A 144,179-nucleotide genomic window follows, 5' to 3' on the forward strand; every position below is an offset into this window, starting at 1 on the left:
CTGACTTATATCACTCAAGTTTTGAACTGGTCCCTTACTCTGTCTCACATCTTACCTTTTCCAATTATAATTTTTATAACAAAAGTAATGGACTGGATGAAATAGGCTCTAAATCATATGGTGCTAGTTGGGATATGAAAGATAGTTAAACCGTTAAAAGAATTATGTCCTAAAAATAATTCCCATCCTACATGTAAATTATAATCTAATTTTGATTTATTATCTCACAGTTAATTCTATAGAATATTAATGCAGTTAACATTTTTATTTTTATCTAGGGTAAGGGTATTTCTTGATAAATTGTAATTTCTCACAAAAAATGACAATTGTGAGCCAGCTCTGAAAAAAACCTCGTCTTATAATCGAGCAAATACGGTACTATCACAAGGTTAGATGTTAAGAGGACCTAAAAAAAAAAAATTAAGATTTTAGTAATGGTTTAATCTACAATATTTTCTAAATGGACGGGCGTCATAAATATATTCAGTATAAATTTTTATACATATTCACTCCAAATACAAATGCGAACACAATCCATATGTAGTATTCAGATCAGAATATACAAACACAGTTTATAAGTAAAAAAGTTTAAACACACAGAAGAAACTCAGACTCACGATGAAGAGACTAAGATTCAAATCACTCCTTGGTATTGTCTTAAATTCAGGATAACCTTACATCTATCCAATGCTCACTATTGTAGCCAATTCTATGTCTGCTGCGAAGCTGTTGTAGTTATCTACCACCCTCTGTGTTTATTTGCATTTGAGTTTGAAGTAGTAAGTAATGTGAGCTGGATATTACGGCCCCAATTTGTGAAAGGGAAGGTCTGCCAATGGGGCAATTGTTCCTATGGGCCACTGGGCTTGGGCTCCCAAGTAGGCTTGGGTTCTACTTTTACATGTATCCACTGGGGGACTAGAATTACAGAACCTTAATGCAGCATTTAGGTATTAACTGGATTCTTGTGTGGACCTCTTACGGGTTTTCTGTGCATTCTCTTTCTGTAGATGTGTTCTAGACAGTACAGAATTACACACATTGAGACTATTTGACAGATATGTTTTGGGCTGTGTGGTGACTGGGCTGCTTGACTGGGCTTTCCCCCAGGGCTGAATGCTAGCCTCCCATTGAGTACTTGTGCCAACACGCTTTCATCTCTAGCAATTAAAACATTTTTTTTGCAGCTGTATAAATTAGTAAATATATGCCCAAGTCCTAATCATGTACCATACATTGGCAAGATACACAAGAGAAGCAATGATACGTGTGACCCTTTGGATAAGTATTTCCCCATGTCAAGCAATAGACAATTTCCAACTATACATCTGCTCCAATAGCATATCTCCAGTCTCCCTGTGGAAGTCATAGTCCAACGGGCTGCAGAATCTCATCCTGTTGGTAAGTCCATCTGTGTGTAGATTGTACTTTTATGAGCAGTATGTCCATATACCTGTTTTTTTTGTTTGTTGTTTTTAGAAGAAGCATGACAAAAATTCCATTTGCTGAATGCCATTGAAAAGGTCCAGGAGAACACTATCAATATGTGTCCATGGGTCGTGTTCTTTGGCTGGTGCTTACAGATGATGATAGAGTGCTTCCAGAAAGAAACCGTGATCTTTAGCAGAATTTGCTGCATCTATAATAATAATAAGGTTATCCCAGATAAAATACAACACAGCTCAGTTCTTTGGGAAATAACTTTTACAAAGCTTTTCAGACACTATGGCACTGGGCAACCACATAAAACATCTCTATCTGGCACTGAGTGTTCAAACATTAGCTCAGACTTTCATGGACAAATTGACTGACATAGCAGTAATAACTGTGTAGTTACTGGTTTTCTGGGGTCAAATGCCCATATGATCAATAGCCATATTAGCCCTGCTCTTTTTAATTGGCTTAATGAATCCTGAAACCGGCTAAGGTTATGGTTTTAAAAATAGCAAAATCTAATTCATACAAATGTGATACTGTACAGAAAATTCCATGTAAGAAAACTATAATATTAAAAAAAATAATGCAGAAACCTTACAGCTTAGAACAATTTTCTAAATACCTGATATCCACAACAATTTTTTCATCAGATGTTGGACAGCCTTAGTGGATATCCACAAATCAATAACTGTTATAAATCCCAATGCTCTACAGATTTTGATATTACAAGTGACCTTTAAATCAAGCTTTTTTGCAAAATTATTAAACTATACCTTTCATTTACAGTTTCCATAAGTATCTGGCCAATTGTTTTTTTATCCATTTGAAAACTATCAGCAACCTCTGGATCCAAAATTGCAGATCTTTGATGTAGAAGCTCAAGACTTAAATTGATCTGAAATGTATCTGTGTTAATAAATCAATAAATAAATCTGTATTAAGCATTTTTCTTCTGCTTCAGAATATTCATCTAGGTACTTTTTTTGTTTCTAGTACAACACAAAAGAAAATGCATTTCTGGAATATAATGAATATAGCGTATAATTAAAGAATGTTCACAATAAGGAAACCTACTCAGTGGTTCTTCTGATAATGCTCATGTGTATCTTAATATTGCCACCACTCACAAACTTTTTTCCATAGTGCTTGAGAAGTGCATCAACGGGGAAAGGTAGCAACTGAGTACTATGATCTGGAGTGTTTATCTAACACTGCGGCAATTCATGCCTTTGATCATTTTTTATTCTCTCCATCGCATGTATCCTACAGTTAGAGTGAACAACTCTAGTTTTTGGGGTGTACATATGAAAATTAATGGAATGCAATCATTATTAGACAGTATATACAACATGGTCCACTGAGGAATTTTTTTTACAGGTTCTGGACTCAACGAAGGATACAACGAAGCGCCAGGATATGAAATCATAATCTGGTACATAGCATCAGGCACTGGCACACATCACGAGAGCAGTAAAGCAGAGGTCAATAGGAACACTTTATTTAGGGATGGTTAGAGGGAGATTCATGAGCTCCCCTACAAGCCCTGCTCCTCCAGTGTATTATGTGGTAATCATACTAGGTGGAAAAACAAAGGGTTACAGCAGGAGATGAGGGGTTCAGGGGTGGATCAGATCTAATATGTGATAATCGTACCACATGAAAAACAAGGGGTTACAGCAGGAGATGAGAGGTTCTGGGGTGGATCACATATACCGTATTTGCTTGATTATCAGATGACCCTGATTATAAGACGACCCCCCAAAAGCTGAATATTAATTTAGGAAAAAAAGAAAAAGCCTGAATATAAGACGACCCTATAGAAAAAAGTATTACCAGTAAATGTTAATTCATGTAAACTATGTAAACTATATTTTTTAAATAAAAGCTATGATTGAGAAAAATATTTTTTTTGTTTTTATTTCCTATTTTCCAACCTGCCCCCTAGTTATGCACATCTGCCCCCAGGCCTGCCACTCTGCCCCAGAAATGCCTTATGCCCTTATAACCGCACCTCCTTCCTTCTGCAGCAGAAGTTGCCTACACAAATGGCACAGTGACATTAAGGGGGTTAAAGGCATATCATAGAGCACTCTGCCTACAGAAATGCCTTATGCCCCCCACTTAACACCCCCTCAAACTAACCGGTGCTTCTGACTCCCGGTGTGTTGTCCGGGCAGCGGGTAGACGTCTACGCGATTTGCGTAGGCAACTTCTGCTGCAGCCGGAAGGAGGTGCGGTTAGCAGCAGGGGTTGTCTGCGTCCATCGTGCATACACCCTCCGACTGTCAGAGAGAAATCTGCTCTCTGACAGTCGGGGAAGGTCTGCGCGATGGAGTTGCCTGCAGCAGAAGTTGCCTACACAACACACCGGGGAGTCAGAAGCACTGGTAAGTTTGGGGGGGGGTTACCAGACAGGAGGATCCAGGTCCCCAGCAGCGCTGCGGGGGACCTGGATCTTAGTCTCATAGTCAGACCTCTATTTGAGGTCTGATTATTAGACGACCCCGATTATAAGACGAGGGGTATTTTTCAGAGCATTTGCTCTGAAAAAACCTTGTCTTATAATCGAGCAAATACGGTAATATGTGATAATAGTACCACGTGAAAAACAAGGGGTTGCAGCAGGAGATGAGGGATCCAGAGGTGGATCAGATGCACTGAGATATATTTTTTGAATAAATATATTAAGATGAATACAAGTATTAACTGCAGTCAGGTCTTGAGAGACAACGTGTATTAACCTTTTGAGTGCGAGAGGTCTGGCCAAGTATTTCCCCCTGGGAGACCGGGACATTTTCAATAAATTCCACATCCTTTTGTTTAATTGCTGTTCACTTTACCCATGGAAATGAACAACATATATATATATATATATATATATATATATATATATATAAAATGTTGTTTCTTCTGACAGATGTTCAACACTGTCAGTGCTTTAAAATGCATTCTTAAAAAAAAATAACCCACCTGTGGTAGAAGCTGCAACCTTCTCTCGGCATTAACCTAAAGATACTTGACACTGATTGGCTGCTCCAAGGAGCCAATCAGTGGCAGGAAAGCATTCTTATGGAAATCAATGGGATGGCCACTTTAAATAATGAAAGTCACATGACGTTACACATATTGTTTCGGCTGCACATACATTCACGTGATGGGCTTCTCTCCCTATTGGCAGAATATGCGCTCCTTGAGACGTCACAACAACATTGCACGGCCCGTCCCTACAGAAGAAGCACATGATTGGCTGTTACAGCCACGCCCCTTGGAGGCTATACTGGTGTTTGACCAATCAGCGTCATGCCGCTGTAGCCATTCACCCTGCAGTCCCGTATTGTTGGAATGAACATGGCGGCGTTACGTGTTGTAGCTTTAAGCGGTGGCCGGGCTGCTCGGCATGTGTTGAAGTGTCCTCTGGGTAGCATGCGAGCCCCGGTTAGAACGGCTGCACACTTCACCTTCCAGCCGGACCCGGAACCTACCGAGTATGGTAAGAAAACCGATGCAGCCTGGGTAAGAAGAGAGGCGCTGCACGGTGACATTGGGGGCCAGGCACCAGCGGTTGTTTGACATGATGTGTACGAAATGCAGCATTTAGCAGTGGGTGTGCCTGTGCTGTGTTTTAAACTGTGGGCTTTTAGAACATATGTGTGACATTCCGTGCCATGTACTACTGACAGGTGTACGGGATTTCAAAGGATCCGGTGTGTGACATTGTAGTAATAAACAGAACTTTAGTACTGCGAACACAACTGAGTGTACTGTGCACTGCTTTACACACAACATTGTGCAACATCACACATCTTTACACTGGATGCTGTACACACGTATTGATCAGTCTGAGTTGTACAAACACAAACACACACACACACACACACTGATTAGTCTGAGTTGTACACACACACTGATCAGTCTGAGTTGTACACAATCACACACACACACACACACACACACGTATTGATCAGTGTGCATGTTGGATATTGTGAGATATATGTGCTGATCAGGTAGCACATTAGACATTATGTGGCCACAGTTGCTTGTGTTTAATTGTTTTAATTAATGCCAGCCTTTGCTTTGGCCAGTTTGCCCTCCTTGAACATTGTGCACCAACAGGATACCATGTGCGATTTGTACAACTCTGTTTAGCAAGGATGGAGTTGAGACTTCTTAGAACGCTGTAGTAGTTACCAAATTACCAAAATATCTGTGTTTGTGTGTACTATATATATATATATATATATATATATATTTATTGATTATGTACAGTCAGACTGGTCTTGCAAAAGTCTTGGTTGTCGCCAAGGTCGCAGACATGTGCACTGCCTTGTTCGTGAGAGTTTGCTGGTGTTATGTTGTGAGTCTTTGAGAGAACGTCACAATAACATTCTGTGTTGGAGAAAGGTAACAGGTTTATTCACAAAGCCAGGTGTTTGCAGGCAGGTTTCTCCTCGCCAACCTCTGTGAACTTCTCCAGCATGTAGGGCTGAGCTGTGGTGTCGCCCCACCAATTTATGTATGGATTATCCCAGGCCAGCTCGTCCCTTCTAAAAGGAGATACAAGTCAATGTGGACCATCTCCAGAAAACTTCTAATGCACAGAGACAGAGTTGTCCCTGTACAGGGCATATGTTAATTGTACTTGCTTAACTTTGGCTAACATGGTCCTTTTTGCAGGAGAAAACTATTTACCCACAAAGTACACCGACAGCTGCTTTCAGTCACATATAATTTTAAATTAAGTCTCTAGTAAAATATCTCCTCAACCCTTCACAATAAGTCCAAGTGATACACTTAGTTTAGCAAACTATGTACTAAACTATCTTTGATAAGGTTGATGTCCCTCAAAAAGGTCATTGATTAACCCAACATCTGGTTCCTGAGTCATTATTTCAGTTGCCAAAAGCACTACAACCGGAGAAACAAAATACTTTTTTTGGTTTAGACAGAATGGTAGAAAGAAAGGTGGCTGGAATTGTTTGATATTTACTACCCTGAAGGTGAACGTGTGTAAGAAAGGCTTGGCTGCTGATCTAGTTGTATGTTATTACCACACAGTGCAAGTTAGGGAAAGTGACCTCGTTCTTAACATACACATATTTTCTCACATTTAGTAATAGTGATATAACTTAAAGGTGGTATTAGATTAATTATGATGACCTTGATCACGATAAACACCTTTAATGACCTGTAGAGCAAATAATTGAGCTCAGATGAAGGTAGGCATTCTATTTAAGTTCTTACAATGGGACATGTCTGAGGACAAATAGTAACTGAAATAAGCTACGACAGGGAATGGTATCCTAAATCTACTGGCACATTTACATTCTCTAAAACTTGCGAGAACAAAGGTCGCCTTGACGACGGAGAGCAATAAAAACTGCTTATACCAAGTATAGAAACTGCCTTGGAAGATTTACCTTCTTTCCATGGACTACCATATCAACTTTGTAATAACCGACAGGTGAAGAACTTTTTTTTTTTTTTTTTTTGCTTTCCTAGATATAGACGTATGAATGAATATCATGCCATCTAAAGAGGGACTGTTGAGGAACGTTACAGTTTCTTCTACCTGACTTCACTTTTATGTTATGATGGGCTAACCCAAGTAAGCTTCTGTGCCTTTGTGAGATTTATTTAAAGTTTCTTCACAAAGTAATGTGGGGCTAGCTCATGCATAGGGGAATTTACTAAGGATCACCCTTTATAATACACAGTAAATAAAGCTGAAACTCATGCGAACCCCAGCTCTAGTGACTAAACCCTTTAAAAACCATAACCCGGTATTCTCTGATTCAACATTGAGACGTACACAGGCAAGAAAAAGAGCGGCTATCAAATCTCCCCTCTACCTGCAGTATTTGAGTCATGTGGACAACATTAACTTGGACACCACTGCCATAAAACTACGAATTAAATATTTTACATATGCCCTCCAAATTCTGCCCTTTCCACCTGGACACCTGTGTTGTATATCAAGAAGTGGAACAAATATAATATTTGGGACATTGGATGTACGCATTCCTGTTGACAATATTTTGGATACAAATATACTAGGAGGCCCATTTTTGCAGTCCAAATCCCTATTCCCCTGTTAATGTAATGTACCAACCTCTAATTAGCCTCACAAAGGGGGAGAAAGATAGGCACCGTACCGAATATGATTACTTTGTAATCGTGCTTCCCCATCGTTTCATCACATGTGGACAGAGGGAAGGAGAGGATGATATGCAGGCCCATCAGCTTTATGTATCACTTTTTATGCCAGTGTTGTCGTGATGACATCACCGGGCTCCCATTTTATTTCACTTATATTTGATTATTTCCCCCTTTTTTGGGGAGGGGGAGGGGGAGAAACTAGTATTTTCCCTCCTCTTGATCTGTTTATGCCAATCTCAATGTGACCTGCAAACAGGACTCCATAGCCCCGTGTTGCAGATTTAAGGACAGGGGAACAATGACCTATTGCTGTTAATTTGGGTGTCCTGATAGATGTTATATTTTCGAAGAAAAGGCATAATGTTTGTTGTTTTTTTTAAAACAAATCACTGTTTTAAAATTTCCCCCTTATGTCAGTTAGGGGAAAGATTTAAAAAGAAACTCAAAACATGATTGGGGAAGAAACTGGCTCCTACATTTTTTTGGGGGCTGGCTCCTAAGTCCAAACCAAATTTGGCAACCCCTGTGTTGAGGTGTATAAATACGTTGATCTGTTGTTAAAGGTCCGTTTGTCCAAAGTGGTTTGTTAATACAACATACGCATTTTATTTTGTATGTCCGATACTCGTTTTACTGCTTGTATCATAGTTATTTAAAACAAATTGTGGATATTTTTTGGAGCCGTACAGGTGAAAATGCATCAAAGGACCTGTCATTTAGTAGGTGATTTTGGCGTGACACAGCACAGGTAAAACCGGTGTGACGGAAGGTTATCGAGACTGTGAAGCAGATATCTTTGGAATGTGTTCCTTCAAAGCACCAAGTATAGATTTGTTAACTAATTTAGGGCCGGTCAACAGGCGCTCAGGGTAACGGTGAAAAATCAAACTGATATGGTTTTTTTCACCTATAGCTAACCTGTAACAGATTGTGTGGTCTACGCCAAGTGAGCTTAGATGATACGATCTGTCTTTCAGTAGAACTCAAACACAGCTCTGATTTTTTTGGTGGCTGCTTCCTAACTTGCAGTAAAGCTGCCCTGGTGGGACTTTTCCTTTATGTATGTTCATTACTGTACAGACATTGAAAGTGCATTCATGCACCTATAGTCGGTTATCCCCTAGCGACTGGATTTAGCAGGGAATCCTCATGCATGTGACCTACAAGCATGATTGGTGCTCTTGCCTAGCATGCTAGATCACAGGAAAGGAGGGCCATAGCAGGGAGTCTTGGGAAAGGGAAAAAGAGGGCAACACCGATCTCCTTCTCCCTGGTCCATTGAGAGACCGGAGAATCTCCCCAACCAGCCTAGGCTCCCTACTGTCTGTACCCCCTACAGTGCCTGAAAATGGCAACTTTCCCGTGAAAACGGGTTGTTAGGAGGTATGCTCTGTATGTCTGCATAAAAACAAGTCATTTAATTGAGATGTCTTTGCTGAATCTGTGCTAGCCAGAAATCATGGCCCGGCTGCAGCTCTCAAGCCCTGGAGTTGAAAGCCACTGATTTCAGGCAATGGCAGTCAAGCATTACATGATAAAGAAGTACATTAAATGTGTATGTCTGATATAAATGTTGTTCTTATGGAAGTCAAACTATGAGACGCCCTTGGCTAGATGCAAAGTGATAAACTGTTGGTGATATGTAAATATTTTTTATAACTCATATGTTTTACATTACTTGGTTATACTTGCTTACCTTGAGGACTTATCAGGAGTGTTTAGTCCTTCTTAATATGTAGGACTCTTAAGCTGCCTACGGTGTCGTTAAACCATTCCAATAATTACTACAAAACATAGAAACATGAAACTAATAGATGATTTCATTAAATTACCATATTCACCTATTAGTTTAATAGTATGGCTTCTATATGTTCTAACGGGAGTGGACGTATGTAATATACCTTCAAATATTATAGGAACCATTATTGTCTCATCACATATGTACTATTCCTACATATTCAGTCATTTTTTGGTTTTGATATATCGTTAGATAGGTCTTAGATATTACTTTTTTCATATTTTGTTCATACTTTCTGGCAGAAATAATAACTATTTGAAGAAATAACTATTTTCCTTTTTTTTTTCCTGCACAGGAGCAACACAGAAGATGAATCTCTTTCAGTCCATACAGAATGCTTTAGATAATACACTGGCAAAAGATCCAACCGCAGGTATAGTGGCTTTTTATTTATTTTTTATCATTTCTACCCAAAACAGCGTTAATGTCCAGGTAAAGGATTTTTATTTTTCTATATAAAAATATTAAATAAGCCGGACTTTGCCCTTGGGTGCACAGATCACCTCTATGTATTTCGGTGTAGCTTCTGAATACAAAAAGAATATTGATTCTGTGGCCCAGGTAGCAAGCAGTAGAGAGGAAACTCCTCAACGTTGCTTTTTGAGTTTGTTAAATACTTAATGTTGCTGTTCCGCCAGCAGTAGGTTACATCCACTTATGTCCGATAAAGAGGCAGATTAATTCTGTCTGGATTCCTTTTGGATGCCTATAGAAAAAAAAGTCATATAGATTATTGAAATTTAACGTTTAATTTATTGGTTTTGGGCTGTATCTATAACACTGTTTCTTGTCCCTGTACTATTTCATGTATTAAAAGTCCCTAACAAGATATCCAGACAATAAGATCTACCGTTAACTAAAAGCCAAAACAATCATGCCGTGTTACTTGATAAAGTAACACGGCATGATTGTTTTGGCTTTTAGTTAACGGTAGATCTTATTGTCTGGATATCTTGTTAGGGACTTTTAATACATGAAATAGTTACAGCTTTTTAAACCTGAAAATATCAAGGCACAGTCCTTTAAAGTTTTTTGTTTTGTTAGGCAAACCTTTTAAAAATCAAGCAGCTGACTTATTTTTTTTTTTTATTTTTATTTTTTCTCTTTTGTATCTCTTTTATTTTTGTACCGGTAGCAGGCGGCTCTGAAATGAGTAGTATACGGAGTTGTGCTGTCTTTGTGTCATGGGTTTTAACATGATGATAGTTATGCTATGAGATACTCTGTATCTTTAGATGTTCATGCTGACATCTGTCACAATCCCACAGAGAATAGATGACTATTAGAGTCAGGAAGTTATATTTCATCTGTTTTCGTTCCTTTTTGTTTTTTCTTCTTACCATTGCATATTTTTTTGTGAATTATTTTTCCTCCTCTCTTTAAACCTCTAAGGATCTTTGTTGGAAGCTGTGTCACATATAATAGGGATATAGATATATATTATTATCCCTGATCCATGTATAAAGTGGATATAGAGGCAAAGGTGATAATTGTTAACCTTATTTGAATGCGCCTACCCAGAATCCCTTGTGGTTGTGAAAGCACCATGAGATTTCTGAGGAAAAAACAAGCCTTCTGGCTTGTCTGGTGTCTGTAGATGAGTGTTTAATAATACTTCTACTACCCCTTAAATTTAAGTGGAAGGGTTTCCATCACCTTTTGCCCACCATAACTTATGTAATGGTATATGTATGTATGTGTGTGTGTGTGTGTGTGTATATGTGTATGTGTGTGTGTATATATATATATATATAATTTTATTCTTCATAAACATTTTGCTGGGTCTGTCTCTTTCTCCTCACTGAATAAACCCATCTTTATAAGCAGAGGCTGGGATTGGGGATTGCTGTTCCTTAGCTAATTAGATGTTTTAGTATAATTAACAGACATGAGGAACACAGGAGCAGTTGTGTTGCGTTCACACAATCTCATATTATGAATGCTGTCTATATCTGCTTACCTTTTTTTTCCTAAGGCAAAAATACTTACAAAATGACTGTTCTTCGTGGCTTAATTACTCTGCAGTCCTAGGATCAGTATTTCATTCCAGTTCATACAGCCTTCTTATTTTACTAGTCTTTGTTATTTTGTAATTTTGGGACCGATTAGTGATATAGATAATAAAGGAATAATCGTACTTGCACAAAGGGTTGTGAAGGAACAGCCATATGATGTATTTTGTTTTTTGTTTTGCAGTAATATTTGGTGAGGATGTTGCTTTTGGAGGCGTCTTTCGATGTACTGTTGGGCTGAGAGATAAATATGGTAAGTTAACTTTATAGTTATAAAATATGTAGCTAAATGATTGTTCGTTATTGTAGGACAATTCATCTTTTGTTAAAATCATGTGCCTTATGGGAGTTTGTCTGTTGGGTTGGACCATACATTGGTACTTCTCACCTAGGCCACTTGGATGGGTGCCATCAGCGGGTACGTGAAAATGTGAAATCTTGATTGTATTAAGCTGGAGGTTTCCAGAACCAAATGGAGTAAGGACTGGGTTCCCCCTAGTCCAAAAAAAAGAGCTGCAGATGTAAGAAATGCTATTTGAAATGACGGTGGTCTTCGCTAAACGTTTTGTCTTCCCGAGTTGAAACCAACTGTTGGACAATAACCACCAATAGGCAGGAGAATACAGTAGTTGGCCACCGTTTTTTATTATTTATTTATTAGAAGACGTCCCTCCTCATCCTCTAATGTTACATGCATTGACAGAAACACACTTGGGCTTCTAGTAAATTATATTTATGATTGACAGCACTGATAACATTTTACCAGCTGAAAAGCTTGATAGTATTTTATGACATGCTGGATGAGCATCATTTGTTTTTTTATTTGTGACTCAATAATGACGATATTCCTTGTTTCACCTCCTATTCGTAAATATGAGAACGGGAACAATAAAGATCTATATGAAGAAGAACATTTTTCTTTCCGGTTGAAATAAGTACTGTTTTCCTGCTGCAGCCCTTCTTTTTCCCCACAAAGACAAGAGAAGCTTGTGTTTCCTATGCATGGTACTAGGATCTCATTGTGTGTTTAGCACAGGAGATATGAGCCTAATGCAAACAATAGATCTTCATGGGGTAAAGTACTATAAACCATAAATACGCTTGACTAGTTGTCTCAATGAGTGTAACGTACCAGGAGAAAAACCCAAAATACAGCAACAACCCCATTTTCCAGCCTGCTGTGGTTTAACTTTATGGCTGAATCTACAGGTGAATGTGTTGCTTAAGCTATAAGATGATTTGTGAGACCAAGAGAAGTATTGAATCCTGCAGATGCATGATTTCTCCTCACCTTAAAGCACCCTGTTGTAAGTAAATATAAATAATACAAAGAGATCATGTGTGCGCCATAAAGTCTTTTCAAGTGTGGAACATCCTGGGTACGTGCCTCAGGATGTCCGGATGCTGGATTTTTTTTGTGCATGTCCGCTGTCAAAGAAGCTGAAAAACAAAGAAACTCGTTTAGACTCATAAGATCAGCTTGAGTGTGTTTGGCACTTCGGTTGAAAAAAGGCTCCGATATGACATCAACTTAACACCTGATAAGGCCAGTTGACCTAGAACGTTTATTGAACTCAAATACTAGGTTTTTATTTTTCTATGACTGACAAACTCTACATCCAAGTACCTTGACTTGTGAGCAAGACAAGGTACTATGGTTAAACTATTTTCTAGTGATTTTAATTACTCCTGTAACCTCTCAGGATAGCGCTTCCTGTGTACATGGATGTTTGTGGCCATTTCTTTTGCAATTTGTATTTGTGAGATAATTAGACATGTCTGTTGAAACAGGTGCTATACTGTCATATAGCCACAAGGTGGCAGGCAAATATAACATTTTAACTTGTTTATTGTTGCTTTCACCCAATATGAGTGTACAAGGGCGTGTGTTTTTTGTTTTAATAGGTTCTTATATTTTGTGTACTATGGATTTGATCTTATTTTGGTGAAACTTTTGTCACATATACAATGGGCTTTCACATATTGCAACTGTAGGCTGATTTAAAGGAATAGGCTGCGCTTTTTTTAAGGAATATAGATTAAAGAATAGCCGAAGGGCATCATTTTATCAATTTGTGTAACTTTGTGACCTGGTGATATTATACAGCTGTATTTTTTTTTACTTTTATTCCTCTTCTAAGTTAAATTGTATTTTGTTTACACAACTTAATTTCTGAACACCTTGTGTGCTATTATTAATGTACACATTTTTGTGATATTTAAGACTGTAGAAGACCGTGATATTTCAGTTGGATGTATGCATTTCTGTGTATACCGTGCGGAAAAAAAATAAAATAATAATAATCTTAACGTTCTGTGCCTGAATTCTGCATGATCAACCCTCTCTATTAAATGATCTCCCAATATAACCGTTTCTTGATATTGGACAAGAAAAAAGTCTCTTGCGAACCAATGACGTACCTTGTACGTCTTTGTTAAGTAACACACCCACGTCGCCACAATTGTGGCCATCACAGGGCTGCTGCTGCTGGTGTCTGCCTAGAAGTCCAGGCAGACCTATAATGTTAAGAAAGGACCCCTGAGCCTCTGATCCTACAGGAGCGATCAGTGAGGCTTGAAAAAAAAATACGTTTTACTTTAATGTTTGGTCCAGATTGGAGATAACATGGTTAGTGTTAAAATGTCCCTATTAAAATATACTTCTCGGCAGTTTTGCAAAATCAGCACAAAATACCTAAATATTTTTTCAGTTGTACTGGCTATGTATAGCTTTTTTTTTTGTTTTTTTTTTTCCCCAGGTCAAACTGAGAAAAAAATTGAATCTTTTTTTATTTTTCCATGTAATATGCTAAAAGCCGTGAAAGCATAACTTTTCTCATTTTAACCCTTTGAGCTAAAGGAAGAGGCTCTTCACCACTCTGGCTTTGCAGTGATTCTTAGAGAAGGAGGAAGCCTGTCCTGTAGGAGTTTTTGTTCTCTATATGTACCACAAGCAGTATGTTTTTAAAAAAGCTTTGTCCAACAACATCTATTTTTAATGACGTAAGCTTCTGTCACATATAGCTTAAGTTGCAGACAAAACACTTTTTTCATTGATTTTTTTTTTTCCACGGTCAACTTGACTGAACATCATGGGATCTACAGTTCAAAAACACTGTCTACAGGGTCTTGCGAGCCTATGGACCAATTAAGAAGATCAGAAACGCTACCCAGACCACAAGGGATCATGTGACCCGAGACCTCTCTCTCTCTCTTCTTTATCTTGCTTGTGTGCACAACCAGATGATGCATGGCGCCCGACATGCCGCCATCTCTCTAGGTCATGAACATTTGGAATCGGTGTGTGGAAATTTACCGCTATCATGGATGTAAATATAATGATTTCATGGTTAATTAAAGCACGATCGCAATTACAAAACACAAAAAAGTAATTGTTTCTTAACTATTCTCACACTAAGGAAACTGGGCAGTTTTTAATTAAGAAGGATCATCAACATATTTTTTTCTCATATTGGAAAATTATTCATCTTATGAAAAGGATTTAAAAAAAAAAAAAAATCTGTTCCAATGTGACTTCATATAACAGATTATTAGTTCCAGATATTGCAGAACTAATTATAAGTTTGGAACAAGCGTTTTTATGCTGGGAAAACGAAGTTGATTTTATCACCATGACTATGACTGGATTTACGGAAATCAAGTAGTTACTTTGCACTGTGACAGAGATTAATCTCTAAATCCGGAGCGATGTTCACCTCGGGGTAGAAACACATTTATTCCCGTACTCTGCCTTTGAGCATAGTAGGCGGATTAGATCCTGTTCACTTTATCCCTCAAGTCTTAAAAAAATATTAGATTTTTTATTGTTATATTCTACTAAGGAAATGTTTTATAACATCTATAATTCAAAAGAGTATATAGTTGCCTTACTTTACTTTGTGTGGCCCATAAGGTGCCGCTGTCATACAGTGCCAACATGTAGATGTATATCTGTATATGCCGAGCCAGTGCCAGCCCACACATATGCATAGTGGAGTTCTGTGATGTCCCAGATGAAGAACGGACAGAAATAGTCGTATTACGTTATGCAGGCTTATACATTTGTCATGTCGTGTAACTTTTTTCCAGTGAATTACCAGTTTTAAAGATACCCAATACCCTAGGTGTCTATGTTTAGCTCATCACATTTGCTATGAAATGCAAATGAATAACTTGGTCCATGCAGGACACATTTTTTTGGGTTGGCTTTATCCCCAAGTCTTCATAAAATATTTTTTATATTCTAATAAGGAATGTATATTCTACATTAAAAGTTACTTTTTAATGAATAATCCCCAGGGGAAGCAACTAAAGCATATTGGGGAAGAAATATTTCGATATGTGATGGAGGGTTGCGAGCAAGATTTGCGAATACAGGATTTGAATGGGGTATTTGTGTGAGGTAATGTACGGATTTGCTGACAGCTTCTGGCCAGGGGACATGTAAAGCTAAGTTTAACAAACATACACTCGCTCTAACTTTATTCGCTAAGAAATCATGTGGCCGGTCGCATGCCCTCACATGCTAACACTCGCATAACAACTTGCAAATTCACTAATCTGCAAGGTGTTAAAGGCATGCAAGTGCCTGTGACTTAAAATGTTCAATGTAAGTTCAAAATATTTGTGTTAACCAAAGATTGATGACACCTCCTCCACTTCCCTAGTTTTTTGTAATTTGTTTAATGGTAGAAACCTGCAAGTTCTAACTTACATTTAAAGTTGTGGGCAACTTGCATGTTACTCAATTTGTCAGTTTTCTTTTTTTCTTTACTCTCATGCATTCGTATAGACTCCTATCACTTGCATGTGAGTGTATGTAAGCCCCCCCATTTTGTGTCAGTCCAAGTGCGAGTTGACTTTAGTGAGGGTTTTTTTTTTTGTTTGTTTTTGTTTTGTGTGCAAACCCACAGGCACTTTAGTGAATAGACCTGAATGTCACAATCTCTCACCTTACACAGAGTGTGCAACTTCAGGGCTCATATAATGTCCTCTGAGTGAGCCGGCCTTGGGCAGGCCCTATTTAGAGAATTAGGACTGCGTCTGGTGGCAATTTCCTTACTTGCCCCTGAGTCAGCCCACCTGGATATAAGGAAGTAAAGTACCGTAGCTAAAGATCAAGTCACAGTAAATTAGCTTTTTTTTTTTTTTATTTATGTATTTCTGCTTTATATTAGCCTAATTTAAGTTGATGTTTGATTGAGAATGTTACGCTGTGGTCTGTCAGGTCACCATTACATAATATTACATAAGTGCTCACTCCCTGAATACGTGTCTTGGGTAGGAAGAGTAGAAGGCTTAGAAACACTAACATATCATATGTTCCTAAAGTAATCGACTTCATGAAATGTCATACATCTACTTGAAGTTAAAACAAACCGGTTGTTCCTAGAAAGTCCAGACTGTTTATACATTCAGCAGTAGAATAAAGTCTTCTTTAAACTGGAGCTTGTTCTACGAAAGGATCATTTATTTGCTTTCTGTGAACTCCTGGAAAATGAGATTATAACCAGTAGCTGTAGGCCAGAGGTGACTTTGTCGGTTGTCTGGCATGGAAGTGCTACATTCACTGCATGCTCTCGTTTTCTTTTTATTATTATGTGAGCTCCGTCCACCTGGCCTGGCGTGGCCACCTGGCACACCAGGTAAGCTCCCAGTGGGACGCAGGTGGGCATTGACATTGCGCAATACAGTGCGGTTTAGGAACATAATTTAAAAACGCGCGGTGGATGTGGAAGACGTAGAAGGTGCTAGTCTTGCATCGAGTTGTTAGATTCTCACTAGAGTCCGCAGATCGAAAAACAGAAACCGTGGCTGTACAGATGAACTTCCCTTCAAAGGCCGTGAATCGTGAAATGTTCTCATACACTTTGTATATTGTGAATAAGAGACTGCATTTACCAATAACTAATCAACCCAGACCCATCTGGCACAGGGTTAATTTCAGCAGCTGAACAGAAAGCTAAATGTAGTCTGTCAAACTGAGACAAACTTAACAGTGATGGCTTCTGTTGAATTTCCAGTTGATATGACATTTCTCAGGAAATGGTTTTGGGCGATTTAAGATTAGCTGGGTTGGTAAAACATACTTAATAATTATATTAAATAATTAAATATATAATTATAGGAGAACTGTCACATTCACAGCTTTCACCATACAGCATTTCTTAAACCCTGGAACTTGTGGTTTTGGCATATCTTAAAGCTGCTGTCCCACTTACACAAAGCATTAATTTCACTCTAATATGTTAAGCAAACCAATCTTGGCAGATTTGTTACTTTATTCGGTTTAGTCACAGTAAGAAACACAAACTTTTTAAACGTTTTTTTTTCATTCTGTGTCAACAATCTATCAATGCCTGCTTTAGGGTTCAATGAATGGATTTTTACATGATTAGGGATTGATTCTCCGAATGCTTTGGATATTCCGGCATACTAGGAGTGAGAATTATAATGCTGCATGTAAATATGTTACGCAGAGTAGATGGAACAGCGCCTTGAATAACCCTATAACTGTATTTATAGAATAATGGTAGGGACAGCCAATTTAAATACCTAATGGATTTTTTGGATTATGCCACTCAATTAACTCCTACCCTTTAGTGTAAATTGGCTGTCTATCACAGACATACAAGGGAGTTGAGATCAGGACATGGAATGGACTAGCTATGCTGATGTTGCCCCATTTCTCACCCAAATAAGTCTAAAAAGTAAAATTTTGTGTTATTTTTTTTTAATCTTTGAACTTCCCTTCCTCAGTCTTGCTGTTTTTACAAAAGCTTTGCATTGAGACGGGCTGTTAGAATTGGCCACTGGTTTGGATGGGCAGCCATCAGGAGTGTTTTTTGTTTTTTTTCTTTATTCTAGCTAAATACTGGATTAGTTCTATTCCAGAATGTTCCAGAGTTCCATTCCAGAGTGTTCTATGTGAGATAGTGATTTGTCCATAGGCAGGGCCAGGAAAACACAATTGTCTCTTAAGGTATTTAAAGAAGTATCAAGTTTTCCTTCTACAACACAGCAGAACCGTTATATATATATATATATATATATATATATATATATATATATATATATATATATATATATATATATATATATATATATATATATATACACACACACACACACACAGGGGTTGTAATTTTAGCTTTTGTTGGGCACCATTTCACACATTCTTTTTCAGCTTATTTTAAATTGAATATAAATAAATGAACTAAGGTTATTTCATGTTTCTCCTTCTCAAGGTTTTTGTGTTTTACATTTAGAGATGTTGAAGCATAAAAGTACACTCGCCTACGAACGTTGAATACAACTTGTTATGGATGATGACAGAACATGTCCCTCTACTCTACTTAAAATTAAAAAATTGCCAGGATACACAAATTTAAAAAAGGGAGGGATGTACAGTAAACAAATAAGAAATATTTCCAGTAGGTAACATGTAAAACCTATTAAAATGTGTTAAGAAAAAAAAATTAATGTGGAAAACATTTGTAGTCGCAAAACTGTTGATTTCAACCTTGACGCTTGTATCATTCCAAATGTGAATGAATGAAGATAATCCAATAGCTAATAAGCAGGAAGTGCTTGGCTTTTGCACCATAGATAGCCGGTTCCAATGTTGAGGTTATCGAGCTGTGATAATGGTCTGTGCGACACCAGCATACGCTTACACAGCAATATACCTGAAGAAGAGACCTAGATAGTCTGGAAAGCTTGCAATCCATTACACGTCACTTATTTTTGCCATTATTTTGTTATGTCTGGCATCCGCTGTGGCTCAGCATGTTTTATACTTTACTTTTCTAGTCGGTAGTCGGTACGGTCTGTGCACAAATAATGTGTGACAGTTTTGTATTGATAAATAACTCCCATTATTTTTCCCAGTACACATTGATGTAGCCCTTCCTTTAGCAATGTGTCTATTCAGTCTCTCAAATACACTGTACTCTGCAGAGAATTCAGTTATTTACGGAGCAGACAAAGACTGCTTGTGTATTTATACAGTTACACTGGACTTGGGCCAGACTAAATTAGGATTCCTCGAAAGTCTGATCCATATCAGTTTGAGTGACCGTATGCTGGGAGAAGAGACGCTGCTTTGTAGATAGCAGTAATTGAAGCATCCCTTTGATCGTGAAAGCAAAATGCACCCCATTCTGGCTTTTAAAATATTTTTGCATAGCCAATTTCATTTTTTCTTTTATATATAGATTATTAGTTTGACAACCATTGACGTGGCTGCTGGGGGTTTTATGTTTTTGACTTGCTCTCCTGCAGCCCATACATTACTTTGCAGGTAGGGTGTTCAGCTGTGAACATCCATCATTGAGTGTTGCAGGAATTATAAATAGTTCGAACTCAAGAATAATCACCGACTACAAAATCCCTTTGCCACAGAGGTTTAAACTCTGTGTCCCTCAGCACCAGGTAGACCAACCCAGAAGAACCTTGCTACTAATTCTATCGACAGGAAGAATTCGGTGGGAGCCGTTACTGTACACTGAATGCTCGGGATTCTTTAACCAAAGTATGAGCTGCTGCAACCCGATTATCTGAGTTTTAAGTATATGGGGAGGGGGTCCCTAAAAACATTTCTCTTCAGGGAAGCCTACCACTGATATAAACATCAAAACTTCTCTCTCACCCATTTACAACCCTACCACGCAGTCCTCACCTCCTGTTTCTCACCCCTTATTCTCCTAGATTGTAAGTTCCTGTGGGAACAGGGCCCTTCATTTCTCTTGTATCTGTATGTCAATTGCTGTATTGTACTTGTCGTTATATGTAACATTTTCATCTTGTACATCGCTGCGGAATCTGTCAGTGCATTATAAATAAAATATAATAATAATAAGTTATGTGTTATGGAGGGTCAGCTCAGCTGGAGACCCTTGCCTTCCTCTGCATCTAAAAATCACTTAGTAGAAAAAATACCCACCACATTTGCTGTGCTCCTTGAGAAAATGGTCAGTGGTACAATGCCAGCAGTAAATATTCACGGTTTTCTCTTTGAAGAAGTCCTATACATCCTACTTTAAACTGCCTTGCGCTGTCACGGTAATGTTTCACCCATCGTCAACAGCAGTATTCTCAAAGCGTTTTTCTGCCACACTTCATAGATGAGCACTGACTCAGAATGTATGATTGTAGGGTTTTGATGAGTAGAATGATAACTTTCTGACCCATAGTTGAAAAATGTGTTCGCTTGTAATAAAGCTCAGAAATTGTGTCATCTCCCTTTAGGCTTTAGAATAAGAAAATGCTGAGGGTTTTTTTTCTTCTTCAAAGGCATTTTTATGCAAGAAGTTAGTGACGGGTATGTTTTGGAATATTTTAACATAAATTTTATACTTTAGGGATTTCTTAAAAATGTTATGTAGAATATATTTGCTCTTTTACTGTGTGAATCAGTTTGTATCTTCTCCTTAGAGCTTACACTTATTTATTGAAACTTCTAATACTGACATTTTTTTTCATCTTAGATTATCTTTTTTTTTTTCATTTTCTGGACAAGGATGTGGTGCTGACTTATCTGTTTAGGACAGCATTCTTTGTATCATCCCCATGACATGGGTGCTTGGCTTGGACTTTCAGATGATTACCATCCTTCACGTCAGGCGCAATGTATATCACTGTGCTAGACATGTTTTTTTTGTGAAATTGCTGTTTTCGTAATGCCTTAGCCTTCAAACTGATCATTATTTTTATTACTATTATTCAGTTTATATTAAATCACACCAGGCTTCTAATTTCATCTTAGACATGCTTAGACATTTTTTTAAATGTACATACAATAGATATTTATTGCTTTTAATGCTACTCATTGCTCTTTGGTCTTCAACAAAAATATTAAATATAGTTGCCATTGCTGGCTACCATAGTGTGCCCTTTTGTTAAATACTAATTACTTTATGATTTCCATTTAAAGTGGCTTCTGTGTTTCCATGGGAGTTAAATTTGTTTTCATTTGATTTGATTCAGTATATGTAACACATATTGTTGTGATTTATTGGTTAATCTCCGTTTTCTCCGTTGGGAGACAAAAGGGCACCAGCCATTTCGGTTGGTGGATTTTCAAGCAAACTCATAACAAGACAGGTTAATTGGAACCGACAGCCGCACAACGACTTCCTCTGTTGGTGACGCAGATGGTTTCGTGTAACCTGGCCCGGTGCACTCACCTATGGTCAACATTCAGCCGGGAATGTCTGTCTGCCCACGTCTGCTTCGTTATCTTTGACGTAGGCGCAGACACTATCCTTTAGCAAAATCAATGTCATTATTATGTAAATGAAGATGCATTAATGCTTGGCAGCCTGTGACGACGGCTTCTATTTGAGACCTCTGTTAACTTTGTAACGGTGGAAGACAATGCTCAATGGGTTCTCTGGGGTTTAGAAGAATTGTATCATTTTCCTACAATCACATATAAGAATAATTTGGTATAAAGTATAAAGTACTTGTTTAATATATGCACTTGTATACTGTTTGTGAAGTTAATACCTTTGGTACATTTTTAGATCATAGATGTTCTTAAAAGTCTGCAGTGATAACCTGTTTAACATTAACCCTACAGCAGCCACTCAAAGCTCCAGAAACCAGTTCAGATATTTTTGCAACTAGTTAAGGTTCTCTTGGTTGTTTCGAAATGCTGGGTAACAAGAGCTACTTTTAACTAAATATAATTACAGCAGATGAGTTGCCACAGTGTGGTTTGGGCATAAAATCATGTGTACGTCAGGGAGGATCATGTGTACCCTACAAACTCTTAAAATTAAAATCTTAATGCGCCCAAGGCAGGGTTCAAGAGTAGACCTCCATTTCTTGCACCGTAACAATTTACTCTCAAGAAGTATGCATTTTGGAGTCATTGTTAGCCCTGCTTGAGTGTAGCTTGCCTTGTGTTTTAACCCTTTCAGACATCCATATTTTTTTTAATTTTTTTTTACTTTTTAAGTAAAAATGAAGAATACATAAAGCAATCGTATGTTTTCACCAGTAGCATCCCCCATGAATTCAAATAATCAATCAAATGACATCACTGTCCATAGAAACATATGCTGTGGCTTGTTCACGTTGAATTCTTGGATGTGCATGGTGTTCCTGTTGTAAAAAGATAACATTGACATGGGATATACTGCATTGGGGAATTTGTAGGAGTTTTTGCTATACCTAGATGTGTTAAATGGGGTTTATGGGTGTGTACAGCAAAGCAAGTTATAACATTTTCAGAATGCTGCTATACAATTATCTAGGTTTAAAGTAAAAAAAATGCTGTAGAGTTGTTTGTTTTTTTTGTCAATGTCCTAACCTAAACGTGTGAGGAAAGGGATTTAGGGGTAATTATTTCTGAGGATTTAAAGGTAGGCAGACAATGCAGTAGAGCAGCAGGTAACGCTAGCAGAATGCTTGGTTGTATAGCGAGGGGTATTAGCAGTAGAAAGAGGGAAGTGCTCATGCCGTTGTACAGATCACTGGTGAGACCTCACTTGGAGTATTGTGTACAGTACTGGAGACCGGATCTCCAGAAGGATATAGAAATGTTGGAGAAAGTTCAGAGAAGGGCTACTAAAATGGTTTATGGATTACAGGATAAAACTTACCAGGACATGTTAAAGGCATATATAGCCTGGAAGAAAGACTTGACAAAGGGGGATACCCATTGTACAGCGCTACGGAATTTGATGGTGCTATATAAAACATTAAATAATAATAAGAAACATTTAAATACTTAAAGGGAGTCAACATGATAAATGAATAGAGTTTATTTAAAAGGAGAAATACTACCACAACAAGAGGACATACTTTTAAACCTTTGCCCCTCTAGTTTAAGACTAATATCAGGAAATATTACTTAACCTCTACCCCTTTTGCTGGAAGGCTATTCCATGCATCCACTACCCTCTCAGTTAGCACATTGAAGGTGTTTAAGCAAGCATGAGGTAGGTTCCTATGTGCTGTCGCTTTCTGTTTGTTTTTTCTCCTTGCTGGTGGAAATTTGGTGTCTGTCTTTTGTGGAGTGAAAGTGGAGTTGTTTGTACTCAAACATTCCTAACCACTTTAATCGTTTTCTAACATACAATAATCATTTCCTATAGTGTGCACGTTTCCTTCCCGTTTCCGGCATTACCAGCATTCTGAATAGGAAATTCAGTTTTTAGATTGTGACCGTGGGGTGTAGCTGCAATGTAAACAAGTGAATGGGTAGGTTCATAGGGCTATTAACTGTTGTCGTATTCTTTTACAAAACCTTATAAGCAAATGGAATTTATATATATATATATATATATATATATATATATATATATATATATATATATAGCATAATGAACGTAGTTAACCAAGTCAAAACCACCTTTTAGTTTGATGCCTTGTACCTACATAATCTGCTTTGGATGCACGTTAAAATACTTTTGATGGTTTCCGTTTTTAAGCCACATTAAAGATGCTGTTTCACATTCCTATTTCTGTAGAATGCCTAAACCCTTCCCAGAATTAATTATTTAGCTAAGAACAATCTTTTTTTGTTGTTGTTGTTGCCGGGAACGCATGTGTCGCAGCTGCAGGCACTGATAGGTTATTGCCATAGAAACTGAAAACAAATGTGATTTGTTTTATTTGCTTAATAAAGATTAATAAAACATTAGCTTAATATACTAGAGTGCCCGGTTACATGATAAAACCATGAGAATTTTATGTAATTTTAAGTTGACTGTCCTCTTTAAAATCATCTTTAAATAAGGCAGTATTCTTTTCCTAGTAGATATTTGGCAGTTTTTTAAAGTTTATTAAAAGTAATAACACAATAATTACTTTTTAGTTCCCTTTTCTGCAGCCGTTGCGTTACTACTAGTAATAAACATAGAACTAGTGGAATGTCTAAATGTAAAGTAAATAATTGTGAATTGTTAATATAATTAATATCAACGAAAGTGAATCTTAATGAAGGTGGATTGTCTTTATAGAACTGCATGGTGCGTTTGACCTTAGCTGTAGAGGAACCGACCTTGCTATGCTGTATGAGAATGAAAACTAGTAATAGTCAAAATTATAAAATCTTTCTGGAAACATATTTTTGGCTTTACATCGAATAAAATAATTAAGACCAAGTGTTTCTTTTGACTCTTTAAAGAAGTCTTGGGGTTGCCAGAAATAATAGGAAACCGGTATGGTAAGTTAAAATTTCCGTTATTGTGAAGCGAGAAACAACCCTTGGTATAGGAAAGAAGCACATAAAGTACACTGTTTGGAAACTTAAAAAAGGAATTCACTGTAAAAACAAGATATATAGTTCACTGAGTGATTGTGATCATATCACAGCATAGTGCAGTATTTAAAAATCACATCGACTGGAAAACTGGTTCTCTCCTGTGAAATACTGTTCTTAAAAGAGAGGAAAAATCAAATATAAATCTTGACTTTTTATTAGCAATTTTTTTGTGTTGTGATCAAAGGGTCCAACTCAATGCATTGAAAATGCTTCTGTGGATCTAGCTCAGGTTTCATAATTGTAGTTCGGCAATCACTATAGAGACTAGGCATGTTAGATACAGTCTGTCTGTATCTATCTATAGCTTAGGAACATGATGCAAAGCTGAGTTCTAGGCTTATTTGGTTAAACGTGACCTTTGTGCTCGAGGTAGATTGCTTTGAGGAGCAAAACTGTTTGCTTAGCCAGGGCTGGTAATTCATTGACCAACCCAACATTTGTCAAGGAATTGCCAGACACCCATGGCTATTGTGACACCGGGGGGGGGGGGGGGGGGGGGTTCATTTTGGGAGGCCAACCAAAGGTGGGGAAAAATCAACACAGTTGTCCTCCTTGTGACCCTTGTCTTCAGTGGGTGATCACGTAATGCAATAAAGATGAAAAATGTATAATCTCTTCATGCCAAACCCTACGGAGTAACTATATTTTCTTTGTAGTGTTGTGTATATCATTTGTTTTGTGATTTATAGTACAGATAATGTAGCATATGGAGGCATTTTTATGGTAATCTGTAAAAGATCCCAAACCCTTATGAAACTGATGTAATTTAGAAACAGGTTTAATATGAGATTGATTATATTGATAAACTTGGCTGTCCTGTCTAGGTTTCCACCCAAGAAATTCGCTATTTCCATATTATGTATTACATTTTACTATAGGTATGCCCAACTATGATCACACAACCACACACAAAAAGCAGTGTACTGGTGTGCCATCGAAAATAAATATTTGGATGCTGTAACCATCTACAAATTATATAATTTTAGGAGGGTTTTACCATCAATTTACTTCTCTATTCCGCTTCCATTTCCCATACATTTCAACCTATTTACTTAACTTTTTTTTTTTAACTGTACTCTAACTTTTGTTAACTCAATATCCAGGGTGTCATATGATACAATAGTCTTTTACAATATGTGTGTTTGTAGAGAGAGTAGATGATTCATTTGGAATGGCGTGACAGGTCTGGCAAAAATGTAATTCTCAAAATAGGGAAAGGATAAGAAAAAATAGTTTACAATGTGATCAAATATGTTTTTTTAGGCTTATAAACTATTTGGAATAAAAAAAGTGGATTAAGCATTTAAAAGTAAAAAAAAAAAAAAATTATAATTATTCATACTTTACCCCTAGATGTTTGCCCCTTTTTAATGTATTGTACCTACATATATTATATAGTAGGGCTGTATAATCATTTTCTCTAAATATTAGTAGAAAAAAAACTTTTTTTTAATTTTTTTTTTTACACACACACTTTTCCCAGTTTTGTGGCTGTAACTATAACGGCAAAAGAAAATTAGGCTAAGATATATTTACCCTATTATCCGGATTATAGGGCGCACCCTTAAAGTTTGTTTTAAAGAAAATTTTAAGGTTAAGGTCCCTACCTTCTCCACCGACGGATTCTGTTAGCTTTTCTCATTTTCCTCAGCTCTGCTTCTTCTCTTGCCCCTGTTTGTTCTTCAGTCCTCTTGTTCTTATGTGTTCTTTTTTGGTCTTTTTCTCCCCCAGCATCAGCTCTGTTAACCAGGCCTCCTGGAGCACTTCTTCAAAAGGGAACTTTTTTGCAGAAGTACTCCAAGAAGCCAGAACAATGCAAGCAGAGAAAGAGGTGCAGAAACACTACTTTTTCCTAGTAAACACAATGCATTTTTTAAATGATTTCATAATATATGTTTTGAATAGAAGGGAAAATAGATATCCAACCTTACCTTGCCCTATGTGAAAAAGTAACCCCCCCCAGTTACTAAAACAACCATTTAACCAAATGTAATTGATAATTGGGTTCAATTTCCTTAGCCATACCTAGACAATATTACTGCAAGGTTGAATGCAAATATCAATTAAATAGAAACTGCACAGTAGGCTAAAAGGTCTGAAAAAGCAGCACATGATGCCATGAGCCAAAGAAATTCAAGAACACACGAGAAAGCAATTAACATTTATCATTCTAGAAAGGGCTACAAACATTTTTCTAAGGCTTTGGGAACCACTGTGAGAGCCATTATCTACAAGAGGAGAAATTTGGAAAAGTGGTGAATCTTCCCAGGAGTGGCCGGCCTACCAAAATTCCTCCAACAGTGCATCGATGACTCATCTAAGAAGTCACAATAAACTCTGATTAACCTGTAGAGAACTGCAGCCCTCACTTGTCTGAGTTAAGGTAAGTCTCCATGGTTCCACAATAACAGGCAGTGCAAAAAAGACATCCATGTGGGAATTGCCAAATAACATCTTGATGATCCCCAAGACTCCGTGGACCAATGAGTAAAAAGTGGAACTTTTCGGAAGACATTGGTACGGTTACATCTGACATAAAAGCTACCACAGCATTCCACAATAAGGCCTGGGCAACTTGCCATAATGGAACCTTGAAAATTTTTTTTATTTTTTTTTTACTACCAGAAAATCCGGTAGAATGTCTGGCCATCAGTTTGTGAATTACAAGTGCAGTTGGGTTTTACAGCAGGACAATCTGAAGCACACAAGCAAGTCCACCTCTGAATTGCTTAAAAGAAACAAAACAAAGGATTTGGAGTGACCTAATCAAAGTCATGACGTGAATCTGGTTGAGATGCTGTGGTATGACCTTAAAATTGAAGTTCATGCTCGAAAAACCCTACAATGTGACTGAATTAAAGTAATTAAGCCAAGAAGAGTGTGCCAAAATTCCCCCACAGTGATGTAAAAGACTCATTCCCAGTTATGGCAAAGGTTTGATTGCAGTTGTTGCTGCCAAGGGTGGCATAGGTAGTTATTACGTTTAGGGAGCAACTACTCTTTCCAATAGATATAGCTTTTGATTAATTCTTTTACCTCCAGTACATTAAGTGGTCATTTAGCAGCTACATTTGTATTTTTATTTGTCTTTGTCTTATTAAAATTAGTTGGATGATTTTAAACATTTAAATGTGACAAATAAGCAAAAATAAAAGAAATGAAGAGGGCGATGAATACTTTTTCACAGCACTGTATGTCAAACTGAATCTGTCATACTGGTTACAGGCACATAATTCATTGTTTTTTGTTTTTTTCTTGGTATCTTCATGTTGCCTTTTAGACGTTTCATTTGTAATAGTTACTGACTGTCTTATATTCCTACATGTTAAAATATGCCCTTTTAACACTTATACATTTTAAATAAAAGTGATTGCAAGGAAGAAAAAACATGTATCACAAGTCGCATAAAAGCTTTAATGCGTCTCAGCTGTAAATGAATTGTTTGAAAGGTCATTAAATGTGCAAAATGGTTCCAAGCTGTAAGCAATTAAAGGTGCTTAGCTTATAGATGTTTTCCCTCGGGTCTATAAAGATTTCCAAGCTATTCATCTGAAATATCAATTATGAACACAAACGCTCTTTCATAGCAAGTCAACGATAGAGAAAAGATCTCAGTTTAGTAAGCTACATTATTAATAAGTAGATTAGAATTATTCCCCTATTAATCGCCATAGTATAAAACTAATATTATTTGAGTTGGTATTTTATTTCTTTATTCCAAGGGTCAGCACATTTATTTTGTCTCTAGGAGCCAGCCAAAAAATGTAGGAGAAGTCCCCCCCAATCATGTTTTTATTTTTGTATATTTATTGTATATGTTTTTGGTCATATCTCCCCTCTCCCTTCTATCTTCTAAGGTGATGCTCAACCATCAAGTGTTCCCTAAGTCTAAATACATATCTTTGTTATAAATAGAAAAAAGTTTTTGAAGTATTGATCAATATATAAAATAATGCCAAAAATATATTTTGGTTTTTTTTAAATACATTCTTTAATAAAGAATTTATAAATTAGCGAACAATCCATTTAAGAAACAGATGAATCAAGTTTCTAGTTGATACATATCAATTGATAAATAAATTAACTAACATACAGTAACAGACACTAATGTGCTAGCATGCTAAGACCATACACTAATGCACACATGGGCGTAGGAACCGGCCAGAGGAAGAGAGGCACTTGCCTCTCGCATCATGCTGTAACCCCCCCCCAATTGAAACGCTGTACTGCGCCCAGGCGGAGGAGAGAGAGGAGCGCCCATCTGTCTCCTCTGCTCCCTACCGTCACCCGCCTTAGCGCTTCACCAGGCCTCATTTACCAGTACCAGAGATACATCCCAGGCGCCCGGAAGTTATTGCTATTCTATTGTCGTGTCATGAAGGCTAGCATTAAAGTCAAGTGTCTCCTTACCTTGTGTTCTCTTCGGCATGGGGGTAGCACTTTGTATCCAAAAATATAGAAATGTTTCCCTTTTTTGAATTTCTGGTTAGGTTACATCACCAGGTTTGAAGCATATCTGCTTAGTCATTTAAAGAAACGTAGCAGGTATTTTTAGTGGTCTTAATGAATTCATTGCTATCTGAAGGCTTATGATTTTCCATTTCCTAACAGCATGCCATTCACAATACCCTCTCTGTGTCATGGTATGATCCACTTTTTACCGCAGCTAGGGCCTGTCTGACATTACATAATGGGGTATGTCAGTCTTCCCTAACCACACGATGTTTACCAGCACTTACAACGGCCGCAGTGTTTCTGATCTTGATGTTGTGTATGTTTTATTAAGAGTCTGGTTTCCTTTTGCCGGCAGTGATTCATATTTGAGCTGAATTCTAACCAGATTTTATAACGGTTAGCTTGATCAGGTACTGTGTCAATTATTCTATTTGTTTTGCAGGTAAAGACAGAGTTTTTAACACACCCTTGTGTGAACAGGGTATTGTTGGATTTGGCATTGGTGTCGCAGTTACTGGCGCAACCTCTATTGCAGAGATCCAGTTTGCAGACTACATATTTCCAGCATTCGATCAGGTTTGTACTGTCTGTTTATGGAATACTGAAATTACACTTTTTTTTTTTTTATATGATTCACGGAAGTCTAAGAAAGTAGCCCAACTGTCAATTTGTAGACTAAGACTTTTTATCCACGGACCCAATAGTAATATTTCAGATGGCAGGTCAACATGCATGTTTATTTTCAAATCAACGTTTTCTTAAGTGTTTGCTGTTCTAAATAATTTTGTCCCAGTTATAAATGATCCTTTGAGATTATTTTTTCTTAATAATACTACATTCTTACGTAATGGAAATCCACAACCCATCATCCCAAGGCCTTCCTAAACATCCAGTCTGGTCTTATAGGGTCTTTCTGATCCTGTTATGAGAGGGTTTTTTTTCCTTTGGTTGTCAGTTCCTGCAGTCAGGCCACAATCTACTAAACCTTCTCATACTGTCTGTGATAGAAAATACATTGGTTCAGCTTTAGTCACCCAGCTGGACACGCTGATAAATTATACTCTATGTATGAAAGGACTTCAGAGCATCGCCATAAATAATTAGCTCAGTGGCTGTGCAGGTCACTCAAAATATTACATGGTGGACAACAGTGGCAGCCTCGGGACTGCAGATTAAGGATGTCTATTGGAACAAATCTAGGTAAAACTAGGTGAAAACAGGAGATATGTGCTCAGTCTACTTGCCAATCGCTTTAAATCTAACCAATGAAGGAAGAAATTGGAGTTATAGTTTTTAAACCCTTATAACCCACCTTAATATAATAATTTAGTTGAAAACACATAAAAATATTCACGAACATTTAACAGGTGTGCCAGACTTTCCAGATTACAGAAAGCTGAATATTTTGTCAGAGACCTTGAACATCTTTATATAGAGTCCAAGAGAAATTAGACTGAAATTTTACTGAAGATTACAGAACATTTCGTTAAGCAAAGGACTCTGTAGTTTGCCTTCGATGCGCAGAAGTACATAGAGAGCAGAAAATTGGTTAATAAAAAGGGAGAATACAGATGTTTGAGGTATAAGTGAAAGGAGAAAAATCAAACATATAAAAGAAAAAAGGAGCTCAAGAGGTATAGTTATTTAAACCAGTGAAAAGAATTGTGTAATATAATGAAATAATGCCTATATATTTGTATAACTGTCTGCAATTATTGCTTGAAGATGTTGTGTATTATATAGTTGTACTTAAAAAAAAGAACAAACAACAAGAAAATATAATGCTCTCTGTGTAATAAAACAAAAGGAATAGCTATACATAGTTATAAAATGTATGGCTGGATAAGAACCATTTGGCTGTAGTCTGACTTTTTTCTATTGTAATAGCCTCAACCCACATTTGGTGTATAGAAACCCCTCCCTCCCTTATCTAAGTTATAAAGGGCACATTTATACTATTTGTATCACCAATATTTACCCTGTTCTGAATTGGGGCACTGCTTGTAGCTATTAAGCACGTTGTGTTCTCTTGCTCTACTCGTGTTTTATGGCTATAGCTAATAAAACAAATGCATTGGTTTAGTAAACAATAGTAGTTTCTGCATTTGTTTGAAAAGGTAAAACCAAAATCCTATGCCAGACACTTATACTTATTCATGTATCTTTCAAACCTTATTATTCCAAAATTACCTCTTATATGTTAACATACCAATATTATTACCTTGTGGGCATAATTGCTTTCCTCCCTTGAAAACCCTCTGCTTTTTTTTTTTTTTTTTTTTTTTTTTTTTACAGTAGCTCAACTTGAGCGGAAGTGTAGATATATGATTATAGACTTTGTGATTTGCAATACCTGTCATTTCCTTAATACAAAACAGCTGTTCCACCAGTATTAGAGCAACTTTCCTGTGTTCGGTTTGTTTGCTCTGGAATATGTACAAAATACTATGCATTTTATAAATTATTACCATACTCTCCAGTAATTGTTGGGTGAGTTATGCCAGCTTAATGGCTAACCAGTTCTAAATAACCCTGTAAGTATTTCCCTTTATACGTTTGGAAATATGTTGCTCATGCTTATAAGTTTGTTATCTACAGCTGGTTCTTAGTGAATATTCATGTAATTAATACCTCAATATTTAACTTAATTTCAGATAGTAAGCACTGTAGATTGTTAGCTTGGGAGCAGGGCTCTTACCTTAAGACTACATAAACTCTACGAACGCTGGTCCACTACCGTCAGAATTAGTTGTGGGTTTAAGCCTTCAAGACCTTAGATGTCCCTTCACACTTTATATCCGAAGAAGGATCTTCTAAGGTCTTGAGATTCTTCATTTTAATTTTCATCGTAGTCTACTGGTCCACTAACATTAAGACTTTTCTGTTTCAGTATGTCGTGCCCCATACAGTATTTCAAGTGCTGCGTAACTTGATGTTGTGTTAAAAATGATAATATACATGTACTATCTTTATTATAGCTAAAATGATATTCTTGTGCTATGAATTACTTTTGGAATGTACGCACAATGTTTTTTTGTGTTAAACTGACTGTTTCTGTGTTACAGATTGTAAATGAAGCTGCGAAGTACCGGTACCGATCGGGCGATCTGTTTAACTGTGGCAGTCTGACGATCAGAGCTCCGTGGGGCTGCGTGGGGCATGGCGCATTATACCATTCCCAAAGTCCTGAAGCATTCTTTGCTCACTGCCCTGGGATAAAGGTAAAAATAAACTGTTTTCAATTGGCAAGCTTATTGTAAGATTGAAACGTTTTAGTTTAAACATTAAATACCGCAGCCTTGCAAAAATATGTTGGCTTTAAAAATCAAAAAAAAATTACAAGCCAATGAAAACAGGTAATGCATAATATGAATATTTTTGAAAGGCTAAGTTGTAGAAATGTTTCTTCCCACAGACATAGGTCACTTATGGTTGAATGTCAGCTTTGCGTTTAAAAAAAATAGTGTCGGATTCTTATAATAGGTCTGAAAATAGCCATGTTTTTTAATGAAACCTGTGGCAGCCACTTGTAACCCCTTTTAATGCTTCATATAATAAGGATACGGGTGAGTTATTGTTATTCAGTGTTGAAAGAGAGGCTCTGAACCGTTACTTTCATTCACTAATATGAAGTAATCTGTAACCTGAAAGGATTGGCATAAAATCTAAATTATAAAACCTACTCATGCATAAAATGGCTGCTTAAGTATGCTGTTCCACCTACTGCAGAAACCTAATTGCTGCTGAATTCCCAACCTTCCTAAGTAATAGTTCTTCAATTATGTAACATTTCCCAAGGGAGCACTTATTTATCACGTGGCTTAAAAAGAGGCAGTGATATTATCGTTGCCATAGAAACTGAAATGTCTGTGTTGTGTTTGTGATTGAGGAAAGACTAAAATAACAGATCAGCTAAGGTGTATTTACTTAACAGCACTATTCATTTATAGAAAATCTTTATATGTATGACTTGTTTTGTATTCTTGCCTAATATACACAAAAAAAAAGGAAACAAAATATTGAAATTTTTATTCATGAGGTTATTCCAATTAGATTATTTTTTCAGTACTCATTGCTACTTTAACATTTGTATTCAAGCAGAACACAGAATCTGCCAACAGCAAACTGGTATAACTGACCAAAATAATAAGACTAGATGAAAACGGGGTAACCCTGCTCTGGCTCCATCAGCCAGCATGGGAGACTCGCTTCAATAACAATATAACACGAAGGAAAGTTATTCATGGGTCACAACAACCCAGTAGTGACAATAAACATAACAATCTCATCGAGATACACCGCTACCCTTACCGAACTGATTATACTTAGCATGATAATGTTTAAATGTATGTTAGTATTAATAGATTGATTTCCAAATTATAATAATCCTGTCATGGTCAGAGCTCCTGATGCAAAAAAAAACGTAAAGGACCGAAAGAATAATTTGAATCTAATGAACAAGAGAAGATGTATGAATTTCCAATATAAAATATAAAGGACTGCTTTCCGTAGTGTCTAATTTATCACACTACCGTGTTTAGAATTAAAGAGAGTACTCATCTAATGTGACTTTTTAAATAAATAAAATATGTAGATGATCAAACTGGATAATGGGAAATCAATATATCAAACCATAAGTACATAAACTATGCAAAAGTATAATACCAGATGTATTTATTAAATACATACTAAATTACATACATCAAAGCAAGCCAGTGTGTGTAATTTTTGTTTTTGTTTTTTGTAGGTGGTTGTTCCTAGAAGTCCAGTTCAGGCAAAAGGATTACTGCTCTCTTGTATAGAAGATAAAAACCCATGCATTTTCTTTGAACCCAAGATACTATATAGAGCAGCAGGTAATGCAGTTCACTGTGTCCGTGGTTATACATGTGGCTGGCTTTATGATTTGTTCAGAACATGATCTAAAGTTTGGCTTATCCTTCTCCAATGCATGGCCGCTCTTGTGTGCGAGCAAATGTTTTCCGTTAAAGCAACAACTGTATGCTTTGGCTAGCAAGTATTGTGTTGGCTTTTCTCTGTTTTGTTTGGCGAAGTCTACCAAGAGTTAGTCATTTTTTATTCTTTGAAGAAAGAGAAAAATTTAATTTTCTTTTATAAAACGTATGCAGGCTCTTGTGCGTTTTATATGTTATGTTTTTCCAATATTTGAAGACTTTTGTCCAATGGCACCCAGCATAGTTCACCACCGTTTACACATCTGCTTTCACGGCTGTAATTGAATCACATTTTCTCAACTACAAGCAGATTGCGATCTGATGGACTGATCTCTGTAAGCTAATAGGCAGAACTGGTAACCCATGTATGATTCTTGACACTCGTGCTAAGATTGGCAGGATCTTGGTGCTGACAGTGGTTTTTTTCCTACGTTGTAAAGTATACTGACAAGGCTCTGGTGTGTACATAGAGAAGAGCCAAAAGGCACTAATCCAAGCCTGTATAACCAGACAGTCGTATTATTGGTAAGATCCCACTGTAATTGCATACTAGCGCGTGATGCAATGTGACCGTGTTGATTGGTATGGCACTTACGTTGTCAATCAGATATGTACAAGCATTTAAAAGCATTCAAGCTTAAAAAAATATTTTAAAGAGGATGTTTGATTGAAAAAAATTGTCTGAGCATTAAATACAGTGCTGTATACAGTAAAGTTGTCATCTTAGCACAATGAACTTCCTTTATCTACAAACCTAGATGTTGCAATTCTAGGAGGTCATGATATTTTGAGCGATTTCCCCCCCCCCCCCCAGCTCAAACACCACACTGAAGTGATGCGTGATGCTAATAATGTCCTGGTTATCCAAATAACCCTTTCTTCCGTAGACTTTAATCAGTCAGTGTCGATGTCTAGATCACACACACACACATATATATATATTAGTTACACACACTGTCTGGGAAATATTTGAATGTGATACTAATGATTAAGAATCAGATTATTAATGAGTAGCTTGAATCAAGAGTATAGAATAAAGTATAAAAACCTGCTCTTATGATGTATTGTCTTAATTTGCAAGAAAGTGTTATACATTTTCCATTATTAATAGTTAGTTGCACACTTCAGTTACATACAACTGGTATTCTTAACCGCTCTGTTTCCGCGTCATTACTTTCTAGCAAATATACAAGACAAGTAGATTGTAACACGCGTTAATGTTGCTTTTTGTTTTTTTGTTTTTTTTAAATTTGCTTTCACATTAGCCATGTGCAAGGACATAGAAAGGAATTATTTCTGTAACACGTGCCACCCAGGAAGATAAAGGTCACTGTCATTAATACTGATCTTGGAGAAATTGCTCTAAGCGATTCATAGGTAGCACTGACATCTACACTGTTCAATCAATATGTTAAACCAGACCTTATGGCTACTTGTGATGTAAAAAGATTGCTATGATACAGAATTAGGATTAATGCCATGAATCCCACTATTAACAAAATACTATCTGTACATTTCTGTATCGTTTTCCCGATATTATAGCTTGACACTTGCTAATACATAATATGAAAGAATGCTTGATGTCCCTTTTGCAAATGCATGGAGATAATTCTGCAGAATACCCCAATATGCATTTGCCCCCTTACATTGCCCTCCCCTACATTATAAAGCACCAGCAGGTTCCGTAGCACTGTTACAATCAGTTGGCGAATTTAAAGTCACACACAGTAGCTGGTACAGAAGGAGAAGAAGGCCCTGCTCTTACGAGGTTTCTATCTAGTGAGAGGCTGGGAGTGAAACAATAGGAGAGGACTGCTTGGATGGGGATGAGTTGATCGGGTCTGGATGATCTGTTTAAGTTGTTGATCGATAAGGATGATGGCTGAGAGTGTAGTACGTTTCTGGAAAAATGGTTTTTAGAGAGCTTTTGAAAGTTGCGTACAAGGGAGAAAGTCTGAGGGAACGGGGAAGAGACTTCCACAGGAGGGGTGCAGCGCGGGTGAAATCCTGAATATGTGAGTGGGGAGAGGTAATAACCTGCTACTGGTAATAAGAGACACTTAATGGTTTCCTCCAATGAGATTCCCAGGAGAAATGATGGCCATGTTCCCTTGGGACTTAATGCAGCTCCAATCCTTTGATCTCCATTGTTTTTCCAGTACATGTAGCGAAACAGAAAATATTTTACAAAAACATGAAACTAGGATACATAGGGCAAACTCTCACAAAGAGGTATATTATTAGTTACAGTTCTTCTTATAGCACATTAACCAAAGTTTGCATTTTATTTCTTGTCAATACGGATGTAATGATAAACAGCGAGGATGGAAAAATGAGTCACCTTGACATTCTCCGTCTCAGGCGGTAACGGAGAAGCTTCTGAGAGCTTGTTTGACCTTTTCTGTTTAGTTTATTTGTATCGCATGTGCCATGCAGGAGCTGATATAGAAATGAATATAACTTGCATCAATGGTTACTATAGAGACAAACAAGGTAGGGCTGATATTGTGCCCCCTCTAATCTCTCATTTGAATCAAATCCTTCCAATACATAAACATTAAGGATTTAAGATTTGACAGAATTGTTTGGCATTTTAATTTTTTTATATTGAAACCTTATTGTACGCATTTAATGTTTGCCTTATATTATGCCAACAGATTCTGCAACACTGTACAACGAGTTTGTGTGTTTTTAATTATTGCACAAAATTATGCACAAAAAAACAGGGACAGAGAGTATGTAGGGCTCTGCTCTTAGAGAAACACGTATACATACAGACACACACGCCTACATAATTGGAGCCAGAAATGGCTACATCAACGTGTCCATATTCTCACCATATGTATATAAACATTACTAAATATGCAAACACATCTATTTAGAGAGCGCCAGCAGATTCTGTAACACTGTTACAATAGAGGAAAATGAAAAAGTTACCGCAATCTTAACTGACGATATACTAATTAGTATAAGATATACAAAGTAACAGCACACAAGAACAAGACAAGAGGCTCTTGCAAGTTTACAAGCTGCTTATATATGTATCCATTGCCCAGTCATCAGTAACTATTGGAATTTTGGGTATCTGAACATCCTTTTTGTAATCTTTTTGCAGTCATACTGGCGTTTTGTTTGCATAGAATAGGCAATTTTTATTACATGTATCTTCATGTCTGAAATGTTACGCTAGCTGGTTTTACAATGCAAGATATAATAAAATAATGGCCGTTTTTTTTCCTGGGTAACAGATGCATTCTTTAAATGCCTGACTGTTTTATTTTACAGTGGAACAGGTCCCTGTAGAGCCTTATTACCTTCCATTATCTCAGGCCGAGATCCTGCAGGAAGGAAGCGATGTTACTCTGCTTTCCTGGGGTACACAGGTCAGTTTTTTTTTTTAAATTATTATTCATTTACCTAATGGTATTTCTGTTTTGTCATCTAAATTAACAAACTCATTTCGTTCTTATAGTGAAATATAAGATCTTATGCTCAAATGAATCAAAGAGGTATAAAACGTGGTGCAAAGAAATCCTAAATGATAAATTTGGGAAACAAAATTACAAAGATTTACAAAGTATGTAAGGGATGTCACCAGATAGAGATCTAAAAGTTCTTTAATCACCTCCTTTAAAAGTAAGAAAGTTCTTGCGCTCTGAGTTGATGCATCTGTTTGCCCATGGAGCAGAAGATAAAACTTGATATTTTTGTCTCTTTGGCAGTCTGGAGGCCATGTGCCACTAATAATTTAATACCATACAGATGAGTGATCTGTTCACCTTTAGTATCTGCATCGGTCCTGAGCACAAGTCTAGACTAAAAACAAAAAGTTTTAGCCTTGAAATTGGTAAAAAAAAAAACAAAACTCAACCACTGCAACCATCACTTTGAACAATTAAATGGATGGTTTCATGTCCCTGAAACTCACGCTATAGAAGAATGGACCCCTTAATGACCATTGATGTGCAAGTCACGGGAAAGCAGATAAGGACCAAAGATCCCTTTCTTCTCTTAGCCAGCGTTGCTGACATTTCTCAAAATGCAGACATTCTGCAACACCAAAAAACTAACAAACACCATATTGGAATGCCATGTGCCCTTTAAATATGGTGCTGCCCTTCTTCCATCGCTCAGGAATTGAGATGCAAAAGTAGGTTGTTACCAAGGAAACTGGAAAAAGTTGAGCACATCTTCTTTTCCTGCGGTCTAGCATGCGAATGGCACTTGCAAGATGCTGCAAATATGTGGCATCTATATATAGCCCAATCACAGCTTGTATTAATTTGTCTGGACTCGAAATAACAAGTTTGGTATAAAGCAAAGAGTTTTTGTAAAGCCTAATTGTTTTATTGATAACGTCACATTCTGCTAGTTCTGCTAGTTAAAGACCTATTTAGTACCGTATTTGCTCGATTATAAGACGAGGTTTTTTTCAGAGCAAATGCTCTGAAAAATACCCCTCGTCTTCTAATCGTGGTCGTCTTATAATCAGACCTCAAATAGAGGTCTGACTATGAGACTAAGATCCAGATCCCCCCCCCACACACACACCAGTGCTTCCAATTTCCTGCTGTATACCGGGGCAGCGGGTGGACGTCCACGCAATCCGCGTAGACAACTTACGCTGCAGCCGGAAAGAGGTGTGGCTAGCAGCGGTTGTTGTCTGCGTCCATCGTGCAGACCTTCCCTGGCTGTCAGAGATAAGAGTTCCCCACAGTGCCGCACCGGTGCGGGGAACTCTGATCTCTGACAGCCGGGGAAGGTCTGCGCGATGGACGCAGACAACCCCCGCTGCTAGCCACACCTCCTTCCGGCTGCAGCGGGAGACAGAAGGAAGACTGCTGCCCCGGTATACAGCAGGAAATTGGAAGCCCCGGTAAGTGTGTGGGGGGTGGGGGGGGGTGTTAAATGGGGGGGAGACAGAAGGAAGACTGCTGCCCCCGGTATACAGCAGGAAATTGGAAGCCCCGGTAAGTGCGTGTGTGGGGGGGGGAGTGTTAAATGGGGGCATAGGGCATTTCTGGAGGCAGAGTGCTCTATGAAATGCCTTTTAATCTCCTGAACGCCACTCTGCCTCCTGAAATGCCTTATGCCACTCTGCCCCATAATATGCCTTTTAACCCCCTAAATGCCAGAGTGGCATATAGGGGTATAAGGCATTTCTGGAGGCAGAGTGGCACATAGGGGGTTAAAAGGCATATCATGGGGCACAGTGGCATATAGAGGGTTAAAAGGCATATCATGGGGCACAGTGCCATATTGGAGTTGCAAGCCTGGGGGCAGATGTGCGTAACTGGGGGGCAGGTTGGAAAATACAAGGAAATAAAAACAAAAAAATATTTTTCTCAATCATAGCTTTTATTAAAACATTTAATAGTTGACATGAATTAACATTTACTGGTAAAACTTTTTTTATTATAGGGTCGTCTTAAATTCAGGCTTTTTCTTTTTTTCCTAAATTAATATTCCGATTTTGGGGGGTCATCTTATAATCGAGCAAATACGGTAGTTTGAACCAAAAAACATCATCAATGCATGCGGTCCATAGCGGATATCAAAGAAGATTTACAGTCGCAATAATGCTAAAAGACAAAGTGGAAATTAACAGGAAAGCCTTTTTTGGCACAAGGGACAATGATGTGTGTTGGTATTTGGAATTGGGGACAGATCAATTCATACAGCATCAGAAAAAACCTGTTTGATGTATACCATAGGCACGTGTAATCAAATATATCAATTGTTAACATAGGTTTTTTACGAAACCTGATTTTACATTTTCTTGTTTTAATTCCAAAGTTACCCCAGAACAAAATCTACATAACAGACTGTCCAATAATGGGTCTTCCAGGTATTGTCAGACTGCACACCCTGATCCCCGATAGGTCCTTTTGGGACTTGTAGTCGGCAAGCTGAGGAGCGCTGCGTTATGTAGCCTGTTTAACATGCATCTCACTGAGCTTTACTAGTTACATATTCACCATGATTCATATAATAGGTGGAATTCAATATCTTAGTGCAATTTACTTTTTAATTATTTTTGATGCGCGGTACACGCTGACCATAGCCACCCTTTGGCATTGCACTTCAGTTCAGTGTTTTCACTAGATGATTCGCACATTGAGATAGCTTTCATTATATCACCAAATCAGAAAAGAGTACATCCGCCGTGCCTCTGTAATTCACACGTTGACAGACCAACTATACAATAAAAAAGTATTGCTGGCTGTAAAACACTCTTCATTTACTGTACGTCTGAAGAGAGGCCTCTTACGACAGCCCGCTTGAAGTTACTGCTGCTGTTCTCCATACAAGTATGTGAAGCAGATTGTAGCAGTTATTTTCTTATATTTCACATTATCAAAGAAATAGAATGCTGTGAGTAGATTGACATCTGTTTTGTGTCAATTCCAGGTGCCGTAGAATCCTGCTTCGCACGAATGCATGGAGTATCATTGGCTTTTTTTTTTTTTAACCAATGTCTTTTTTTTATTATTAATTAAAAAAAAAAAAAAAAAAAAATATATATATATATGTATGTATGTACCCTTAGTTTTGCTCTATGAAGAATGACGGTAGTCTCACTACTCAATAAAATAGAAGATGATGATTTCCTCCCTATTACTCCTGCACATCTCATCAACTGTCTCACTGCTGGTTAATAAATGTTATATTAATGTGTATCTTTACCATTGATAACCGTTTTTATTCTTAGTAGGGCAATGGTTTAATGTTCCATTATGCATACAGGGAAAATGCTAATCAACCACAATCTCGATTCTCACACCTATATGCAACATATTACTATTATTTGTCTTGTATTAATGGCAGATCAAACATAACATTGGTAATATTAGTATCAATCCCATGTTCTAAATTACTTCAAAAAGCCATTAAAGAGAAACTGCACCCCTGTAAACAATCTATGATGAATATTGTGTGGATTTTACCAAAATAAGTAAAAAAAAAATATATATATATAGGCGAAATTCACAAAGCAGGTTACAGCTTCCTACTAGGACTGATGTTGGGTCTGCGGTTCAATGTGCAAGAAATACACTTCCTATTCCTTAAGTGGAGGCAGTTGGATGGTCAGGGCTAAAAAAAACAAACACAATTAAATCCTGATTTATTAGTAGAGCATTAAATAAAGATAATAAGACACATGGTTTACAGCACGGGATTAAAGTATGGTTTCCATCACGTGTGGCAGTCACCTGTTAAACTTTATGTGACCTGTGATATTAATTTCACTGACTTCATTATACATTATGAAGGATTGTCTGCGATGAGCTTTCCCCAAAGGGGGTGTTGTGACCCTGCATAATGCATGGTAAGATCTGTGAAAGGATGTAAATCTCCGTGCATTAATTTTTCGTTGAGAAGCCCTGCACATTTCACAAAAGAAGTTCATTGGTGCTGTTCCTTTTATTATATACAGTCAAATTAGTAAATGAAAACTGCCAACTTCTGCTTATTGAATATACCACTTCATTTCCTGATGTGTAGGGAAGGCTTGTTTCTTGTATGTTTTAATTTCTTTCTTTTTTTTCTTTTTTCTTCTTACTGCTTGCTTCTAGGTTCATGTTATACGTGAAGTTGCAAATATGGCACAAGAAAAGCTTGGCTTGTCCTGTGAAGTGATCGATTTGAGAACTATTTTACCATGGGACATAGAAACAGTTTGCAAGGTACAGCGATATGTTTACTTTTTGGAATTTCTATTAAATCCCTACTATGCTATGCCAGCGATTTACAGGGGAAGAGTTTGGGGTATTTTAAAATGTGGAATCAATACATTCTCTTGCATTTAGTATCATTCTCATAGCAAAATGAAGTATTCTATCATTGAACAGGATGAACATGGAACCAAACCAGTTTAATACTTCCTTTGTGCGATATTGCCATATTTTACATCACAGCTAACTATGCAACAGGGACTTTGTATTTAGTCCACAGTAAGGAGAACTAAAGCCTTCTGGCTGATTAAGAATTTAGATTTTATACAGTTTTCTAGCTAAAACCAGAGCGAAAACTAGCACCTTCAGCTTTAGAAATTGCAAAATGATGATTTTGTTCTGGAGAAGTAGGGCCTCTTTAAAATAGTAGCAATACATAAAACATAATTAGTGATATTAGAAAGAAAAACTTTAAGTAAAATAGAAAAAAAAATCACATTTTTGCAATCTTTCTTAACTTTTCTAATATACTTTTTTTTTTTTACTTGTAGTGGAAGTGGTAAGGGGCAATTTTTTGCTGATGATGTCATGATGACATCACTGGGCTCCCAATCAACTTTTCCAACATTTTCCCCCAGTTTCCCATTTTTTTAATTACATTTTTTTTTTAAATGTAAATTTTTGGATGGGGAACAAACACTGTCACACACGATCAGTCAGCAGGAACCCGGCAATGCTGGTTTCTGCTGACAGATGAGAGTCTAGGCTCTCGCTACAAAAAAGTCAGAACGTATCTGTACTTCCTAATGGGTTTCTTGCCACAAATTTTAAGGACATTCAGGTAATGTGTCTGATTCCAAGATTTGTGTATAGAATAAAATAGTGTAAAAGAGTTGTTTAGGATCTTGAGTTGTATTTGGAGAGTCTATAAACAAGTGTGATTATTTTGTACTTCACCTGGTTTCATAAGGTATTTGGTCTTCACAGTTTAATCCTCATGCATTTATCATTGTCATTAAGATCAGTTAGAAATACATTTTTCTTGTCGAGATTCTGTGATATATATATATATATATATATATATATATATATATATATATATATATTGTCTATGTATAGTATAACTACTGTGAAACCATGGTCGGAACCTAGATATTGGTTCAACTTTGAAAAAAGTCTGACAAAAGTTTGCATCAGAAAGTTTTTTTTAAAACATAACCCCTCCACTGTGTGAGTTAATTGGCATTACTGAGTGGTTACTGCGATGCAGTGGTTTTCCTTCTATATTGTGCTTTGAGTAGAATGTCCTCTGTGATGTGCTACTACCTTTTGGCCCAAGGAGCAGGGATGAAGGATCCCATACACTCACACCAACCACCTCCTTCCAAACCTCTCGAGACCTCAGCACACACACACCCCACCTGCTGTGCCCATTCCTGTCATATGCAGTTAAGGCTGATGCTTTTCATCTACAGGACCACCTAACGTAATATTAAGGGGCCCTGCTGACCACTTGCCTTCCACAGCATGGTGGCATCTCAAGAATTTGAGCCAGTCCTCCTTCATGAAATCTGCCCACCCATGGAAGTGCTGGCCTGGTTTGGTCAATGTGCCATGTTAACACTGTTGGAGACATGTTACTTTTATGAAGAATGTAATATCACATGTGTGCAGACTCTGGTGGGACTCTGGACTAAAGCTTTCTCGAGCCCACCGTAAACTGCTGTATAGTGCATAATGTAATCGTTAAGTCCACTTTGTCTCAGTGATGTTTTTTTCCGTTTTGGTCTATGCAGATGCTTGGAATTTTTTTTTTGTAATACAAAAGCTTGAAATTCTGGCATTTCATTGTTTATATTGGGTGAGTTTGTTTTAATTTTCTCAGTATACGTTTTTTTCTTTCTCTGCCTGGTGAGCTGTATAGCTTATTTTTATTATACTTAGCCAATGGCCACAAAATAAGTTCTTGTATTTTGGTTGTTACTTTTTCTGTGAGCTAATGTTTTCCAACTGTTTTAGTCTTTTTGGACATACAAACTTCACTTTGGCTGCAGAACTTACACCTTTCATTGTTGAGCAAATTGTTGGTCGATGTTGATCTTGGCGCTCGTCTATTGTTCTGTATGTATTCCTTTTGTTCTCCACTTTAGATTATAGCTGTAGAATATTGTCTTGATTGAAGGAAACACTAACGACTAATCCAAATGATTTTACAAGGTGCCTGATGAAGTTATAGGGTCGTAAAGTCAATCCTCAACTATTAAATGCCCCACAAAATAAAGGTATAGCAACTAGTTCATGCAGAATTAAGTTTGTCAAAGTTTCAAGTACAGCTAAACCTTTGCATGTGTAGGAAAAATTATTGATTTTCTGTCATCTCTAATACCTCTGAACTCTTTCCATCCAACAAATAAAACTGTTAAACATTGCATTATTAAACTACTCTCTAGATCTGTTCCCTGGGAAGATCATAGAAGGTGGGATTTAAATCGGGAGAGTCTTACACACCCTTAATATTTTGCATATTAGGCTAGCATGTAATTGAATCCCTTCAGGCTTGGGAGTTTTCATAACCAAAGGACCAAAATATTTTTTTTTTTCATTTTTACCATGTTTGTTAGAGCATGATTCCCCTTTTCCTTTTTTGATGAACCTGCACAAATTATCCATCATTTTGTTCAGGAGGAGTAGAGTCTTCTTTTAAAATCATAAGAATGCAAAAAAACAGAATGTTGCAGAATCTTGTAATACCTTTTTTAAAATAAGAGATGAGCTTTCGGGAGTCCTCCCTTTATCAAGTCAAAAGCATTTCTGACCAAGCAAGTGAAAAACACAGTTTAAAACTGACCAGTACATGTTCTGATACAGGGTTAAAACAGGGGTTAAAACAACATGGTAGAGAATTTGCAGACAAAAAACTAAGAGGGTCGTAAATAGTAAATAGTGGCATATACTGCACAGATAAGGCTAGAGGGGGAGCAGGGGTGAGCGTGTAGGAGAGAGAGAAGAAGAGAAAGAAGAAAAAAAAAACACAGGTTATAGGAAGTTTTGATAGTGTGCTAAGAAGCTCAAATCCACATTAAGTCCTCTGTTTTTACAATCATAAAAATGTATCATTTTGGCTTCAAATGTCTTTCTTTCTTGGGTGTTTTTGAAATTACCTCTCAGTGTTTTGATTTTAAGGTCATGTATGGAGTGACCGGTTTGGGTGAAGTGGTGCCCAACTGGAGTGCAAAGGTTTTCTTCATCATGATGATTGATGGAGTATCTGTGCAGATTCATCCTTTTATTGAGTTGCTGGCAGGTTTCACCGATGTAACACCCTATAGTACATTTGGTGCATTGAATCATGTATACAACATTTTGTGAAGTGCATGAGTATGATCCTTTAATATTGTATGTCTTGTTGTTGTGGGTGGCTGTGTTGCTGGTACAGATGTGTTGGCAAAGTTTGCATCTGGCTTTGTTGCATGGTTTGCTTCCATTACCTGTGTGTGTAGTTTCAGTATGTAGTTTGCTACTCACCAGCTTTTGTTTGAGATTAGCTGGTTGTCTGAAGGCCAAGATGGGGGGTTCAGGGAAAATTTCTTTTAACACCACATCCTCTGCTAGCATTGGCTGCAGATCCTTGATGATTTTTCGGATTTCTTCTAGGGCAGGATTGTATGTGGCTACTAGAGGTATGCGTGAGGATGTTTGTCTGTGTATTGCAACAGGTGTTCACGTGGTGTTTGTAGAGCAGAGTTAATTTTCTTATTGATGATCCTAGGTTTGTATCCCTTTTGTTTGAGTGTCTCAGACAGTGTTTTTAGATGCATGTCTCTGTCATCAGTGTTGGAGCAGATGCGGTGGTACCTGGTGGCTTGGCTATGGATGATGCCTTGCTTTGTGTGGGATGGATGGAAGCTGGATTTGTGCAGGTAGTTGGATCGGTCTGTAGGTTTTCTGTATAGGGATGTATGTACTGTGTCCTTGTTTATTGTGACAGTTGTATCCAAGAAGTTTACACTTTCTGTGGAGAAGTCCATTTTGAGTTTGATAGATGGGTGAAATCTATTAAATGCGTTATGGAACTCTCTGAGGTTTTCTTTTCCGTCCGTCCAGACAATGAAAATATCATCAATGTAGCGATAATATTTGTAGGGTTTGTGAAGTTGTGTTTCCAAGAATCGTTGTTCCAGGTCAGCCATAAATAGATTGGCATATTGTGGTGCCATTCTCGTCCCCATGGCAGTGCCCATGGTTTGCAGATATATATTGTTGTTGAAACTGAAGTAGTTGTGTGTGAGGATGAATTCTATGAGTTTAGTAATGGTTTGAGGACTGTATTTCTGGTTATGAGTATGTTCTGAGAGGAACAGAGAGCAGGCCTCAATTCCATCTACGTGTGGGATGTTGGTGTATAGAGATTCCACATCCATGGTTACAAGTATAGAATTGGCAGGCAAGTTTGTAATTTGACTGAGTTTGTTAAGGAAGTCAGTGGTGTCTTGTATGAAGCTCCTAGTGTTTTTAACAAAGGGTTTTAAAATATTTTCCACTAAGCCTGAAATTGGTTCGGTTAGTGTGTCCATACCTGTTATTATAGGTCTGCCTGGGTTCCCTGGTTTGTGGATTTTCGGAAGCATGTAGAATGTCCCTATGTTGGGATTGGTGGGTATGAACGTTTCCAATCCTTTTTGCTGTTCCTCTGGGACAGATCTGATCAGCTTCCTCAGTTTGGCAGTGTATTCCTTGGTGGGGTCTTTGATCAGTTTCTTATAGTATGTGCTGTCTGATAATTGTCTGTTTCCCTCTTCTATATAATCTTGGGTGTTCATAATAACGACTGCTCCTCCCTTGTCCGCTGGTTTGATTGTGATGGTTTGATTATTCCTTAAATCCTTGATTGCATATCTTTCTATTGGTGAAAGATTAGCTCTGATTTTATTATGGTGCTGCTTTGTGACTAAGGATGCAGTTCTTAGCCGGAAACTTTCAATGTAACTGTCCAATTTGCTGTTGCGTCCTGGTGCTGGAGTGAATTGAGAGTTCTTTTTCTTGATATTGTAATCCGGCGTTGTGGTTGTTTTCTCTTTATTGTGAAAGAACTCTTTTAATCGTAGTCTCCTAAAAAATTCTTCCAGGTCTGAGTACAGTTCAATGTCATCTAATTTTGTACTTGGACAAAATGATAATCCTTTGGAGAGGACAGATATCTCAGGTGTGGACAGTTCGTAATCTGAAATATTTATAATTCCTGAGCTGTTTGTGTTGTAGTCCGGGTTAGTAATGAAACCATCGGCTGTTTCAGGTGCTCTGAGTGCTTTAGTGGTGATCCTGGTCTCTCTCTCTGTATGGCGTTTGCTGACACTTTGGGAAAGCCTGTTAAGTTTGTTGTTTTTCTTCATGAAAAGCTCTCTTTTGTTTGGCGTTGAAATATTGCATTTCTTTTTCCACTTTTACAGTCGTGTGTATGTTCATTCCCCGTAGTTTCTGAAGCAGGGATTGTTTTTCATTTTGAATGCTTGTTTTTTTCTTATATAGTAGGTGGATAAGGTGATTCCTAAGTTTCTCACTGGTGCGTTTGCAGAGGTTTTCAGCATATTGTGAGTTATGCGTTGTAGCGACTGGATTTTTGATGCTCAGTCCATTGGGGATGAGCCTTCTTTTCTTACAGTGAGATAAGAAGTATATGTCACTGTTGAGCTGTGTTTCCTTTGTGGTGATTTTGAAGAATTGCTTTGTTTAAAATCATAGCAATACATAAAACATAATTATTGGTGATAATAGATAAAAACACTAAAAAAAATCACAAGAAAATATCTGGCTCAATTTATGTTCAGCAACATCTCCTGATTACAGTCATACCCTACATCCTCATCCATGGTTTACATATTACCCCATATTACATATTTTTTGAATACTATTGGCTTAAGAAGTGTGGGGGTAGCAATTTTTTGCTAAGGGGCAATTTTATTTAAGAAAAAAACATATTTTCATATAGTTTTTGCACTGTTTCCAGTGCATACATTTGATTTTATTATTATTTCATTATTTATTTGTTAATTTTTTTCGGAAGATGGAGAAAAGATTTTTGCTCTCTTAATAATTGCAATCTGCCATCAGAGGGAGCAATGGCAGAGCCCAACAGAGTCTAGAAAGCCTGAGGCTCTCCTGTCCTCAAGTGTACTTACTGTGACACCCACCGGGACACCTACCGCACGGGAATTCCTTGAATGACTGCATACCGGTGCTAGCGGCATCAGTTGGCAGGAAGGCAGCAGAGGAGCATCCAGGTTGTTGATGGACAGCCTGATCTACTGTGTTCCTGCCGCAGCAACTAAGTCAGGATGTGCCTTTACATCCTAATAGGCTTCTTGAAACAGATTTTCCCTGCCATCCCAGGTGACACTAAGGATAGACTCCTCCTCCGTACCTGATAGGGCAGGACTCAACTTTAAAAGGGCCCTCCCCTCCTACTAACACCAGTGTTTTTTTCCTGCCCTACCAGGTAGGGGACTCGTCTACCTTTTATTATTTTTCTAGGCTCTAGGTTGAGCCGTTTCCCCGGGCTAAGCCCCCATTCCTGGGGGATACCTTGCACCTCAGCCTGATGGCTGGTGCTGCGTCGCCCAACGCTTGTCCCGGTCGCGGCGGTGTTCGCGGCTGCGGCGGCACCGTCGTCCCCGGTGGTGATCACGGCGGCACCGTCGTCCCCGGTGGTGATCGCGGCGGCACCGTCGTCCTGACGGTGATCGCGGCACCGTCGTCCCGGTGGTGATTGGGCCGCAGTGGCGCCGGCGTCCCGGCGGTGTTCGGCTGCACCGGCGTCCGGGCGGTGATCGTGGCCGCCGTCCTGGCGGTTAGCGCGGCAACTCCTCCGGCCGTGTTTACGGTGATACCGGCGGGTTGCGGGCACCTCCTATAGCCTGGGACGCCTGCCGGTCTGGCTGTTCAGCGTACAGATGCCGCTGTTGCGGCTTACTGGCTTCGGCCAATATGGCGTCTGATGTCTTCCGGTTTTGGGCTTCTGCACTTCTGGTTGTGCGTTCCAAGCCTCGTTTTGGTCGAAATTTAAAATTTTGGCGCCAAACTCTCTGCTGTTGCAGATTCCAGTCTAATTTCAGCTCCTTTCACTGTATATATATAGAAGGTAAGTGATTTGGATGCTGTGTGTGTTCCTGCTGTTTTCTTTTGGTCAAGTGCTGTTGCATCTTTCATCATGTCGGCCCCTGATAATTCTGAGCCGCCCTCTGTTGAGGACAAGCCTAAGAAAGCTGTTATGAAGTCTAAACATGCCCAATGCTCTGGGTGTCACAAGGCTTTGCAGGATTCAAGGAAGAAACTCTGCTCCGCTTGCCTGAGGTCTGTAGCGGATTCTGAGCCGTCTGGGGGTAGGGAATTTTTGGTCTGGCTTAAAGAGGAGATGCAGTCTACCTTCTCTGCCTTCCGTCAGACGGTTCCTGTTCCGGTTCCTGCCTATCATCACCTTCCTGCGGTACAAGACCCTGCTCTCCTGGGGCGTCAGCCTTTGTTCTCAGACTCTGAGTTTGATTATCCTGAGGTAGAGGAAGGTTCCTCAGAGGAAGGAGAGATCCGGGAGGAAAGTTTTTTTTTTTTTTATTCCCGGTGGAGGAAATGGAGACTTTAATTTCTGCTGTGAGGTCAGCTATGCATTTGGAGGAGGCCTCCACCCAGAAAAATGACTCTTTCTTTGGTGCCAGCTTCTCCAAGCAGTCTGCCTCGTTTCCTGTTCATCCTGCGCTTTCTGACATTATCAAGCAGGAATGGAACCACCCGGAAAGGAGGGTTAACCTGTCCAGACGGGTTAAACGCATGTTTCCCTTTGATGAGAACTTTGCTGATTTTTGTGCTACCCCGCTGGTGGATACGGCTGTTATGAAGGTCTCCAGGAAGACTACTCTGCTGCTTGAGGATGGCTCTCATTTTTCTGACCAGATGGAAAAGAAAGCCGAAGCTGCAGTTAAGAAATCTTTCGAGGCTTCAGCTGTGACCTTTAAACCTGGAATTGCTTCTGCCTCAGTTTCCAAAAAAAAAAGCTGTCAAAATTTGGCTCTCCCAGATCGAGGAGGATATTGCTGCCAAAACCTCCAGGGAGACTATCCTCAAGAATGTTGCTGCCGTGAGATTGGCCGTGGATTTTCTCTGTGATGCCTCAATTGAAAACATCCGAATGACGGCCAGAGCTTCGGCGCTTTCGGTGGCAGCTAGAAGAGCCTTGTGGCTTAAGGCCTGGGCGGCGGATAATGCCTCTAAGAACAAGCTTCTTAATATCCCTTTTAAGGGCAAGACTTTATTTGGGGAAGAGCTGGAGTCCCTTTTGGAGAAGACCACAGGGGACAAGCATTGGATGCCTCAACGAAAGCCTCCTTCGAAAAGACTGCAGTCCTTTCGGCCTTTTTTCCCGGGACAATCTAGAGGCCATAGTTCTAGATTCAACCCCTCGTCTAGAGAACAAAACTTTCGAGGCAGATTCCCTCGTGGAAGGGGGAGATTTGACAGGATCGCCTTCCCCAAAGCGTTTCAAGACCCCAAGAACGCTGCATGACGCCTCCTCCATTCCGGTGGGAGGAAGGCTCCGTTTTTTCACCGACAATTGGTTCTCACTCACCCGAGACCCCTGGGTGAGAGCCATTGTATCGCACGGCTATCAACTTCAATTCCGGACCAGACCTTCAGACCGTTTTTTGATCTCCCACCTTCCTCCAGACCAGGCAAGGCGGTCGGTCCTGTTATCCACCATTCAGCAGTTGTCAGACCTCAGAGTCCTGGTTCCTGTCCCCTGGCCAGAACTGGGCCAAGGGGTTTATTCTCCGTTTTTTTTGGTCCCCAAGAGACCGGGTGGTCTTCGCTTAATCATAGACTTGCGTTTTTTGAACAGTCACCTCCAGTTCATCAGGTTCAGGATGGAAACCATAAGATCCACCCTCGACACCTTATGCCTCAACGACTTCATGGCTTCATTAGACCTAAAGGATGCATATTTCCACGTTCCCATCCATCCGTCTCATCAACGTTTCCTGAGAGTGGCGATTCCTCGGGGTTCAACTGTCCAGCATTTCCAGTTTCAAGCCCTTCCATTCGGATTGTTGGCAGCACCAAGAGTTTTCACAAAACTTTTGGCAGTCGTGGCGGCCCATCTCCGTGTCCAGGGAATCTCAGTCATTCCTTATCTGGACGATTGGCTTATCCATGCCCGGTCGGCGCAGATTCTTCGAGTTCATCTTTCCACGGTGGTCAACACATTACAAGATCTCGGCTGGATTCTGAACTGGGACAAATCCTGCACCGTTCCCTCTCAACATCTAGTGTTCCTGGGTCTTCGTCTGGATTCCTGCTCCGGGAAAGCTTTCCTTCCGACTGCCAGAATAGAGGGGATTCGATTCCTAGTACGCAGGATTCGCTCTGCGCACCGCAGCTCCTTACGTTTATGTATGTCCCTGCTGGGCAAGATGGTCTCCGCAACTTATGCAGTGCCCTGGGCTCTGGCCCACATGAGAATACTTCAGGGATTTGTCCTCAACTATCTGGAAGACAACCCATTGGCTCTGGACAGGCGTGTCTGTCTTCCTCCGCAGGTCAGAGCTTCCCTCTCCTGGTGGCTCCAACAGAACGTCCTTGCCGCAGGGAGAAGATGGTCTCTTGTCTCCAAGGTACTTCTCACCACCGACGCCAGCGTCAAGGGATGGGGAGCTACATATCAAGACCTGTTTGTGCAGGGTCTCTGGTCTCCAGCTACGAAACTTCTTCCCTCGAACTGTCTGGAGTTACTTGCAGTAGAAAAAGCTCTGCATCACTGGGAGCATCTGCTCGCCGCAAGGACATTTTGCTTCGTTCCGACAATCAAGCAGTCAAGGGGGCACAAGAAGTCCTCGGCTTCTCCGTATATCGCTCAGGATTTCCTTTTGGGCAGAGTCCCATCACATGACTCTGTCCGCCGTTCACCTCAGAGGAACTTTGAATTCTCAAGCAGATTTCCTGAGCAGAACTCCTGTGCTAAGCGGCGAGTGGGCTCTGCATCCGATGGCCTTCAATCTAATCGTCCAACGGTGGGGCTTACCCGAGATCGACCTGATGGCATCCAGAGACAATGCTCAGATTCCGGTCTTCTTTTCCCTCAGGCCTCAGGATCATCCCTTGGCAATAGATGCCTTCTCACAGGAATGGAATTTCCGTCTCGCATACGTTTTCCCTCCGTTTGCCCTAATCTCCAGGGTCCTACAGAAGTCAAGAAGGACCACGCCTCCGTGATCCTGATAGCACCAGACTGGCCGAAGCGGGTCTGGTATTCCGACTTGATCGCTCTAGGTCTCTCTCCCCCTCTGAAGCTCCCAGCTTGGAAAGACCTTCTACATCAGGGTCCATTCCTACACCCAAACCCTGCCGTGTTCCACCTGACGGCCTGGAGATTGAACGCGGACTGCTGAGGCTCAAGGTTTTTCTTGTCATTTGGCTGAGACTCTTCTGCAGAGTAGAAAGAAGGTTACCTCTCTGCGATACATTAAGATCTGGAAGAGATTTCACAGTTGGTGTTGTTCCAAGGGGATTTTGCCAACTTCCTGTTCCTCTGCCTCTGTTCTGGATTTCCTCCAGGAAGGATTCGACTGTGGACTTCAGCCTTCTACGATCCGGGTGCAGATTTCTGCCATCAGTGCTCTCCTCGGGTTCGAGCTTATATCTCTGCCTGTGATCAGACGTTTTGCCAAGGCCATCGTCAGGATACGTCCTCGTTCGGTCACCAGGATGGTTCCGTGGGACCTGAATCTCGTCCTTCGAAGACTCACATTACCTCCTTTTGAGCCTCTTCAGTCGGTTTCTCTGTATCTATTATCGCTGAAGACAGCCTTCTTAGTAGCGATTACTTCCGCTCGTCGGATTTGTGAACTCCAGGCTTTGTCTATGAAGGAACCGTTTCTCCATTTTTTCCCGGATAAGGTGGTTCTCTCTCTGCCGCCCGAGTTCGCACCCAAGGTTCAGTCGGCTTTCCACAAGAACCAGGAGATTGTGTTGCCTACCTTTTTTCCTGCTCCTGGCTCGGGTGAAGAAGAAGTTCTTCACACTCTGGATCTGAAGAGATGCCTCACCATCTATTTGGAACGGACTCTACCCCTGCGTAAGTCCTCTCGTTTATTCGTGGCCTCTTCAGGGCCCAACAGGGGCATCAGTATCTCCAAGTCTTCCATCGCTAAGTGGATTGTTGCAACCATCAACTTGGCATATTCTGCAGCCGGCCAACCTGCTCCTGTGGGGATCCGTGCCCACTCTACTAGGGCAGTCTCCACTTCCTGGGCTGAAAGATGTTGTCTTTCACCCGACCAGATCTGCAAGGCGGCTACTTGGCGGACTCTCCACGCTTTTGTGCAGCATTACCGTCTCGACCAGATGGCTCAGGAGGACTCTCTTTTCGGTCGGAAGGTCCTTGAGGCTGTTTTGTCTCCTTAGTTTGCCCACCCTTCTTCTTTGGTAAATCTATCCTTAGTGTCACCTGGGATGGCAGGGAAACAGGAAGTTCTACTTACCGAGATCTTCTTTTCCCTGTCAATCCCTGGTGACACGTTTTTGTTCCCTCCCTTCTTTTCAATAAATTTTGTTGCATCGGATTGCTTTGCCTGTGTGGTCTTTGGTATTCACTGGTGTTAGTAGGAGGGGAGGGCCCTTTTAAAGTTTTGAGTCCTGCCCTATCAGGTACGGAGGAGGAGTCTATCCTTAGTGTCACCAGGGATTGACAGGGAAAAGAAGCTCTCGGTAAGTAGAACTTCCTGTTTAAGGAGGTTCAGGAATGTCCTAAGGGGCCCGAAGGTGTTACACAGTGTTTTGTTGACCCATGAATATGGTCCATTTGTTAAGCTTAACTGTAAAATGTCATTGTTTTAAGACGGCCTTGCTCACCAGCTAATAAATCCAAAATCCCCTTGGAAACTAAATTGCTGGGGTGAAAGGAATCTGAAATGATAGATGGATATTGCTTGACTCATAACATCTATTTGGCCTTATTTAATGTCCGTCACATGACGCACAATCTTTAATACTGGCTCAAGTAGTACAAAGTCCACATTATGTTGCAAATGACTAGTATAATGTGTTCCTATTTACATTTGGGCATGTTTTTCTTAATCTTGTTTGTTTTAGCTTGTTCTAAATCTCGGGAGAACTTGAATATGAAATATTGAGCTGTAGGCTGGACTGCATTATTTAAAATTATTGTATTGTCCATTGTTTCTTTGCAGGGGCCAGTGAAACAAGCCATGGGTGTTTCACAAATACCTCTCACTAAACCAGCATTATATCAGTTAGGAACACTACTTTAGTTTGTCTGCTGCTCACCGAGGTAGCACCGTCAGAATTATGCATGATGCGACTTGTGCTTTCAAAAGCATAGATTTGCTTTCATGAACTTTCTGAGGTGGCGATACACTGTAGAGTAAGCTTTTTAAAGTGACTGCTCGCGGCTCACCTCTCTTGTATGTATTTTTCCACATGCTAACTGGGATACTAACCATCCTCTCATTGACAAGACCCGTGTAGGCCATAACATATGTCAAGGGCTGTTGTTTCTCTCGTTCAGAAGAAACCTGCTTTGCATTTTGGTTCCAGACTACCTTTGTGAGTGGGACTAGGATTCACAGTGGGGCAAATCTATTTAAGGTGTGTGTATTCTTAAGAAAGTTAGTCTCACCCTATTGAATGGGCTTTCACATGAAAAGAGCCCTCCAGTCTTTTTCACACAAAAACACTTCAAAAAACAAGTTGAGACTGTAATCACCGCTAGATTTAATATAAACACGTATGTCCAAAAATATATTTTCTGTTTATATACATAGTATATGTTTCCATTTAATATATTTGTACTTGGAAGAAGCACCATTGAAAACTTGACATATGTAATCTTCTTACCATATAGTAAAATTACATTTGTGATTAAATGATTTAAATGATGTAGCCTCCACAAGGACACAGGCATTTGGTTCCCAGAAAGAGTCTGTGTCTCCTAAACAGGGACGCTTAGACAAATGCATTTGTCTGCCTGTCGTGAGAATTCTGAATATATACAGGATCATCAACCTGTCTTAAATATATTCATTTTGTTTTCATTTTCTCCTTCATCCTAGAATGTTACTTTGGAAATGTTTTGTATTCAGTGACTCATTTCTTCTCTTTCTGGCATTCAAAATATAAAGCCACAGTCAACTTAGCCTAGGGTTTGTTAAGCCTTGCCATACACTTACACACGGTTAACACCATATAGTAACATTCTACACGCTAACATTCTACACGCATGTACGCGCATGCTAACAGCATACACTAATACACACACTCTAACACTATATGCTGACATACACACTCATGCTAGTGCAATACTATAGCATTCATAACATCATACAAACTAACACCACACTCTTATACACATGCATACACTCACACACACTATACATACAGTGGCAAGAAAAAAGTAAGCATTATGCTTAGAAATGAATAGTTGTAAATGCACATCAAGAAACGGGATATTATTTTAAAGTATTGTAAAGTAATTTAAAAAAGGGGGGTAGGGTCAGGGAGGTTAATTGCTGCAAATTGCAGAAAGGAAACCATGGCTGAAAATGACAATAAATGTTTATTAATCCAGACTGACTATAGAATGTAGTGCTTGCCTCTTAGCTACAGGAAGACCCTTTTTTTGTTTTATTTAATTTTATCACAACCACTAAAGAAAATTTCCCTTTAAACTCAAATATAATTCATATTATGTATTACTAATCATATACTTCCAGTATTTAGGTCCCCATTCCTAATTATGATACTTTAACAGCCAAAAATACAGAGCAAGGTAATTTTGAATATATGGCATAAAATAGGCAATTTACAGGGTATGGTTTAAAAAAACAAAACAAAATAACCCCAGAGTTAATAGAGTACTGTAAGTTCTGGTCATGCCACTTGGGTACTACAATCCACTAGAGGCCCCTCTAAGACTTGCTCTTGTGTTTGTAAAGTGATTGGTCTTATGATTTATTGACAGTACAAAGTGGAGTGTATTTCAGAACTGTGTGTGTATGTATGTATGTATGTATGTATATATATATATATATATATATATATATATATATATATATATATATATATATATATATATATAATTAAATTATGCTCATAAAGTAAATGGTCTTACTTTAACTTATTAATTGCTGGCCAAAGTAGTTTTTTTGTGAGTCTGAGAAGTGTTGCATCTCGCCTGTGTTGTCTTAGAGCTAAGAATGCCAGCTTGAAGAAAGGAGGAGGCAGTTACTGGCAGCATAACGGCTTCATTTGGAAAGTATACATTCACTAACTCTTGGGGTATTCCATTTTTAGCAGTTTCCCATTCTCATTACCAAAATACATAAACCAAAGCACAGACCAGACCTTTTATGTGGCTGGGGACAGTCAGCTCAGACTTAAACAAACTTTTAAAATTACTGCTTTAAAGCTAAACTCTGTGTATTTTTTTATGTTTTTTTGGGGGTCAGACCCTAAAAGTACAGAACCTACAGACTGGCAGTTTAATTATGCAATTTAATAAACATAAGGGTATTTCTGGATTATTGAACGAAGACGTGCAAAACCGTGAATCCTCAAAGCCACCAATTGTTTGGCTCTATAAATGACATATTGCATATATTTTTATATAGTTACATTTGACATAAATCCATCATAGAAGGCAGTAACGTACATTTAGATTTTTCTTTATATGAAGGGTGCCACAGAGTGTGTAAATCCTACAATAAGTACATAGTTTTGGTGTATTCCGCTTCATGCTCTTATGTAGCATTCCTTCCTACCGGTTGTCATTTAACAGAATTATTTTTGCTAATGTGGTAACGTTGTGCATTGCAAATAAGTTGGGAAACTGCATTTATTGTTTAACAGTTTAGAATTTGTTATTTTTGGATGCATAACAATACTCTCCTTTGTGAGACAGCATTATGCTGTAGTTTGTGTCATTGATATTTTAGCTTATATATATATGTGTGTGTGTGTGTGTAGGTATGTAATATATCTATATATATAGATATCTATATCTATAGATATAGCCTAAGCCAGTCTTCAAATAAGTATAATTGAGACAGAGAGTCCTGTCCCCGGCACTACCCCACGCAGGCACATGAAGAAGATCACGCAGGCACATGCGGACTATGGGACCAGGAAATTGAATTGATAACTAGTGAGTATGGTTTTAGCATTCATTCCAGTTTTCCTCATCTCTGCTATACATTGTGTAATCTTGACTGGTTGAGATCTATCACAGCTGGCTGTAGTCCTGTAACCTGTCTGTGGTCAGGAAAAATGTATTTGTTCCTCAAATATTTGTTAAAATACAAAAGAAATAATTGTTCTTTTCATTTTTACTACTAACATCTGTTGTCCTAAAGAGTAACTGCCATGAACCGTAGCTGCTGTGACTTGGGTTTGGTATGTGTTTTGTCATTTCTTCTAGGCATAATTATGGAAGCTTTTTGTGTGTTGTTTTTATTGTAAATGTATAGTGTTTATAGCGTAAATCCACAGATGACAAGTCTGAGTATAAATTACAAGGAAGTGCAAGTATTTAAGGTGCTGTTATAGCAATGCTGCTGAATTTACTTTAAGTAAATGCAGAGTTTTAGAACTAAATCATAATTCCTAGTATTGCTAAAGAAAACTTTCTTAAATGCTTCTGTGTTTTCTGTAATTAAGCATTCAGATGAAAGAATCTTATTTCTGATTAGCCAATACTTATTTTCTTGACATACTAGGGAGTGCAATTCATTTTATTACTTAGGTGGAACAGAACAACCCCTTCACAGCAGAGAAACTAGGACTGAAGGACCGAAGATGTCATGGCCATTTTAAGGCTTAATCCCTGCCTGTGAATGGGATATCAGGCAATGGCAGCTTGGCTTCCCCACTGACAGCCGGGGCCAAAAAGTTTGGCCCCAGAGCTGTCCGATAGTATGTAACTGTGCTCAATTACGTTAAGCGGGGATTTCCTTCCTGTGATCTGTGGTGTTAAACCAAATATAAAAATATATTACAAAGGTTCGTCTACATTCAAAGGTATTTATTATAAGGTAATAACACAGCAAACACATTTATCCCAAATACACATGCATAGCCAAACCCCACAGGACAACGACCCCCTTTTATCTCTCGCTCTATATACATATATTTATAACTATTCTCTTCCACACACTTTGATCTCACCCGCTGTTAATCCTCCACATCTGATAATAGCTCACTGCTGGGAGCTGACCATAGAGGATAAAAGAACAGAAAGATTTCCTGTGTGGCATTATATTATGTACCCTTCATTTGACATCACATCCTGTTTCCAGTGTATTCATGCATCACTTCCTTTTAAGCACCTGAGTCTTGAACTGTGGGAGGGAAGGATTCTAAGAACACCCACCTAAACCTATGACATACAGGGCCACTATAGACTCAAATTGGGTTTTCTGCCACTGTAACCTACTGAATGATCGCATGGAACTGCCATAAGGCTGCTGAGAGGGATCTCTTAAAGATTCCCTGACTGCTGTATAGGGAAACCACACAGGGAAAACAAAGTATTAAAATATATATATATATAATCCCTCATATCGATCCCTCTTAGATGGTGTGACACCCATGGGTATTTTACATCAGACTTTTGAAGTTACAGTGCCATGCTAAGTTTCATTTTTTCTCAACTAATAATATCTGCCCTGTAATGGCTAAGATAGATAAACATCCTAAGCATATAGGTTCATGGTATTTTTTTTCTCCATTGGCTCTAGTTGTGTATTGGGTTTTGTTTCATTTTTTTGCCATATTTATATAGTTTCACAAGAAAACCCTACTTGTCCTGAAAAACACAATATATAATTTGTGGGTTCACTATATGAGAAAGAGGGACGCTAGGGTTGAACAGAGACATAGTAAAAACTCAAATTGCCATTGTCCTGTAGTGTAAAATGGCCACGGTCCTTATGGGCTTAAATTTATACACTGTTGAAGTGTTTTGTTTCATCTCAAGTATTCCTAATTTCAAAAGGAATTTTAGAACACAGATTCTGTTCCCCTTTTTCTTCAAGTAATATTTTATTATTTTGTCAAGAAATCCAATGACGACATAGTTTGTTTATACTTGCGCTAATATGATAAGAAAGGTATCTAGGTCACTAGAATATATTTAGCACTTAAGATCTTTATTTTAATCTCTGATTATGGCTTCATACCATTAATAGTCTAGGTCAGTTGGTAGAAGTCTGAGGATTGTGAGTAAAAGTTTGTGGCTGAAACCTGGTGCAATGTTTGACTTACTGGGGTGATTTATGTTGTATTTACCGGAAATACATAATTTTGCAGGAACTAGCTTCATTGTATTTTGTAATGCATCAGTAAGGCATGTGCCTATAAAACAGTATAAAGCATCAGACACAAGCCTAGATTCAGGAGCTTTGGTCCCAGGAGGAATTGTACAAGAAGAGCCCCTTCTCTGTATTTCTTGACATAACAGAGGCCCCTTGTATTATGGGGTGCCGTCTGCCCAAAGGGGACCCCCAATGCCAGCGTAGCCCCACAAAACCCATACCCACACCAGGCTGTGCATACCTCTGGGCTGGAGAGCCACACTCTGCCCCCATTCTGTGTGCAAGTATGTTAGTATGTTACTAAGGCTTAAGCTGCCCACAATGTTGACAAAGACTGGGTGGAATGAGCTCTAAATCCTTTAGGAATACATATTCTGTGAAGTTCTTGAAATAAGAGAGAGGTAGAGGTAGATGCAGAGTGGCCTCTCCTGGAACCCGCCAGGATCACAAATAAACGTGATGATTGCTGAAAGGCGATATCCAAGTTATGCCAGATGTCTTCCTCCAGAGACACAGGAGCAAGTAAAAGACGGGCAGGGCAATATACTGATTAAGGTGAAAACATGTGAACACTTTGGTTCTCTGGAGTAGGACTTAACTGGAGGTCTGATACTCATCACAGCCTTGAAGAAGCTTTGAAGAACCAGATTAGTACTCCATCTTTTGTTAAGTGCCAAAAGCGCCCTGAAACATGGACTTCCCCATAATGGCAGAAATAGCCTGAGGGGAACAATGAGAAACAAGGAGACCAGCCATAGAAGAATAACCCTTCCTGTGTGCAAAAAGCACTGCAAGGACATTTTTATTTGTATATGACACAGGTACCTTCATAACCCAGGGAGACCAATATTCACTATGGCTACAATCTGGGTTCTTCAGAAGGGAAGCACTCTGGTAGGCCCTATAAATACCTACCTCTGGTAGGCACTATAAATAAAAGAACCAGATGAGACAAAATAATACAAAAACTTTAGTGACTGAAGGACAGGAAACAAGACTGCAGACATCCAGATGCCCAGGGCCTCTCATATTTCAATTATCCAATTAAGGGTAGCAGAAGCATTATTAAACAGTCATCTACAGACACCAGACAAGCCCAGAAGGCTTGTTTTTCCCTCAGAAATCTCATGGTGCTGCAACAACCACAAAGGATTCTGGGTAGGCGCATGCAAATAAGGTCAACAATTTTAATCAAAACCAAATTATTAACTAGAAAACAATGATTGTCAATTAATAATGGAATATATACTAAAGTTTTGTGGTAACAGCTTGGTAACAGTAAATATTGTCTAAACACTACCGTGCATTCTTGAATGTTCTAAATAGAACCTGTAGATTCGTCAGCAGCTGATTCTATGCCTTTTCAGGTATTGTAAAGATTATGGATTTAAAAAAAAAAAGCATCCAGTTGAATGATTACTTTCAAATATTTCTGCGTAACTGGGCTCAGGTGCTACAGTGGCTTTTGATTCTTGACTTTAACTTTGTGGTACATGAGTTATCTGGGATTTCCAGCTGTGTTTCATGGAAAAATACTTGTGCTTAGATATTTCATGATGTTAGTCGATTTGACTGTTGACATGAGAGAGGCATAGATGGTCCAATTTTTCTACTTCTCGTCTTTTTTTCTTGAGTAAGTATTCCAAATGTTAGATTTCAGTGTCTATACAAAAAAGAGAATTTTAAAATGCTACATTAGCAAACATGACTTAAAAATAACTTTCCAGACAGATGTTTTTAACAGTTTGGTGACTCTAAAAGGCTATTTAAATAACCATTTTACCAAGGAGGTTTTACCAGGACATCAAAATGACTAACCAGGGAGTGAAAATACACTATTTTATTATCATATTTTATTTAGTTAGCACTGATAGATCTGAGAGTGCTGTACAAGTGACTTGTTGTGCATGCATAAACTGCACATAGACAATACTCATCAGAGACACATGTAGTACGCTTTAATCCTTAATGTATGTAATCATATATTCATTAAGTCTAAAGAAAATAAATCTAGGAATAATACAGGTGCTGTTCCAGCTACTCTGCTGCATGAGAAACATTATCCTTGTTACTGCTGACTGTTTTCATAAATAATTTGTTAATCATGTAAAACTTTGTCTCATTCAGCATTTTTGCTAGCAACATTTAATTGACATATGATCCAAAAACAGGCAATGGTAGGTTGTTGCCATAAAAACAGAAACTGTTTGTTTTCCCTTTATCTGTTTTATCTTTCTTTCGAACATTCAGAGGTGGCAATAAGATGAGAGATCTGCTAACATGTATTTGCTTAACATACTTGGGTGTAATTAATGGTGGGGGTTTATAAGTGGAGATAAGTAGATACAAGAAATGGGATACCTAAAACAAATTTACCAGAAAATTGTAAATATTTTAGGAATATTCAACTTATGACTTGGATTTGAACTTCCCTTTTTAAGTCGTTTTTCAAATTGTGGATGACTGCCCGCATCTGGATATCATATTTGGTAGTTCAACCTATACTTTTTTTTTTAAACGGAAGATACTGGGCATCATGTGGTCGTGAACAATATAATTAGAAGACTGAAGGGTTTAGACAGATATCTTCAAATAAATCATGTGTTTACATTTTGTATTTAGGTTTTTTAGCATTCCTGTTGTGTACTTCGCTTTGTTTTATTTGAGTAGGGACACTATCATTACCAAGCAATTCATCTTTCTGTTGGACACTATGTTTGAGTTGGTCAAGTCTTTTACTTTGTAACACACCATAAATCTATGTTTCTATAAATTATACCCCTGTCAACAAAAGACATATATTGTTGGTTCAAGAATTCTGATAATGCTGTAGCACTGTGATCCCGTTTTAATCGCCTTTTGTGTCATTTTGGGCTGGTGGACTTGCTAGTTCAGAACGTTTTGCTAGGAATACTTGGCATATGTCTACACTTCTTTTTCAATGGGCTATTCCCATTACGCTAATCACTGTTTAAAGTGCAAAAAAATATTTTATAGAGGACCTGTGGCTTCCTGTTTCCTTTGGAGACAGGAAAAAAATCAAAGGGAGCACTTTCCTTGCATGTACATTGAGATCTTACTAGACCTCCCCCTGCGTAGTCAAGCCAGCACGGAAACTGACTGCCGGTAAATATATCAAATGCAAGGAGATGTGCTCCACTGAATGTATCAGTAAAGCCCCATCTCCTAGCCAAACCTTTAGCCATATCTCTAAAACAATAAACATCTTTGGATATTTAAAATGTTGATTAGTATGCTTTACATAATACATTTGTCAGCCAAGGGCCTGCAGAATACACACCTCAGCACTTACATAGTATATGCAGTTAAAACAAAATAGTTTGATTAGCACTCTATAGTCAATATAACTCTCCCTATTACTTGCACTTTGTTCTTGAAGCTTATTTTAGCTTCTGGCAGAACCATTGAGGAAAGAGGGATTAAGGACTCCTTGACTCCTCATATCATTTATTGACCCTAATAAAGTGAAACTTTAGGCTAACTTTTTCTCTTATCAGGGGAAGGGCCAATCCCAAAAACCCTTCTGATACCGAATGGGTTTAGTTAAAGTGTTAAATTGTAAGAAGGTCATCAAATGGGAGGAACATTTATATTATACAATAGTTGCTGTAATGCTGGAGCGGGTTTCTTCTTTGCGGTTTTATCCAAACTTGCAACTGTACATTACCAGGTGTGTAATATAACTTCATAGCCTGTTCATTTCCACCAATAATGATTTAATCTGTTTTTAATTCCCTGGACAGCTGAATAATGCAAGCCATATTTATTGAGCAGTGTTCTGCCAAAAATAAATAAATACTGCCACGAGGTACTTCACGCCTTGTTCATTTTAATAGACTTGTTTAAATATATACAGCAGGTGGTATGGATGTTGCTACAGAATCCTACACAACACATGGTGTTTTCGTTGCATGCAGTTTAGTAATTTAGAATACAAAAGCAGAACATAGCTTCCACGTTCATACTTAGCCTCTCTATACATGCGTTTCACAGCAGTGGACAAACCCTCTATAGACTGTATATTTACATAGTACATAAGGTTGAAAAAAGACCTAAGTCCATCAAGTTCAACCCTTCTACCTAACCTTCCTACTTTTGATCCAAAAGAAGGTAAAAAAATAAACCCCTAATTAGGCTACTTCGAATTCTGCCATCAGGGGAAAAAATTCCTTCTTGACTCCAAAAGGCAATCGGATTTCTCCTTGGATCAAGAAGCTCTAAACTATTAATTCTATTTATATGTATGAAACAACAAAACTGCATGTGACATTACATCGAATTGTAGATCGGGGATATATATATATATATATATATATATATATATATATATATATATATATATATATACACACACACGCAAGAAAAAGTAAGTGAACCCTATGTATTTACCAGCATTTATGTATACATTTGTCTTAAAATAAGATATGATCTATTACGATAATGAACAAACACAATCTATTTTGACAAACAACGCACAAATGATTGTATTGTTCTTGTCCATACGAAACACATCATTCAGGCATTCACAGTGTGTGTTGGAAAACGTATGAACCCTTAGGCTAATCACTTCAGCAAAAGCTAATTGGAGTTGGGAGTCGGCAAACCTGTAGTCCAATCAATTTTGAGTTTACTATTCCCAAAAAGCATCTGCTGTTGTGAACCATGCCTTGGAAACAAACAAATCTTAGAAGACCTCCAATCAAGAATTGCTGATTTGCATAAACATGGAAAGGGTTCATCAGTCCACAGTTAGACGAATTGTTGATAAATGGAGTGTGATTTAGTACTGTGGCTATTCTCCCTAGAAGTAGACACCCACAAAATTCTCAATGGGGTAAAAAAGAAACCCTAGAGTAGCAGGGAAATGCTTGAAGGAATCATTGGAGCTGGTTAACATCTCTGTTCATGAGTCCACCGTACTCAAAACATTGAATAGCATTGGCTCAGAGAGCTTTGTGTAGTAAGTCTAATGAAACACTTTTGCGGCACCACCCCATTTTGTTTTGTTTTATAGAGGTTTAAGAATCCATATTAACTAGTGCTTTAATATGTATTATTTGTTGGTGAGGCTTCATGAAACACCGGGATGTCCCTATAAGTATTCCTACACACTTTTTAACCCATGAGACACCATGTCAGTTATGCATTAAGAGATTCTAGCGGTTAAACAGTGGTCTTATCCTTGCAACCAGAAATGCTCCTGCTGCTTGTTCCTCTCTGTTGGTTGCTATTGTGATAAGGCACCTTTTATCACAGTCCCTTTTTTTTTTTTTTTACATAACCCCCATGTTTAAAATGTCCCACTTTTGCTGCAATACATTGGTGAATTATCGATACGAAACATCTAGTTATTCACCTTATGTTTTTAAGTAGATTTTTGTGTGACTGAGATCATCACGAAAAAAGTTTCCAAGGACGTATTCGTATTATCTGTAGCACAATAGTCCCTGTCTTATCGCCTTTTTTCCCTTTGGTTAAAATGACATGCTTTTATAATCACTTAGTCACTTCACTATGACTAACACTTGTCAATATGAACTCACATCTGCGGCTTGAGCTGCATGCTTTTCTGTGTTATTATTATATACAAAATTCAAGTCAAGAGATTTGTAATAAACTATAAAACCAATAGTATGTGGACACCCCTTTAATTTTTGAGGTGTTTCAGCCACAGCAATTACTAACACGTGTATAAAATCAAGCACATAGGCAGTCATCTCCATAGACAAACATTGGCAGTAGCATGCTGAAGAGCTGATTGACTTTAAACTTGGCACTATCACCATATGCCGCCTTTGCCACAAGTCAGTCAGTGAAATCGCTGCCCCTGCTAGATCTGCCCTGGTCCACTGTATTATTATTGTGAAGTAGCAACAGCTCCACCACATGCGGTATACAATGCACACTCAGAGCGGGCTACTGAGTGCTGAAATGTGTATCACGTAAAAATTGCCTGTCCTCTGTAGCATTGCTCACTACAGAGTTCCAAACTGCCTCTGAAAGCAACATCAGCACAAGCAATGTGCGTCGGCAGCTTAATAAATGGGTTTCAGTGTCCAAGCAGCTGTGCACTAGCCAAAGATCACTATGCGCAATGCCAAGCGTCGGCTGGAGTGGTGTAAAGCCCACAGCAACTGAACTTTGGAGCAGTGAAAATAATGTTCTTTAGATTGAGGAATCATGCTGGAAGGCTGATGCCAGGAGAATTCTACTTACGTGACTGTATAGTGCCTCCTGTAAAGTTTGGTGGAGGAGCCCTCTTAGTTCTTGTGAAGGGTTAATGCTACGCAAGACACTTGTATTGGGTCATTTCCTGTTCCACAATGACTGTGCCCCTGTGCACAAAGCAAGGTCCATAAAGACATGTTTTTTTGGTTTAGTGTGGAAGAACTTGAGTGGCTATCAGGGAGCCCTGACCTCAACCTCACTGAACACCTCTTGGATGAATTGGAATGTTGTTTGTGAGCCAGGCCTTTTCGTTCAACATCAGTGCCTGACCTCACAAATGCTATTTTGGCTCCATGGCCACAAATTCCCACAGACACACACCAAAATCTTGTGAAAAGCCTTCCCAGAACAGTGGAGGCTGTTATAGCCACAAAGGGGTCCAAGTCCATATTAATATCCCAGGGTTTTGCAATGGGATGGCCGACAAGCTTATATAAGTGTGATGGTCAGGTGTCCACATATTTTTGGTTGTATAGTGTAGATGGAACAGATGGGGTTTTTTTTTCTCATTTAGGCAGTGATTTTAGTTTGCTATACCTAGTTGATTTATTGGCTAGACTTTAATTTATTGCAAAACAATGGCAGTGAATAACTAAGGGTTTCTAGCAAAACATGTTTAATTTGTTTATTTAGGGTCCGTAAGCTATGTGTTGCAGTACCATCCTTGATGCTATGCTCTTTTAAGAATGTTTTTTTCATTTTTTATAAGTCATTCTACAGTAACCGTCAGATTTCTTAAAATCTGTATGTGATTGTCTTTGAAAGAAGCTGCTTTTGTTATTGCTACCTGAACATTATTCTGCTAAATACAGGTTTCAGCATTGAGATTACTTGACCTACTTGCATTAGCATGTATACACTTGAAGCACAAGCATTTTAGAATGCAAATGCGATCATCCCAGGCAAATTCTGTGCATAGGATATTGAACACATGCTATCAGTAGTTTGCAGATCAGGAGTAGCTGTCTGACTAACGCAGAGTAGCCCTCAAGTCATCTGCTTACCCCATATCTTTAGGAGAATGGGTGTATATATTTTTATCTATTTAACACAATTAACCACAGAACGAACTGCAGAAATATTGAAAAGGCTGAAGAGACTTTTACCAAATGTTAAATCTTAGGCTTATGCCACCAAAACAAAACCTTTTTTCCTTTGCATTTTGGGATTGTTGTAGAAAAATTCTATACACTAGTTCTTGGTTAATGTTGGAGTCTCTCCTAGTATTTCATTTTCGATTTTAACAAACTTGTCTTTGTGTTTATTTTTTTTTATTCAGATATATGTGTTCCCAAAGAATGAAAAGACTTTATGAATGCCTTAAAACAGATCACTTTCTTTTTAAATACTGCACAGTTTAATGCTTTTATGAAGCGCTTAAAACGTTGTTTTATCAAATCTAAAGTAAAATGAATTCCCCAAATTCATATGCCGTGACATTTTAAATGATTTTATTTTCCTTTCAGTCTGTGACGAAGACTGGACGATTATTAATCAGTCATGAGGCTCCGGTGACAGGAGGCTTCGCATCTGAAATTAGTTCTACTGTACAAGTAAGTCTGTCTGTGAAATTGTGTCTTTGTGTTTATTAAATCCTGTTAAAGTGCCCAGGATAATTTCTGCTGACATGATCTGTTGATTATGCTTTAAATGTGCTGTTCCATCTGCTTATTTTTCCAATTGCTGTATAGATAAAGCCGTTTGTAGCAGGAAGAGAAAGGTGGTAGTAACACTTTACAGATCTCTGGTCAGCCTTTACCTAGAGTACTACGTAGAGCTCTGGAGACACCATCTCCAGAAGGATATTGACATTTTAAGGAGGCCTACTAAAGTGGTGAGCAGGAAAAAAAAACTGGAAAGATTTAGTGGTCTTAATATATGTTTCTCAGAGGAAAGAAGAGAGAGTATATGTGATAGAACATATGTAAAGGAGGGTATTTAACAAAGTATTGGGAGGCTTATTTAAAATGAGAGGAAAGTCAGAGGTTTACAGTAATGTATTTTACTAAGAGGGTGGTAGATAAGTGAAATGGCCTCCAAGAAGAAATAAGAGGCTAATACGGTAAGGGAATCAGAACATGCATGGGGTAGGCATAAAAAAAGCTATCCAGAATCAAAGACAAGACCAAGGACTTAAGATTTAAGTAAATCTATTACTGAAGCCTAAAAAGCTAGGCATAATATGGAGCTGTACTTGCTATCTAGTAGTTCATAATACAATTTCAAATTGTCAGTTAGTAGGTTAACATGGGCAGGCTGCTATATCAGCAAAATAAATATACAATACAGGAATACCCCACATTATCGAACACAATTGGTCCAGAGTATGTACGATATTTCCAAAAGATGCGCGTAAAGCAAAATAGCATAACACGTGGCACATAACACGTGGCACATTACACCTGCCTACTAGATCCCAATGAGCCTGTTTGTATGAAAATGGCAAAACTGAGATACAGGAAAGGTATGATAAATAGAAAAGACCGATTCATACCTTGCAATTACTGTGCCTTTTGTGGCTGTTGATCTGATTTTAAATGGAATGGAGCAACCATATTCACAGAGACAACAAGGCAGTTATTTATTATTATATTTTATATATATAGCACCAACAATTTAATACAATACATACCGTATTGGCTCGGATATAGACCACCCCCGTATATAGGCCGCACCCTAAAAGTTTGGTGCTTTTTTTAAAGAAGTTTTTTTCTTTAAAAAAGCACCAAAAAAACATGCTGCCACTCTGTCTCCCCACCCCGGAGATATGCTGCCACTGTCCTCCTCCCTGCCCGAGATATGGTGCCACTGTCCTCCCTCCTCGAGATATGCTGCCACTGTCCTCCCTCCCCGAGATATGCTACCACTGTCCTCCTCCCTGCCCGAGATATGCTACCACTGTCCTCCTCACTTACCGGAGCAGACTCCCGGGTGTCTTGCGGGGCCGGCGGGGGACATCTACGCAATACGCGTATACAACTTCCGGTGCCGGCAACCAGAAGAGTGTTGCTGTAGTCAAGACGGGAAATGATAAGTGAATGAACCAGAGTTTTTGTGTATTGGGTGAGGAATGGGCGAATGCTAGAGATGTTTTTTAGGTGTAGGACATCGGGCCTGGTTAGTAGGAGAGATAGTCGTGCTGTTAATGGTGATAGAGAATTCAGGTAGTGGAGTGGAGATGGATGGAGAGAAGATAGTGAGTTCATTTTCAGTAAGATTAAGTTGTGATATCCATGAAGAAATAGCAGACAAGCAATTGGTAATATGGGACATGAGAGATGGAGAGAGATCAGGAGAAGATAGGTAGATTTGGGTATCATCTCCATATAGATGATACTGGAGGCCAAATGAGTTGATTAGCTTGCCAAGAGATGAAGTATAAAGAGAGAACAGCAGAGGGCCAAGGGCTGAAACTTGGGGGACACCAACCGAAAGTGGAAGGGGTGATGATGTCTTGCCAGAAAAGCTGACCGAGAAGGAACGGTTAGACAGATATGAGGAGATCCAGGAGAGAGCTGTATCTTGAATGTCTAGAAGCAAATGAGTCAAGAGGAAGATGGTGATCAAATAGTATTAGAATGGAGAAGTGACCTTTTGCTTTGGCAGAGAGCAAGTCATTGGAGACTTTTGTTAGAGCTGTTTCAGTAGAGTGAAGAGGTTTGAAACCAGACTGTAGAGGGTCAAGGAGGGAATTAGAGGAGAGGAAGTTAGTAAGGCGATTGTGCACAATCCGTTCAAGCTACTTAGAGGTAAAAGAAAGCAGAGAGATAGGGCGGTAGTTGGTTAGGCAGATGGGATCTGAGGAAGGATTTTTAAGAATGGGTGTGATCAGCGCATGCTTGAAGGCTGTTGGTACAGTTCCAGATGATAGAGAAAGATTAAATAGGTGGGTAAGCGATGGACCAAGGGATAGACATAGATACTCTGTGAGGTGTGATGGGATGAGGTCAAGGGGACAGGTTGTAGGGGAAAAGGCAGTTAGTATTGGATGAGTGGTGGTGGGTGGTGTAGGAGGGGGTTGTAATGAAGAGAGGTCTTGTTTTATAGTTTCGCTCTTGTCTTTGAAGTGGGTAGCAAGATCTTGGGCAGTGAGAGAGGTTTGTGGTGTGGGTATGGAGGGACAGAGAAGGGAGTTGAAGGTAAAAAAAAAAGGTGTTGCGGGTTGGAAGAAAGGGAGGATATGGGAGTAGAGACGTAAAGCTGTTTGGCGAGATAGAGGGCAGAGTTATAGGTGCGAAGCTTGAATTTATAGTGAGTAAAGTCTTCGCTGGATTTGGATTTTCTGAAGTAGCGTTCAGCCGTGCAGCAACACTTCTGAAGAAACCGTGTGGTTTTGGTATGCCACGGTTGCCGTTTCAGTTGTCAGGGGTAACATATAGTAATTGGACCTATGCTGTTGAGAGATGAGGAAAGTGTATTGTTATAAAAAGAGGCTGCGTCTGGGCAGGAAAGGGTTAAAATGGAAGGTAAGAGAGGTTCTAGTGAGGCTGACAGTTGGGTAAGGGTATTATCTGGTAATACAGAAAACATATTGTAAACAAAGATCCAGATGAAGTAATAAAAACAAGATTTTATACAAAATGTCTCTTGGGTTTAACCCCTTAAGGACAATGGGTGGTCCCTAAACTCATTGAAAACAATGCATTTTGAGCCCGTATATGTATGGGCTTTGCCATTTAGGGGTTAAGCTAGTACCCTGTATATATGTTCCTTTAGCACCCAAAAACAATTGTTGTTCCAAGTATGCTCCCCAAGGCTTAGTCTTTTACCATAGAAGTTTTTATTTGGTTGTGTTTTTTATGTTATCTTTCATAATGTAACTTAAATATTTAAGCTTTTTCTATGCATTCTTGTTGGAATTATGGCACTGAAAATTATGATCCAATGTGAGGGGTCCATGAGGAACAATACACTGGGGTGGTCTACAATGTAATCAAGACTGCAGAAGGCACTTGCAGCATTAGAAGTAATCATTTTTATGCATGCCATGTGTTTCGGAAACTTTCCGTAGACATGCTTTCTCTTGTTTGTTAAATAGTTTGTATGGTGTATTCATTTTAATCTAGTGTTATGTATTGTCATTTTAGTAATTATTTGCTAAGGCCAATCGGAGCAATTGTAATACTTAATATAATTCACAATTTTGAACGCTAAAGAGCATGTCTTTTGTTTTACTTCTTTACTACTTTTGTTTATGTTAAACATTATAAAATGTACACTACTGTGAAGAAAATGATTTGCTGGAATGAAGAACGTATTGAAAACAAATTATATTTGTAGCATACGGGATATTTACTTTGCTTTTCCATTAAGACGTCAAAGTTGAATTTTATACTAACCAATAAAAGATTATTAATCTACTGTAAAGTACAGTTAATCTGTCATTTAAATCAAGAAGGCATCATCAAGAACTGGTGCTGCATGGATATTCAATGTTTCACCTTATTTTCACAAAATGTCAGGTGTTTTTTTATAGTCATGAAGCTGCAATAGAATAAAAGATTTAACCACCAAAATATTTGAAGAGTCCAGTCTTAGTTTTTCTTTGCTTTAGCTTGCACAAGGGATGGACTTTGGGCTGTTGGCTTTGTCATATGGGACTCTGCTGGTTTAAATGTAAAGGTACATGCCCACCATTCAGGGGTTTCTTATCTCAGACTGCTTACGCATCACTACTCCATGCAGGAGGTTTTGATATCCTTTATTAGTGATTGTTCCATACTACAGAGTCCACATGCTGTAAAATACAACAATTAATCATATCCCTAAATTTCCTTTTACATTCACCCAGTGATTGACTCTCATTATCCCTTTAATAAATACCTTGACGGAAAACATAATTTTTCTAGCATATACAAATGCCAATAAACAGCCGGCTGTAATGTTTGTCGAGATACAGGATGTGCTTTTGTGTGTAGTGTACTAACGTGATTACATTTTTTTTTAACGCAAATACATTTACAGACACACATTTTCTCAGGGTTTAAACTAATCCTCCTTTTGAGTAATTGTAATTGAAACCATATTAGTTTAAACAAACAAAGTGTGCACTGCATTTAGGCCCATCAAAATACAAACCGTAATCTCATAAACAATATAAATATTTTATTCAAGTATTTTATTACTTTGTAATTTGGTCATTCTTTTGTGGTCTGACAAATACAGTGAGATGTTAGATGTCTTCTATGAATGTGCTCTATGGAGGGGAAAAAAGTAAAACAAAATTTTTGCTGGATTAAGGTTATGATCTGAGAGCCAAACTGTTAGCGATCGTGGTTGATTTTTCTTTCTTTTTTTTTTTTTTTTTTTTCTGAAATACATGTGGAAATAATAAGGCCTCAATGAGGAGTCCAGTAGGAGTGCATGGTTAGTTTCCGTATATTTGTTCCATCCATACAGTGAGATCCGTTTGCTCAAAATAGGTATGGTGCAGTTATTACTCACATTCTTTAAAACCGTCTCTTCTGTGCATATCAGAATACGTGGACCACAGCCCTTTCACTTACTATTAGGAAAGCAATGGGCAAGGTGCGAAAAATCTTATAAAGTAAGAATGCTATCAAAAATAGACATGTCAATAGTTTATTTTAATTATTTATCAAAATGCAAAATGAGTGAACAAAATAAAAAGCTAAATCAAACCACCCTTTTCAATTTTTAAGAATGTTGGCGGATAAGTTGTTCCGAACTCATGAGGAACATTACTGTGTAATGCAACCAATGAGAGGCCATTTTGGTCTATAAATATCTGGTGTGAGAAGCCAGCAGTTTTCATTATACCCCTGACAAAGCTAAGCTACATCTTAGCGAAACACGCTTCGGGTTGCTTTAAACAATTAATATTTTACCTCTTTTGGTTTAAATGAATAATCTCGTAAAAATTATAGGGAATGAAGCTCTGTGATTCTAATGGAGAGACAGAGAATTGTGGTTCTTAGTTAATTTTGTTGAGCCCTTAGGGGACTTTATTTTGGAATTATAATTTTTTGGTGCTCTTTCCCCCTTGGTCTGATTATAGCAATTCAGTTTGCCATCACTTTCTAAATTAATTTTATTTTAATAGATTTTTGAATAAATGTAGATTTTAAGTCTTTTTTTTTTGGTTTTGCTGCTCTATTTCAAGGTACAAAAACTAAGTCTTTAAAGAAAGACCCAGATGCTTTAGGTTCTCCCATGATGATAGGTCACATACATTAATGGCAACCCATTACGTGGGATCCATTGTTCTCAACACATGGGCTACAGTTGGTTAGCAGAGCATTACCCTTGATCAAATTTGCTTGAAATAAGCAATGTGAAAGTTTCAAAAGAGGAAAAGCATGTACCGTACAGAAAAAGTTACATTGGATTCCTTTCTATTTACAAATCACTTTACCGTGTAAAATTCCGGGCTTTTTAAAATATTATTTTTGCACCAATGGGATCTTAAACTGTAGTTTTAGTAGTCCAGAAATACTTTTCATTTATGCAAAACTGAAAGCAGCTGTTTAATTTCAAGTCCTGTGGCTCTTGCTGCTCTTTATTTTATGTTGTCAGCCTGTTTATAATTTATACATTGATATATGCAATTAAACTATTGGGAATCATTCCGTCTTCAAACATTTCCGTTACATTTAGTATTGGTAATTACATGTTTACTACCCAGCCTGGCTTCTCACATTCAATTTGCATAGTTTGCGGTGATACCAAACTCATAGAGGAAATACATATTTTTTATTGAAAACTTTGTTTCTTTCTGTTCTCGATACCAGTATACCCTGGCATTTGGCACTGGACATTGTGATGTTGACCAGTTCTTAACTACTTTTCCAGTGATGATCTCATACAGAAATGTAGAAGTCAAGCTAATATACCATACATTTATATGAAACAGTAATACTTTCCACACAGTGTAAAGGCGTTCATGTAAAAAAAATCAATGTTTGAATCACTACTGTTACAGGAAAAAAGAATGCTTTCACATTGGTTTATATTTTAGACAACAAAGTGACCCATTATCCTCCTCGAATGAGTATGCATAAAAATTCAAATTTTAAGTATTTTGATTTCTATTCTTTAAGTTAAATTACTGTGATTATTATTGTTTCATCATCTTCCACTGTGCTTAAAAGCATTTACTGAGTTTGTATTAAAATTAATTAAAAATACATTTAACATTTAACGCTTACTGAAATCTCACTCCCCTTTAAACCCTGTCAGTAGTTAGGAGACTTCACACCTTCTCTTTACAGCAGTCACAGCTGCACAGTGTTTTAAGTGCCTTATGTATTTCTTTATATGAATGGTTCTTGGTGGTGCACTGCAACATTTTTTATTGTGTTTCTTTACATGTGATTTCCACTATTGCCAAGTGGATTAGATTGCTAGATACCTGGAGGAGGCTGATATAGAAGCAGACACGTAATGAAACAGTATTTTTTATTTGTGTTAATTTTGTGCTTATGGCGCACTTAATGACCCTTGGGGTGAAAAGTTTCATAGCCCCAGCCATAGAAGCTTAGGATCACGTACACTCACAGAGCAGGGCTGCCAAGTGATGAAGCACATAAAAATCACCTGTTCTCTGTAGCATCACTCACTAGAGTTCCAAACTGTCAACCAACTGGAACCAACATCAGCACAAGTACCGTGCATTGGGAGCTTCATGAATTGGCCAAGCGGCTGCGCGCAAGCCATAGATCACTGTGCAACACCAAGAGTCAGATATGGTGGTGTAGAGAACACAGCCACTAGGCTCTGAAGCAGTGAAACCACATTTTTGGGCATGATGAATGGCACCTCACTATCCAGAAGTCTGATGGACAAATCTGGGTTTGGCGGATGCCAGGAGAATTGTGTAGATTTGTAAAGTTTGGTGGATGAAGTATAATGGTCTGGGGCTGCTTATCTGTTTGGATTAGGTCCCTTTATTCCAGTGAAGGGTAATGCTAATACTACAGCATACAAAGTAATTTAGACAATTGGTGCCTGACCACACAGATGCTCCTTTGGCTGATTGGGCACAAATTTCCACAGACGCATACCAAAATATTGTGGAAAGCCGTCCCAGAAGAGTGGAGGCTGTTATAGCCACCATAGGGGCCCAAGACCTTAATAATTCCCCATGGTTTTGGAATGGGATCTCCAAAACGCTCACATAGGTCTCAACATACTTTTGGTCATAGAGTGTATACTACTGAGTTTAACATTATTAAATTATTTTAGTGGTTACATCAATAATTTAGTGACAATGGGGACAGTACATCACAGGCTGGCTGAAACTAGTGAATTTGCTTCTTTCTATCGGGATGCAGAGTTACTAATGTGCAAACACTTAGTCCTACAAGTCCACAGTGGTGTCCCCTGAGTGGTATAATCCATCCTGCACTTAATGAAAACCTTCTCTGTGTTGGGAACCATAATCATCACCATTAAAATATTATTTAACTATATCCTCCTGAGCTTCTCTACATCATTCTGTGGCAGAGTGCATTATGTTTGCATTTTGTCAACTTTTTTTTCTTTTTATACAAAGCCCTTTTTTTTTTTTTTTTTTTTTTTTTTTAGTGATTTTTAATAACTTTCCATTTTTATAAATTTCATTGTTTTATGAAAACACGCTTTTTAAAATGACATTTTGATTTTGCCAAGTGGTTTTTTTCAGAGTTTGTTTTGCTTTTTCTTTCTGGGAAAACATGCAAAAGGGTAACATTTCTTTCAAGAGGCACTTAGTTTCAAATAAAATGTAGACAGGTATGGGACATCAACGTGTTTTAAAAGAATAAATGGGACTTGTGTCATTCCAGATTATTGTCACGGAAAGCCTCACCAAAGAAGAATGCATATTAAAATACGTTGAGTCGTTTTAGATATGCATTGTTTAAAATGTAAAAAATAAATAAAAAATACTTGGAGCCAATGATTCTCACCACCAATCAATTGCTTGAATTAGCCAGTCAGTGGCACGGAAGCTATGGTGGATTCACGCTGAAATCAAGATTTCTTTCAGAGTTGAGAACGCTAAATTTTACGCTTTAAGAAACTGTTCAACATAGGGTGCCGTTTAAAATATCTGCATCATGTAGACATGTAAAATAAAGCTATCTATCATTTTTTTTTTTTTTGCTCTTTAATGCTCCCTGCCATTTAAACATTTTTGAGATACAGTTGCCTAGCAACAGAGTCCTGTCATTCAAAGCCCTCTCCTGTGTATTACAGTATCACAGCAGTGTGAACTCCAGTAGCCTGCCGTTCCATGCTCATGCATGTGAAACAGCAGATCTTTACTGATTCACATTAACACATTGATATCCGGTGAGTGTGAATTGAGTAAGGTGTTCTGCGTGATAGGTATGATGAGTTTTATTAGAAGAGCTTAAAGGTAACACTCCTGTGATGTCAGAGATGAGTAGGCTTAGCAATAAGGACAGACAGGACACCGTTACTAATGTCTTTGTAAATTGTTACTTTGAAGTACCTTATAACCTGTGATGCAGTTGGAAAATGCATAAATCTGGGCCAAATAACGGCTCCATTGTTTAATGTAACTTTTATAAGCATTCCTGGCCATTTGGTCACCTTACATAAACATGTATGATAATTTTCTTCTTCAGGAAATCTTTACATTTATATTTTATATCCATGGAAAACTAATTGTAATAACACAGTGCAATAATCAGCCCCAACAGCTTGTCCTTTGGCTGCCCCTTTTAGAATCTGGGCTGTCAGGGGAAAAATAATAGAACTCATATTTTGTTTCCTTTTTCTTAGATTAAAGTCTATGAGCATCATCTGGCTTGTGAATAAGCAATGGATTATTTATTTATTTTTTCATCCATTGCAGCTGCGTAATAAATCCTACAAATTTCACTCATACGCGCACCTTCTTTTTGAAGCTATGTATTTAAGCTGGTTGGATTGCAATGTTCTGTATCACAGAGACAGTGGAACCTGATGGATCAGAGCCAGCAGATGCAAGAAGCATGGAGATATATAAAATAAGAGTTGGTCTATGTGATAATGCTTGTCTAATTTGTTGTGTGTGTGTGTACTTATGTATGAAGGTGCGTGTGTGTAATAAATATATAGATGTATAGATGTGTGTGTTGACCCAGCCAAACCATAACCTGGACTGTCACTGCTCTGTATCTCTACAAACCAATCATCTGTTGTAGTAGTGCCAGGGACATTAAACTCTTGAGCGATATTTCATAGTTAAATTAATTTTTTAAGCTTGTTTGAGCCTGGCTCTTTTCAAATTCTTCTTCCTGATCGTAATGTGACACACTACATGTTATGCCCTCTTTATCCATTCTACAGCACTGCCGAATATGATGGCACAATCTAAATTGTCATCACTTTTCTGGGTTCTGAGTACAATATTGCAATCTCAACTAAAAAAAAGCTAAGTTTTCTGTGCTATTACATTGTGGCAAAATAATATTCCTCTATGATATACGTTTATCTGAACATGACAATAATAAGGGATTGTCACTAAGAAAACCAAGAAATATGTTTATAATGCCTGTTTCTTATATATGTGTTTTATACAATCCAAGGCATGTATATTTTTATGGTTTAAAGAAACTATTTTGACTTGTTTTTTTTTTAATAGTTACTAGTATGTTTAACTGGTACACAAGCACTTTTGGATAGTAAGGAGTTAACTGTAACTTGGCTTTACCACATACTCTCTGTGCTATATAATCCACATGAATATGTTCATTGAATTCCGTAAATCTTTCATTTCTAATATTTTGCAGTTATAAATGATTTAACCCTCTATGTATGAGTTTTTGCTTTTCTTTCATATGCTCCTCCAAAACCATCTGCCCTGTCTGGCTTTGTCCAGCCGCCACCTTAGCTCTACATAGAAAGCAGAATCAGTGCCCAAGCAAACTTAAAGGTACTGGTAAAATGTTTCCTGTAAATCATACAAAATGAGATTTATACAGTTGGAGTAATTCACTTTACATTTACCAAGATAACAGAGGTTTCTATATTTTTTAATATTTGTGGAAAATAATGGAATAGAGCAAACCTTTATATTGTCAATATATAGAAATTTGTGTTTTCTAAAATAGACCACTTGTGTGTGTTCTTCGTTATCGGGCTTATCTATATATTATGTATTTTTAATTTATCAATAATGTTGGTTTTTTTTTAATTGTGAATTTTAAAACATACAGTTAAGTGTACTGTATTCTGTTGTCCATATGGGCTCGACATACAGTTGTTTTGCCTTTGTTGTGTGTTTTTTTTTCTTTCTTTTTGTTATTCCACCTGTCTCTAATCTCAATAGCTGTCATCTACAAATGTCTTTTCCATCAATAGTATTTAATAACTCTTGATACATATATTTATTTGTACATGTTGATTATATAACATGTGCACTGTCTATTATGAAAGGATGGCTTGGTTATCCTGCATGAAGCCCGGCTGGCCTTGCATAATGTATAGTTCAATGGGTGAGGAGATTTTGAAGAAAAGCGATTTAACTAAACATTATACGGGGCCAGTCAAGGTCTTCCTGCAACGGAAGCCTACTGGGATTGACCCTTTATTATATACAGCCAAGGGTAAAACCACAACTCACTATGCTTTGATAAACAGAGCCTAATATTAGTGGTGGACCTATGTAGAACAGCCCAAAAGCCTTCCTCCTCAGATTGGTCTAGCAATAAGGCATATGCTGTGTCTTGGCCATCAGCTGCGCAACAGCTGAGATGTTTGGTTGTAGACCACAGTGTTATTTTATTGAAGCCATGGTATGTGATAACATATGTAAATAATATCCCACAGAGGACAGAAGTGAGAAGCATGTTGTCCAGATATCGAGTGCTCACACCCTTTTTTGATTTATACAATTAAATATTTAGACTTATTTTTGTTTTTCAGCGGTTTCTCATGAGTAATTATTTGATGAAGCATCATCAGCATAGTTGGCATGCAGCTTTCTGCTTTAGGCTTAGAATTGACCCCACAATAAAAATAAGAGAATACAGAGTTCATTGGCCACTTGGCCTTATCTTCTGTTATATTAGGCTGCAAATGTACACTACCACTATGCTGCTTAGGGTGTAGATCCTCCACATCCTAAGCAGTATACCTCTTAAAATACATATACAGTACATGGTGGTTGGGTTTTATCCTAACTTTCCTTTTTTATCTTCTTAAAAAAAAATAAAAAATCATATAAATGAAAGCTAGGAGTGCACTGGATGGATGCATAATAAGTTGGCATTTACACTAAAATATTTAAACCTTTTATTGTCATACACCCCAGGAAATAAATTTGATGTAAGTCCATTTTTTCTTCTTCTTCTTCTTCATTATAAAAATAAACTATTTAAACCAAGTAAAATGTAACACACAATTTCTGTCTGCCCTGGAAGAAACCTCATTACTCCCACGCAGCCATCGCATATGTACATGATACAGTAGTCCACGGTGTTTGCAGAATTATGAATGGGCTGAGCGGACCAGATTCATCCCTACCCTGCATTTTCTTTTCCTACTGCGATGTTAAAGGTTAGCACTTGTTATTGCATTAGTAATTAGAGGCATGGGAAGCTAAGTGTTACGCATTTTCCCCAGCCGTGCCTCACTTCATTTACAGGGCAAAATATGCATGCAATCACAGTTTTCTCTGGTCGCTTGGGTGAGGAATTAATTATTGAGCTCAAATGCCAGGGATTTATATGCAGTAAATATTACCTTCACCTCCTCCCTGCTCTGTGTGTCTTGCCTTCATTTTTATGCTCGTGTTTTTATAGCACATACTTATCACCTGGACAAAATGTATTATGTGGAAAAAAAATAACTTGTTGGAAATCAGATGCTACTCAAAGGGTAGACATCTCATTGGATGGGCCAACTGCCGGTTTCTAACCGTTATACAAGTGAATTGGAGTATATGCTAGTAGTCTATCAAATAATAATAATTATTATTCCTACTAAGTCATTGATGAGTTTTAATCTTTTTTTATGTCTATGTGTGTATCAAACCTCGCGCTCCCATTTTTATGTTCTTTAGGCATTTTATTTTTTTGTACCAAAGCTCTACCTTCATGTGTGCTACCCCCCAACATCATAAATATCATCATCATCATCATCATCATCATATATCCTGCAAGATCCTGTCCCCATATGTGAAGCCAAATCGCTGACGCACATGGGTGCACAGAATGTCATTCCATATAAATCGCTATCGAACCAGAATTAATTTTTATACATATTCCTGTAGTGTTCTATTTTCTTATAAAAATATTGTGGATAGCTCAATAAAAAAAAAACACAGTTCCCAGAGTTGTAAAATGCCATTCCTGGCTTAAATCACTTAGTTCTGACTATTAATATTACACTACTATGGGTACAATCTGATGATCTGGACTGGTTCTCTACATTCAAACTTACATCGTCATCTCAGATTCTGGTGACGTCCAAAGGTTTGCATGTGTGGGAGAGTGCATTTGATTTCTATCTTAAAATCTGTTTCACAAGAGATGGAATAAAATATATGAAGTGAGAGTGTGCTTGTGAGAATCTAACCTCAAAAATAAAGCTTTATTTACTAAGGTAAAGTATCTGAATTATATTATTTCCTCAGATTCAGTATTTCAGATACAAAATTAGAAGAATAGTTTGAGCTTTCTTAATAAAAAGGTTTTTCACTCTGCTAAAGACCGTCTTCTCATGAATGAAGTGTGTGCTTACATATAGTAGAAAGAAAGTTGTAATAATGCTCTGGAGAAGTTGGAAGGTTTATGTAATTATAGTAGAGCAGGATGATGGAATCATATTTCAGGATTCTTTCTTTTTAAGCAAAATAGTAGCAGTCAACATTAAATGTAATGACAAACAGGAGAATGTTATATCATAGCTATACCTTTTTGCAAATTTTGTAGAACATAATTGAAAACATAATGACCTTTTCATTCTACTGACCAAAATTGCATTTTTTGTATATTGTGAAATAACCCAAATGAACAGCAGAGGAAGGATATCTGAAAGTAAAGTAAACCTATTTAATATGACTATATTAATGATAAGCTTACTCTGCCACTTCAATTAAAGGCATATATACATTAGATGTATGGCATGTGGACATGGATATTGTTAGCCTTTTTATATCTTTTAAGTTCAATTTAGTGTAAATTAGGGCATCATTAGGAACAATATCGGGCTTTGTATTCCATAGCCTTTTGCGGCACGTAAAGTGTCTTTCAATGAAAATAAGGATGTGTACACCTCTATGGTTACATAGATTTTAAAATAGGTGATGTGATTTTCATTGTGCACTTATTGTTCTTATAGTTCTTCTGTTTCTATCCTTTGAATGTCTGCCATTCTGCACAGTTTTAGCATCTCCTTTCGTGGTAATGACCCTGGGATGTTTTTGACATTGAAGATCGGTTTTACAAACGTCTAAAAACTTTTGTGCTCACTTAAAATAAACCGCAATTGGGGAATGATACCAGGATGGCTGCAGGCTACTTTGGAAAATTCCTTGTTTTATTTTGTGCTAAAATACAGTAAAAAATACTACTTTACCATTCTTTTAAGATTAAAGGAAGCACAGTGGCACTTTCTGCTAAGGAAATTGTATCTTGGTAGCTTTAGTACAAGACTTGATGTTGCAATGTCAAGTATATGTGATGACAACTAAAGTAGTGTCTTAAAGTAGACAAGAAATAATTGATTGATTTCCGAGAAGTTTGCCTTGAGCAATTATCTGACTATTTTGACCAAATACTAAAATGTTGAATTGAAGGAATTTCTCTGCTTTTGTTCTCACTTTCCCAAATAATAACTGTGATAATTTAGGTTAAAAACAAGACATCAACTTTGCTTACTTAACTACATATATATATAATATATAATCCATGCCCTCCCCTCGGCTTTGAGTCCTGTAGGGAAATTCTGGGATTGAAGCTAAACCCATTTCCATAATCTAGCACGTCAGCCTGTCTCACAGACCGATGTTGACCTGTTTAGTGCGGACTTGTTATCTGGCGTTGTCCATCCTTCATCAAGTTAGACTCATGCTCATTAACAATCATAGATGAAGAAGTAAGGGGAACATTTAAAAAGGGGAAATTGAAAACTAAAGGGGGCATGGTAGAGGTATAGAAGACGGCACAGATTTATAAATGGTAATGTATGGCTTGAATTAAGGTTAAGATCTACAAGTTCCCAGTTGGAAGCCGTTCCGTTTGCATTGTTTCATTACTTTTCACTACCATTGATAGTACTTGGATTTAGTCAACTTTAAGCACTCGAAACAGTGAGTGTTTCCTCACGGTCTTCAAAGTTTACATCTTATATAGCCCTAGAAAAAAAACATCCTTAGGTTAGGGAAGTATTGCTTAAGCAAGACCCTATTAGAACACTACTCTACCCTTCCCAATGCATCTGTTTAGGGCTGCAACTAACGATTATTTTAATAATCGATTAGTTGGCCGATTATTTTTTCGATTAATCGATTAATCGGATAAAAAAACAATATGCAAATTTTTTGTTTATTTAAAATAATTTAATGAACTGGATGTTAAAAAACAACTTAAAATTTACATTAACATTCTTATTTTGTTATGATGTAATAAAAAAACAATATTTTCAAAGTACAAAAACCCAAACACAGTATTTATGAAACAAAATAACCCCAAACATTCTGAAAAGAGGTGGACAATTACTGTTCAAGAAACTTTGCACCCGGCACTTTGCACCCGGCCCTGGCACTTTGCACCCAGCACTTTGCCCCACCCCTGGCACTTTGCACCCGGCACTTTGCACCCAGCCCTGGCACTTTGCACCCAGCACTTTGCCCCAGCCCTGGCACTTTGCACCCAGCACTTTGCACCCAGCCCTGGCACTTTGCACCCAGCCCTGGCACTTTGCACCCGGCACTTTGCACCCAGCCCTGGCACTTTGCACCCAGCACTCAGCACTTTGCCCCAGCCCTGGCACTTTGCACCCAGCACTTTGCACCCAGCCCTGGCACTTTGCACCCAGCCCTGGCACTTTGCACCCAGCCCTGGCACTTTGCACCCGGCACTTTGCACCCAGCACTCAGCACTTTGCCCCAGCCCTGGCACTTTGCACCCAGCCCTGGCACTTTGCACCCAGCCCTGGCACTGTGCCCCTGCACCCAGTCTCCAACTCTGCCCTGCACCCCCACCCCCACTCTGCCCTGCACCCAGTCTCCTGCCCTGCATCCCCACCCCCTGCCCTGCATCCCCACCCCCACTCTGCCCTGCACTCAGTCTCCTACCCTGGCCTGCCCCCCCACCCCCACTCTGCCCTGCATCCCCTGAAACCCCACCCCCACCCCCGCGAATCGCTCTGTGCCAGTGGCTCCGTTCGCACAGAGCGGTTCGCTCTGTGCGAGTGGCTCCGTTCGCACAGAGCGGTTCGCTCTGTGCGAATGGAGCCACTCGCACAGAGCGAACCGCTCTGTGCGAACGGAGCCACTCGCAACTAGAAGAAGGCGGAGAGTGCAGCGCGTGTAGCGGAAGCGGGGAACGCTCGCGGAGGTAAGTAAAAGGAGCCGAGTGCTCCAACAACGAATCGATCACTCGATTAATCGATAACGGAAATCGTCGACAACGATTTCCGTTATCGATTATTATCGATTTTATCGATTCGTTGTTTCAGCCCTACATCTGTTTGTGTTCTTCTTGACTGGTTGACTTGGTTTGGTAGATGAATACATGGTTTAATAACATGTATTCAAGTTAAGAAGTAAGGCTAAGTATCAAGTATGTCATATTTTGCAGCATGTTGTGTGATTGGAGATGTATTTTCAAAATATATATATTTTTATCAGTTGTACACGGTGTTATTGTGGTTTATTTATACTGGTTTTACATGACATTGCCTGTATTAGTGTAGTTAAAATATTTTAGCTCAGTATTGTTATATCTTATTGCCTATTTATATACATGAGAAACTTTTTAGTGGGTGGTATGTTTTTGTTTTTTTTGGTGTTTTTTTTTTTAACTTTTATTTCCTTCTTTATGTTTTTGTTTTCCTTTATAGCTACCTACTGCCACTACTCCCAGTATAAAACTAACCTTACGTTCCTTATGTGATCATTTATTAAAAATGGAAAAAAATCCATAACAAGCCATGCTGGGGAAGAAAATGGCTTATTGATTTAATGTTATGTGTGTGTGTATATGTGTATTTATAAAAACACAATAAAACGTTTATAATGTTTTATTGTAATGCTCTTTATTTACGCCACTATATGTGTAAAGTATAGTGCTTTATTTCCCCTGATCATGGAGAGTGTTTGTGAGTTCAGGTTATGTTAAAATAATAAGACTTAGCAAGTGTACTAACAAATTTCTACCCTGGGACACTTGTCAAACCTTATGAATGCTGCTATCCGTTTTATGGAAGCCACAGCTGGCCTGGTGAAGTACTTTGATTGGCTCTGTAGTATTGCGTGAACCTTCCTTTTTGAGAGTTGCAGTAAATTGTCACATATCTGCTTTAATGACCTCTATAGCGTTTTATTATGTTTTAAATATCCAACTGCAAATCACCTTCTTCAGTTTTTCCTTTAATTGGTATATTTTTACCCCCCCCCCTCCCCTCCTAATTCTGCCAATAACTAATGACGGGTCTTGGAAGATTTGAAGATTTAGCGCTCTAACAGTGTGCAGTAACAGTGTTGAATTCCTAATACTATTTCTTTTTCCAGTTCTAAGTGGGGACACATTTATTCCAAGATTTTTAGCCACGCTTGTCAGTTGATTAGGATTTTAAATGCCTTGGGTTCGCATAATCTTTGTTAAGAAAAAAAAAAAAAAAAAAAAGAGTACCACTGTCCTAAGTGTATGGGTTTCTACAGTACAGGATATTCTCAAAGCTAGGTTATCCCAGCGGGGAAGGAAAAATGGCAATATAAGTCGCATCCAAAGTGGATCCGAGAAACAGCTTTAATGTGTAACAGTCCAAAGGCAGCCAGCCTGGTGTTCGGAGCATAGGACATTATAATGAGAAAACTTCATGCTTTTGTTGGAACGCTGTAATGATTGAATCTAGAAATATTTGAAGATTGGCTGCAGCTAGAATAGAGCCAAACCTTCATTGCTCAGTATTGACACAGAATAATACTAGCTATCTGCAAGCCTAAGTTAATTAAATCTTGGAAGGTCCTTTGGGTGGCTAGCATTGCCTGGTGGATTTCCCCCTTTTTTTGAGTGTGATTCATATGTGTCACACACGCAGATTAAATATGCTGGTTGGGATATGCTAAATACATTTCAAGTTATTTTCCACTGTGCAGTTTGGTTAAAATAGTTTTTAAGCACCATTTGAAATGATTAGGGCTCCAGGAAGAATAAAGTATATTTATTATATATCTAATAATATCTAGTATATATACAAAGGTGTAGCATTTGAATAGAACATCAATCATACTAATAATTGTGTGATTTCGTATCTGAGGGTAACAATTCAGATTTGTGTTTTGAATAACTGATATACTAGAGTCTTAAGAATGAATCAGTCCTAATCAGCCTCTTTGGGTATCCGCTGTATGCTGCATCTTTGGAGACCAAAACAGACAGCTGGAAGTGCACCTGATTTCTCGACTCATTGCTGTTATCCAGGGGTTTCCGATTTTAGTTGCTAGAGCGTGAACTCGGAGCACTTAATTAGTTTGCCATTTGAATATCTGAATCTTGTGTGTAATGGAAAACAGATGTCTTTTAATCCATCGTAACATCGTCGTGAATTTTAGATTTAATATTCGTAAACTTAATTTCTCGAAAGTCGTTTTGTGTATACTAAATAATTAGTGTGACCCTAAAAAATAGTCATTCACTGTAACAAATTACAAAATGTATTTATGGGAATATATGAAACATGCACACTTTTTCCCTGTTTTTTTTGTTTTTTTTTTAAATGAGTTCTACTTTATCCACATCTAATGTAGTCGTTTTAAATTGAACCTACGTCAGTGACGGTACAAAGCTATAATGCTTTTCCCTTTCACAATGCATATTCATGAATAGACTGCTCGCATGAATTGAATGAAGATTAGCTCTTTAAAATCATCTATTTCACAACTCTGCAAACTCTGCAAACTTGTGGAACAAATGTAGAGGACACACAGGAAAAGTAGCAGCCATACTATCTTAATTTCAAATTACATGCTTTTCAATTACATTAACCCCTTAATGACAAAGCCCGTACATGTACGGGCTCAAAATGCATATGCGTTTTCAATAGGTTTAGGGACCGCCCATTGTCCTTAAGGGGTTAAATAATAGAAAGTAGGGTTTTTTTCTCCAATATTTGGCAAAAATAAAACAGTATCCCGTGATTACTTGATAAAATGTATAGTCCTAAGAGTAATAAGACTTTGCTGGATGAATTAATATACTGTTGTTCTAGAGAGTTAAATCTTCGGATCGGGTTTAACGTACCGAAACGTAGGTGGTACATTTTATATCTGCTCGGTGTTAGTGTGTGCTATTAATACCATATGGATGTTTTGTGTGCCAGTTTGCCGAGCAAGGGACACATTGTTCACTATGCTTGCTAAGGTTATCCAGTACACAAAATGACAGAAATCACATTGACCTTTTAATGAAAACAAAAAAAACACACACGCATACATGCTAGCATGTCTGGCTTTTACTTCCATGAAAGATAGAAATATATCCACCAATATGAACACAAGTCCTCAGGGGAAAAAATATTAGCTCAAGAAACATAAACCATATATGATTAGTTTGCCCAAGAACGTTGTGTAACTTATGTTGTTTTTATATTATACATTTGTTTTACTTTTGCTTATTTTTTTAACCCTTAACTCTACACACTGAACTTAGTTGCATATATCAACTCAGAAAATATATCTGAAATTTGTGTATGTATGTATGTATATATATATATATATATATATATATATATATAATTATTTTATTTTTACATTCTCAAAATAAAACTGATTTAACATAATTTAACATATTCTGTCTTCTCAAATTTACAAAGGGCTACCTAAAGCATATATTATGCAAAAGTCCACCTTGCTTCATGGTTTCATTATAAATGCAGTATTTTATGGTATTTCAATGCTGTGTTGTTTCATTTAATGATATCCCCGTGAATCCTCGATCCACCAGGCACATGATCTGCTGACCTGCAAGCCTGTGAGTGTCCTTAAGAACCTGCAGAGCTACAGAAAATTCACTTTTTCCTTAATATTACTGTGATTTAGAGAGGGTTAAGTTTTTTTTTATATATATATATGTGTAGTTATGTGGATTTAAGTGTATTGTATGTAGTTATGTGGATTTAGCTCGTCTTATCCTCAAGCTGGATGATGGTAACAATAGGACATACTATTTTCCCTAAAGTATTTTTTAAAGTACTTTTTGTTTTAAAATTTATGAAGAATATGCTGTGCAATTTTTCTATTTGGCATACCTTTTTTGTTCTTCTTTCATGCATATATTGCTTTCATATTTCCTGATCACAATTAATATTCCAATAATTTTCTCTCCATCCATAAATATTTCAGTATTATAAAGGTAGCACAATTTGTTTATTAATAAATCCTAGCTATAAAGCCTATTTTAAACTACTTGTGTGCATAAGAAACACACCAAATTTACGGTGTGTGCTTATTTTTTGCATATTAATACTTTTTAGTTACAGTTGCAAACTCCAAACAAATGCAAATTATGCAACTTTGTGGGCGGCATAACAAATGTACAACAAATATAACAGAAAAACCTGTCTTTATTGTTGACTTATATAGCGTCTTCCTATTCTGCAGCGCCGTATATTGGGCAAACAGTACAGAACTAGTGCATAACATAATAATTTTGACTTGCATAAACACATTTTCAGTGTAATCCTTCACAGAATCCTAATCCAGTTTTGTGAAATTTCTTAAATTTTATATAAATGTATATTAAAGTATTACAAGATTTATACATATACTATAAGATATAAATAGTTTATGCACTACAAATTAAATACAAGATGTGCTTGTAAATATTAAGGGTAACTAATCAGCAGCTCCCCTGTTGCTTATATGGTACGCAGCCTGCAGTGTTCATATTGGAGCTGACTTGAACGCCTGTCATCATTCTGTGGGTGAACCACTGTGGGTACAGTCTGCACCGGTTTGCATGCCTGGGGTTGCACGTACATGTGTGTATACCATAGCTACATATGATTAAAATGAAAAGGATCTGGTTAGCTTACTAACGCTAAGTTTACTGCTTGTATACGAACTAATGGTAGCAATCACTTAACAAACCTTTACAATATAAAGGACCTACCCGTTGCGCCAAGGCCTCTCTATCTGCCTTTGATTGTTCTTCTCAGCCTTTAAAGCTCTGCTGCTCCGGATCCCACTGTGCTATAAAATGTACACAAAACTCCTCATAGCAGCAATAAGGGAGTAAAATGAAACCGAGCTAGTGACTCATTCTAAGATCCTATGCTATATTTTTAGCTTCACTTTTTTAATAGATCAAGTTTTGACCAAAAAAATCTGTATTGACAGGATATTCTTCACTGAGAATGAATGAACTTGAGAATTAATACCAAAAAAATGTTAATCCCGTAATTTAATGTTGAACAGCCAAAATTCTGGAACACATGGTCCATATTTTTATTGGGTATAAACAATTCACATTTTCTAAATGTAATAAAAAAAATGTCTATTACAAATTAAACTTGGTTTCCTCTTGATCTAAAAAGCACCAGATAGATTTGTTAATAGAGTGTATTGTTAATACAAAATATAAAGTTTTGACTATTTCCCCTCACACCTGGAAACTTTCTACCCAAAGCGTCCCCTCTTTTGGTAGGAGTGGTTTTGTGAGGTGGTTGGGCCAGCTGCATGAGGGGGTGGGGCTAGATGATAGGTGGGTGTGGAGTAGGAGGGGCTAGGCATGGTCAAACACCACAACCCATGCCCAATGAAAGAGGAAACTGAACTGGAGACTCCGGGTCAAACTCTGAAAATTCTCAGATGTGGTCATCGTCTGTCGCAATTTAAGGCCTTAATTGCCTGTTTTGCCACACCACCTGCTATCCAAGATTTGACCTTAATTCCAGCGTACATGACTGTTTTGAATTATCTGAAGACTGTCAGATTAAAACTGTTGCTAACTATATTGCACATTACTGGCAGAGATTTAAGAAGCAAAGTTGGATGAGACTTTGTTGAATATTTTGTATGCTTTCTCTGAAGCATGGTCAAAGCATACATAATCCAATCATCAAAACTATGCTTATTAATCAAAATGCTTTCAAGAGCGAAATGGAGGAAGAAAATGGTTTCTATTAAAATATTCTTTGCGGCTCATGCATCTTAATAAGTTTGTGTTATATCAACAGTGATCTTAAGTGCCAATTTAAAATCAGGCACGTTGAACTCATAATAAATTATATTCCATATCTTTGCAGATATAATTTTTTGGTACATTTCATTCACTGTGTTTGGTGTATCTTCCTATTTAGTGGTTATAATTTTTCTCCTGTGTGCATTGTGACCTCTTTACAGAAACCATGGCAAGCGAATGAAAAGACTACTGGGTAATCTGCGGATTTGCCCTGGAGGAGTGCTGGCTCGAGGGGCTCATTACCTTCACCGGCCCCCTCTGCAAACCAACTATTTCCTTACTTCTAATGCTCATCAAACTGCGCATATAGTGCTGGTGTGTGTATGAATGTATGTGTGTTTATGCATGTATGTATATAGTCCGCAGTAAGTTACAATACACAATAGTACTATGTAATTTTTGTTAAATAAGTATATTTCTGTGATGCTGATTTCTACACTATGTACTAGCATTTGGTTTAGTTAACTGTCTTCAGTACACACTCCTACGGACAGACAGAGTGCGATAAATCTCAGAGCCTATGTGTTCAATGGAGCTCAAGTTTTTCGGCTAAGTTTGAGGTTGCGCACTTGCATATATTTGAAGTGCTCTTACTTAGGAACAGGCTTTTACCTGGCCAAAAAATATATCAAGAGCACTTGATTATTTGAAATAATTGTTTTATAGTGCAACATACCTGAAGAAAAAAACTATGTAAACTGCACGTGTGCCCTTTCTTTCAGGATGGTAATGAAATTTCACCATGTGTAGGCAGTCTACCTGGAATGTTTAATTTGATTAATATGATTTGACTCTTTGCTTGTTGTATGTGAGTTCCTGGAATCATATGGAGAGTGAAGCGTCACTGGGTTTTCCTTTTCCTTTAATTTTACTCTGGTCACGTCTTACTTTGAGGCACCAGGAACAATCTTCAAACTGAAATATATCTTGAGAACATAACCTATTACACATTTCTTTGAGTCTTAAACCCTGGGCAAGCAAATAGCTTCAGGGTGTTGTGTGCCATTGACATTCTAATTTAGTTTAACATTTGAGAACATGGTCCCAGTCCGCTCTTAACTAACCATAAGATAACATAGAAAGGAAAACACTATTCAATACAATGGATTTTTATGCATCAAATAAATGGAAGTAAAAGTTGTATTGAAGCCTGTATAGCATGACTGAGAAACTCTTTCATCTTTGGCTCTGCTTGGAAAAAAACCGTCATCTGGAACCTTATTTGGTTTATTAGCCCATTTTTATTTTAATTTATAATCCTAAAATATGGCCAGTCTGGTGCCTCATTTCTACCAGATGTGTCAGTATGACTATCCGACCTAGATTGCGATAAAGCAATTTTTTTTTATTTCTTATTAGCTTTTGTATAGTGGTGGAAGGTATTTCACACAGTGCTATTGCTGCTATTGTATGTATTCATTCTTAAACTGTAGTTGAATAGATTTATTGTATTCTTATAGTTCACTTTTCTATGCAACATTAAACTGCTGTATTTGTGTTAGCAACCAAAAGAATCAAGCATAGCCACATTACAAATTACAAGAGCTGTTAATGTCCTTCAGAGATGGTAAAGAATATTCTCTTGTATCAAGTTAAAAAAAGGAGAACCGTTTTGTTTTTTCAGGTGCGGAATTCTTGTTTGGGCTATGACGATTACCCAAAAAACAAAATGTATTATACTTGCAGCAAGTTTTTATGAAATACTAAAATATATGCTTAAATAACCATACTATTGTTGTTTGTTTGCAACAATCTCTTGTGTATTAAGTTAAACGTGACTGGACGTATATGTAACACATTTTTTTTTTTTTAAATAAAGCCTGTATGTCTTTAAAAGAGCAATTTCTCTGTTTTTATATAATGAATTATTTGTATCAGGTAATTTGAGCATTTATTTTTAGGGCAACAGTCTTCCTTTTAATACAGTACTTATTGAATATCAAATAACTGTATTGTACTGTATTTACCCATGTATAAGACGTTTAATTTTGGGGCCGAAATTTGAAAAAAAATGTATAATAAAAGTTATTAACTCAAGTAGGGCTGCAACTAACGATTATTTTCATAATCGATTAGTTGGCCAATTATTTTTTTGATTAATCGGATAAAAAAATGAATGTACATTTTTCATTTATTTAAAATAATTTAATAAACAAATGATGTTAAATACAAACGCAGAATAAAAAAAAAACCTGATAAAATGCATTTCTTGTCTTTATTTCCCAACCAGCCCCCCCAATTTATGCACATTTGAGCACAGACATGCCACGCTGCCTCCCAGACATGCCACGCTGCCTCCCAGACATGCCACGCTGCCTCCCAGACATGCCACGCTGCCTCCCAGACATGCCACGCTGCCTCCCAGGCATGCCACGCTGCCTCCCAGGCATGCCACGCTGCCTCCCAGGCATGCCACGCTGCCTCCCAGGCATGCCACGCTGCCTCCCAGGCATGCCACGCTGCCTCCCAGACATGCCACGCTGCCTCCCAGACATGCCACGCTGCCTCCCAGACATGCCACGCTGCCTCCCAGACATGCCACTCCACCCTGCCTCCCACATATACCACTCCACGCTGCCTCCCACATATTCCACTCCACCCTGCCTCCCACATATTCCACTCCACCCTGCCTCCCACATATGCCACTCCACCCTGCCTCCCACATATGCCACTCCACCCTGCCTCCCACATATGCCACTCCACCCTGCCTCCCACATATACCACTCCACGCTGCCTCCCACATATGCCACGCTGCCTCCCACATATTCCACTCCACGCTGCCTTATATATCGTATATGCCTTATACCCCCAGATATGTCACTCCATCCTCCCCAGATATGCCGTATACCCCCAGATATCTCATAGTCCCCTCAGAGTCACAGACCTGTTCGCATCACACTGACACCATACTTTTATAAATAAGTACTGGGTTAATCTTCACTGCCCCCAGATTCCCCTTAGTCTGCCCCCCTTTACCTCTAACTGCGCCTTAAGTTAACTTTATTAAATTAACCCTCAGTCCTCATCATTAAATTAACACTAAACACCCCATTAACCATAACTACCCTTAAATTAACTCTAAATACCCCATCAAACACAACTACCCTAAATTAACCCTAAACACCCCATTAACCACAGCATCCCCTAAATTAACCCTAAAGACCCCCATCAACCACAACAGCCCCTAAATTAACCCTAAACACCCCATTAACCACAACTGCCTCAAATTAACCCTAAACACCCCATTAACCATAGCTGCCCCTAAATTAACCCTAAACACCCCATTAACCATAGCTGCCCCTAAATTAACCCTAAACACCCCATTAACCATAGCTGCCCCTAAACACCCCATTAACCATAACTTCCCCTAAATTAACCCTAAACACCCCATTAACCATAACTGCCCCTAAATTAAACCCCACCTCCCCTAACTTTCAGCAGCCCAAATATTAATTTTATACTTACAGTTAGATGAGTGTCACAGCCATGTGGTTCTGGCCTTCTGGGAGAAGGAAGGGGGCGGGGCCAGTTGTCACAGTGATTACAGGGAGGGACTGGTAAGTAGGAGCTGCTGCTGTGAGTCACTGAAACAGATTATATAATGAGGGGTATTTTTCAGAGCGTTTGCTCTGAAAAAACCCTCATTTTATAATCGATAAAAATCGATTCAACTAATCAATAATGAAATTCGTTGGCAACGATTTTCATTATCGATTTTATCGATTAGTTGTTGCAGCCCTAAACTCAAGTTTTATTCATCATAAAATTCATACTCATCATCCTCATCACTCCCATCCATTAACTGCCCCTAAATTAACCCTAAAGACCCCATCAACCATAACTGCCTCTAAATTAACCCGTAAGACCACATTAACCATAACTACCCCTAAATTAACCCTAAAGACCCCATCAACCATACCCCTAAATTAACCCCTAACTCCCCTATCTTTCAGCAGCCCAAATATTAATTTTATACTTACTGTTAGATGAGTTGCTGAGCAGTGTGGACGCTATAAAGAAAGGGGTGGGGACAATCATCAGTGTGACTGCAGGGAGGGACTAGGAAGCAGAAGGGGGGGCAATGGTCAGTGTTACTGCAGGAATGCAAGTAGTAGCTGCAACTTTCTTCCTTGTGATTTATACTGACTTATTTAAACAGGGAATCTTTATTTTTTAGTTCTAAAGTCCAAATAATTAAACAAAATGATAGGCTTTCATTATCATATTGAAAAATAGTCTATATTTCTATTACGCCTTAACTCTATCTGCAAAGCACAGGGTTGTCTTTAGGCAGGGTCCCGCCCAACATCCTGAAGCACAACTTCGTTCCAGTCCTCAGTGACCCGCTGGCATATGTTGTTAGATCCACTACTCTCAAACTTACTGAGGCCATGGACATAAGAGAAAGGCCTACTTGCCCCTTTCTAAGGTCAGAGGATACCCTAAAATCATGAGGACATTACTGACAAAGCAAATATTTAATATCTGCTTGCTGCATTATTATTTTTTTTAATTTTGTTCGCTCTGATTTCTAAATGTTTTTATATTTTAATGTTTTATTTTGTTAAGCATTTGATGCACATCAGTCAGTTCCGCACTACATATTTGCTAAGTTTTGGTAAGTTCCATCTGTCCGTTTCTTGCTCCATTTCCATTACAACTTGGAATCTTGCCCATAACCATTAAAGAGGCATCTTTGAGAATGAGCTTTAACATTAAACAGTTAAAAGCAATTTTCATTTTCTAAGCTACTTTCATGTAATTCCTTCCTCGCATAGTTTGTTTAGATTCAGTCCTACTATCTGACTCTTGTCCAGAATACAAGCTATGATTTTTGTCGGCATATGTGAACAGGATTAGTTATTCAAAATGTTTAGTATAAACAGCTGATCGAATGACACTTATGTAAACCGTCTGGTTAAAGATCTTGGGCTCAGATTCAATATTTAGACATTTTCCTTTCTAGTGTGTTTTTCTTAAGTGTCCAAAAATATTTCAGTAGATGACTTGTTTGTTAACACGTTTGAAAATATATGGAAATCATATGATGGCAACTCCTTTTTTTTTTTTTTTTTGCAACATATGAAATCATGGATAATGAAACCAATTCTAGCTTTTGCATATTCTAGCAAGTATCGTGATTAATGCTTAGTACAACATGTAGATGTGCTATTGTAAAAAAGCTGGTAGGGAACTTGTGAAATCCTTTCCTATTCTGCCTATTTAGGAATGGATAAAATAAGAAATATGAACAAAACATGACTATTTTCTCAGTGTCTTAAATTGAAGAAATTAATAAGGACTGTTAAGCAGTGGGTTTTTATTTTTTTTTCTATTTTAATTAGATCAGTTCCGATGTGGTATTTAACAACGAACAGTGTTACACAAAAGGAAAAAAATATTTAGACATTCCCCAAGTTGCTGCGGGCATTTTGCATGTTGATGTGTATGCATGGTAGTGAGGGGCCTCTAACATAGCAAAAATGTGAAAGACAAATACGTTGGTCCATTAAACAGGGAATGTCTCCATTCATCCATCATCTGTTTTATTGATTCATTCTTGTGCCTAGACTTTTCGAATTATGTTATAAATATAAAAATACTTTAATAACACAATGGCTTATTATCTTTCAGCCCGTTTATTTCATAGAAACCTCTGATGTTTTCTGCATGTTCATAATAAAGCACATCCAAGCTTCTTATTTTATTTAGGCTATTAAGCCATTACAAAACGCAGACTTTCCTGTAACATCCTGTGGTACACATATTAAGTAAAAATAATTGCGTAGACATTTTTATGTAAAGCAAAGGAAACGTGCATGTTTAAAAAATGTGAGCAATGCTATATGTTCACGTGTGCAGCTGTATAGTAAAATTAATAAGTTTACTTTAGTTCGCTTTATGTTAACCAGACACATAAACATTACTTAGAATGTTAACAGGAAAATAGTGGCTAATCATTGAATCAAATGATTGAATTAAATTGAATCGGCTAATTTTTGGTGTCAAAATCCTAAATCGTAGCCGTTCATCAGGAATTACTATAGGATCTTCACACGTATAAAAGAGGATGATTATTTCAGGGGAAGATACATGTTATGGCACAAGGTCAGAAGGGATCAAAGATAAGTGGATTGAGAGAGGTAGTAGAAATATACATTCTATGAAATTCATGATACATTGACGACTAGTCTCAGAAAAATTTTAAACACAGCCTCGTGTCATTCTGTATACCTTGAATAAAGTTTCCTGAAATAAGGAAAAAACTGAGTATTATATGCATACCTTCCAAATGACCCTGTTTGCACAGGGCAGTCCCGCTTTTCAAGGACTGTCCCTCTTTTGTGGGCAGTGGGGGATCGTGGGCTGGTTGCCGAGATGCTCTAATTTCAATGTAGTGATCTACATTGTATTGCCTATCTTATCTTGTTTTTTTTGTGTTGGAGATTTAAATGATAAAATAGCTATATTTTGTGATTCATCGCCGGTCAGAAATTAAGCAGTTGTAACAGCAGAAGATATATTTGTTTGAATTGCAGTGGATTTTCATCTTGCAAGAGGTTTTGTTTGTTTATAAAGCTTCTAATTTAATGTTGCGATAATGGGTTTCCAGCTGTGCATCCTTTTGATGATGAATATTCTTATCAATGATATTTGTGTAGTTACCATGGAACCAACTAAGTATTCGTCAGTCCTAATGCTGAGTCTTACTCTGTTTTACCTGCAGGAAGAGTGCTTCTTGAATCTTGAAGCTCCAATAGCCAGAGTCTGTGGCTATGACACCCCATTCCCTCACATTTTTGAACCTTTCTATATTCCTGACAAGTGGAAATGCTTCGATGCACTACGAAAAATGATAAACTACTGATTGGAGGATGGTTTTCCAAGTAAGTATTTTAATGCTATTTTTTATTGGCAGAAGAAGATTGTTTCATTGCTTGCTATTAAAAGTCCACTGCTGTTTCTGATGTCCTATAGAGTGGTGTATTTAGTTTTTGTGCTTCCCTAGGTCTGACTAAACATACACCCCCTACTTAATTTGCCCCACCCCTTCATGCCCAGGCCACACCTTTCTTTATATTGAGTGTGGATACTGAGTTTTTATTATTTTTATTATTTTAAGATAATTTTTAACAAAATTCCTGAAAAAAAAAAGAAATGTTAATTATACAAGAATGAACACAATCAAATCGTTTGAATTGGCAGATACCATTTGCACCATACATACAAGACAGTGCCAGTGTACATATCAACACATCCAGTCTTTTATTTGTAATGGTTGCTAAACATAATGGGAACTGTAGTCTACAGCAGCTGGAGTGTCAGCCATTAGGGTTGTCACCTTTTCCTGAACAAAATAAATACTGCCCATAGTCACGGGTCATGATGATGCCATATTTGTTCCCAAGCAGCTTATTAGCAGTGCCCCCTTTGTCCCCAAACTGCTTCCCAGTGCCAACTTTGTCTCCAGCTTGCAAGCTTAACTTGCTTGGGGTTACTAGTTTTGCCTGCTCTATCATCTTTGTGGATAGCGCCGCTCATAGAAATTATTGACCAGACGGGTTCATTTCAATTCAATTTGGGTTTGACGTACTGGCTGCCTTGGCTTGATAGGAGTGTGATTGCTGTTAGCAGTTATGTATATATACCTCCAGAAATGCCTTTTAACCCCCTATATGCCACTCTGCCCCATGATATGCCTTTTAACCCCCTATATGCCAGAGTGGCATATAGGGGGTTAAAAGGCACATCATGGGGCAGACTGGCAAATAGGGGTATAAGGCATTTCTGGGGGCAGAGTGGCAACCCTGGGGGCAGATGTGCAGAACTGTGGGGGCAGGTTGGCAAATAAAAGGAAAATAAAAAAATATATATTTTTCTCAATCATAGCTTTTATTAAAGATGAAAAAATTGTTTACATGAATTAATATTTACTAGTAAAACTTTTTTCTATAGGGTAGTCTTATATTCAGGCTTTTTGTTTTTTTCCTAAATTAATATTTAGATTTTGGGGGGTCGTCTTATAATCAGGGTATAATCGAGCAAATACGGTATTATGTACACTGGTGCGTTATTCTGATTTTATTGTTTTGTGCAGCATTATTTATTGCCCCCTTCATGAAAGAGGACATGAAGTTACTTACATATGCAATGTAGAACCTTAAATATTGTGCTTGTTTAAAGGGAGGCATGTCTGAAGGATAAAGTGTTTATATTCTGCCACAAACAACTCTCAGAAAAAAGTACAAAGAAACTAAAAATATAAATTACGTGTTTAAAATATATTTAATGCATAAAATGCTTCTCTTATTTTTAGTACTTTTTATAGCAACACCAGGTCAAAGACCCATTCCTTATTAGATATCCAACTATATACAGTAATTCCAACATACAATGTACTGAACTGTGATGCATTCTTCTTCCGTGCGTATGCCTCAGACATGCTGTCCACAAAATAGAAGCTGGAATGCTTATTCCTTTCTTTTACAAAACATAGGCAATACATTTTACCTGTGGTAATGTGTATTCATTGACACTTAGAGCAAAAAGAACACAAGTCTTTTCGCTACCATACAATGTGTTTTTATTTATTTTTTCATGCTTCATCCACTTAAATTCATGTTCTGTCTTCCTCCTGTTGTGTTGCCAAAATATATTGATTTCTTTTCTTTCACTCAAGGGCTGGAATTGGTATGCAACCCATTTTTCCATCCTTGGTTACCAACATAATGTATAACCTTTATATCGGGCTTGTGCTGAAGCTAAGGAAGCATTGTTTTCATTAAAAATAGTTATATATATATATATATATATATATATATATATATAATTTCAAGATCACATGATGTGACTTTCAAACGTTAATATCCTTTTTGGGGAAAATCATATACAGTTAAATACATTTTCTTGTTGGTATAAGTTTCATTTTGGGATGGCTTTGGGAGCAGGAATAAAAAATCATGGAGCAAACCTCACATTCAATGAAATAGCTTAACACTTGTCCGTATCGGAGAATGAAATATAATGTCATATACAACTCTGAGGAAATCTTACAATTATAATAAGTTAGGCCCTTTTCCTCTGCCGTGCTTCTTCTGAGCAGTTCATGAGTAAGTTCGCCCACTTGCAGTAGGTGGATCAACCTTAGAACCTGGCTGGTGAGGATACACGTGTGATGGGTTATTGGCAGGGCCGGCCCAAGGCAAAATGGTGCCTGGGGCGAATTTTAAAATGCCGCCCCCCCATTATCTACCCTTCCTCTCCCTCCGTCCCTGCCGCCCCCCCCCCCCCCCCCCCCTTGTACTTACCTTTCAGCAGTCCTGCGGCGAGTCTCCCTGTTCGGTCTCGGTGCCGGCTTGTAATGCCGAGCGCCGGAAATCTTCCGGCACTCAGCATTACAAGCCGGCACCGAGACCGAACAGGGAGACTCGCCGCAGAGAAGAGAGAGAGGGGCGCCGAGCGGGTACTGACAGCTTGGTAAGCGAAAACCACTCGGCGCCCCTTTCTCTCTCTTTCGCTTAAAAAAAAAAAAAAAAAAAAAAAGGTCTTGGGGCGGCAAAGTGCCGCCCCTTCAAAAGTGCCGCCTGGAGCAGTTGCCCCACTCGGCTCCATTGTCGGGCCGGCCCTGGTTATTGGGATGTAGGAAACTACACCAGGGCCATCTGACATGATTTGTCATGGAATGGCCCTGGTAGTGAATTATTTTACACTGCATACTATCCCTCATTGTATATTTTGTGATATGTCTTACGTATACAAAAAAGTTTCATGTAGTAGGGTTCATGGTGTATTTTGTACTCTTAGACACCATTAAAGAGTTAATATCGATATATAATAGTTATTAAGCTACTCTTCTTACTTCCTGTTCTTCAAACTTTAAAGTTGAAATGACTTTTCTTCCTTATAGATAAAATTGCAACTAAGTTGAAAGACTGATACAGCTAAAATAACCCTATTCATCTAATAGAAAAATAATGGTGAAACCTTTTACTTGAATGTAGTAATTTACTGCTTCTCTTTTTATATTTTTTGCAGAACTTAAAAGCACATGAAGACAGAAAATATTAAGACTGTGTGAACCTGCAAGTGACTCATATAAAAAAAACTTATTGGATAACACTCCTATATCAACAAATACCACAGTCAGGACTACACGAACGTTATAATACCTGCAAAAGAAAACTTGATTTTGTCAAGTTGAGGAGTTCTTCATTCCGTAAAGTTTTTTTTGAAAACGTATATCTAGACACTTAATAAATTTCATTATAACTTATTTTGTAGTATGTTTCTTTTTTTTTTTCTTTCATGTTTGTTTATCATGTTATTTAGTTCATAATAGTGGACTTGAAATATACTGGGTCTGTAATAGTACATACTGACAGTAGGTAATTTTTGTTTACTGTCCTCTCGATTCGCCATCGACGGTACCATTTTTACAAAATGTTTGTGATTCGTTTATTTGCAAACGTACATTTACATCTGTTGTGTCAGCTAATTTGGAGATGTTTATTACCTCAGGGCAGGCCCGGACTGGGACAAAAAATAGGCCCGGGCATTTAAGCCCGAGCAGCCCATATTTATTTATTTATTTATTTATTTATTTATTTATTGTTAAAGCCCACCCTTCATGTACCATCTTTGCATTTACTCATTCACACAAATCATTAACACATTTATTAATGCAGTCTCACAAATCATTCAAGCAATTCATCCACACATGAATTAATTAATTGTCATACACATTCACACAATACATCCAATTCATTTATTCTCATACGCATTAACACTACCCCCTCTCCCCATCTTATCTGCCCCTTCTCACTGTTCCCCCTTTTCACTATGTACCCCCTCTCACTATCTATCCCCTCTCCCCATTTCTTACTATCTAACCCCCCTCTGCCCCTTCTCACTACACCCCCCTCCCTCACCCTACTTACCTTGTTGCCGGAGCAAGCAGCAACTGCGGCCGGGCCCGCAGCAGGACCGGACTGACTGGGCCTATGCGGCCTCTACGGCCGCATTAACGCAGGGCATAAGGGGCACCTGCCCCTTAAGCCCGCCGCAACTGCGACCGGGTCCGCCACTCTAAGGGGCCGGGAAGCCCCCACCAGGGCCGGCCTTAGGGGTCTGCGGCCGCACAGGGCTTACATTAAAACATTGGGGTTTGTTTTTTACTTTATTTAACATCCTCCATGTTAAATAAAGTTAACAAAAACTTTATTTAACATGGAGGATGTTAAATAAAGTAAAAAAAAACAAAAAACCCCGATGTTTTAATTTAACCCCTTAAGGACCAGGCTCATTTTTCGTTTTGTACCCTGTGGGACCGCAGCTGTTTTGACACTTTTGTGGTGCTTGTGTTCAGCTGTAATTTTCTCCTCACCCATTTAGTGAACCCACATAAGTTATATATTGTTTTTTTCAGGACAAGATGGGCTTTCTTCGGATACCATTATTTTGATCGTATCATCTTATTTACTATAAAAAAAATAAAAAAAACATGGTGAAAAATTGAAAAAAAACACATTTTATGACTTTTATTTGAAAAATCTTTTACTCACCTAAAAAAGCAAGTAAAAAAACTAGCTAAATAGATTCTACTACTTGTCCTGAGTTTAGAGATACCCAATGTTTTTATGTTTTTTTGCTGTTTTTTGTAAGTTATAGGGCAATAAGTACAAGCAGCGTTTTATGATTTCCAAATCTTTTTTAACAAATCTGGTCATTCTGCCTCCATCTCCTCTTTGGAATATCTTTGAAGCGGGTTAACTCAATTTAACCCATTTAAACCATATATTTTTGAAAACTAGACACCCCAGGGTATTCCAAATGCTGTTATTTTAACCCTTTCCATGCACCAATTATAGAACTACACTTTGTCAAACTTTGTAATAGTATTTTTTTTTTTTTTTTTTTCACACAAATTGTACTTTAGTTATAGATATACAGGTTCTGGTATATGTCACTGTCAAACAACCCCCCAATATGTGTTCAGGAACATCTCCTGAGTACAGCGATACCCCACATGCATGGGTTTGTCAGATTGTTTGGCTGGTAAAAGGCTACTTTTGGGGCATGCGTAATCCAGGTGGTCATTTGGTCATTCTGCCTCCATCTCCTCTTTGGAATATCTTTGAAGCCGGTTAACTCAATTTAACCCATTCAAACCATATATTTTTGTTATTATATAAATTTTTTAATACATTTTTGTACGTTCATTACAGACAGTATTTCTTTCAGCTAAAAATAAAGAATAAAGTTCTTCATCCTATACACAGGAAATTTCCACACAAATGAGTAACATAGTGAGGATAATACATATATGGAAGCAAACTGTCAACATTCAAAACCTGGACGGCAACAACAACTGCCCTAGATTTAATCAGAGCGAAAGGCTTTCGAGGGATATGCTCTGCAGAGTAAGTATGACTAGAAATATAAATTGCCAAGGTAAGAAAGAGATAGAAGAAAAATAAGAAGAGAGGAAGAAAGGCATCATTAAACCATAGGCAGTGATATATTTCGCCAGGGTAACCAGATCTTCTCATATTTTATTAAATTATTATGTGTTCTGTAAAAATGTTTCTCCATCCGATGTTGGTATTCGATTTGATTTATGATGTGTGACCAAGCTGGTACAACTTCTGATTTCCAACATCGGGCCATACAAATTTTTATTGCTGCTAAAATATTAATAATTAAATCCAAATTCAATTTAATTTTGTAAGGTACATCAATATGAAAGAGGAAAGCTTGAGGAGTTAATTCCCATTGCATACCAAACGTCTTTTGGAACAGGTCCGTAATTTTACTCTTTAAATCAATTAAACTACTACACTCCCACCAAATGTGAGCCATAGAGCCCAGTTCGTGATTACACCTCCAACATACATTTGGAATTGATCCCAACATTTTATGTAAGATTGTGGGAGTGTAATACCATCTATGGAGGATCTTAAAGTATTGTTCCTGGAGATTTATACAATGGATGGCTTTCCTTGTTTTAATCCAGGCAGAATGCCATTCTTCTGGTGAGTAAGAAATGTCTAATTCAGCCTCCCATTTCAAAATAGTGTTGGATTTTTCTGTTAATGATTGCTTTTCTAGTAATGTACCTATTTTGGATATTAAATTTTTTTTAAAATGAGCTTCCACAAATGCATCTAAAGTAGTTGCTGATTTCAAGGGTTTAGCTTTAATAAAACTTATAAATCTTAAAAAGGAGAATTGTTCCCTAGCTGGAAGAGAGAACTTCTCTTGTATTTCTGAAAAGGATTTGATAGCCCCTGAAGAATAAATATCTACTATTTTTATTATCCCATAAGCCTTCCAAGATTTAAAATCTATATCTTTGATACATAGATGTAACGCTTCTATGGGCATATCCAATGACCAAGATTCTGCAAAACCAAATTTTTCTTTAAATTTAAACATATTTTTTAAAATGTCCAAAATTAAAGGATTAATAATATTTAAGTGCTTTAAAACTTTTGGATTATGCCAAAAAAGGTGAGATGGATCAAAACCATTACATTTCCATATTTCGTAATTATACCAAGGTAAATCCTGGTCGCGTTTGATATCCCAGGCTAAGAAATGACTGAGCATACAGATTTTATGTAGATTTTGAATATTGGGGAAATTCACCCCAGCCCGAGCATAGCTATTACTCAGTATAGAGCGTGATACTCTTGCCTTCTTATTTAGCCAAACAAATGATGAAAATATGCTATCAAATTGATTTAAGATCTTAGAAGGTACAAATAATGGGATAGTTCTAAATAAGTAAATTAGTTTAGGTATTATATATGATTTAAGTATGTTTAATCTTCCCAACCAGGAAATTTCTAGTCGTTGCCACTCTTCCAGTTGGGTCTTCATACTCTCTAATAAAGTCATATAATTATAGGTTATTATGTCTTCTAAATTATTGTAAATTTTAATACCTAAGTAATCAATAAATTCTCCTCTCTCTAGGAAGGAGAACTTATCCTTTAAAGTCAGTAATTTGGGGATATCCAAATTAAAAACAATTGTTTGTGTTTTGTCTATGTTTAATTTATAGTTTGAATATTGACCATATTCTTTAATACGTTCCAAGGTTTCCAAAATTGAGGTCTCTGGCTCAGTTAAAGTAAGCAAGATATCGTCTGCATATAGTGCTATTTTGTGTTCAATTGGACCCGTTAATACCCCTTTAATTTTAGACGAGCGACGGATGATAGCCGCAAGAGGTTCTATGGAGAGAATATATAATAATGGGGCTAACGGGCAACCTTGTCTTGTCCCGTTATTGATGTTAAAGAAATCGGAGTCTAAATTCATACCTATAATTTTGGCTTGAGGATTTTTATAAAGAGCCAGAATGTTATATAGGAAAACATCATTCATACCGAACATCTTAAGGGTTTCTTCTAAGAATGACCAATTAACCCGGTCAAACGCCTTTTCGGCGTCTAGGGCAATAAAAACCGCTGGGGAGTTAAACTCCTTTAGTTCATATATAAGATTTAAGATCCTTCGAGTATTATCCTCACCGCTCCTTTCTGAAAGAAACCCAGTTTGGTCAGAATGAATTAGAGGCCGTATTACTTTTTTTAATCTCTCCGCTAAGATTTTTGAAAAGATTTTAATGTCTAAATTTATCAAGGAAATAGGACGATAATTCGTCACTTTACTTAAATCTTTCCCTGGCTTCGGGATAGGGATTATCGAAGCCTGAAGCATTTCTGGTGGAAAACTTTTTAATAAAGGAATCTGTATAAACAATTTCAGCAATAGAGGAGAAATAATCGAATTTAGCAATTGATAAAAAGGGGCCGAGAACCCATCTGGGCCAGGAGCTTTAGCTTTTTTTAAGTTACAAATAGTATTATTTATCTCGGAAAGCTGAATTGGGGCATTTAAGGTGTCTTGTTGAGTTTTAGTCAATTTGGGGAGATTCAGACTATTAAGATAAGTTCTAATCTCTTTTTTATCTTTACTTAGATCAGGGAGATTGTATAATGAGTTATAATACAACCGAAAAGCTTCCCCTATTTGTTTTGGGGTTAAGTAAGATTTATCATTATAAATAATTTTATTAATTCTATTTTTACTGGTTCGACTTTTGATCTTATTTGTTAGCAATTTGCTAGCTCTATTATTACTATAATACCAGTCTTGTTTTAATTTTGTTAAGATTCTATCAGACTTCTCAATTAACTTACTTTTTATTTCAAGTTGAATTACATTTATCTCACCAGCTATAGATGTTAATGGATTTAACTTATTGATTGATTCGAGTTGTGCTAGCTTGATATAGAGATCTGATAGAATCAGACCTTTAGATTTCTTAATAGCTGCCCCTTGTTGTATAATAAACCCCCTCATAGTACATTTAAATGCGCACCACAAGTTTGTATCCGAGGTTTCTCCATTATCATTGTTTGTTATGAAATCTTTGGCCAAATCCACAAGTTTTTTTTGAAATAACGGAGATATTAACAATGATTCATTAAGTCTCCATTTGGACCTAGATTTAAAGTCAGCCTTATTTTTTATTTCTATTGTTACCGGGGCGTGGTCCGACCATGTCCTCACGCCTATAGAGGCAGAGCTACAAATTTCTATTGTGTTACTATCAGCCAAGAATGTATCTATTCTTGAATAAGATTGATGTACAGCAGAATAGAATGTAAAATCTTTTATGGAGGGATTATTTGTCCTCCATATATCAAATAGGTTATTTCTTGCTATACATAAAGAGAATGATTTGGCCAAAGTTTTCATTTTTGCATCAGGAGAATGCCCATGTTTCATACTTTTGTCCAACCTAACATCTTGTATGCAGTTCATATCTCCCCCTATAACCACATAACCCTTTGCTATTTCATACGTTCTATCAATTACTTTTTCGATATATTTCACCATCGAAGTATTGGGAGCGTAAATGTTCACAAGGGTATAAATGACATCATTCACTTTGCATAAAAGGATCCCATATCTGCCTTCTGAATCACACTCATAATGAATTTTTTCAAATTTAATTTTTTCATTTATGATAATTGCAACCCCCCTTTTCTTTTTGTGTTCCAGACTAGATTCAAAGATATTTGGATATTTTTTATATTTCCATTGAAGAGGGGATCCTTTTATCCAGTGAGTTTCTTGTGCAAAGCAGATATCAATATTATCATGAGTCAATAACTCATATAAAAAGCTTCTCTTATGAGGAGAGTTTAAACCTTGGCAATTTATAGACATCAATTTAAGTGTCATCTATACTGCTTGATTCCCTCGCTATCAGCCTGTTATGCCGTCTAAACTTACAAACATATACACAAAAACAACCATTCATACATTTAATACACGTGAGAAATTCGTGTATTTTTTGCCCCATCATTATAAAGGGCTAACTCGTGCGTAGGTGCCGACCTGGGTCAAAAAAAAAAAAAAAAAAAAAAAAATAATAATAATATAGAGTGCATGTATTACTTAAAAGTGATTTGTGTGAGAGAGTCATATAGATTAATATGTAAATTTAATAGTTGAAGATTGTACAGGCATATAAATGAGGAACACCTCATTTCCGTATTAAATGTGTAGCAGATAGATATAAAATTATCTGATGTTTGTATTGTGGATAAAAAATAATTGATATTTAGAATTCTTATATAATAAGGTGTGGAAAAATATGAGGAACCCCTCATTTAATATTCTCAAATGTGTATAATTAAGTGTAAAAATATCTAATGTACATGTGTAATATAATAATAATAAAATAGAAATTATAATTGTATAAAAAAGAAAAATCTAGTGAAAAGAAAATAGTGAGTGAAGTGTGGTGCCTCTATTGGGCTTGTCATGTGAGTTAAATGAATAAAGGTGTCGAGAGAAGAGAAAAAAAAAAAAAAAAAAAAAAAAAAAAAAAAAGTGTAATAGTGAAGAACAATGTGCTGCCTCTAATGGGCTCGTCGTGTGGGTGGGTAAGTATGGGTGTCATGTAATAAAAAAAAAAAAAAAAAAAAAAAAAAAAAAGAAAAGGTGTGGATGCGGGTACTTTTATAAATATTGTTTGATGGCTGCCGAAGTCCATATAGAACTAAAGTCTTTAAACTTTTCATCCTATCTTATTGATACCGAGGAACATATAAATTTCTTCGCTTCTAAAGGATCAAAAAATGGAAAAAATCTTGCTTCATGAAAGATAAGAAACTTTAGGGGAGAACCCCATTTATATTTGACATTTGCATCACGAAGTAGTTTGATACAGTCGTTAAATTGCCTCCTGAAAACTCTTGCTGAATAGGAGGTATCCGAAAGGAGGATTATGTCCTTGTATTTTTCTTGACGTGGCATTTTTCTAAATTCTGATGCAAAAAGATTTTTTATATAGAAGTTGTTAAAACAAACTATAACGTCTCTTGGATCTTCTGAGTACTTTGGATCTTTAGGTTTATTCAACCGATACAATTTCTCAAATGGGATATTCCCTACTTTATCCTCTTTAACATAAAGCAATAGGAGTTCCATTAAATAGGATGCTAAGAGTGAGCTTTTGATTTCTTCAGGAATTCCTCTTATTCTCAAATTTTTACTCCTTGATAAATCTTCCAATTGAGTTAATTTAGTTTCCATTGCTTGAATATTTGATCTAAGATCCTTATTTTCCTGTTTAAGGGACTCTATTTCAGATTGTAGCCCCTGCATTATCATAGATTGAGCTGTAAGCTTGTTTGAAATATCATCCATTCCTTGTTTCAAGGCAACAGTGTTGAGTTTCATCTCAGCACTTAATTTAAGATATAAATCATTTGTGTTTAGAATTCTGGTATGTTGTGTTAGCTCAGATTGTACAGACTCTTCTTGAGCATCCATAGTAGTATTATTCTGGGTGTCTTGGAGAGGTTCAAACAGCAGTTTAGAGGGATGATTCCCAGTTTTTGGAGAATAATAATTAGTCAGGGTCTTTGACTTGTCGACACTTAGCCGTTTTTCTTTGTCTTTCTCTCTTTCCCTCTCCCTATCCTTCTTGGGCGCCATCTTTTAAGTTGTTTCGGTTAATATATTTTCAGAGCTATTGTTCTTACTTTTTTTTTTTTTTTTTTTTAGCGCTTGTATGTGTTGAGTATTTATTCTCTTCCCCACATAGATGTAATTTCATTAAGCTTATCAATATAGATAGTATGAGTTTATAAGGTATCTCTTCAATACTTGATAAGGTATATAGAGAGGAGAAAGAGAGAGAAAAAAAAAAAAAAAAAAAATAAAAAAGAAAATATATATATATACATATATATATATATATATATTCCGTGTTAGTGTCGACCTTAATAAGTATCAACGTCCATTATTCTGATTTTCTGAGTTTCCATGTTTCTTATCGCTCGGATGAGCATAAAATCAGTTATAAGCAAAAACAAATATCAAGAGTTCAATAGGATAACATGTAGTAGACAGCTGGTCAATGGTCAATAGGATCTTTAACCATATAAAACTCAAGGCTAACTCAAGGTAGCGTGGAGCGGCTCAAAGTTAAGAGTATAGAGCTAGAACCTGTAGCTCAATATAATAAAGTAAAGCACAATGTGAGGTACATCAGAAACCGTTCATTGTAACGTTCAATGCAGCATAAGCCTCAAAGCATAGCTGGTAAAACGAACCGGTATATTGCAAATAATAGGAGGCAGTGTGTAATGATACTGCACCGTATTGTAACAGAGCCGTTATGGTCAGGCGTCTCCAGGTGGCGTCTCCAGGTGGCTTGAGCAAAACGCCGCCAGATTTCTTCAGGCGGCTTCAAGCGGCTATGCCGCTGTTCGCTTTGCCGCTCGTTCTTGCGGCCGGTTGTTCTTTCGGCCGCTCGTTCTTTCGGCCGCTTGATCTTGCGGCCGCTCGTTCAAACCATATATTTTTGAAAACTAGACACCCCAGGGTATTCCAAATGCTGTTATTTTAACCCTTTCCGTGCACCAATTATAGAACTACACTTTGTCAAACTTTGTAATAGTATTTTTTTTTTATTTTTTTTCCACACAAATTGTACTTTAGTTATAGATATACAGGTTCTGGTATATGCCACTGTCAAACAACACCCCAATGTGTGTTCAGGAACATCTCCTGAGTGCAGTGATACCCGACATGCATGGGTTTGTCGGGTTGTTTCAGATTTAAAATGCCACATTTGGGAAGTGCGCTTTTTTTCTCCATTTTGGTCAGTCTGTACCTATGCCCTATCTTTGAGCTAGGCCACTCCAATTTACCCCATCAGCCATTTTTTTTATATATTAGACACCCCTTGGGTATTTGAAGTGCTTTTATTTTAACTCTTTGTTGAGATTTTTGAGAAATTTTAGCACTTGCTCAAAATAATAAACTTTATTTTTTTATTTTATTTTATCTTTTTAATACTTTTTTATATTTTTTTTACACATTTTGCAATGTACTGGATGGTTCATCTAGTGACATCACTGCATAATTATTTTTAAATGTTAGCACATTTTTTTTATTTTTTTTCAATTTTTTTTTTTTTTAATTTTTTTTTTAATATTTTACTAATCACATAGTGATTAGAAAGCTGGGCTCCATTGACTTGCATGGTTGAATGCAGTACCTGTATTCAACCTGCAAGTGGAGCCAGAGTTCTCTAGAGGGTCTGGAGACCGTCTAGCTAACTCTATCATCTTTATTGTTTATTTTCCCGGACCGCCGCCATCTTGCTTGATGGCGAAGATCACCGGCAGCGGCGGCTGTGACCGCTCTCCGGAGCGGTCACAGCCCACCCAGAGGTAAGTGTTTGGTGTCGCTGGATGCCTCCTGATTGAGGCATTCCAGCGACACCATTTAAGTTTAGGAGGCGATCGTCGATCGCCTCCTAAACGCTTTTAAAACGGCCGTCCGCCGCCATACAATGTATGGCGGCTGTTGACGCCCCGGGGAGGGGCCAGACATGGCCCCCGATGCCGATCTCGGCGTTACTGAATGCCTCGACATCGAGGCATTACAGTAACGCCGTTTAAGCGAAGAAAGTGATCGTTGATCACTTTCTAAGCTTATTTTATTTTATGACGGTTCAGGACCGTCAAAGGTCATTTAGCGACCTTCATGTCATGACGGTCCTGAACCGGCAAAGGTCGCGAAGGGGTTAAACCCTTTGCGGCCGCACACCCGTAAGGCCGGCTCTGGTGGGGGCTTCCCGACCCCTTAGAGTGGCGGACCCGGTCGCAGTTGCGGCGGGCTTAAGGGGCAGGTGCCCCTTATGCCCTGCGTTAATGCGGCCGTAGAGGCCGCATAGGCCCAGTCAGTTCGGTCCTGACTGGGCCTATTTTAAGGTAGAGGCCTGTCAGCAACCATGCGGACGACCGACCCGCAGCCACTCACCGGAATATCCGCGGGTCGGTCCTCCACAGCACCCACGCCGTGTCCAGCCGGCAGAGACGCGGCTCGGTCCACGCCGCATCCAGCCGGCACAGACGCGGGTCCATCTTCGACCGCGTTCACGCCGCATCTAGCGATCCCCGCCTCCTTTTTCTCTGCTTCAGGAGGGTGGGGGCCGTGCGCGCTCCCGATGACGTCACCAGCCCGGGAACATTTAAAAACCAGCAGCTCCTGCTGCTGGGCACTTGGTATATTTCTCTCTCTGTGTGTTCCTATTGCTGACTATTATTTTGTCCTGAACCTGGCTTGTTTAACGGACTTTGCTGATCTTCTGGATACCCTGAACCTGGCTTGTTTAACGGACTTTGCTGATATTCTGATACCCCAATCCCGGCTTGTTTAACGGACTTTGCTGATCTTCTGATACCCTGTACCTGGCTTGCATACCGGACTCCGCCATATATTTACCTCACAAGGCCTGCAGCTGCAGCTCCATCAGCCCCTAAGTCAATCCGGCCCGGCCCACCGGGCAAACCCCGATGGCCAGTCCGGGCCTGCCTCAGAGAAACTTATATCTGTGCCTGACATACAGGAGAACTAAATTAACATTTAATAAAGCACAGTATCTACACATGGTATGATGGAACACCCTGGTTTTCACTTTCACAGGAATATAATTGTACTGCATTAGCAGTATATAAAGCAGAGGCGCAAACCTAGTAAAAGATGGTTCTGTGGCTGAGTGAATTGCAATAGATCACAAACTGAAGACCTAAGTATCTGCCTGTGTTAGACATTGCTCCGTTTATAGTTATTTAGATATGGTATATTGTGAACTGCTCTTGGTAACTTAGAAACAAATATTTTTGTGGCAAATAAGTGAAAGTTGCATATTGAGTTTACATATAGAAAGAAAAGAGTTCTTTTTTTTTTATCTATTGTTCTGAAGAGAAAATACCATACAAATAAGTATGACACTATCTCAGCCAAGAGATAGAACTCTCCAACTTTAACTTGAACAACCTATTCTAAAAGCATTTCTATCTAGAGCCCTACAGAACAGAGTTCTCCACCAGGTAGCTAATATACATGTCAGGAGGATGACGTGTTTATATTCCGGCACAACTAACCCCCAGAAAAAATACAATAATAATATAATATGTATATGTACAGTATCTCACAAAAGTGAATACACCCCTAACATTTTTGTAAATATTTTATATTATCTTTTCGTGACAACACTGAAGAAATTACAGTAGTGAGTGTAGAGCCTTTGCTGTCCCCTCAAAGTAACTCAACACAGCCATTAATGTCTAAACCTTGGCAACAAAAGTGAGTACACCCTTAAGTGGAAATGTCCCTCTCCGATGTCATGTGACTTGATAGTGTTACAAGGTCTCAGGTATGAATGGGGAGCAGGTGTGTTAAATTTGGTGTTATCACTCTCACACTCATACTGGTCACTGGAAGTTCAACATGGCACCTCATGGAAAGAACTATCTGAGGATCTGAAAAAAGAAATGTTCGCCTACATACAGATGGCCTAGGCTATAAGAAGATTGCCAAGACCCTGAAACTGAGCTGCAGCATGGTTTCAAAGGACAGGTTTCACTCAGAACAGGCCTCGCCATAGTCGACCAAAGAAGTTGAGTGCACGTGCTCAGCGTCATATCCAGAGGTTGTCTTTGGGAAATAGACGTATGAGTGCTGCCAGCATTGCTGCAGAGGTTGAAGGGGCGTGGGGGGTCAACCTGTCAGCATGGCTGTCGTCCCTTAAGGAAGCCTCTTGTAAAGATGATGCACAAGATTGCCCACAGTTTGCTGAAGACAAGCAGACTAAGGACATGGATTACTGGAACCATGTCCTGTGTTCCGATGAGACCGAGATAAACGTATTTGGTTCAGATGGTGTCAAGCGTGTGTGGCGGCAACCAGGAGTACAAAGACAAGTAAACTGTCTTAACTACAGTCAAGCATGGTGGTGGGAGTGTCATGGTCTGGGCCTGCATGGGTGCTGCGGGCACTGGGAAGCTACAGTTCATTGAGGGAACCGTGGATGCCAACATGTACTGGGACACACTGAAGCAGAGCATGATGCAGGAGAGGGTTAAGGTAGTGCTGGAAGATAATGGTGGCCACACAAAATATTGACGCGTTGGGCCCAGTTTGGCACTTTTCTACTTAGGGGTGTACTCACTTTTTTTGCCAAGGTTTAGACATTAATAGCTGTGTGTTGTGTTATTTTGAGGGGACAGCAAATTTACACTGTTATACAGGCTGTACACTCACTACTTCACATTGTAGCAGAGTGACATTTCTTCAGTGTTGTCACATGAACAGATAATAAAATATTTAGAAAAATGTTATGGGTGTACTCACTTTTGTGAGATACTGTGTGTGTGTGTGTGTGTATGTGTATATATATATATATATAGTTTTTTTTTCTGGGGGTTAAATACATAAATTACTTGTTTAAAATATATTTTATCCATAAAATGACTCTTAATTTTTAATACATTTTTATAGCAGCACCAGGTCAAAGTCCTCCATAAAAAAAAATCCCAACATACAATGTACTGCTGATCTCTTCATTTTACAAAATATAAAATATATTTTACCTGTATTAATGTATGTTCAAGGATAATTCGTTTTTTTCATGCTTCCTCCACTTAAATGTCGTTGCCAACATATATTGATTTCTTTTCTCTCATTCAAGTGCTGGAACTGTTGCTCACTGATTATATGGGTTCTTTAGGTTTCTTGTATGATAGAATCACCTATGGTTATTTTTAAAGAGCAATTCAACATGCTCTCATGACCATAACAATTTACCAAATTAAATGTTTCTGCTGAATAGCTCACTATAACCTTTTATGCCCTTGAAAATAGAAAATTACACACCATGCATTAGAACCCTTCAATTAATATGATCCTGTTTTGTATGAGCAGATTACTATTGATTTACCCACAATCATGCTCAAATTAACATTTGATCAACACGTTATTATTCATCGTCAATTTCAGCTTGGATAAAGAATACTGATTCAACACTTTCACGACTGCTGTGTCAGTAAGCTACACCTAAAAATCTTATTTAAACACCCTGTATCACTTTAAAATCTTTGTCGAAATCTCTCTAAAAGCGAAGAAGAAAAAAGAAGGAAAGATTCTAAAACCTATCTTTAAATAAAACAGACCTGGATAGATTTCTAAAATTCTATATAATTTGGCATAATTAAATGTAGCTATTTTATCCTACTACAATTTACTTTCCTTCTCTGTATTCCTGCAATTTAAATGCTTACCATGGATTCAAATGGTTTATTTAAGTGTATTCTAACCCACACATACAGGATGCAGATTTGCAATTATCTGTTTTCCAAAAAGAGGCAAACATTACTTCTGAGCAGTGAATGGTATACTGCGTTTGGAAATATGTTCTATAAAGTAGTAAAGAATGCAGTGACATTTTATTAAAAAGAAATGTCCATTTGACAGTTAATTCATACTAAATCCAGATCACAGTTGCAGCAGATTGGACACAAACCTATCTTTTTACTATAGATTTATATTATCCAGGATCCCCTGAAGTGTGTAAATATATACACACATTATGGACAAAAGTATTGGGATACCTGACCATTATACCAACAGGGACTTTTAAAGCATTGCATTCTAAATACCTAGACATGTATGTAGTTCCCATAAAGATAGAAGCATAGTATTGTCTTGGTATGCTGCAACATTAAGATTCCCCATCAAGTGAGGAGCCTAGCCCAAGCCCTGAAAAACAGGCCCATACAGTTATCCCTCTTCCACCAAACTTTACAGTTAGCATAATGCAGTCAGCATGGACATAGGAACCGGGGGGGGGGGGGACGGGGGGGACAGATCCCCCCAGTAACTCATGCGGGGGGGTGATAATTAAGAAATCCCCCCCTGCTACTTACCTGTGGGAGGGTCTTCTGTATTGCACAGAGGAAGCGGAACCCAGCAGAGTTCACGTGACATCACATCCTGCTTCCTCTGTGCAGTACCAGAGAACACAGAGGGAGGCCGCGCCCCCTGCTGAAGTCTGTGAGCGGCATCGAGGAGCTGCAGTGCAGGTAAGGGGGTGGGGAGGGTGTTTGAATCAGTATGCGTGATTGAGGGAATGAATCTGTGAATGAATGAGTATATGAATTAATGAGTGTGTGTGTGTGTGATAGCATGGATGTGTAAGTGCTGAAACCTAGGCATGATGGGACTGTGATTGGTGTTAGCAATCACACTCCTATCATGCCAAGTCATGCTGAAACCTAGTTAGCTGCCCCCCTTCTGTATTGATGCTGCCAGCAGTATGGGGTCTGCACATCACTTACAGCCACCCTGTACCAGCATGTACTGGCTGACTTGGCATGATAGGAGTGTGATTGCTAACAGCAATCACAGTCCCATCATGCCTAGGGTCCACACTCCTATCATGCCAAGTCAGCCAGTACATGCGGAAACCTAGCTAGCTGCCCACCTTGTGTATTGATGCTGCCAGCAATATGGGGTCTGCACATCACTTACAGCCACCCTATACCAGCATGTACTGGCTGCCTGGGTATGATAGGAGTGTGATTGCTGTTAGCAATCACACTCCTATCATGCCAAGTCATATTGCTAATTTTTTTTGTCCAATTGTGGTGTGTTACCTACTTTTATAAAAAAATTTGAGTTTTTATTTTTAAAGGTGCGGTTTTGGCTAAGTGAACCGTGAATGTTTTAGTCCAGAATTTTCATTTTGGTCCAGAATTTTCATTTTGGCGTATCCCTAGAATAAATAAAACTATTTCATTTTTAATTATCCTGAGTCCTGAATTTGTAGTCACAAAACTTTCTAGGCCCACAAATCAGTGAGAGGAAAAGTAAAGGTTTTGTGTCATTTACTTTATTTTAATCTGCATATTTTATTAAAGGCCATATTTTCTCACAGTGAAAAATGAGTGCGATAGGGAGAGGGTAGCTAGTGAGAAGGGAGGGTAGGGAGAGGGTAGCTAGTGAGAAGGGGGTAGGGAGAGGGTAGATAGTGTGAGAAGGGAGGGTAGGGAGGGGGTAGATAGTGTGAGAAGGGAGGGTAGGGAGGTGGTAGATAGTGTGAGAGATGGGGAGAAAGTGGGGATCTGATGGGGGGGAAATGCTGTCCCCCTCCAGATTTTTAGGGGTTCCTACGCCCATGGCAGTCAGGCAGGTAACGTTCCCCTGACATCGGCCAAACCCCAACTCGCCCATCAGACTGCCAAATAGTGAAGTTTCTACTTCACAAGTCTGGTGGCGACGTGCTTCACATCCCTTGATCTCATCCATTGATCCATTGTATTTGGTGATGTGAGACATGTCTGCAGCTGCTTGGCCATGGAAACACGTTCCATGAAGCTCCCGCTGCACAATTTCTGTGCTGATATTAATGCCAGTGGAAGTTTGGAGCTCTTCAGCTATGGAATCAGTGTTAGCGACTTTTGCTCACCATGCGCCTCTGCACCCCGCTCTGTGACTTTACTTGTTCTTTCGCTTTGTGGCTGAGTTGCTACTCTTCCTACACACTTCACCTTTCCAACAACACCACTTACAGTTAACCGTGGAATATTTAACAGGGATAACATTTCACAAATTGCAAAGGTGGCATTCAAGAGAGCACCACACTTGGATTTGTTAAGCTCCCAAAAGAGCTGTGAGACAAAGTTAATGGCAATAGGTTTTCTACATAAAAATAATTTCATTAAGCACGATAAGGATTCATAGCTTTAAGTTTAAGAATCATGTCAGGGGCTGTTATGTAGGTGTGCAGCATGCGCGCTAGGTCTTTAGGGCCACAAGAGGTCCAATGACACTGCAAGTAATGTATATTTAACAAATATGTTCATATCAATATACCACCTTTTTTTAACTGTGTGCACAATTGTCATAATGCTTCTATTGCATAATATTGCTGCAAATAAATTAACACATGCACTGTAACATGTTTTGCGTGATAACTGTTTTGTATCCTCAGCAAGTTACAAATATGGCTGCCACTCTCAGCAAAAGAGTGTTAGAATTTTCTGTTATATACTACATTACATGTAACAATGTCTAGCTGCTCTATATGTATATATTTTAAATACCGTATTTGCTCGATTATAAGACAAGTTTTTTTTCAGAGCAAATGCTCCGAGCGCCGGCGAAAGTGCCGGCAGCAGCGGAGGTCGCATACGCGTGTACCTTCCTACTGCCGGGATAGCCCGCCCACTGCGGGGAAGCAGAGCCGGTTGGGGAGATTGCTCCAGAAGCTCTGTGCCATCCCAAAGCAGATCTGGTAGACCTCTTCAATTTCCTGGAGGAGGCGGGGCCTAACGGGGTCACACAGCATCATTCCGTAATCCTGTGGGAGCTGCAGTAAGCGCATGCTGAGGCATCGCAGCGAGTGAAGTGCCTTAGTTGCTTGAGTGCGTGTCTTGGTTTGGAAGTGTGTCTGAGTGGGTATATTAGTGTCTGGGTATCTAATTGTCAGAGTGGGTATGTTAATGTCTGAGTAGGTAAGTGTCTCAGTGGGTATATTAGTGTCTGGGTATGTAAGTGGGTATATTAGTGTCTGGGTGTGTAAGTGGGTATATTAGTGTCTGGGTGTATATAGTGTCCCCCTACATGCCACTCTGTCCCATGATATGCCTTTTAACCCCCTATATGCCAGAGTGGCATATAGGGGTATAAGGCATTTCTGGAGGCAGAATGGCATATAGGGGGTTAAAAGGCATAACATGGGGCAGAGTGGCATATAGGAGGGTATAAGGCATGCCTTGGGGCAGGTGTGCATAACTGGGGGCAGGTTGGTAAATAAAAGGAAATAAAAACAAAATAGTTTACATGAATTCATATTTACTAGTAAAAACTTTTTTCCTATAGGGTAGTCCTATAATCAGGGGTTTTCTTTTTTTCTTAAATTAATATTTAGATTTTGGGGGGGTCGTCTTATAATCGAGCAAAAAGTATTATATGTTATGTATATAATTGCGCACACACATATTAAGTATATATATGACAATTCCCTACCCCATTTTATTAGATTATCTTCTACTAGTACCTATTCAGAGACTCATAAAAGCTCCCTCCTAGTGCCTTACACCTTCATCCTGAAGATACCAGCTGTCCTCTCCACCTCTGAGATCTCCACTACACTGACTTCTCCACATCACCCTTGCTGCAATCAAATCATACCCAATCATCCCCATCCATCCCATCCCATCTCTCATCCCATGTTGTAAAAGCATTACAGAATCTGAAGACAATCTATACATTAATGTAATGTTATATATGGCAATGGAAGCATGAGATAACCTTTGTATTTCTGGTAAATATTTTCCTGTAAGTTATACTATTAGACACTATCATTAAAGCTAAAGCAAGGGAGATGCTGCATTAGCTGCAGGAAAAAAATAAGCATTGCAGATCGGAGATATTATTAGAACCATAGTTAGCATGTATTTGAAGGTAGATATCAAGGACTGGTAACCTTAAAGAGGAAAATGTTGTTAACCAATTAATTGTAAATTAATTAATTGGGTATACACGGAACAATGTATCTGGATGGTATGTTTAAAAAGAACCGTGTAAAGTGTAGTAGTAGTGTAGAGATTAAGAAAAAGTCCTTGCTTTGAGGACACAAACACAGATGTAGAAGAAGAAACGTGCTACCGTTACCACTTGTGAGAATCATGACAAAGCCAGACTTTCGATTACTCCAGTTTGTGGGACTAAAATAATTTATATATGAAAAAAAAACTGATTCAGGTGCAACGTTTCAAAAAACCCATCCAAATATTGTTTTATCGATGGTAAATTAACTGCGCTAATAGACATTTTGATGGAATTTGTGTAAAAAAAAAAATAACCCAACAAACTCTTGTAGACAGAATCAAAGATGATTGTGATTATGTAACCGCAATCACTAAAACAAAAATGTGTCATGGATCGTTTCCCCCCATCTGCTTCAAATTTTGTTTATTGAGGTTGTAATTATTCTCAACTTTCCTATGATCTGACTAATGAGCCATATGTGGATAAACTCACATAGTTTTTGCTGGAAATTTATCCTAGTGCACAGTTTGAAGTAATGTGGTTATTGTGTGTGCAAAATACAGACACCAGTTTTTTATCATAGGGTTTGCTGACATTTGGAAAACCCCATTTGATTATTACGCTGAATTACAGCACCATATAACTTGTTTTTAAATTGTTTTATAATATAGAACATTTCCTCTTTGCCATATGCAGTCTGTGTTTTACAAAAGATTACCGGTATATTTAAATTAAAAATTCTCAGTGCTAAATGCATCTGTGATCAACAGTGTGCAACAATACCCCGGTCACGAGAACATTACTCTAAACATCTTATCTGCGTATTATATGAAAATTAATCAAACCTACAGTATTGTCCAAAAGACGTGTGAAAAAATGCTGCAAACTAAAAATATATATAGAATTTGCATATTCCTTCTCAAGTTCCTAAATTGCTTTGGAAGAATCCATAACAGGATTAGCGTTAGATGTTCTATTTAAGAAATATCAGGCAACTGAAAAATACTAACTTACCTGTTCTGGAACAGTTACATATTTTGATACAAACAATTCAATTCATACATATAGATTCAGATCTATAGTAGAAGAAATTACTATTGAACTTTTTGAATATTTTTAGTTCATTATTTTTAATTTATAATTCAATTTGCTACACGAATCTACGAATTATTATTGTCTGTCACTTTTCTTCATGGAATGATGGATTCAAATTAAATTTAACATTATATATTTATAGATGCATCAGCATTCTCAAAGGCATTCATTTTACATGTTATACTGTACATCTGAGCTTTGGAACCCTTCTGAATCTGTATTTCCTCTAAAACTGTATACCCATCATTTCATTTTTGACTGGTTAATGATTAATAAAACAGCTTGACTGAACGGAATAGAGGTAGTCAAATACTGTGTTTCTGGAGCATACATTATGTAGGATAATCCTAATTATTTATCACTTGATCCTGTAATGGCTGATCAATCTTTTAATTAACTTGCTCTAAATATGAATAAATGAATATGAATAAAGCTTATACACGATATATGTTCAGGTAGCACCCGTGAAGGTATACAAAGGGAATAACATGGCATAATTTAATGAAATAAACATCCTTTTTAATTTAGAATGTTAGCTGTTAATATTCATTTGGTTCATTGCAGAGCTCCAATATTTTTTTTCCACTGTTCTGTTTCCCACATGACTGCTTAGAAAAGTATTGCTCTCTTTCCTTCCACAGCAACTAAGTAAATATTGATACGGAAGAGAAACAGGCTGGCTTATCATGGTTTGTAAGAGCAATCTTGTGGGTAACAGGAATGTTAGATGAACTTACGCTGCCATTCTACAATGACATCTTCCAAAGTGAGGTATTGATGCATAAACAAGTCAGTCTACAGTAATAACGGTCACTCATGCATACCCAGTAAAAGAAAACATTTCTTTGATCACACTGCTTAAACCAGTTACCACTTATTAGTCAACTGATAGAAGCCAAATAAATTTCTGAAGCCTTGCCTTGCTGCCTCTTAGATGATCCCATATGGTCCTCAAGGTATTTGTTATTAGCGAAAGAGTATTAAATTGGACTTGTCATCAAAGAAAGTGTGCAAGACAAGGTCCACTGCAGGTTAGTATAACAGAAGAACATATTCTTACTTGAAATTAGTTTCTGGGGACTCCCAATATGGCTGCCTGGATGTTGTGTGTGCTTGATGCTCATCCAGACTGCTGGCATGCACATCATTTTGTGATAAAGCATTGAGGATTATTTGTGTTCACACATGCATATGCAGCCCACCACAATAAAAATATTTGTAGTTTTTTGTCCCTATGCCAGATTAGTGTTGGCTAATAAAATCTAGAGGTGAAGAGTTACCCCCCCAAAATAACACCTTGTAATTTTTCAATGGCGGGTGCACTTTGAATAGAATATATTACATAGGACAGTGCTTTGTGAATCATGATGGCAGGAAGAAGGTTAAATAGTATCCATTCCAAACTAATGTCAAATTAAATGTTACTTAGTTGCTGCATTATTTTGTATGTCTATCATATCCATTACAAATGTTTTGGTACCATTGGCTTTATTCATCCTTGGAATAACAGAATAATGCCATTTATTATTAATATTATTATACAATAGTTATTTTATATCGTGCAATCATATTCCACAACGCTGTACAGTTGGTAAACATGACATAACAAGTAGTAAATAATAAAAAATTCAACTTACAAAAAACAAGAGGTAAGAAGGCAAGCTTATTATCTAAAAGGAGTTGGGGTATATTACAGTACAAGTATTGTCAGAAGGCAGTTGATGGACTAGCAAGGGTGAGCTAAAGGAAGATGGGAGGAAGGGAGTTTGTAGGCGTCCCTAAAGAAGTGGGTCTTGGTGGATTTTTTAAAGGATCGAGGGCAGGCGGAAAGACGAATAGGTGAGCGGAGAGCATTCCAGAGGATAGGGGCACCCCTTGAAAAATCTTGGTGGATTCCTTGGTGGCACTCGTGGATTCCTGGGGAGACCCCTTACCTGCCTGCCCAGTCCCCTCTTATGCCTAAGTCACCCTATGTCTGCCCTAACCAGACTCTCATGAACTAGCCGGCTATGGGGCTCTACAATGAATGGAACTTTACGGTGGTTAAGAACCACAGTGATGCCCGCCAACAATTAGAACTGCGTCGCTATGGACACCCTTTGCCCCACCTCGTCACTCTTTTAAGGTTACATTAAGCTTGTGGTGGGCAACATTTGCTGGGGGTTACGTTTTTTTTGGTTTTTTTTAACCAATGTTTAGGACCAAGATGTACCCAGCCGTGGCTATGGAACTCTGGCCAGGCTACCGCACAGTGCTGGGGAAGTTTCCGATGCTGTCGATCAGGGTCCCGATGTCGGATCATGTCAGTTTTTGGACCATTACATCCTCGGACCCTGATCTCTCCATTGGAACCACAGGATTGATGCCACTCCCTCGGAATCACCCCAAAAAAGTGACTTTTTGTGAGGTAGTGTTACATGAGGTTAGCCTGGTTTCAGTTAGAGCAAAAAAGTGCAGGGAACTAGAGGTGAAGTTGTCTCATGTATGACTGTTTATTACATATAGAACAGGCATTCCAGAGACCAAAGGAAAGAGGATGACAGGAGGAGTTGCAGGATATATAAATAAGATTATTCATCTTGAGTGGGAGAGAAAAAGGAAAGGAACAAAAAGGGAGGCCTGGGATTTAGGGAGATATTCTCAGCTGCTAAAAGTAGGAGATAGTACAATAAGCGGGAATTGGATTTGTGGGAGCGCAGGAAGAGAGGGGAGAGATGGGGGGTGAGGGAAAGAGAATTGATGAAGGTTAAAAGTACCTGGGATGAGAGAAGTGGTACTTAATAATAATTTATTTCCACACTTGTTACTGTATAACTCATACATTGTTACAAATGTATCTCTTACCAGTGCTGAATGTAAATCATTCACCAATAAATAAGCCATGTTATATGAAATGTGCTGTTAGTCTAGGTTTACGGAAGATATATAGTATTCAACAAATAAATAAAATGAGAAGTAATTTCTGCAGACATATATATTGTGAGCTAGAATTACACAGTCTTAGGGTTTAAAATACCACACAAGGTTGTATCTTTTAGAAATTATAGTCCTTTTTATTAAAAGTTCTGGCAAACAAAAAAATAAATATAAAACAAGCAAAAAGAAAAACATTGCTCTCTGAGCACTAAATAACATTTGTAACTGACTATCGCTGCCAACAAGACATAATGAGGCACAGACCTTTTTCCTTCTTAAGGAATCATTCAGCAGACTCTTGGAGAGAAATGCAGTCTCACTCACTGCTTGTGTCTTTATCTCCTGAATCCCTCACTGAGCAAGTTTTTGTAGCAACCTCCTGCTGCTCATTGCTAACAGGTGATTAACTATCTGGGAGATCCAGAACTCCTGGACTGGACTCCTCACCTGCTGCAAGTAAACTATGTAGTGGAGCACTGGCCCTCCATTCTCTCCAAAATGCTCCACCCCAGGGACCCAAACGTAACTACAGTATAACCATTATTTTGTCGGTAACAAAACATATAGTAGAAGTACTATTAAACACTCATCTACAGACATCAGACAAGCCAGAAGGCTTGTTTTTTCCTCAGAAATCTCATGGTGCGGCACCAATCACAAAGGATTCTGGGTAGGCGCATGCAAATAAGGTTAACAATTACCACCTTTGCCTCTATATCCACTTTATACATGGATCCCTTGAAAGTAATTGCCCGCTGCACATGACAGCCTTTAGACAAAACTCGGATAAGAGACGCAATAGCCAGATCACCACTCACGGACAGCTGTTTGTCCTTAATGGGACTCGTTGGCATGAGGTTGTGATACTGGCTAAATAGTTGAGGCTTGTTAGTAAAACAATTGGGATGTAGGCATAACATAATCCATGTTATACAGAAAGGATAGAAAAGGTAGAAAAGGAGTAGAGGTTAGATGTTGTACTTTATGTAAGAAATAGCTTTAAATTTAACCTTATACAAGATAAAGAGGAGAACCTAGAGATAGCTTTGGTAACTTTAGAACTTGGTAACAAAATGTGCTTAACACAAAGATAAGCTAAGCCCTCTGCTACATGAAGAAATGTTTAAGGTGTCAATGAAATGTGAGGCTATCATTTGTGAGACTTTAATATTCCAGATGAAAACTGGAAAAAACAAACAGCTGGGTCAGCCAGGAGTAGAGACATCCTAAACTCTTTACAGCGCTTGGTAGAGGAACCAACAAGGAAGGAGGCTGTGCTAGATTTAGAATTTAAAAGACTTTTGGATGTCACTGTAGCAGAGTGTTTGGCCTCCACTGATCATTAATCAGTGTGGTTTAATATAAGGACATAATTTACATTACACTATAATAAAATAAAAATACTATGTTTTTAGATTTTAGATTTGTCTTTGAGGGTCTGGACATGTTTTGATAGAGTCTAGGAGAAATTTAACAATTTGAGCAATGTTCTAACAGCATCAGAACTTTGCATTAAACTTTGTTATTAAGACCAAAAGGAAAAGGAAACTGCTATGGTAGGTGTGTCAAATATATTGAAGGGAAAAATACAGCTATTAGGAATTATAAACAGACTCAAAATGAGGAAAATCAAAGGAGCAAATATAAAGCTTAGGGAGGCAAATTGCATTATTAGAAAATTGTCAGTTTAACACACAGGTTGATAAAGCCTTTTTTAGATTTATAAGTGAAAGAAGAAAACATAAACCAGGAATAATTAAACTAAATACAAATTAAGAAAGCTATAAAAATTAGAATACAAATCAAGCCAACTGCTTAAATAAATACTTCTGTTACATTTTTAAGAGGAATGTGAAGCTCAGGGACCCCAGTTAGCAAAGATAAATTGCAAAACTGCTTTAAGACTTATTTAACCAGTCACTAATGGCAGGTGTAGTTCAAAAAAAATCGTAAGTTGGTAATTGTGGTACCACTCAAAATATGGTAGCAAGGAACACTTTACCACCACAGACAAATAAGTCTTATGTTTGTAATTGGCAAGTAAATGAAAACCATGCTAAAGGATAGGATTGTTAAATATCTGGATGTAAATGGTATGCATGACTCAGAAACCGCATGGGAGATCTTGTCAAGCTAGATAGAAGCTATCGATACAGCATATCTAGATTTCACTAAGGCATTGCACACTGTCCCCCATAGAAGACTTATTAGAAATAGAAGAAATATATTGCAGTCTTTGGGTCTGGACTGAAAGCATAATGTAATGGTTGAGTGGCAGGAAACAGAAGGTTGTAGTTAAAAGTATTCAGAGGAAAGACCCAGGGATCAGTATTGAGACCCCGTACTTTTTAGTATTTTAATTAGTGATATTACAGAAGATCTTAATAGTATGTTTTTTTGCAGATAATACAAAATTCATTAACAGGGTAGTAGTTTTTCAGGAAAGACTAAGGGATCTTAATATGTATAGCTTGGAAGAAAGAAGAGAGAGAGGAGATGTAATAGAAACGTGTAATTACTTAAAAGGATATAAAAAAGTACAAGAGAAAAGCTTATTTGAAAAGGAGGAGAAATGTTAGGACAAGAGGTTATAGTCTAAAACTATAGGGTCAGATGAAATGTGAAGATGTTTTAGTTTACAGAGAGAGTGGAAGTAATGTACTTTTTTTATCCACGTATATATAAGAGTATATCATTTAATGGATAATGGCACTTTGTTTTCATCATAACAGATAACACACATAATTTTGTGATAATGTCTAGGGATGACAATCAATTTCTCCATCAACCTATCTCAAAAAAAATAATATTGTTTGCCACTCTTTCTTTTTCAAATTGTTCTGTTCTCTTAAATGAAAGTCAACTCATGAATCTGCAGGTGGAGGAATTGCTAAGGATCACCAAGACAACCAATCCAATGGTTCAATCAACATTCTATTTGTTTACAATTACTTTGACAAAACCTATATAATGATGTATTTACCCAAAATATCATCTGAACAGAGAAATATAAACCTCTTGTTCAGAATTTTTGAATTTAGATATCCCAGCTAGAGGTCAGGCACCTACAAAGTTAATTAAATTACTTCCTTAGAATTCCTTGCTTGTTTTCAACCGTTGAGCCCTGGGTATTTTATACATCACCAAATTAAGGTTCACATTTGTAAGGAAACCAGAAAATTAATATTGGATATTATTATTACCCATTAGGATTGACAATCTATGAGTATGAATTTGTGGTTAGGCTGGAAACAAAAAAAATAATTAAGACGTTCACTCACAATACATACACTTCCAATGGTGCAGTGTCTTTAAGTTACTTTCTGGCAAGTAATATTATTCCAGATATATGATTGCTAAACATGATATTTCTGTCTCCTGAATTCTCATTCCAGTTGACGTCTAATGCTTCTTGTCTTCCTTTGTGTAGCTCTTTCCTGTAATATCAGCCTACAGTAATCTTAAGAGACACCCCTGTCTTCAGCTGTGCTAAAAGATGCAGATGTTATATATAGTGTAACTGATCTATTAGGACTACAGTGCAGTCCACATTGTGAAGACCGCTGCAGATACTTCAAATTCAAAAAAATATTTTTGTTGGCAGTTGTAATTTCATTTAATTTATTAAAACTGAGGTTCATTAATTATAATTTTTTGATTTATCAAGAGAAGTATTTTTTTCAGATGTCCATAAATGTCAACAAATGAATTTGTCCACTCACTGCATGTATTACATTTGGGAAGATTATATAAATACTTATATTAAAGATGTATAATATGTGTATTATATCACAATAGCATACAATTACAATTACATAATAATGAACGAAGTGAGTGACAATTGATTTTTTTGGCACAGGATGCAATGTGTAGTCGAAGACACTGTCTACTTACTTACCCCTTTGACCAAAACATAAACACCAGCTCAGGATAGAGGAAACAAAGTGAACACTAGTGAAAGGATATAAAACATGCTCAAAATCATGCTTTAGGATATCAACAAGGGAAGGCCCTTTCTTATTCCAATACCTTAATATTTCCCGGGACAGTCCAATTTTTTCAAGTCCTATCACGTAAAAATCAGGTTGTAGGTAAGTATGCTATTGTAGGTAAGTTGCTAATGTCAGGCAAGTATGTAAAATTGGTCTCAAATTCCCTATTCAACTTCTTATATGCATTCATTTATTGATTTTATCACCGTTTCACAGCATTTCCATGGCAACCAGCAGAAACTGAAGAAAGAAACAAATACGAAGAACGTATATGAATATTCACCAATGGACGAATATTAGAATACAAAGATTTTTTTCCCTGAAGATGAAAAAGAAGATGAACATGAAGACTTATCTATTTTTTATTATGCTTATGTTTAATCAAAATGTAATTTAATTATCTATGTTTTATACTGTGATCACCAACTCTAATTTTATTTATTGTTATATATTTTTTATTACATTTTGATGTGATGACAATAACAAAAAACAGACTTATGTTTGGAATATGGAATACATTTGTTCATTAATATAGCCATCTTCCATCTACCGTGAAGAATGTATTATCCTATCGGAGATAGTATTTTAAAAACAATAGTGTACAGATCTCCACAAACAGTAGGGCAAAAATAATTAAAGCGTCTTATCCTTCACAAGGGGCCAGATCCTCAATACTTCTATAAAATTGAAAACATACTTAGAAGCCACTGGAGGACAAACCTCTAATAATGGATCTGACAAAGAAGAAAAACAAATATAAAAATTAATATAAAATAATTAAAACAAATATGCAGGTATGCGTTGCATGTAAGTGGTGAAATGATTGGAAGACAAAACTTTGTAACATTTAAACATGTTATTATATACAATCACTGGCCAATTTATTAGGTACAGCTTGCTAGTACCGGGTTGGACCTACTTTTGCCTGCAGAACTGCCTTCATTCTTTGCGGCATACTTTCTACAAGGTGGTGGAAACATTCCTCATATGGACATGATAGCATCACGCAGTTGCTGCAGATTTGTCGGCTGCACATCCATGATGTGAATCTTCCGTTGCACCACATCCCAAAAGTGCTCTATTGGATTGAGATCTGGTGACTGTGGAGGCGATTGGAGTACAGTGAACTCATTGTCATGTTCAAGAAACCAGTTTGAGATGATGTGAGCTTTGTGACATGGTGCATTATTCTGCTGGAAGTAGCCATCAAAAGATAGGTACACTGTGGTCATAAAGGGATGGACATGGTCAGGAACAATACTCAGGTAGGCTGTCCCATTTAAACAATGCTCAATTGGTACTAAGTTGCCTAAAGTGTGCCAAGAAAATGTCCCCCTTGTGATGTAAGTTCAGTAGGAGCCCAGTATGCAGGAATGGTACTTTCACGGGAACGAAAGGGTTAACTGCTCTGTGCAGGAATGCAGGACGTGGTGAGTAGATGGCAGCAGAAGGGTTCAAAGTTCAGGGTCTGGTTGTAGGACACTATAGATGTGCAGCAAGGTATAACAGGGGTCCTTAGATAGAAACGGGAGATACACAGGAGGTACAGGGTTAATGTAGCCAAGGTTGGGGGCACCGGAGAAGCAGCAAATCCAAAAGGAAATCCGAGGTCAGGGCAACAGGCAATCAGGGTAAGCGGTGAGCAATCTGGGTCAGAAACAATTCAAAAAATTCAAGAATTACTGTTGCCTTTCTGTCATCTCGAACCAGTCTGCCTATTCTCCTCTGACATCAACAAGGCATTTTCGTCCACACAACTTCCACTCACTAGATATTTCCTCTTTTTCGGACCATTCTCTGTTAAACCTAGAGATGATTGTGCGTGAAAATCCCAGTAGAGCAGCAGTTTCTGAAATAATTAGACCAGCTGCCTGGCACCGACAGTGACGTCACTACAGGGGGGCAAGGGGGGACAATTGCCCCCCCAGGTTATTCCTTGCCCCCCCGCCAAATTTGTACCCACCCAGGAGAGTCCCGCAATGGGACTTTAACCCCTTGACTGCTAACGACGGCATGGTGCCGTCGCTAGCAGTCCCAGTCAGGTGCTAAGGACGGCACCATGCCGTCACTAGCACTACCTTACCTTGATGGAGGTCTGTGGACCTCCATCACCACCTACCCCGGCGATCTGCCCCTCAAACTGAAGGGCATCACCGGGGCCAACCGATATGCCCGGTGACGTCTCGCGCAATAACGCGATGACGTCACCGCGCAACTTTATTAACAACTGACAATTGTCAGTTAAAGAAGTATGGGGGCATGCTGCTTAGATGCCTGTATCTCAGGCATCTAAGCAGCTACATACCCCCAACATATACCGTTGGAAAGGTAATCGCCTCACCTTTCCAACGGTATATGGATTGTAAAAAAATAATAAAAAATATTAAGTTAAAAAAATAAAAATGTAAAAAAAATGATTTGGGGGTCTCTAAAGGCAGATAAAAAAAGATCAAAATTGCCTAGAGACCCTCAAATTAAATTATTTAAACACTACTTTAAGTATTCTAGCTAAATGATCACTGTGGTAGCCAATGTTACCACAGCGATCATATAGCTATAAAACGTCACATTCCCTTTTTAAAAATGGCCGATACTAATTTTTAATCCTATGATCCCTTTGATCATGGGGTTAAATTTAGCCAACGGTAGAGGGAGGCAATTTTTGAAATCCTGATGAACTGCAAATATTATTAAAATCAGCCATTTAGCCTGTGCGGTACGTGAGTAACCATATCATCCCTGGAGCGCCTTGCATTTTTACTGCAAAACTTGTTTTTGCAGTAAAAATTCTCACTTTACCATAATTTCTTTGGGATTGTAAGGGGAAAGAATGGTGTGCTTCTGTGAGTGAATGTATTTAAAGTATGGTGTGTGCTTCTGCGAGTGAATGGAGATATAAAAGGCGTGTGAATGGTCAGTAATTAGGGTTGAAGCCTTGACGTGGCATTACTGCTCACATAGGAAGTTAAATTATGGCCCAAAAAGTACACATTTGCAAAAACGACATCCCTTGGTGCATCAAATGAGGGGCTGCATGTGTTTCTAGTACAAACCTGGAGTGAGCAAGACACAAATGAACATGTCGCTATGGTTAGAAAAAACATATTTTCTAGCCAAAGCGACACATTCCATCATTATTTGTGCACTCAACTTTTGTCCTAGAAATACATTTAGCCCTCATTTGAAGCTCCAAGGGGTGTAGTTTCTTAAAATGGATGAATTGTCTGAATGAGGGAGAGCATGAGTTAATATGTGGATGAATTGTCTGAATGTGTCTCTTATGTGTGTTATCTGGGTGTGCAACCTGTGATCTATCCCTGTAATTTAGGGGGTTTTAAATATACCTTTAATGCTGTGTTTTTATGTGAATTCCAATTGATCTGTACCGGCAAAGCTTGGTTTGTGTGTTCTTCTGTAGATCCACATCTGCTATGCTATGTTTCCATACATTATTTATCTATACCTGCAAATACAGGGTTTGTATGTCTTGTTCAGTTGATTAATACCTGCAATGCTGTTTCCATGTATTGATTTGATCTATACCTGCAATGCTACATTTCATATATTATTATTGTATACCTGCAAATACAGGATTTGTATGTCTGATTCTGTTTTTTTGATATATACCTTCAGTGCTGAGATCACAAGTGAATTTCAATTGATCTATACATGCAAAGCTGGGTTTGTGTGTTAATGTGTTGATCTATACCTGCTATCGGCAGCAGAGACTAATATTAATATATATATTGGCAACTGGGGCAGTTGCCACCAGGGGCTAATATATATATATATATATATATATATATCAGCAGCAGGATCTAATATTAGGCCCTGAAATCATTTAGTGCAAAAGTTAAGGTATTGTGTTGTTTAAAGGATTTCAAGGATTAGTCGTACTAAATTGTGGCTTCAGGCTTCCTATGTTGAATGATCAAGTATTGTATTGTCCAATAACAAAAGTATCATTCCATAGCACATTACTTTTGGCAATATATATATATATATATATATATATATATATATATATATATATATATATATATGTGTGTGTTTTTTCAGTGGTATGATTTAATGGTGGAAATTATTAATGCCCCCCCAGTTTGACTGTGGTATCTTGTGTGCCCCCCCTATATATTGTTTCTAGAGTCGCCACTGGGCACCGACAACCATGCCACGTTCAAAGTCAATGAAAATCCCATTTTTCCCCATTCTGATGCTCGGTTTGAACTTCAGCAAGTTGCCTTGACCACGTCTACATGCCTTTATGCATTGAGTTGCTGCCGTGTGATTGGCTGATTAGCTATTTGTGTTAACAATTGAACAGGTGTACCTAATAAAGTGACCAGTGAGTTTTTATTTGATGGGAGCTGTAATAATAAAATTTTAAACCTAATAAGAAACATGGCGTGTATGCCTTGCAACTTCATTGTCATGTATTTTTGAAAACTGACTTATTTTTCTCTGTTTTGTTCTAAATATTTCAAAATATTTCTGTTATAATACTTTACAAAGTAGTTTGCTGACTATGACCTTTTTAATATTTCTACTGAACTGGTAATTAGTTCCACAACTTTAATGCACTTTGTTTGCAGTATAGGAAGGGCACATTGTCTGAGCAGTAGAAGATAAATTAGAAAATTTGGAAAGAGAAGTTAACTCTGTGCCAGATGTTTGGCAGTTAGATTGAACTGCTCTCAGAGGTTTCATAAAAAAGAGAAAGTGATACTCATGATAACTGTTTAATTAAAGACAATCCATAAAAATATGCACAACAAAGATGAAAATCTGATTATGATGACATGAAAGTTTTTTTTTTTTAAGGTATAGACATCACTGGCCAATGGAATTCTAGAAAACTATAGCTTTTGGTTTGTTTCTCCATTTCTTTGTATTTGTATGTTTCTATACTGTTGAGTGAATGGTAGCATACTTAGGTCAAGACTGGATAGTGTTCACTGGACTTGCTGTGGTACTTCCTGAGGAAAATCTGAATGCTTACCATAAGGTTTCCTTATTGAGACTCCGGCTTGGGCAGAAATTCCTATTTTTCAAGGGAAAGCTAAATTGCCATGTGACACACATGCCATATAAATGGAAAAATTCAAAATAAAGAAGCAGTGGCTCGGCACTCAAATGGTAAGGTGAGTTTATTTCACACAGACACACAGGTCTTTCTCAATAAACTCACCTTACCATTTTAGTGCTGAGCCTCTGCTTCTTTATTTTGGATTTATTGAAGGACTTGGTGGTACCCTGGCTCGTGCACCATCTCACTACTGAGTGCTGTATTCCAACCTTTGCTTCTGTGCAGTAGCGTACCTAGCGGGGGGCGGGGGGGGGGCGGTCCGCACCGGGTACCGCTCATCGGGGGGGTGCCAACTTGCCGGCACCCGGCACCCCTCCAGAGACGGACAGTAATGTCCGCCGCTGGAGGAGCAGGCTCGCAAGGGAGCGGTATCGGAGGTCTTTAGCAGACCTCCGGCTCCCTTGAGTGATTTTAAGCCAGGTTCAACCCTTGAACCCGGCTTAAAATCACTCAAGGGAGCCGGATGTCTGTTAAAGACCCCCGATATCGCTCCCTTGCGATCCGCGTGGCAACAGCTGCTGTGCGCCGGGATTTGTTGTCAGATCCCGGCGCACAACACTGAAGCCGCACCCACTGCCGTCCGTGCCCTCTGACCTGGAAAAAGACAGAAGAATTGAAGAAGAGGAGCGAAGAGGAGGAAAAGAAGCTGTAAGGAGAAAAGAGGAAAGGTAGGAAAGCATTCAGTGAGTGAGAGTGGATTGGTATATGTGGATTGGTATGTGTGGATTAGTATGTGTGGATTGGTATATGTGTGGATTGGTATATGTGTGGATTGATATATGTGTGGATTGGTGTATGTGTGGATTGGTATGTGTGGATTGGTATGTGTGGATTAGTATATGTGTGGATTGGTATATGTGTGGATTGGTATATGTGTGGATTGGTATGTGTGGATTGGTATATGTGTGGATTGGTATGTGTGGATTAGTATATGTCTGGATTGGTGTATGTGTGGATTGGTATGTTTGTGGATTGGTATGTGTGTGGATTGGTATGTGTGTGGGTTGGTATGTGTGTGGATTGGTATATGTGTGGATTGGTATATGTGTGGATTGGTGTGTGTGGATTGGTATGTGTGTGGATTGGTATTTGTGTGGATTGGTATTTGTGTGGATTGGTAAGTGTGTGAGAGTGATGGGTGTTATGCTGTACCATTTCCAATGTATTTTTCATTATATAATTATGCTCTAGTACATCATAAATCCCATCACTCTATACTGTTACATACAGTGGCAGAGCTGGGAGACAGAGGCCTTGCACCCCCACCGCAGGACTCCTGAAAGGTAAGTGAACTTCAAAGTGGGAGAGGGTAGATAGTTAGGAGGGGGTAGATAGGGAGAAGGGAGTGAGACGGGGGGATAGGGGGTAGATAGGGAGACGGGAGTGGGAAGGGGTAGGTAGGACAAAAGGGAGTGAGAAGGGGTAGATAGGGCAATCATACTCCTATCATGCCAAGTCTGCGAGTACATCCTGGAATCTGGGTATGCCTGGGCATGATAGAAATGTGATTGCTGTTAACAATCATATATATATATATATATATATATATATTAATATTGTTATTTAATTGTTTTGTCCTATTTTGGTGTGTTACTTACTTGGTGTTTTTTATGGTGTGGGGGGGGTCATATTCGGTTTCAGCCAGGTAAATGCTGCATTTTCGGTTTCAGTCCAGAATTCGTTTCGGTGCATCCCTACTACTAATGAAGTGGTAGGCCTACACCACATCAATGTTTGGCTTAGTATATAGTGATAGGAGTTATGCTGCACTATTGTCAATGTCTGGCTCAATGTATAGTGATAGGGATTACGCTGTACCACCGTCAATGTGTGCCTCAGTATATAGTGATAGGTGTTATGTTGTACCACCGTCATTGTCTGCCTCAGTATATAGTGGTAGGTGTTATGCTGTACAACCGTCAATGTCTGCCTCAGTATATAGTGATAGGTGTTATGCTGTACCACCGTCAATGTCTGCCTCAGTATATAATGATAACAGTAAGTGTTATGCTGTACCACCTTCAGTGTCTGCGCCGGTATATAACGGTAGAAGCTATGCAGTTTTAAAGTGTGTGTGTGTGGGGGGGTGCCACATACAGGATCCGCCCCAGGTGCCAAATACTCTAGGTTCGCCCCTGCTTCTGTGTATAGAAATGGAAAAGACTTCTTAAAAGATCATGTTCGGTTTTAATGTGATTCAAATAAAATGACAGATCTCCTTAGGTTTACTTGGTTTAGCATGCTAGAGAATAGTAAAAACAATTTGGACAAATTTTGTTTCCTGCCCTTTCGACAAAAATTACAGTGCATTTTACATTTGGAAACTAAATGTGTTGTTACTCGCCTGATTCACTCTTTCATGCTCTTTCACACTCACACTATCATTCATATTCTGTTACACTTTTTTGTATTCTCTCTCATGGTCTCTCTGGATCTCTCCCCTACCTTTTCTCCTCACTGCTTCTGTGTGAAGACAGATTCATTGAGAAAGAGAAGCATTTGGACCTTTCTTTCCCTAGCATCTATGTGCATTATCATCTATCTGGCCTCTCTGTTCACTTCCACAAAAGGGGGAAATCAGCCAATTGGGGAGGGACCGGAAAGAGTGTGCGCAGAGGCTCTGCCCTTTAGTGAACGTTCACTGGTTAAAGGTTATAAGTGTATTTGTTGATGTTCCTCTTCAGTAAGATGAAGTTATTTTTTTTCAACATTTCAGTGTTTACATTTTTTATACTAAAAGCAAAGTTCATTTTAGTCTTTGTGTTACTATGAAGGGTTGAATTTCAAAAAAGCCCTGATTTGTGCTAGACCAGTTTGCAATTTCAACTCAGTGTAATTTTGTGAAAAGCTAAGCAGATTTATGAAATCCTAACAGAAAGATGCAAGTGGGTAGTTTATAGGATAAAAACTGTACAGGTTTACAGGATAAATCATGTAAAAGGCATTTAGAATTTTCCATAGATTTTAATCCAACATGAGTATAAATTACATCCCACCTCCCTGAAAAAAGATTACGTTTAATTTTTGCTATGTACATTTGTTTTAAGAAATAAGTTTAAATCATTTAACAGATACCCCATAGTATGTCTATAACATGTGATACCATCTCGAGATCAGGAAAACAGAACTATATTAGGAAAATATTGGCACATTTTATAAAACGATTCCATGTCAAAATTCAATGTCTGCATGAATCACAAAAAATTTATGATAATAAGTATGATCTCATAAACACTTGCTGGTCTCCATCAAAAGTAAAAATAAAAATGAATAGCATAAGAAGCCAAGTACGATCATCATCATTCTTTCCATCTTAAACGTAGAAAGGGCTGGAAATCTACTGAATGCACTCGTTGGAGACTCCAAGTACTAAAATTGAAGACTAAAACTGAAGACTGACAAGACAAGAGTGTTTTGGCAAGAAAAACTATTTAAGGGCATATATAGTCAGTGCTATATCTGCCGCGAGGCAGACAAGGCAACTGCCTTGGGAGGCAGATTTCAAGCGATCGAACGCCCCCTGCAAGTCAGTGGCGTCAGCAGGGGGGGCCCACCGTGTGCACCCCAATTGAAACGCCGCATTTTTATATTTTTTTGCAGCCACGAGGGAGGAGAGAGAGGGAAGGTCGCTCAGGAATACGTTTTCAGCAACTGCTCGGCGCTCCTCTCTCTCCTCCACGAGGCCTCTGCTTTGATTGCAGTGCCGGCATTTTATGCTGAGAGCCGGAATATGATGTCATATCTGGCGGTCAGCAGTGTAGCAGCTTGCACTGCGATAGAGGCCTAACACTCCCACCGCAGGACTTCTGTAAGGTATGTGAACTACAAAGGGGGAGATGGTAGATGAGATGAGAGGGGGTAGATAATGAAGAGAGGTGGGTAGTACGAATATTTAAATAAATAAAAAGTGAGAATGAGTTAATGTGTGGATGAATTGTCTGAATGAGTGAGAGTATAAATTAATGTGTGGATGAATTGTCTGAATGAGTGAGTGTATTAATTAATGTGTGGAAGAATTGTGTTATTGAAAGTATGAGTTAGTGAGTGACTGAAAAAGTGTTTGTGTGTATCACAGATGGCAGAAGCAGGGTGTTTAAGCCTTGGGGACCAAGATGGCACAGGTAGCGGGTTTATGCGACAACGACGGCGTACGCTGGGCTGTTTGGGGACAAAGTTGACTCATGCTGGACTGTTTAGAGACAAAGATGGCACGTCCTATGTGTGTAATTTGGGTGCTGGTCAGGTTCTATGTGGGTAGTGTGGATGGCAGGGCTGGCCTTTGGGGTGTGAAACCTGTGATCTATGCCTCTAATTTAGGGGGTTTTACAGCTATACATTTAATGCTGGTTTTATGTGAATTCCAATTGATCTATACCTGCAAAGCTGGGTTTTTGTATTATTCTGTTGATCCATCTGCTATGCTATGTTTCCATACACTATTTATATATACCAGTAAATACAGGGTTTTTATGTCTTATTGAGTTGATCAATACCTGCAGTGCTGTTTCCATGTGTTGTTTATTTGATCCATACCTTCAGTGCTAGTTTACATGTGATTTCCAGTTGATCTATACCTGCAGTCCTGGGTTTGTGTGTTCTGTTGATCTATACCTGCTGTGCTATGTTTCTGTACATTATTATTGTATACATGCAAATACAGGGTTTTTATGTTTTATTCAGTTGATCTATACATTCACGTGATGTTTACATGTGTTGTCTATTTGATTTATACCTGAACTACAGGGAGTAAGTAAAAGAGAGGTGTGGTTTAGTGAATGAGGGGACAAAGGGACTCCAGGAATGATTACAGGGGAGAGGACCTCTCAATGTCATGGTAGGGTCAGGAAGACACAGTCTTCCCCTAATCTGCAGTCAGTGTGGCAAATACTGTTTTTGGTGCGGGAACGGAGGGAGTGTGGAGCGTTGCCCAAGGAAATGCTTTACTGGGGTCCAATTTTTTTCAATATAAAATATATTGGCAACAGGGTCCAATATTTATATATATTGGCAGCAGGATCTAATATTTATATATATATTGGCTGCAGGAGCTAATATTAATATATATTGGCAGCAGGGTCTAATATTAATATATATTGGCAGCAGCGGCTAATATTCATATATATTGGCAGCAGGGTCTAATATTAGTATATATTGGCCGCAGGGGCTAATATTAATATATATTGGCAGCAGGGGCTAATATTTATATATTGGTGGCAGGGACTAATATTAATATATATTGGCAGCAGGGGTTCTTTTTTGTTGTCAGATTCTATGTTTCTATGTAACAAGACTGCTTTGGCAGTGGCTAAGGTTAAATGTATTGTGAAGGATAGGGTCTCGCAATGTGACCAATTGAATTATTCCTCCCAAATACTATCAAAGGAAATGTTTGTGCTTCATTTCATAACTTACAATATAAACCCTTCTTAATTCATTTTATTATTTGTATGTTTCAATATTTAGTCTCCTTATTAAGACAAACTGAATAAAATGCACACATAGAATTACCATCAATGGTAGTTGACAGCAGAATAATCTCTCAAAGAACCAACAGAATGTGCTAGTTATTTTATAGGTATAGCACAGATAATCTTTCATTCTTATAAACAGCTGGGTGCCTTGATCATTTGTCTACATGTATCTATTTTTACAAAATCTATTTCTTTTTTTTTCTATACAATGGATAGGTAAATTATCATCAAATACCTAGGGATGTCATTTATGTCTTATAAAAGTATTCTGCAACTGAAAAGGGTTTCGAGACACGGAAAGTTTAAAACTTTTCCAAATTTCCTATAAATGAAATCAAATGCAGATATCTTCATACTGACGATATTACAGCTTACTTGGGACTCATTTTAATGTTAGAGGAAAAGTCATTTACAGTTGGTCAATTAAGGTGTTTAGTTCACTTCTTAATGAAATTTCAGACTATCCAATCAATACTGTTAAAAAATTAAAATAAAATCCTTTAACATAAGTAATGCTGATACAAAAATGAACATGGACTTTTTTACCCTACTGATAAAAGTCATCCATAGTTGAAAAAAATGCATCAATATTCAAAGCAGAGATGTTACACCAGTGCTGGTATGGACCCCAAGTCATTTCAGAGTTGGCACCTTCTGGAATAAGGTGGGTCCAAAAAAACCTGAGTGGCCCCCAGCCTGTAATGTGCACATTAGCAGACACTTGATCTAACAAACACACATACACAATCATTGTAGCTATGGGCAGTGGCGTCGGCAGGGGGGGGCAGAGGGAGCCATGGCCCCCCCTACATCATGCTGTGCACCCCTGGAAACGCTGTTTTTTTTTTCTTTTCCCGCAGCCGTGATAGACGAGGAGAGTGAGAGGCGGTGGAATAAGTTTTAAGCAACCGTTCGGCGCCTCTCACTCTCCTCCGCGAGGCTTCTGTCTTGTCGCGGTGCCGGCATTTCATGCTGAGCGCCGGTATATGACGCCATATTCCGGCGCTCAGCAGTGAAGCCGTGTGCACGGCGGCAGAGCTGGGAGACAGAAGCCTCACGACCCTACCGCAGCACTCCTGGAAGGTAAGTGAACTTCAAAGGGGGAGAGGGTAGATAGTGAGACGGGGGAGAGAGGGTAGATAGTTAGGAGGGGGTAGATAGGGAGAAGGGAGTGAGACAGGGGGATAGGGGGTAGATAGGGAGAAGGGAATAGATAGGAGAAGGGAGTGAGAAGGGGTAGATATGGCAGAAGGGGGTAGATAGGGCAGAAGGGAGTGAGAAGGGGTAGATAGGGAGAAGGGAGTGAGAAGGGATAGATAGGGCAGAAGGGGATAGATAGGGCAGAAGGGAGTGAGAAGGGGTAGATAATGCAGAAGGGAGTGAGAAGGGGGTAGATAGGGCAGAAGGGAGTGAGAAGGGGGTAGATAGGGCAGAAGGGATAGATAGGGCAGAAGGGGATAGATAGAGCAGAAGTACAGGTGCACTTCATTGGTTGATGGCAGAGGCGACCATTAGAGTTGCTCATTCGGAGATTTAAAATCCTGGCGCTAAACCTGCTGCATAGTGTGTACCGCGTTAACCCCGTATTAACCCCTTCTACAAAATTTTTTTTTTTAAAAAGTAAAAAAACCGAACACGAAGAATGTGCATGACTATTCGCCCGAACCAAACACAGGAACGGGCAAATATTCGTGGAATACGAAGATTTTTCCCCCCACGCAGACGAACACGAAGAGTTGGCCGGTGCCTAAGTCTAGTATTTATGGCTGCTTTACAACTTACATTGACTTGTACGGAATTTTATTTATTTAAGAGTTGTTTTAAAAAAAAAAGGAAATAAGCTACACTGCGCATGGGTGCATTTCACTATTTATTACACATGCTCATGCTCAACAGTATGAAGCAAAAAGACATTTTAAATTATTAAATATTGTTTTATTGTTAAGGTAACCAGTTATAATTATGTTTTCTCTTATTCATCTTGATAAGGATGGCTCTTTGGTGAGCAAGTCTGTTACATTGTCAGCTAAAATTATATTAAACTCTCATAAGAATTGGCAATCAAAGTACTTTTGATTTACAGTAAAACGTTGGGTAAATCTTTTATAAATATATCATGCTGGTATTTCATTGTTTAATCTTTTTTATATCCAGATGCCTGCTGTGTATTCTTTTATTATAAGTATTTATTTTTAATAAGATTACATTTTTCAGTACTTAGCTTGCCTGCTGAGTTAATCTGTTCTTTTTGTGCTCAAAAATTGAAAATCAAAAACAATTTTACTTATTATTTTGAACATAAAATATGGTTCCATTTCTGTGTACATTTTTTGCTTGGAATAAAATATTTACCTTACAGGCATAAATTATGTTATTACTGGTTTGCTATTACTATTGCTATTACTGTTACTACAAAGATACACTATACATGGCATTTTGGGGTGTGAATTTTATTTCATATTTTACAATTTTATTTTAGGTTAATGGGGGTTCACATGCATACATTTTTATCTAGAATGTCATACCAAACTTTATGTTGATATATGAATTTTTTGTTTATAAATTTCTATTTTTCTAGAAAGTTTGTCTTAATTTATTTGAATGAGTATAGGAAGAATTCTGGATGACTGCTGATGCAGAAAAAAAATTATCTTCACTGCAAAAGGCATGACACATATTATGAAAACCAGGATTTTTTTCTTTTATATTTTTATATATGATCTGTCCCTTCCTTCTTTTATCTAATGTCCTCACTGTCTCGATTTTCTTAGAGCATCGGAAAAAGAAATAATCTTTCGCCATACTACAGTTATACTTTTTTGTTAATTAAATCAATTAATAAGAGTTGAAAAATGTTTAGCGATGGCAAATGAACTTATAATTGTGTGTAAGTAAACACAAAATTCATAGATAAAACAATAAAATACAAAGATTTAAATGAACATATTTGTCTCTGTCTTGAGTTGGTGTGCAATGTTATTTGTAGTTTTGGTTCGAATAATTTTTGTAAGTATATAATTGGGGCAGATTTTGTGCAACGTTTTGCTTTATTTAACTTTAATATTATATAAGCAAACATAGGAAGATTTAGAAGCAGAACTGGAATGTTTTGCTAGGTTCACTCCACTGTTCATTATAGCCACACTATTTTACTTCCAGTGTATACATTTTCCGCCTGGTATTCAAAAAAACTAAAATAAAATAAAACTAAAATAACATATCAGTGGCATCTGTTTCATCTTTTATAAAATAATCTTTTCTGAAAACCGTTCCAAAATCTCTGTTTATAAAGCCATGATTGGTTAAAAATGGAAAAGTGGAAAAGTTAATAAAAAACACACACAATTAAAAATAGAATAAGGTTGGATCCATATCTGTGCCCTTAAAGTAGGAGCTAAGATGAATGAAGGAACCTGTTGGTGCGATTTCAGGCTAGTATAAAAAAATACTAGCAATTCTGGGATTATTACCATATTATGAATTAATGATCAGGTCCAAAGCGTGGGAACTCCAGTTCTGCATAACCAGCTCCTTCTGTAAAGGATGATTGACAGGCCTCTGCATCAGCCTTTTGATGTCCAGTAGACGTGCAAACGGGACAAAACGATTCAGACAATTTTTTTGGCTTGTTTTTGCCTTTTCCTTTTTGGTCAACTAATTATGTTCCCTGCCTGTTCGGTCTGGATCAAAATCAGGAGATATTTTTAATTCTGGATCAAATTAGGTGCCCAGTGCCCACATTCACTTTCACCCACTCTCTCACTCACTCTCGTTTTGTGTTCACTTTCACTTTCTCTAGATGTTTCCCTGCCTTCTTGGACGATTACTTCCACCTCTGCTTCCACTTCCACATCTTCTTGTTCTTCCCTCTTCCATCTTTCATCTTCTATCTCTATGTCCACATCTCAACGGACATAACCTGGCGCTAACTTCCTCCAAAATGGCGGCACTTAAAAATGGTGTCAGCATATTTATATGTCTAATGCTTGTCTCTTCCCTTGTAAATGCTGATTTGCCAGAGTGAGAAAACTAAGGAAAAACTCCCACAGGTTTTTGGACCCATCAATCACAGCCATAAACATCAATAAGACTACCTTCCTTTTTTTGGCTACTTCTATCAATCATTGATATGTACCCTCCTACACACAATCCCTTCCACTTTACCTCATCAAGGAGCGCCAAAAAAAAAGACTTGTAAAAAATGCTTTTACCATTTTACTTGCCACTCATGTTTAGGAGAAAAAAGCCATAATAACCTATAAAAATAAAGCTTGTTTGGTTTGGCTTGCATTATCTGTATAATGACAGAAAAGAACCAGAATTCATGAGATAAAATGTTCAATTCTTGGTACTGTTAGACAAATTAGACAAAGTACACACAAAACAGTTCTACTAAAGTAAGCTTCAACTTTGGGTGATCAGTAGACAAAATAAGGATCTCAACAGCGTAAGTGAACGGGTTGTGAAAAACACTATGGAAGGTTTATAACGCTATTCTTTTTCCAGCAATTAAAGTTGGTCACTCCCCCTATCATGCTGTAATTTAGGTTTTAAAGAACAAAATTGGAATGAAAGATTTTGTTTTGACTGCTATTAATGTAGCAGACGGTGATGAAACTGCTGTATGTGGAATGAACTGGGAGGTTTTCTAAATAGATTAAAATTATGGGTTATGTGTTTTACGGGTCTGTTATAATTACTGCAGTTTCAGCAGTACCCAGCAAAAAAAGCACATCAATCTGAGATCAAAGCAAATATTTCCAGGTCCATATTATGAGTTGGTTATTCAAAATGCTTCAAAACGTTGATAGAGAGGAACAGATTGATAGTGCTGCATAGTCACACAACATTCCTAGTGTCCAAATTGTGACACCTGTGTTGGAGGATGCGGCAAGAGGCTGGCAGTTGTGGGACTAGTGCCAGATGTACCCCCAGAAATGTGCAAGGCCAGAAGCATGACCATCCAACCACATTATCCAAAGAGCCATCTTACAGCACTCAGATTCAGAGTGTCGCATGTTGGCCATGTGGAAGCTGCAATGGAGGTCATTGTTGCAGATCTCCACTGACTTGGTATATCTTACTGGGCCAAGTCAGGAGAGATCAAAGGGTATCCCCAGCCAGTCACTCATTACCCACAAAAGCAGGATAGTAAAGCAGCTACCCAAGACTACCCTATGGCACCTGGGTACAGTGCACCCCTCGAAGTCGGTGTGGCTCCTTCCCCTAGGTGAGAGGGCCTACTGGGAAATTTTCCAGTATCCCAATAGGCCAGTCAAACCCTGTTTAAGGGTATTCAACAAAAAAAAGGAATTTCTTAACTGGCATTTAGTGATTGCACAGAAGAAGCATAAAATATTACCAAGACATTGCACCAGTCAGCTAGCAGTTTATGCCACTCTTCAATTGCAGTTTGTCCAAGCTCTTGAATGTTTGCAAGGTTTCTTTTACCCAAATTCAAATTTTAGCTCTTTCCAAATGTTTTTAATTGGATTGAACTCAGTGCTCATTCATAGAGAGTTTAAAGCAGTCTATTTGCTGGGTAACACATTTCACAGTGAAATGCCTTAGTAATTCTTTGATTTCATGATTCCCTTAACAAGTTCAAGGCCCATAGCAAAGCAGCCACACAACATCATGGATCATCATATTTAACTTTAGAAAGGATTTTTTCCCCTTACAAGCTTAATGTTGTTGCCAGTAAACATAGCTCTGGCCTGCATGATCAGCAAGCATCTTATTAACACTGCAAACTGTTGAATCAGGGATGCTAAGGACTGTGGAGATGGCTGTGTACTTTCTAGAATTCTTATCATCATTTTCCAGGAAGTAAATGCAGTTATTGCAAGCATTGTGCCATCAACTAGATATTGGTTCCGTACTAATTCCACAGTTATTGCGGCTTCTGTCGAAAAAAAAGTCACAAAATATTCTTTACTGAATCTATTTTTTGGGTGCTCATTTGTAAGTTTGGGAAAAGTGAGAAAATTCTTAGGGAAACAAAAAAATATCTATTACATTGAGTGCTGATAACTAATTCTTTTGAATTCAAGGATACATTTTCATTAGTATTTTGGACATTGATTAGAAATTTAATATCTTTAAATGGATTGGTCTATTGAATCTTGTACAACTCATGACACAAAGATGAGATCCACATAGAGAAATTCATTGTTTTTTTAAACATAGTAAAGAATCATCTTAAAATAAAAAAGTACATTATACTTTACCAATATTTTTTCCTGGCTACAAATAGGATCACCGCAGATTGATGGGTTTGTGACACTGTGTGTTGGTCTTAGCAACCACATCAAGAAGGCTCTCCAAATCACATAGCACAAATCTAGAGTATCTACAATGTAATTCTACTGAGAAACTAGATTATGGTACCACTTGTTTGCCATAAAATTATATGCTAGTTATTTTTTAATATACTATTATGCTGACTCTACTCTGCATTTGTTTCCACACTGCTCAAAGCTTTCGATTAGACTGGCAGTTTGGTGCATTTTTTTGGCGATGATGTAAGTTCAAATGTTTTTTTTAATGTGTAGTGAAATGCATATTAACCTTTGATGTCAATGTATAATGGTGATAGGTGACACTTTTTTCAAATACCACAAAATGCTGAGCCTAACCATACAGGCAGATAATGCTAGGCTCACCCTTGTGGAGACCTGTAGATTTTTTTCTTAATAACCTCATGGCTCTTTATAATTTAGTATCACAGTTGTTACTGGTCTATCCAGCCATCATATGATTCTTATAGATCTGTGATCTACACAGTTAAAGGCACTGATTTAAAGTTGCCATCGACAAATACCAAACAACAAACTGAAATAAAAAAAGGATATCACAAAAACTTGATATCATTTTTTCCATCCTTTTTTCCATCTCATATAAATAGCTTGCATGCTGTGCATATATTTTAACATGATGCAAAACCATGAAGTCAACATAAGGGCTCCACCACATCATCCAAATGGCAGTACCTATGCCCAAAATTATTCCTAGAAAAAAATAGTCCAGCTTCTTCCACAAGAGCTACGAGTATCCATTTTCTAGTGTATATGATATGGAAATCAGAAGCACCTGGTGAGTTTTCCATAATTCAGAAAATTTTAAATAAGTGATGATTGTATTATAAATTGTATATCAAGATGCCACATTCCAGATCTTGGGATTCACAGTGTTGATGTGTTATCACAAATATTAACTTAATAGGCAACTATGGTGCAAATGTTGTGGGCCATTAAGTTAGGAGGTCCCTGCAATGCCGTTGCATACCTCTCTTGCCATGATAGGATGTTGTATCCCAGTAGCCCACTCATTTCAAACATGTACAGAGGGCACAAGTAAGAGCAGGTGTCCTGCAAATCCCAGATGCAGTCCTAATTGTATCTTGTTTTTGTAGGCTCTTACACTTGCATTAGCCAAAATGCTGCACCAGTTCTATGGTCACTGGTGCTCTAGTCAAAGTATGTCTCAAGTGTCCCCTTCCTTCATGCACTTACTTGCTAACAGAATCTGATGGTGGTAACTGCTATCAGCTATGCACTCTAGGCAGCTATTTAGTGTTCCTTTATGTTTAGGTTAATCTAGACCAGAGGGTATGCTTTACACACAAACAGAATATTCGGCTTGTTGTGTTATGATGGCCTTATATCATGGCTAACTGATTGTCAGAGAAGGAAGCAATAATCAGTAGTCAAAAAAATAAAAGCTTTGAAGATTCAGTGGACTGTAATATTGAATACACTTGTCAGGATGAATTTCAGGTCATAAATATTTATCTGCCAGAACATGTGATGTGATGTTAATGTTTTAAAATGTAATATATTGGCGCCCATCCTAAGAATAAATCTTCAGACACTTCTTCCATATGCAATGTTACTGCTTGTTAAAATGGTATTTCATTACAATTTTCCTTTGCATTTTGAAATGAAAATAAGCTGAAATCAGCTGGGTTCTGAATATTTCATGAAACCTGTTTGTCCCCTGGCGTGATTTTAAAATAACCATTTTGTTTCTTTTTAGTTTTTTTTAACATGCAATTCATATCTGTTTAAAATTGGTTTAAGTGAAATTATAAAAACTCACAATATGAAGACAATGTTCTCCATTTTACTAGCTTTTATAAGGTGTACAGTAATGATTTAAATATGTCTTAATGTGTCTTTTGTCCATACATTTCATCAAAGTAAGAGAGCAAGCTAAATTAAGATGACTTTATTTATAAAGCGCCGACAGATTCTGCAGCGCTGTACAAAGATGAAAATGTTACAGATAACGACAAGTACACAGGGAAGAGAGTTCCAGAGGGTCAGTGGAAATTTGTCCATCTCCGCCGCCATATTCTATGAAATTTGTCCAACATTTTCTCTTTAGGAAATATCATTCGTCCATCCGTTCGGTTGCCATGGAAACAAGAAATAAACACATAGAAGAAGTTCAATAGGGAATTTGAGACCAATGGATGGAAGAAAGAGGGTCAACATTATCTAAGAGGTATAGGATTAAGGTAAAGCATAGTAGTGGACCGGTTAAGCGATCTTAACTAAATTAATTAATGATCTTAATTAAATCAAAACTTTAGAGAGTCTTAGACACCGTGAGAAATGGCGGGCTGAGGCTCACCCAGAAGTCTCACATATAAAAATCTCACTCAATAAAATGCATAGATACAGCAGTGTTATATAAATCAGACACAGCAAAATAAATGGATCTCCTGCCTGCCCTGCACTTATACAGGCTCTCTTCATTACTAGTCTGATTTTTTTTCTTTGAAAGATGTAGCACAGCCATTGGACAAGCCCTTAACATGATGTGACAGGAGTGAACGGATTGGAAAAACAAAGATCAGCTCATGCAATGTCCCTCCTCTTAGTCCAGGCGGCAAAATTCTCCTCCTCTTAGTGTAGGGAGAACGAATGAACAAAG

General features: G+C 38.1%; 1 protein-coding gene across 1 annotated transcript; it reads left to right on the plus strand.

Annotated features, from left to right (window-relative positions):
• The first annotated feature begins 4,785 nt into the window (after window positions 1–4,785).
• On the plus strand, window positions 4,786–95,611 carry LOC149302464 (2-oxoisovalerate dehydrogenase subunit beta, mitochondrial-like). The gene is made up of 10 exons (XM_089482519.1): window positions 4,786–4,927; window positions 9,687–9,764; window positions 11,588–11,656; window positions 29,577–29,710; window positions 32,200–32,355; window positions 33,882–33,990; window positions 37,375–37,472; window positions 41,667–41,777; window positions 66,850–66,936; window positions 95,471–95,611. The coding sequence occupies exons 1-10, from the start codon at window positions 4,786–4,788 to the stop codon at window positions 95,609–95,611; spliced, it is 1,125 nt and encodes a 374-aa protein (XP_089338645.1).
• The last annotated feature ends 48,568 nt before the right edge of the window (window positions 95,612–144,179 follow it).

The sequence above is a fragment of the Sceloporus occidentalis genome, unplaced genomic scaffold, assembly GCF_023333645.1.
Source record: "Sceloporus occidentalis isolate IW3139 unplaced genomic scaffold, rSceOcc1.0.p SCAF_19, whole genome shotgun sequence".
NCBI classification, from domain to species: Eukaryota; Metazoa; Chordata; class Lepidosauria; order Squamata; family Phrynosomatidae; genus Sceloporus; species Sceloporus occidentalis.

Coding starts and splice junctions, on each gene's coding strand:
- LOC149302464 (XM_089482519.1), top strand. CDS start 4,786: ATGGCGGCGTTACGTGTTGTAGCTTTAAGCGGTGGCCGGGCTGCTCGG. Junction 4,928..9,686: donor CCCGGAACCTACCGAGTATG/GTAAGAAAACCG, acceptor TTTCCTGCACAG/GAGCAACACAGAAGATGAAT. Junction 41,778..66,849: donor ACATAGAAACAGTTTGCAAG/GTACAGCGATAT, acceptor TTTTCCTTTCAG/TCTGTGACGAAGACTGGACG.